Source organism: Phacochoerus africanus, chromosome 3 (genome assembly GCF_016906955.1).
Source record: "Phacochoerus africanus isolate WHEZ1 chromosome 3, ROS_Pafr_v1, whole genome shotgun sequence".
In the NCBI taxonomy this organism is placed as follows: domain Eukaryota; kingdom Metazoa; phylum Chordata; class Mammalia; order Artiodactyla; family Suidae; genus Phacochoerus; species Phacochoerus africanus.
Window position 1 is genome coordinate 160,452,824 of NC_062546.1, and position 144,179 is coordinate 160,597,002.

The 144,179-nt window shown below is 40.6% G+C and overlaps 2 protein-coding genes and 1 pseudogene across 6 annotated transcripts; 1 reads left to right on the forward strand and 2 right to left on the reverse strand.

Annotated features, from left to right (window-relative positions):
• The first annotated feature begins 17,118 nt into the window (after nucleotides 1-17,118).
• Nucleotides 17,119-103,150, forward strand: MFSD6 (major facilitator superfamily domain containing 6). The gene is made up of 7 exons (XM_047773071.1): nucleotides 17,119-17,459; nucleotides 43,682-45,293; nucleotides 74,216-74,313; nucleotides 95,989-96,150; nucleotides 97,047-97,145; nucleotides 98,719-98,999; nucleotides 100,898-103,150. Exons 2-7 carry the CDS (start codon nucleotides 43,735-43,737, stop codon nucleotides 101,093-101,095), a joined length of 2,397 nt encoding a protein of 798 aa, XP_047629027.1. The 5' UTR covers nucleotides 17,119-17,459; nucleotides 43,682-43,734; the 3' UTR covers nucleotides 101,096-103,150.
• A 6,471-nt stretch (nucleotides 103,151-109,621) lies between these two features.
• Nucleotides 109,622-110,339, reverse strand: LOC125122246 (60S ribosomal protein L38-like; annotated as a pseudogene).
• A 1,726-nt stretch (nucleotides 110,340-112,065) lies between these two features.
• NEMP2 (nuclear envelope integral membrane protein 2) lies at nucleotides 112,066-140,886 on the reverse strand. 5 transcript variants are annotated; one of them, XM_047773072.1, is made up of 9 exons: nucleotides 140,535-140,853; nucleotides 130,059-130,174; nucleotides 124,787-125,018; nucleotides 124,593-124,665; nucleotides 122,712-122,805; nucleotides 121,175-121,289; nucleotides 119,129-119,354; nucleotides 115,020-115,196; nucleotides 112,066-114,322 (listed from the first exon to the last, which is right to left on the reverse strand). In XM_047773072.1, the coding sequence occupies exons 1-9, from the start codon at nucleotides 140,653-140,655 to the stop codon at nucleotides 114,181-114,183; spliced, it is 1,296 nt and encodes a 431-aa protein (XP_047629028.1). In that variant the 5' UTR covers nucleotides 140,656-140,853; the 3' UTR covers nucleotides 112,066-114,180. The 5 variants fall into 5 exon arrangements, with proteins under 5 accessions (XP_047629028.1, XP_047629030.1, XP_047629032.1 ...); XM_047773074.1 differs by having other exon boundaries at nucleotides 130,059-130,324; nucleotides 140,535-140,672; XM_047773076.1 differs by lacking the exon at nucleotides 140,535-140,853 and adding an exon at nucleotides 125,191-125,658 and having other exon boundaries at nucleotides 130,059-130,114.
• Nucleotides 140,887-144,179: the final 3,293 nt, after the last annotated feature.

Genomic DNA, 144,179 nt, shown 5'->3' on the forward strand with positions numbered 1-144,179 from the left:
ATCCAGCCCACTGGGGAACTAGGTCTACCCCAACCCTGGACTTAAAGGGTCTTTTTGGTCGTTTGAAAACTGAGATGATGGAAGAAGCAGAATGTGTGTTACGGCCATTTCTAACCTGGTAAGTAAGCTGGCCCTTTATGCTGTAACAGGCTAAGCACATTTCAGCACAAATATCTGCTGTAAACGTCTCAACACTCTCCACCAGGTGTCTCTAACAGATTTGCACAGGCATGTGGGTAACAATGAAGGGAAATTGTGGCAAAGTTCTTGCCTATGCTAACCTCCTCCAAGGCATTTCTTTTTAACTACTCATGTTTTAAATATGCCGTTTTCCTTAAACAACTCATTCATTTTATTGTGCTTTGAATTTTCTTCTCATTACATTTTTCCTAAAGAACTAGAAAACATGAAAAAAGTAAAAAGAAAGAAAAAACAACATCCAGGCAAAGCTACTGTTGACATTTTAGTCAGCTTTCCTGGAGTTATTTTCTTTCTGTGCATAAAAGAATGAAAACATGAGCCACAGAATGGGAGAAGGTATTTGTAATATATATATACATATATACATGTATATATGTGTATATATAGCAAAAGACATGTATCCCAAAGATATAAAGGACTCCTCTGAATAAGCAAGAAAAAGACAGAAAGCCCAATTTAGAAATGGTCACAGGACCCTTTAGAAAGAGAGTATTTATTTATTTATTTATTTTAGGGCTGCACTTGTGGCATATGGGGGTTCTGAGGCTAGGGGTCGAATCAGAGCTGCAGAGGCCAGCCTGTGCCACAGCCACAGCAATGATGGATCTGAGCCAAGTCTCGACCTACACCACAGCTCATGGCAATGCTGGATCCTTAACCCACTGAGCAAGGCCAGGGATTGAACACACAACCTCATGGTTCCAAGTCAGATTTGTTTCTGCTGCACCACGATGGGAACTCCCAAAAGAGAGCACTTAAATGGCCAGTAAACATATGAAAAAGTGTCAACATTACTTTGCTATCAGGAAAATGCATTAAAATACCACAGAGATGCCATTATACCCAGCAGAACAACATAAACTTAACAACCAATATCAAGAATTAGTGAGAATTTTGAATAACCAAGTCTCTTACATATACTCATTGGTGGGAGTGTAAATTTATACAACTACTTTAGGAAAATATTTGGCATAATTTAATAAAGCTGACTCTTTTGTACATATACACCCAACAGAAATGCATGCAAATATATGTCAAAAGACATATACAAGAATATTTACGTCAGTGCACGTATACACACACACACACAGGAAATGAAGAAAGTAAAACAGGTGAGCCTGTGAAAAATCTCTCCTTGGATGTTGAGTCTTAGCACCTACCAGCTTTTTGCTAGGTGTCTCAGCCTTTTATCCTGAGCATATGCAACTCAGCAACTGAGAAAGCCCTGAAGGGAAATTGCATTCAAAGCATCAGATTCACTGCTGTATATTTCTCTTTCTTTTGGGATCTTGTGTCCTCAGCTATTGGCCAAAGTCCCTAATTCTGACTTTTGTCTCCCCAGTCCAGTGAGAGAGCTGCTAGCTGGAACTCTCTGTCTCTATGCCCATGATATGAGTTTGAAAATGCCTTGGGGTGGGCAACAATTTCTTAAGCAAAACATTGAAAGCACTCATTATAATAGGAAAATGGGAAATAACCTCCAAGTTCCCTGGTGGCCCGGCATTGTCACTGCTGTGGCATGGGTTCAATCCCTGGCTGAGGAACTTCTGCAGGCTGACACTGCAGCCAACCCACCACCCCCTGCCCCAAATCTCCAAACTCATCAGCAGAAGAATGGTTGAAATAAACAGTAGTCCATATATAATGCAACAAATAAAAAGGAAGCAGTAGGTCTAGAGGCATTATATGAAAACATACTCAAGGTACACTGCATTGCTTAATGAAAAAAGCTTTTCATAGAAAAGCAATACAGTTTGTAAATTAAAAAAAAGTTTTAGAGTCTGTTAGTATATATATGTCAAGGGGCGGGAATACAAAAGAATCTTTTCTGTATCATCCTTGTTTGTTTCTAATAAGCAAGAATTACCTTTTATAACTAGGGAAAACAATGAAATAAAAGTTGAAACAGGAGTTCCTATCGTGGTGCAGTGGTTAGCGAATCAGACTAGCATCCATGAGGATGCAGGTTCAATCCCTGGTCTTGCTAGGTGCGTTAAGGATCCAACATTGCCGTGAGCTGTGGTGTAGGTCGAGACTTGGCTCAGATCCATAATTGCTGTGGCTGTGGTGTAGGCCAGCGGCTACAGTTCCAATTGGACCCCTAGCCTAGGAACCTCCATATGCCATGGATATGACCCTAAAAAGACAAAAAGAATAACAACAAAAAAAGTTGAAACAACACTTCTTTAAGAACAGAAAAATAATATTTGGGCTACAGGTTATAGCTATCCTCTGGAATGTAAACTGGATGAGAGCAGAGACTTTGTTTAATGTTCAGCTGTGTTCCCAGCACCTAGAACAGTGAGTCACAAAGTAAGCACTTAGTAAATATTGGTTGAATAAATGAATGAATCAATACGTCCTAAAATATTTGACATGAATGTTAAGACACTGGAGCTAGTTTCCTACATCTAATTATCTACAAAGGGGTATTATACATAGTATTATGGAAAATGTTTTAAGGAGGATCACTTGAGTATAGACATGTACTTTTCCTCAAATACAGTTGACCCTTAAACAATGCCAGGGATTAAGGATGCTGAGCTACCATGCAGTTGAAATTCCACGAACTATTATCTCTGCCTCAAAAACTAAAGTAACTGAAAAATAACTCACCAGGAAGGCAGGAGGCCGAAACATTTTGGATAGAATCAGGACTCAAACACTAGTTTTATTTATTTATTTATTTATTTATTTGTCTTTTTGCCATTTCTTGGGCTGCTCCCGTGGCATATGGGAGGTTCCCAGGCTAGGGGTCCAATCGGAGCTGTAGCCACCAGCCTACGCCAGAGCCACAGCAACGCAGGATCCCAGCCACGTCTGCGAGCTCACGGCAATGCTGGATCGTTAACCCACCAAGCAAGGGCAGGGATCGAACCTGCAACCTCATGGTTCCTAGTCGGATTCATTAACCACTGCGCCACGACGGGAACTCCCTCAAACACTAGTTTTAATTCCACATAATTGGGATCTTTTTTTTTTTTTCTTTTTAATGCCACACGTGTGGCATATGGAAGTTCCCAGACAAGCTTGAATCAGAGCTTCAGCTGTGGCATCCACGCTGGATCTGCAATTTATGTGGCAGCATGTGGCAACTCCAGATGCTTAGCCCACTGAGCAAGGACCAGGGATTGAACACACATCCAGGGATTGAACCCACAACGGGACCTCCCATACTTTTACTTTGAAATACATTTAAAAATACCATATAGCAAAAGTTTAAAATTCTATTTGTATAAGCTGATGAGTACACAAATATTTGCTTTCTTGTTGTTTATTTAATTTAAAACTGTAATTACAAACATGTTGTTTTACCTACAGCTCTCCTGAATTAAATGAGCCTATCATCACACAGAAAAATATCCAGCTTAAAAAATATTCAGTATTTATATTTTGTGTCTATCAACTCATTAGTAAATTCCCAGACAACAAAATGTTAAGCTGGATCTTGCCATGACTTGTGGCAGGTAGAGCTGAATGAAATAGAAACCAAGGCATTACACTGAATCATGGGGAAATAGTGACACTTCAGATACCGCAGTGATATGTTCTCCAGAAAGGAATAATGACCATAAAAACACATTTTAGTTGATTCCCAAGATAACACATGAAGAAGGATACAGGAGTTCCCATGTGGCTCATTGGGTTAAGAATCCAACTAGTATCCATGAGGAAGTAAGCTTGCTCTCTGAGCCACTCAGTGGGTTATAGGATCCAGCAAGCTGTGGTAGGCTGGCAGCTACAGTTCTGATTTGACCCTTAGCCTGGGAACTTCCTCTTCGCTTTTAGGGCCACACCTGTGGCATATGGAGGTTCCCAGGCTAGGGGTATCATCGGAGCTACAGCTGCCAGCCTACACCACAGCCATAGTAACACCAGATCTGAGCCATGTCTGCGGCCTACACCACAGCTCACATCAATGCTGGATCCTTAACCCACGAGCGAGGCCGGGGATCGAACCCACAACCTCATGGTTCCTAGTCAGATTCATTTCTGCTGAGCCACGGAGGGAATTCCAAAGCCTGGGAACTTCCATATGCCGCAGGTGTAGCCCTAAAAAGAAAAAGAAGAAGAAGGAAAAAAAAGAGGAATACAGAACTAGAAAATGCCCAGAGGTGATTAGGATAGTGAAGATTTTCTTATGATTATGAATGGAATAATTTCCCTCCCAACCTACAGTGTTTTGTTTTTCAAATGATATTTGGAAAATACTAAATTCTATATATTAATTTTGCACACTGCCGTACTACATAAACTTATTATCAATTCTAATGATTCTTTGGTTTAATCTCCCAAATTTCTAGGTGTAAAATCAAATAGTATAAATATTATGATTTTGTTTCTTCCTTTCCAACATGTATAACCCACCTTTTATTTTCTTATTGCATTGACTAAATGTTCTGGAAGAATGCTTTAGCAAACATGTGGAAGATGGGTATAAATGGGTGTGATTTTCTGGCTCCTTAACATACGTGGATTATCCTTAGTAATGAGAGTTTATTATAAAAATAAACAACTTTCCATAGCAAGGAAGGGAAATTTCCTAATTTGCTGCACATTATCTTAGGTCCTTCGGGAGTACCCAACATGAGGCACTGCTTCCACGTAGAGTCTTAAGTCAAGAATACCCTGAGGTAGGGACTGCCTTTCGGTCCAGTACTGCTGAATTGTGTTTGTCTTATGAAATAAGATGTGGTCCAGGAGGGAAGGGGTGATTTTACTCACCAACACAGAACAGGAACTACAACCTCCACACCTCCCCAGCTTTGCTGAGTTATAACTGACATACAATGATCTGCGTGTGTGTGTGTGTGTGTGTGTGTGTATTTTTTTTTGGCTGCACCCACAGCATATGGAGTTGCTGGGCCAGGGACAGAATCTGAGCTGCAGCTGCAACCTATTGCTACAGCAAAGCTGGATCCTTAACTCACTGCACTGGGCTGGGGATCAAACCCAGGCTGCAGCAGAGACAACACTGATCCTTAATTCACTGTGCCACGGTGGGAACTCCAAACTGCACATTTTTATTTATTTATTTACTTATTTATTTCCTTTTAGGGCCACACCCATGGCTAGGGGTCAATTTGGAGCTATAACTGCTGGCCTACACCACAGCCACAGCAATTCAGTATCTGAGCTGAGTCTGTGACCTACAGCTCATGGCAACCGACCCACCGAACAAGGTCAGGGATAGAACCCACATTCTCATGGATACTAGTCAGATTTTTTTCTGTTGCACCACAACAGGAACTCCCACAAACTGCACATTTTTGAAGTGTACAATTTGATAAGTTTTTATAAACCACTCTTGGTAACAGTAATAATAATCAAGGTAATGGACCTATCCATCATCCTCCAAAATTTCGTCCTACCTCTTTATAATTATTCCCTGTCTCCCCTCCCTTCCCCACCCACCTCCATTCCCAGGCAACCAGCCATCTGTTTTCTGTTTTTATGGATTGGTTTGCACTTTTAAGAGTTTTATAAATGGAATTATACTGGAGCCTTTTTTTTTTTTTTTTGCAAGGGGGTGTCTGGCTTCTTTCACTCAAGATAATTATTTTTTATATTCATCAGGTATGTTTACATATTCATTAATGCATATACCAGCAGTTTGCTTCTTTTAATTGCTAACATTCCACTGTATGCAAAAACCACATTCAAATATCAATGGACATTTAGGTTGTTTCCAGTTCTTGGCTATTACCAGTAAAGCTTCTATGTGCCTTCATGTATAAGACTTTGTGTGAACATATGCCTTCTTTTTCTCTTAGGGAAATACCTAGAAGTAGAATAGCTGGGGTGAATGTATGACTGACTTTTTAACAAATTGCCAAATTATTTTCTGAAGTATTATAATGATTTTATACTCCCACCAGCTTTGTATGAGGTTCCAGTTGCTCCACATTCTCTTTCACAGTTGATATACTCAGTTTTTATTACTTACTTATTTACCTATTCAACTACATGTGTATTGGTATTTTTTATTTGCATCTCTCTAATGCAGGACTTATCAACCTTATTACTATTGACATTTTGAACCAAATAATTCTTTGTTTGGGGGGTGGTGAGGGACTGTGCTGTGTATTTCAGGAGGTTTAGCTGCATCCCTGGCCTCTACTCACCACATGTCAGTAGTATGTTCCACTTCAGTTGTGACAATCAAAAATGTCTCCAGATATCGCCAAATGTCTCTGGGATATGTGGCAAAATTGCACCCAGCTGAAAACATTGCTATCATGACCAATGATATTGGCCATCTTGTCATGGGCTTATTTGCCATTGATATATTTTCTTTGGTAAAGTGTCTTGAAAATTTTTTTTCTTTTTTTTGCTATTTTAGGGTCACACCTGCAGCATATGGAGGTTTCCAGGCTAGGGATTGAATCGGAGCTACAGCTGCCAGACTACGCCGAAGCCACAGCAACTTGGGATCTGAGCTGCATCTGTGACCTACCCCGCAGCTCATGGCAATGCCAGATCCCCTACCCACTGAACAAGGCCAGGGATTTAACCCTCATCCTCACGGATCCTGGTTGAGTTCATTAACTGCTGAGCCACGAAAGGAACTCTGTTTCTTGACATTTTTATATCACTTGTCTAATTATTGTTGAGTTATGAGGGTTCTTATGCATTCTAGATACAAGTTATTTGTTGGATATGTTTTGAAAATAATTTCTCTCATGTTACACTTTCTTTTTCATTTTTCTTTTTTTTTTCTTTTTAGGGCCACACCTACAGCATATAGAAATTCCTGGGCTAGGAGTCAAATTGGAGCTGCAGTTGCCAGCCTACACCACAGCCACAGCATGCCACATCCGAGCCACACCTGCAACCTGTGCCTCAGCTTGCAGTAACACCAGATCCTTAACCCACTGAGCAAGCCCAGGGTTCAAATCCGCATCCTCATGGATCCTAGTTGGGTTTTTTAGCCACTGAGCCATAACGGGAACTCCCTACATTCTCTCTATATATTCTATTCAATCTGGCTAGAAGTTTATCAATTTTATTATCTTTACAAAGAACCAAACTTTAATTTTATTGGTTTGGCAAAGATTTTTTAGCTATGATGCCAAAAATATAATATATAAAGTAAAAAAGTTGATAAAGTTGATTTTATGGAAATTAAATAACTGCCCCGAAAAAGGCACTGTTAAGAGGATGAAAAGACAAGCCATAGACTTGGCGTAATATCTGCACCCCATATATCGTGCAGGGGACTTGTTTCATACTGATGTTTTACTTTGTTTCTAACTATATATATAGTTAGATAGGTACAGAAATAAATACAGATGTATGTTTAAATGGATTGGTATACATACACACATACATTTCCTATTCTGTTCACTGAAATGGCCTAGTAGCAGTGACATCCTAATTATAAGGAATGGAGTCAGTTGGTTTCTTAATATTATCATCCAATAAAAAGAACCAGGGTTCCTTGGAGAAGGAGTGGATTCTACCTATGGTTGGGGCAAGCAATAAAAAGGAATGAACTGCTGATTCACACAACAATGTCAGTGGACCTGACACTGGGTCCTGACATTGGTTGGGGCAAGAGATATATAAGATGCTCCTGGAGCATCTTGTGATGCCAAAGCTTATAAACAAACATATGGAAAACAAATAAATAAATAAATATGTCAAAGAGACACCGACATTTTTAAAACATGGTATATACATACAATCAAATATTATTCAGCCTTGAAAAAAATTCTGACAGATGCTACAACATGGATGAAACTTGAAGCCAGACACAAAAGGGTAAATTCTGTATTTGAGGTACCTAGAGTAGTTAAATTCATAGAGAAACCACAACGATGGTTTCCAGAGGCTGGGAGGAGGGCAAAAATGAGAGTTATTGGATTTTTTCTTTGTTTTGTTTGTTTGTTTGTTGTTTGGATGTGCCCATGGCCTGCAGAGAAGTTCCAGGGCCAGGGAGCAAACCCATGCCACAACTACCACAGCAGTGACACTCATTTTTAAAAATTGTGGTAATAAGCATCCTCATAGTTACTTTGGGTTCATTACAGCTGAGCCACAACAGAAACTCCTGAACTGTGCAATTTAAAATGGTTAAAATTGTAAATTTTATATTATATGCTTATTACCACAATTTTTAAAAATGAGTTTATGAAGCAACTAATGTGAGAAGTGATTTTAGAAGATAGCTGGCAAAGTTCATGAGAAAATTATCCTGTTTGTATATTTAAAATTCTGCTTAAATTAATATATTAAATTCATATTCCACCTGAAAGGAAAAATACTGAGGTCAACCTGAAAGACTACCTAATGAGACTTCTCTTGTGGCACGATGGGTTAAGAATCTAGTGTCATCACTGCAGTGGCTTGGATTGCTGCTGTGGTGTGGGTTCAATCCCTGGCCTGGGAATTTCCAAATGCCATGGGAAAATGGCAAAAGATAGAACAATTTGAGAAAGAAAATAAATAATAATATTAAATTTTAGGTGAAAGAATAAAATAAATATCCATAAGTCAATACTGATATAAACAACTGAATACGTAAGTCAGTGGGAAAGAAGGGAAAACTCTTTTGTATGAAAGAATTCCAATTAGTAAGTAGAAGTAATAAGGAAACTAGAAAATCTCCATTAGAACATCACAGAGTTGCTGTTGTGGCTCCGCGGTAATGAAGTGGACTAGTAACCATGAGGATGTGGGTTTGATCCCCGGCCTTGCTCAGTGGGTCAGGGATCCAGCGTTGTTGTGAGCTGTGGTGTGTGGCTCAGATTCTGAGTTGCTGTGGCTGTGGTTTAGGCCAGCAGCTACAGCTCTGATTCAACCCCTAGCCTGGGAACCTCCATATGTCACAGGTGTGGCCCTAAGAAGCAGAAAAAAAAAAGTTTTGAAAATTAAAAAGCAAATATATATATATATATTTTTTGTCTTTTGTTGTTGTTATTGTTGTTGTTGTTGTTGCTATTTCTTGGGCCGCTCCCGCGGCATATGGAGGTTCCCAGGCTAGGGGTTGAATCGGAGCTGTAGCCACTGGCCTACACCACAGCCACAGCAACGCGGGATCCGAGCCGAGTCTGCAACCTACACCACAGCTCACGGCAACGCTGGATCGTTAACCCACTGAGCAAGGGCAGGGACCGAACCCGCAACCTCATGGTTCCTAGTCGGATTCGTTAACCACTGCGCCACGACGGGAATCCTTAAATATATTTTTTAAAAGCTCATAACTGAGATCCATTTTACGTGCTTTGGTTTTTATTGGATAGATGTGCAAGGCTGGAAACAGCAAAGTCAATATGGAGATGGTTGCATTAGGGCCTTAGGGTAATGGGTATAGAGATAGGTAAGATGAAACATATTAGTGAGATGCCAAGGAGATAAAATTGGCAAGATACAGCAACTGACAGAAGGGAGTTAAAAATTGGAACTTTATGTATTAGGCCAGAAATGATGAAAGTGATATTTTTGAAAAGTTAATCTGTGTACCACTCATAGCATATGCTACCTTCTATTATAATCAATCTATTTATAGCCAGGTCTTCTTGATGGAAGAGACAGGATTTTACACTTTCTTATATCTCCAGAGTTTAACTTTCTGTTCCATTACAGTAGATTTATTATCATTTAAGATGCCCATAATTAGAAGACCAAAAACAAAATATGATATGGAACTGGATTGAGAGAGCACCTAACTCCTAGGCCACCAGGGATGGCCTGGATTGAGGATGGACAAGAAAACATCTTAGAAAATACATGAAGGAAATTGTATTAAAACACCTATTGTTAATTTTTAAAATTCCTATCAAATCATACATAGGATACTTTAGTAACCTAATGAAGAATTATCTATCTCAAAGCAACAGCCAACCTCATACACAGTGGTAAAGCAAGAGAGGCATTCAGAGTAAAGAACGTAATAAGAGAAGGGGACAAATATTGGTTATTATGATTATTTATAATTGTTTTATCATGTAATAATATTTTTAAAAATAGGTATAAGTATCGGAAAGGAGACCACAGCACTGTTATTTGTAGGTCGATATGATCATCCATCTCTGGAAAACTCAAGAGAATTAAGCAAAAAGATATCAGAATAAAATGTTTCTGTAAGTTAACCTTCTTTCCTCCTATTTACATTTTAAGTCATCTTTTAAATCCAGTATAAGTCCCACTTTCTCCATGAAGCCTGTGCCAAGGAAAGAAAAGGGATGGAAGGGGGAGCTAAAAGGAACTAACGTCATTAATATCGTCACCACTGAGTTTATCCATTTACTATCATCCGTTTATTCAACAAATATTTATCTCCTCTCCCTTTCTTCCTTTCGCTCCTACCTGAGGTAATCACTTCCAAGAGTTTATGTTTATTCTTCGACACCTTTCTCTATGCTCACTCACACATATTGCAACAGTCAGGTTCTGCGATACCGTTACAACGGCATGTCCGGGTTGCTGGCTGCATGTAGTATCTGTTCTCTCTTCCTTTTATAGTAATAAAGTTTTTATCTGTGCACATGGCTACTAGTTAAAGACTACCTCTCTGGGCTTTCCTAGCAGCTGGATGTGGTTATGCAACTGAGTTCTGCCACTGGAATCGAAATAAAGTTAATATGCACAACCTTTGGTGATATTCTTAAAAGGAAGGAACATGCCTTCCCCTTCTCCTTTTCTCTTTCCCAATGACTGGAGTGTGAACACAATAGGAAGAGCTGGAGCTGCCATGCTGGCCCTTGAGAGGGAAGCTTTATGTTGAAAACAACAGAACAATAAGCTCAAAAGAGCAGAAATCCCTGGTTCTCAACACCATTGAGAGACTTATTTCCCTAAATTTTATATGAGGGAGAAACATACTTTTATCTTTTTTTTTTTTTTGTCTTTTTGCCATTTCTTGGGCTCCCACGTCATATGGAGTTTCCCAGGCTAGGGGTCTAATCGGAGCTGTAGTCACCGGCCTACACCAGAGCCACAGCAATGCAGGATCCGAGCTGAGTCTGCGACCTACGCCACAGCTCACGGCAACGCTGGATCCTTAACCCACTGAGCAAGGCCAGGGATCGAACCCGCAACCTTGTGGTTCCTAAGTCAGATTCGTTAATCACTGTGCCACGACGGGAACTCCGCTTTTATCTTGTTTAAATCACTGAATTTGGACTCTACATGCTAACTAATACACATAATACAGAACAATACAATTAATCCAAATCTTGAACAAGTTGTTTCCCTTCTTTAAGCAGCTCACAGACCAGCATGGGAGACAGGTCATTACAATAGTATTTAAGTGCTGTGATAGAGAAGGTATCTGGTACTTGAAGCGGTGGAAGGTCAGCAAGCTTCGTCTGTGCAGGACATAGGTTCAGTTGGGTCTGAAGGAGGGCTAGTGGGCTACCCATTCACTCCTGTTTCTCTGGGCTTCGGCGACAATCCTCCTGTTTCCTCTTACTTCTATGGCTTATCCACAGTTCCTGCTCCTATACCCTGGTGAATGTTGGCCTTTCCCAGCGTTCTCAGTATATTCTCTCTCTTGGTGACCCCTTCATTTCCATGATTCTAAAAAGCAGCTCAGTGCTGATTATTGCCAAGTCCAACCCTCCCTTCTGAGTTTTGGACTCACAGACTTAATTGATTACTTCCCAGCTGCAAGTCTCACAGGCATCTCCAAGTTCTTATGCCAACATGTGAACTCTTCCTTTCTTCTCTCCAACCTGCTCCTCCCACAGCCTTCTCCCTCTCACCAAAGTTTATCACAATCCACCCAGTCGCTCAAGCCAGAAACTTGTGAGTCATTCTTACACCACCTTTCCCTTGCCTCCCACACTCAATATATCACCTAGTGTGCAGATACACTTTCAAAAACTCTCTTGAATTCATCTGCTTCTCTCCATCCCCACTGCTACCACTCTGGTCAGAACCACTGCTTATCTGTCTTCTCACTGCTGGTTACTTTCCAACCAAGCGTCCCTTCCACTTCTGCTCTCTCCATGCCATTCTCCACACAGCAGCCATAGCCATCTCTCAAATGCACAAATCAGATCTCCTAGGCATTCTTCAATGGATTTCACTGAATCTAAGTTAAAATTCAAAATGCTTGACATGATGCTGAGGTTATTGCCTGACCTGGCTCCTGCTTACTTCTCCAATCTCATCTCTTGGAATTTCCCCTTAACCCAACACTCACTCTGGTCTAGTCATCAAAGCCTAGATCTCTGCTGCTTCAAGGCTGCTCCTTCTGCGGGGAAAAGTCTTTCCAGAACTCTTTCCCTGGCCATCTCCTACTTATGCCTCAGGCCTCACTTTACTGCTATTTCCTCAAAGAGGCCTCCTCCATCCTCTGATCTAAATTATGTTCTTCCATTTTTCTCTTGCAGAACATGTTGTTTTCCTTCCTGTGGAAGACTGCTGGTGGATTCCCAGAATCCATTCTCCCTTTCTTTTGTAGCAATGGAATTCAGCTGGGTATTTGGCCATTTAGCTAAAGATTATGTTTCTCTCCTTTACACTCAGATGTGGACATGTGACTGTTTCGGGTAAGGGGATATACATGGATGTGATGTGTGCAAATGCCAGGGTTTCCATTTAAGTGACTGTGCTTGAACTCTCCTCATCCATGTGCTGAAAATGGTGAGAACTGAGCAGGTCACCCTGGACCAGACATGGAATCCAGGTGTTGTGTGGGAGGTGGGGTCCCTACCTGTGGACTGTCAGATGAGAAAAAAAAAAAATCTAATCCTTTTTAGCTATTGGACTTTTGAATCTCTTTGTTATAGTAACGGGGGCCTTGGATAGGTTTAAGTAGAGAATTAAGGTCTGCTGGTAGCACATCCGGGAGGCACAGGACCGTGTGAATGGAGCCCTGTGGTGTTGTGCAACCCAGTGAGACTGCAAAGAAATTACACAGACTGATGTTTTTAAAGGTTACTTTGGTTATAGTAGGGAAAATTGATTGAATCATAAAACATGTTGAGCCAGAGAGGCCAGAGGAGTGGTTGTCATAGGCAGAGGGAAGATTACCTCATAGATTAGCATAGCACAGGGATAGGGAGAAGAGGTCAAATTCCAGGAAAACTTTGAAAGGTGAACACTACCTGGCTTGGCATTTACTGGGCATGGTAGGCAAAATCACAGCCTCCAGCGATGTCCATGTCCTAATTCTGGGAAACTTTGACTATGTGACCTTACATCGCAAAAAGGACTTTGCAACTATGATTAAAGTTCTTGGGAGTTCCTTTCATGGCGCAGCGGAAACGAATCTGACTAGGAACCATGAGGTTGCAGGTTTGATTCCTGGCCTTGCTCAGTGGGTTAAGACTCTGGTGTTGCCGTGAGCTGTGGTACAGGTCGCAGACGTGGCTCAGATCTGGCGTTGCTGTGGCTCTGGCATAGGCCGGCAGTTGTAGCTCCGATTTGACCCCTAGCCTGGGAACCTCCATATGCCATGGATGCGGCCTTGAAAAGACAAAAATACAAAAAAAAATGTCTTGAGAGGAGGAGGGTATCCTGGACTATCAAGGTGAACCAGTGTAATCACAAGGGACCATGTAAAAGGGAGGTGGGAGGGTCAGAGTCAGAAAAGGCAATGTGGCTGCTGAAGCAGAGGTGAGAGTGATGTGCTATGAAGATGGAAGAAGGGGCCATGAGCCAAGAAGCCTCTAAAAGCTGGAAAAGTCAAAAGAGTGGATGCTCCTCTAAAGCCTACAGGTGGAATGCTGTCCTACAGACACCTTGATTTTAGCCCAGTAAAGCCCATTTTGGACTTCCAATTTATAGACATGTAAGATACTCAATTTGTGTTGCATTAATTCCATAGATTTGCGGTAACTTGTTATAGTAGCATGGAAAACCAATATGCTGGGTGTGGGGATAAGGGTGAAGGGAGCAATGAGTGCAGGTGGATGATATGTGTAACTGGGTGGATGATGGTTTGGGAACCCAGAAGTAAAGGCCAGTAGGGGAGGGGTGGAAGATGGGTGAAACAATCACTGGATTTGGCCATATGGATCTGGCACTCAGGAGAGAAGCTTCCCCAGAGAAAGGGATTGGGGGGACAGCCTCAAATATTTGGTGATTAAAGACAAGGGAGGGGGTGAGAGTAGTCACAGAAAAAAAGAGAAGAAAGGCCTAGGACAAAGCCAAAGTGGAGCATACAAAGGGGAGGAGCCAAGGAGGAAGAGCAAAACCCAGGGCTGTGGATCACAGAAGGCTGTGAGAAGGAAGAGTTTCAAGGTGGGGATGGTCAATTAGTGTCCAGTGTTGCCGAGAGAGAAATGTAGATCACACCATTTGCCTTAAAATCTTCAACCCTCCATATGTGAATATACATGTTTGTAAGAATTTGCAGGAACTAGGAAAAGGGACTAGTTAAGGACCAGAGTCCTAAAGCCAGACTCCTTAGTTTTGAATGCAGATTCTATCACTTGCTTGTGGTGTGAGCTTGGTCAAGTTACCTCACTTTTATATGCACCAATTTCCTCATTTGTAGAATGGGGTCATAACAGTGCTTACTTGTATGTAAGTCAATATATATACGCAAAGGGCTTTGAACCGTGCTTTGCACAGGTAAGTACTGCCTAAGTGTTACCTCGTATTGTTCTCATATTACACACTATATTGTTTACTTTGTTATTTAAGAATAATCATTTCTGCCAAAGGAAACAAACACAAGGAGGAGAAATGAAATGACATAAAAGCAAGTTGTTTGTAAGACAAAGTAAGTAGTGCATGTATGAGCTGAAATGGAGAGGAAGGGTTGGAAGGTCCAAAGAAGCACCAAAAATTCTTGAAACAGTAAATATTCATGAGGCATATTAGGTACTCAGTGTTCAGGAAGACTTCAAATGACCACCCAGTGGTGGCACTTGCACAGCTTCCATATGTTCTCTGTTTGAGAAATACAGATAAAATCCCCAGCTGCTCATCAGGCTAACTGGCCAGCTGGCATGATGGCCAGCTACCCTTGCCCCTGCGTCTCTCAATAGAGAAAGCTTGCGTTGGCTTTGGCACCAGGCACCCCGTGACAGTCAGGTCCCCTACTTCAATCTCAACTCTGGTCCTTGTAATGGTACCATCAGCACATGGAAGGCTCATGGGGATGGGGGTGGGGTGGAGAAGGGCACAAGTTCTATGCATGTTTCATAAAATAGACCACCTGCTTGTACCCTAGCCCAATTGAGTTAATCTACCCTCTCTCTATCCCCTGACTTCTTACTTTGCCGGTTAAATTGATTCAATAAGCCATGTGATTTCAACACTCTAATTTTGTCTTTGAGCCTTTCTGTGCATGGACTTCTGGGACAGCCTGCATGGCTGTATACTTGGAAGCTATTTTCCCATGCCACACCCATTAGTTACCTCATTGGGGGTAGGGAGACATGGGAGGAGTGGCAGGTCACTTTTCTTTATGCATATTTGCGTCTTCTCCTTAGTTATACTGAAAAGAGAAAGGGCTACCAGGAAAAAATCCTCCCCTAACAAGGCCTATTAAAACAACATTTTCTGCTATGCTGACTCTTGAGGCTACCCTGCCTTATGTAAAACCAGCTTTAACCTCTAGGGTGATCTGACTTCACTTTTCAACATGGAGTCACTTCTCAGCAGCTGTAGGTTAAGAACTACCCTTTATTTCCCCAGGTTCTTCCTGTTCTCCTTCTGTATACAGAAGAGAAGCAGATCAGGTTAGACCTGGAGTCTATTCACTTTCCTGGTTTTTTCTTTTTCAAAAGGTTACATCTTTAATTTAATATCTGGAAAGATAAGAAGGATGATAATTCTATTATGACAGCTGGGTACTTTATGAGTTGTTCAATTCCAAATACTGCAGTGGGAAGCTCTCTCAAGGCCACACCAGACCAAAATCTGGTAGATTTTCAGAATTCAACAACCATTTTAATCTCCTTCACATGAAACATTACCACTCATTGCCTTTCACTGATTTGCTTTTATCAGTATTGCAAATGGAGTTATCATGATGCTAATGGAGCATAAGCTTCAGGGCCTATAAAATTCTCATCAGTATGATTTTGTGGTTAATAGCTTAAACCCTGGAAATGAAAGACTTCTCACCTTTTTACTAGATAGATAGATCACATAAATTTCAGCCTCAGTGTTCTAGGTTGTAAAATGGGAGTACCTCCACTTTTAGGATTATGGTAAAGCTCAAACAGTACACAATGCTTCATATATGAGAAATGTCCGTCCGTGTTAGCTGCCGTCATTATTGTTGCCATTCCCAGAACAAGATCATTAGCTCCCTGAGAACAAGATCTGGCAACCCCAGGGCCCATCACAGGCACCCAAAAATACTTGCTGAAGCAATGATACCTTTTAAAGCCAACTCCACTCTCCCCACCTCTCTGCGTTCCTAACTAGAAATACATCTATAGTGGCATTACTGATGTGACACACACGGTTACCTCCTAAGCAAGGCGCCAGTTACCTGGTAGCACCTTCTCAATTTAAAAGCGTGCTTTAGCCTCAGCGCTTCCCTGGTGAGGCCTGAAACCCCTGTTGTTTGTCTCCTGGTCCCGGCCCAGTTCCTCTCCCCCGGGTCAGCTGAGGGCAGTCGGCAGCGGTGGGGACTAGACACACCGAAGTAACACATTCATAGCATTAGTGTTCGGCTTCGCACTTAATAAGAGCTCAATAAACGATGGTATTGTTATTAATTATTACTATTATTACTACTGGTATCACTACTAAAACTCCCAACCAGTCGGCCCCCTACTCTCCGCCCTCTCCTCCCGGAGCTAGGCCTGCATCATTTGCCTGGGGGGTGGGTTCAGCTAGGAGTGGTGTGGGAGAAACTGGGGACAGACCCTTGCTTCTGCTCCCCCTTCGAGCCGGCGCACCTCCCTGCAGGGCTGGGGCCGCGAGTCCCTGGGGGCAGCCAGGGCGGGCGGGAGGCCGGGAGGAGCGGCTGCCGACGCATTCGCCGCCGCCGCCGCAGGAGGCGGAGCGCTGCACCTGGCGGCGGGTCCTCGGCGCTCAGCCCTGAAACGGGTCCAGCCGGTAGCGAGCGGCGGAGGCCCCGGCCGGAGGAGGAAGAGGAGAGAAGATCTCGCCGGCCAGTGCGCTCGCTTCGCTGCTCCCGGCCTCCCCACCAGCCCGCATCCCTCCGCCGCGCCCCGCCCCGCCCCGCCGCAGCCCCCGAGGAATAGGCGACTTGCCGGAGATGGTGCGAGCCGGCCCGACAGCCGCCGCCCCGGCGTCCGGAGCCTCCGCCCCGCGCCCAGGAGAGATGGCTCCCCGCACCCCACGAAGCTGAGCGCCGCCGCCGCCGCCCGGAGCAGGTGAGTCGGGGCCTGGCCCGCTGGGAGGGGGCGCGCTGGGCGGGACGGCGGGGAGCCCCACCCTGGCTTCCCCAGCGGGCGGGGAGCCCCCCTCCGGCGCGCACACCTGCTGTCTGGGAGGGGGCTTCCGAGGAGGGGCTCGGAGCCAGGGCGGGTGTGGGCGTCTCCGCTCCCAGCCCGGCTCGCCCGCCGCCCTCTCCCTCCCCTCGGCTCCCGAGGCGGCTGTCATCTTTTGGGGTGCTGGGGAAGGCTACAGCCCGCACCCCTGGCGCGCCCGACGCGGGCTGCACTTCCGCAAACGTAACTGGAGTCGGGAAAACAAAGGCGCTGCCGAAGGGAGTCTTCGCCGGCGCCGGCAGCAGTCGGGGTGCGCGGTGAGGGTTGGTCCCCAAGGTCCAGGCCCTTCTTGGCCCAGCCCCACTCGCGCCCTTGCCATAAACATCCTGGGGAGAGAGAGGGAGGCGAGAACCACCAGGCAGCCCGAATACAAGTATGTAGTCACTTGTGTAGCAGGAGAAGGAAATTGACAGTGTCTTCTTTTCCAGGCGAATAAATACGGGGGGGGGGGGGGGAGAAAAAAGGAAAAGAAAAAACCCATCTTTCCCTTGTCTGCTACCATCCTAGGAGAAATTTCCCATCTCCGTGCTTCTTTACTTCAACTTGGCCTAAAATGTCCCTAGGGCCATTTTGAGACAGCAGTAGGGGTTTCTAGTCTTTCTGGGTCCTATTTATTCCCTACACAGCCCCCATAAATTTAAGTAGGATGGTGAAAAATTCCAAATACAGCTTTCCCCGTCATTTATCCCATCCCCATGTGGACAGTCAGGTGGATTAATTACCCTTAGGGCCGGCACATGGTGCATTTCGGCTCTCCCACACACATTCGCAACCACAGACGTTTCCTTTCATCCAAAAATATTTAATAAACACTTGGCGGAGCTACTAAAACAGATAAAATCTTGCCTATTTGTAGTGGTAAAGAACCTAAAAGAGTTGAGGTTCTAATGCCAGCTGGTGTCTAAATATTTGTATGCTCTGGGGCATGCCACATCTTCCTGAGTCTGTTTTTCACATGTAAAAGGAGATGGGTGAATAGTATAGTGGCCAAGTTTCCCCCAATTGTTGTAGAAGTTTAGAATTCTGTGGAAATCTAACCTGTTCAACATAAATGAATGTAAAGGGTGGATGGACATACAGTTGACCAACGACATGTGATAAGAACAGATATGGATTTGGTAGGGGTCCCTGGTGTCTGCAGAGCATCCTTTCACCAGGACATGGCCATTGGTATGCTAAAGGCGTTTGCATCATTGCTGCCCTTGTTTAAATAAAAGGAGAAGATGGAAAGCTGCCTCTTCTGAAGATCAGCTTTTGACAATTGAAGCTGCTGGTCTTCAGCAGATGTGAAAGATATTTTCAGTTATTTTGTGGTAATCAGATCGCTTGCATTTATCACAAGTTGTAAGTAAAACTTAGGATTGCTCTTAGAAGGAGGCTAGGACTTTGCTACTTAGCCCAGTGCAAGACACCCTGGGGAAGGAAGAGGAAAGGATCATATTTCAATAATACATTAAAGCTACCAAGCATGATTACAGTAATTTATTTCTAAGGCACTCTCTGTGTCTGTACAAATAAGGTAAATGTAAAAATATGAAGACAAACCAGAATGCAAAGATAAATGAAACAGCAAGGTTCGCAGTTATTTGGTGATATGAGGTTTTGGAGTGCCAAGGCTAACAGATCTAGTTTCTGGGTTATTAATAAAATAAGACACTTTTGGAGCACTTAGTATTTTCAAGACACCATCTTAAACACTTAATTTCTAAATCTATGTAAGTCTTTTCCCATTTTATGGATGATGAAGAGGAAGCTCAAAGGGTTAGGGAACTTACACAAACCATACAATCAGTAAGAGGTGGAGTTAGATTTGACCCCAAGTCTCTGGCTCCAGAGCACAGGAAATTTCCACAGGGTGTCTGTCCCTCCCTATTCAGGACCCATTAAGCCTCACCACCTACTCACCTTCCTTTGCCTCTTGCCTTTGAAATGAATTTCATTTCAATATGTGTATATTGCATATGTTAACATCTGTATAAAATTATCTATATTTATGTGCATATATACTAATGAGTGTATGTTTACCCATTTGGTCTCACCATTTTTAGGTTGAAGGCAACTGTAAAAATGAATATAACCAGATATATTTAGTGTTGGGCTGACAGGTTTTTTGTTTGACTTCTTTTGATGTTCAGTAAATTTTGATTTAGCAATCTCATTGTAGGGTAAGGGAGAAAGGCAATAGATAAAAAAGTATCTGTTAGCTGCTTTGCACTTTGTCTTGGGGAAAAAGTCAGGATATGGTAAGTGAAGAGGAATTTTTAGAAGAGATTTATGTAGTTAAACCTGCCTACAGGCACACATATACCTTGTCTGAAAGGTGTTGACAGTGGCTTCCTGAAGGAAGTGGGTTCAGATGGTAAAGAGAAGGTGTTTTTACTTTTTACCTTATAAAGTTATGTTTGGGCTTAAAAAAACTTTTTTTTTTTTTTTTGCCGCAAACATTTGTTCTTTTATTATATAAACTGAAAAGAGTAGAATTGAAGTTCCTGCTGTGATGTATTGGGTTAAAGATCTTGCATTGTCTCTGTAGTGGCTGACCCCTGGCCTGGCCTAGCGGGTTAAGGATCCAGCATTGCTGCAGCTATGGTATAGGTCACAGCTGAGGCTCAGATTCAGCCCCTGGCCTGGGAACTTGCATATGATGCTGGGTGTGGCCAAAAAAAAAAAAGTAGAATTGATTAACTTAATAAAAATCCAAAATAAAGAGAACGTGCCTAAACTCTGTAATGTTAAGAGAAGTGAAATGTGAGACTCAGGAGGAAGGTGCCCCCCCCCCCCAAAAAGAGTAGAATTGATTAACTTAATAAAAATCCAAAAAATTGAACGTGCCTAAACTCTGTAATGTTAAGAGAAGTGAAATGTGAGACTCAGGAGGAAGGTGGTATTCTGGGAATTGCAGGTGTGGGAGCAAAGGGTGACGATGACTTGGATGACTAATTTTTACCTTTTCTGACAGTATCTGTAGCATGTTCTACAGCACCCATGATTTTCCTCTTCAATAAGAATGCTCAATTTATTTGCTGAATTGGGTGATAAGAATTTCTTCTTGCTCTTGCTAGTGGTGGCTGTCTTTAGAAACATGATTGTTCTTTACGTAGAAGGTAGGAGTAGGAGAAAGAAATTTACCTGCTGTGTCATTTCATGAAATTATAGTATTCTAGATGACTTCAGGTATAATTATTTTTAGTCATATAATTTCAGGAATAGAAAGTTATTATCAAGTAATCTAGTCTGATATATATATATACATATAAGATGCATATATATTCATAATCTGGTCTGATGTATAAAGGTGTATGTATATATGTGCATATTACATATAGATATAATCTAGTCTGATGTAGGTATATAGGTACATTCCTCAGATTCTGCTTGGTTTTAGGTAATACTAACAAAAATCATTGCTTACAACCCTTAAAAATTAATACATTTCCCTGCTCAGACTTAGAAATCCAGAGTCAAATACAGTCAGATTTTTCAGAATCAAGAAGACACATTCTTCCTTGTGTTTCATACATGAAGGAAATCTGAATAAGGTTGGTTCATTATAAATTCAATAGACAATCCTGAGAAAAATGTAAAATTATTTTGCAGAAGAGAGATTCTGACAATTTTAGGTGTCATTCAGCATTCCATTTAAGGTTCTAATTATGTTTGAGGCTGAGGGAAATCTCAGTCTTTTGATTTGGGAAACTTTATTGCTCAGTAGGTTCTCTTTAAACCCAGAAATCAAGGGCAAAAATCCTACCTGAGTACAAAGCCAGATTGGGTAAAATCTTTTCCTCAAAGCAAAATGAATGTGTCAGTTCTCAGGACACAACATTTTGGATTCCTGGGAAATGAAAAATATATATATCTGCTGTGAATTCTATATGGGGCAAAGAAAACACCCTTAATGTCTCCATCAGGAATATTCCATTTGGGGAGTTCCTTCGTGTCTTAGTGGAAATGAACCCGGCTAGTATCCATGAGGATGCGGATTTGATCCCTGGCCTTCGCTCAGTGGGTTAAGGATCCAGTGTTGCTGGGGCTGTGGTGTAGGCCAGCAGCTGCAGCTCTGATTCAGTCCCGAGCCTGGGAACCTCCATATGCTGCAGGTGTGCCCCTGAAAAAAAAGAAGAAGCAAAAACAAAAAAAGAATATTCCATTTGGATATAATTTCTCTCCAATATTAGCTGTTTGTGGCCATTTATTATACTTTACTGGCATTTTGGAGGTTGAGAAGGTCTGTGTCAGCTTGATTTATTGTTCTAATTCTGAATGACATGTTATCTAGTGCTTGGCCCTATTGTTGGGTTTTAGTAACATTTGCTTTGTAGCTGTATTTCCTTCTCTGTGTTTATAAGATGCTTATTTACTACTTTGTAAAGTGGCATTATTTAAATTAAGTTAGTTGGCTGGGCAGCTTTTAGAAACTATTAGAGTCATTTGCTAAGACAATGATTCATTGGCTCTGAGCCCAAAGAGAAAACTAAGCCAAAACAAACAAATGTGGAAGACCTAAATTTTGAGTCTGTATGTTAATATGTGTCTGCTATAGATATTGCAACTCTGGTTACTAGTTTGTGGTTCTAAATAACACTGCAGGCCCACATAACCAGATATTGTGTTTTAAAAGCAGCCTTCAGAGTTTCCGTCGTGGTGCAGTGGAAATGAATCCGACTAGGAACCATGAGGTTTGAGGTTCAATGCCTGGCCTTGATCAGTGGATTAAGGATCTGGCGTTGCCGTGAGCTGTGGTGTAGGTCGCAGACATGGCTTGGTTCTGGTGTTGCTGTGGCTGTGGTGTAGGCCAGTGGCTACAGTTCCAATTGGACCCCTAGCCTGGGAACCTCCATATGCCACAGGTGTGGCCCTAAAAGGACAAAAGACAAGAAACAAACAAAAAAAGGCAGCCTTCATCTGCTCTTGTCCAGTGTGATGTACATGTGGCTGAGCCATAGATGTGCTGATGATTGCGTTGAAGAGATGTTAAGTTTTGGAAATGTGAATGACCATCCTGTATTATGATCTGGTGGTCCTGCTCTGTTTTGGGAATGGGAGAGAAATGGGGCAAAGATAGGAAGAAACCTCAGCCCTTAGAAGAACCATATTTCAGAAGTATAAAAGAGGACTGAGTAAAGGATGATCAAGATTTTTTTGACATTTATTCTGGCATGTGTTTGAGTAGGGGAGACAAATTCAGGAAATGTGCAAGTAGAAAACAGGAAAGTCCAAGAGCTCTCTTGTGGCACAGCAGGTTAAGGACCTGGCATTGTCACTGCAGCAGCTTGGGTTGCTGCTGTGGCACAGGTTTTATCCTTGGCCCAGGAACTTTCACATGCTATGGGTGCTGCCAAACAAATGAACAAAAAGAAAAGAATAGAAAACTGGGAAGTCCAGCTTTGAGTGACTCTGAGGAAATGTTTTGATCTGAGACCAAGAGTGGAACTTGGGGAAGAGAGAGATGGAACAGCGTGAGTCAGCAGTGGCAGAGGGAGCCTTTGTGTGGCTTTGTGGGGGAACAAGAGGAGAAGTAGAAAGAGGAACTGGTGTTGTCTCAACAAGCCTGATTTGTGGGTTCATTGTGCTGAGGGAAAGTGAGCGAGAAGCCTGGGCTGGTAGTTAACTCCCTGTGTGGTTATATAGAGGGACCTCAGTTCTTCCCCTCTCCTTTCCACATGTGGCCACTTGGGCTTGGGCCCTTCTGCATCGTGGGGGGAAGAGCAGAGATGGGACCAAGAGAGCCCAGGATAGTAGAGGAGTAGGTCCCCAGCCACCATATGGTGAACTCTTCTACCTGCTCTGGGTATTTTTAGGGACAAGGTTAAGGTAGAATATACTTGGCCTAAAGTAAACAAGCTATCTCTCAACAGAGTCAAGTCTGAGGCCCCCACTCTAAACTCTTAAAGCAGAACCATACAATGTGACATGTACCCTATCTATGACTTTTAAGGAAAAAGACTATCTGACCCAGCATAGCCAAGCTTCTCTGACATGCTTTTTTACTTCTATTTCAAAATAATTTCTGTGGAATTGTGTTTAGTGAACAGATGGGACCCAGACTCACTTTTATGAGGGAATTTAAATAAAAGACATTCAAAGGAGTAAAAATGACACACATTTAAATTTTATTTCCTATTAATGAGGTTCCCTGTATTTTGAAGGCCCTTTTAGTTGTTCCTATTGGTAAGCAGGATTGGCTCAAAGACAGGCAGACTTTAATTTAGCAACTCCCAGTGACCTTTTAGGAACTACAGGGGCAAGCATGACCCAGTTATCACTCAAATACTGTATTTCAAATAATGCCCATGGCAATTTGGAAGTTCCTGCACCAGGGATTAAATCTGAGCTACAGCTGTGACCTGTGCGACAGCTGTGGCAACACTGGATCCTTAACCCACTGTGCCACAGCAGGAACTCCTAAATATGCATTTTTAAATTTTTTTTTTCTTTTTAGGGCCACACCCACAATATATGTAAGTTTCCAGGCTAGGGGTTGAACAGGAGCTATAGCTGCCACCCTATGCCATAGCCACAGCAACACAGGATCTGAGCCATGTCTGTGACCTGTACCACAGTTCACAGTAACTCAAGATGCTTAACCCACTGAGACCAGGGCTCGAATCCATGTCCTCATGGCTACTAGTCAGGTTCGTTACTGCTAAGCTACAATGGAAACTCCCACCTAAATATGTATTTTAAAAGTGACATATGTTCATTGGAGAAAAATCTAGTAAAGTATAAGAAAAAATATTAAAGTAATTCCTAATTTTACTTCTCAGAGATAAGCCCCAGTAACATTTTGGTATTATTTTCAAGTCTTTTTCTAAAATATACTTTGTATGAAGTACATAGGTTTACAAATACAAACTTTTACAATGCATAGAGGTTTGTGTCTTGCTTCCCCCCCCCCTCACTTAATGCGATGCAGAGGTCATGGGCATTTCCCTGTATTCTATTTAGGTTGCAGTAAATTCTGTTAATTAAGTTCAGTTTTTCTATCCTGTGAATGTAAGTGTCTGCTTTTCCTCTCATATGGATATATGATGATTTATTTAATAGTTCCTACTACTGATTGCTTACTTTGTTTTTATTATTATGCTAAGCATCCTACTCTTAAATCTTTGCCTTCTAGGAAGGCCTCTCAGTTAATGAGAGTACCTATGAATCTTCATCTTTACCTGATTTGAATATTTTCATTTTCAAAAGTATTGGTCTGGTATGTATATTGAAGTATCTTGTTTCTTCAGTGGGCTAGGTAATAAATCTTTTTTCTGAAAGAAACTGATAGCACTTTGTAACACTCAACTTATCAGAGTCTTAACAGCATAAGAAACAAAACAATTTTAGATTATATATGCTAGAATGTGCTTGGGATATAAATTATTGTTTTAGACTATAGTGTTCTTAGGGGATATAATAAAAAATTACTGATGGTAGCTACGTATCTGTAGAAGAATGTATTTTAAATTTTGAGGTCTATATTTTGATCTAATTATAGATTCATAAAAGATGTATCTGAGAAAATGATACCTATACTTTTCTGTTTAGAATGCCTTGTACTATGGATAGACTGTACAATCCTTAATCCTCTTATCTTCAGTGTCTTAGTGCCAGAGTACCAGCCTTTTATTGAATAAGCACTTATCAAGCATCCGTTATAAATATAGTATTATTTTACATGTAAAATACATATACTGGTATTCTAACCTCATATTATATTACTAATACCTGGAGTTGTATTTTTATTTCTCATTGTGATCCTTGTTTTTTCATAGTCTGCTTTTCATGTGTTCTTAGTATTTTTAGATTTTGGACCCATGGTCCTTTACCAATTGTATTTGCCCAAGTCGGTCCTTTTCTGAAAATATTTGTGAAAAAAATTGAGCACATATAAAACAAGTATTCACATAACTAGGTTTAAAAATAAGCCAAAAAAAACATTTTAATAGAATTGTTATTTGTGGTTTCTTTTACTACTACATATTCTGTATAAATTGCTTCTAAAGTACAGTAAGTGATAATTTATAGAAGAGAATCTATAAAACCTTAAGTAAATAACTCAGCTTTCAATATTAACCTTTAAAAAATTTGCTGTTTTAGGCTTCGAAAAGATAAGAAGAAAAGGAAAAAGATAAGCTAAGATTTTTCCGCATTAGCTTCTTGGCAAAGAAACAAAGATTGTGCTTACTATAGTTTTAAAGTAGGAGATAACTTGATAATAGAGACAGTTTTCAAATAACAAGTGTTGACTTGCTGTGGCGCCCGCTTTCACTGTGGCCTGTGCTCCTGCTGACAAGGTTCCATCCTTCCCTGTTTCTTTCCTCTTTTAACCTAGTACCTGTTCTATTACCTAGAATGTGTTTGACGATACCGCTCTAATATGGATGTATTTCTTCAGGCTCCCACGTGAAAATACTTGCACTTGTAGGGTCCCTTACCTAAGAAACTACATAATGTTCGAAAGCTAATAGGAATTTCATAAACATTTATTAGAGAAATAAATGTATGATGGGTGCATCAGTATACATTTGAAAACAAATTGAGCATATATGTGTGATCCATTTATTCAGTGCTTTCAAAGACTGCTGGTAGAAACTCCATGGCTCCCACAGGTTGGACCATTGCCCTGGAGGAGGCAAGTGACCAGTGATTGCATGCCCACTGCTGTGGCTCAGGGCTGGAGGAGATTGGGTGGGGAAGCTCTGGGTGGGCTTGTTTTTTGAGATATGTTGCTGGCACTTCTGATTGGAACAGTAGAAAGAATTTCCCCCAATTTAAAAGTTACGTACTTTGTAACACTTAGGTCACCCTCTTGCTTCAGCAATCTGGGTACCAGCACTGTTTGTAATGTTATTTCAGGGGGAAATGGTTTCAAAGCTTCAACAATTGAAGAACAGTGACCATTGGAAACCCAACCCCATTCAGGAGTTTGGTTATCCTAAATAAAAGATGTTATTGCCGTGTCTGGCTATTGATCTTGGTTTAGAGAGAGAGTACTGTGTACTGGTTCTACTTTTACAAAGCCTTTGTGACCCCCTTAAATCCTTACACTGTTTTCCTTCTTGAGAAATAAATGCAGAGTATCAGTAGCAATATATTCAATTAATTTCAGTTCCTGTTTTGAGTACCTTTTGGATTTTTTTTTCTCTGGTTGGAGAAACTCATAAGATACACATATATTTTAAAGAAAATATTTTTTTTTTTTCATGCTGTCCTGTGAACTGTTCCTTGTTCTCACACTGGGCTAGTTTTAAGACAGGAAGTTTGAGAGGTAGAAGGAAGCAAGGTTTTAGGGCCTGCTTCAGATTTATATCATAAACTTTTGGCACAATATTTAATCAAAAGCATAAAATGAATAAATAGAAATCTACTTCCATGATGGTGATAAGGTCTAAGGACCTAAATGACAAAATTTTTATTGACATTTAAATGTGTCTTCCACAAAGCAAAAGTGAAAATCCACTGGGCTTTTAAGACTCAAACCACATTTAGGGTTAATGGCTATTCTACCCCCTCTCCCTGAGATAAAAAGTAATTTATTGTTTTTACCCTCCTTGCAGGTGAAGGGAGATATGTTACATAGGGTTTCCTCTCCTTTATTTCAGGTATATTATATTACAAATATAATTCAAATGTTCTTAAGGGGGGGCTGTATTTGAAATGAATAGTTATTTCTTACCCGGGGACACTTAATTATCGTTCTAGTCCATAGTCCAATAATGTGTTCTCTAGTAGCCAAGTGCATAACCCCCACCCCCGGTGGGCTGTGGGCATGGAAATGGATATGATGTAAATTCATCATTGAATTGAAATTGAAAAAATTGCAAAATAAGGCCCAACAATGTAATGAAATATTATACCCTGAAATAAGATCACAACCATCCTCACCACCAAATGTTCAAATGTTGCTTTTGAGTTAGAAAGATAGTTTTTCAAACATTATATCGTTTAAGCCTTAGGACCCTCTAGGAGTGAGTTGACTCAGGTTTGTGTTTTCAGACTCCATTTTACGATGAGGAAAAGGAGGCTCAAAGAGGCACTGCTTTGTCAAAGCCAGAAGATCAACTGGAACTTCTTTCTGCGCTTCCTAAAATTAATGTCTTTTTCTTTAAACTTTATTAAAATCTTAAATGTATTTTGCCATCAGGTATTTGTCAAAAATAACCGATACTTTTGAGAGTTCACAAGAGCAAAGGGTAATATGCTAAGTACTAGATTCCTCCTTCAAGGAGTTTATAGCCTAGTTGGGCAAACAGGAAATATCTATAAAAAGAGCAACAAAATTACACCTAAATCAAACAACAGCTCAGGTATGAGAGCAATCTCCAGAAGTAGAGGAAGGAGTGAGGAAAATACTGCAAGCTCACTCTGTTTCCAGATATTATAGAAGATTGCATTAGGTATAGTTCACAAAGTACTGTCTAAAATGATTCCATCCCAGTATCTTCATACTTGGAGTTAGTGTTAAGCCCAAGGCACTAAAATAAAAGGTCAAATTTAGGAAATCCTTAGTAGGGGTTGCAATAGCAGAACCTTGCCAGTCTGTGTTCCACACCAAAGTTGTAATGATCTTTGTAAAATACAAATGTAGCCATTCTACTCTCCTGTTCAGTTCTCTTCTGAGGCTCCCCATTATGGTGAAAATAAAAAATAGACACATTCTTACAGATGAAGCACTGTGCTAAGAGTTCAACATGTGTTATCCTTTTTTATCCTCACAGCTGCCCTCATGGAAAAGTATTATTATGTTCCTCATTTTATAGATGAGGCAGGGTAAGATTTAGAGAAGTTAAAAGCTTTCCCAAGGCCACAGAGCTCCACAGTGACAGGTTCCAATCTCTGCTGGTCTCTCAGTCCCTACCCATGTGCTGTCATGCAGATACCCATTCTGGATCAGCCCCTCACTTGCTCCTCCTTTGTGAGTTACCCATCCTTTAAGACCCCCGACCCAGAGACTCCTGTGTCATCCATGCTTGCACCTATTTTAACACTGGGCACAGTAAGTTGTAGTTGTGGAGAGACCCCTGCCTCTCTCCCATCACTGGATTTCATAGCAGGGACGCATCTTTTCACCATTTGAATTACTTATCAAGCATGCATCCCATCTAATGGTGCTAAATTTATATTTATGAGATTAAAAAAGAATGTCTTTATCTTCATTATACCTCTCTATTGTAGTATTTTGTATTCTCTCTCGTCATCCCTCAGCTTGATAGTTGAGGCCCTCTGTAATCTATTGCTGTCTGCTAGCCTCCTTTGCCCTCAGCCTCAGTATTAACCTTGTAAGGATCTCCTACTGTCTTTCTTTCCCCTCCCCGGAGTGGTTTTTTCATTTTCGTCTATGAGGCAAATCCTACACATCTTTCAAGGTTCAAGTTAAGTTGCTCCTTCTCTTCACAACTCCGGAGTTTGGGCCCTTTTCTCTGAAGTCTAGAAGCACTCTGTTTTCAGTAACATTATTTGTTAGTTATGCAGTTTTCTGTGACTTCTGTTATTCTTCCAACTTGTCATTTAAAGCTCCCTTGCGTTTTGGGCTCACCTCGTCAATGGTAATGTTTTTCAGGCCTAAGACCAAATCTTTAGCATCCTTGACTAGTAGCTGCATGATGGATTGAGAGGCAGTACCTGCAAAGGGCACAGAATGTCAGAACTTAAATGCCAGTTCTGCTACTTATTCTGTATGTGGCCTTCATATAATTTGCTTTCTCTGTGCCTCATCTATTTCCTCATCCGTAAAGCAGGGAAAGTAATTGTACTTAACCCCAGACAATGGTTGTGAGAATAAAATGAATTAATATATTTTAAGCCCATAGCAAGTGTTATTTAAATGTATTGTGTTGCAGTTAGTAATAATAGAATAATATGGCCCACTGAGCTCTTACTAAAGTACAAAATATTGTCCGAGGTGGGTAACCACAGGCTATGCAATAACCACTGTATGGGTCATTTGTCATCTTGCAGGTGAGTTTTGCTGTGAGCCTGGAAGAGGTCCACCCAGAATGACAAGGATAGCACATTCAGGGTTCTTGGAAGAGTTTCATTCCAAGTGGAATGCTATTGCTGGCAGCCCTGGGGAGCCTGTGTGTAGCATGGAGTGCTTGCAGTGCTCAAGCTGGGCACTGGAGAATCAGACAGGGCTGACAGGACTAGAATCAGTTTGATTCTTTCACAGTTTGGCCATAAAGGAGCCACGTCAAAATGCTCCAAAGGGAAAAGGAAGATTCCAAAATAGTCATTCCTCTTTTCACACCTTAGTGCCTTTGTAGCATGTGTAACTGTTATAAACCAATCTTAAATTTCTTTTCCATGACATTGGCTAAATGTGTAGCCAGTCCTTATTAAAAAAAAAAAAAAAAAACCTGCTGGAAATGACATTGAGCATTCTGCCTCTGAGGAAAGCTCTGTTCTGGAAAATGCTGGGAGCTGAACTGAATGTTCAAAGTGTAGTGTGTAAATACCAGGATGCTAAGGCTCATGGAGAGAGATTACTCTTTGTCCATGTTGGAAATAAATTGCAGCAGTAGTTAGAATCCTGCTCTGGGATTCACATTGCTCTGAGGCATAGAGAGAGGTCAATGACAGTTGACAGGGTAGAGTGAGTTCTGAGGTTCAAGAGGTGCACTTCCCCATTTTGCGACTTCAGTACTGGTCTCTGGGCAACATGGAATTATGATAGCAGTGGGTGCTAGGATGAAAGTCCTTCTGTGTAATCCAGAGATTATTTCCTCTTCCTTGCCGATAGTTCTGTCACTGCTACATTGTAGCACACATTATCATACTATTAGTAAATCTGACCTTTGGTAATTACTATTCCAAATAATATATTCAGGTTTAAGTTTTTTCTTCAGAAGTTGAATTTATTTCCATACTTATATATTTGTGGATAGCTCAATATATGTTTGAGCAATTTTAATTTAAATATAAGCTATTAGTTTTAACAGGAATGATTTTATCACCTCTCATCAATAATTCAGAAATACCTGCTATTTTTTAATGATTCAGTGTAGGTACTAGTAGAATGGCTTTCCAGGTTTTAAAAGGTTGTGTTATATATATTTTCACAGTAGTGGTATTGATTACTATCATTAGAAAATGCCAGGTGAGAAAACTTTTTTGCTTTTCGGAAAAACAAACAAAAGCCCTCCTTATCCAGTTACAATTAACTGCAAACCTACAATAGAGATTTTCTGGAGAAGTTCATAAATTTATTTTTGTGCTTAATCTGTAATATCTTCTTTATTTATTAAAGTTTCTTTAAAAAAATCTTTTAAGATTCAGAAGTTTAAAACAAAATATTAGCTTTAATGGATTCATGTTGGTAGACTATTTAATAAATAGAATTTCCCCTATATTTGCAAACAAATTAAGTACTTCATCCAGCATATAAATATTCTTACTGTTCTTTATATTTAGTCTGTCAATCCTATGGCAAATTAAATGTAATCTGAGTCAGCTAAAGCATGACCTACTTTGGGACACATTTTAATTTTGTTAAAATACAAAGTTGTTTTTTTTTTTTTTTTGCAGGGGGGGTGTCACTTTTTCTTCTTTTTTGTCCCTGATCCTTGATTACACAGATGATTATAATTGTACTTTATTTTTTCCTACGGTCACAATGTGATTATTTCAGTTCTTTTTCATTGTTTAAACATTAACGTCCTGAGTTAAAACAAAGATTTTGTTTGCTTATATTTTTAGATTTGAAATTCATGTAAAAGTTACTGAATGTGACATTCATGTAAAAGGTACTGAATGTCGTGTTATGGGAACATTTTCTTCACTACTTTGCATTTGTTGATGCTTTGAGAACTACTTAACATCTGGACTCATGTAACAAGAAAAACCTTACATAACCTTGTAATCAAGAATCATTTGAATAAAATGAAGAGGAAAGAATGGTTTAGGAGGAAGTCACTCATTGAGGTTTAAATCAACCTCCTAATGTAAGATATTCTGCAGCTTTGAATTTGCATTTGGGCAACAGTTCTTCATCATCATTAGACAGTTTAGGAATTATGCCTTTTTAAGGAAACTCTGTGTCCTTCTCTGACCTACTTGATATAGAATCAGCAGTTGATTTATGGAGGATAATTAAATAAAGGCCACCTGACTAGAATTCATGCATTCGGAATTCATTCTGTACAATTCTGTGATGGAAGGGTACTAGTAGCTTCTTTTAATTGTTATCTTTTACCAAAACAAAACCATATGATTACTTTTTTTAGTTTTGATTTTTATTTTTAAAGTGAGTTGCACGTGTACAAAGCTTTTTTTTTTTTTTTTTTAAATTAGTAAGTTTACAAGGATTGTTCTAAAAACAAACAAAAAAACCTCAGACTCTATGGCATTCCTCCTCATCCCCCCTTCAGAGGCAACTACATTTTCTGGCTTGAAGGTGATTATTTTGATATTCACCCATACGTTTTTTTTTTTTAATTTTTTTTTATTATTATTTTTTGTGTGTCTTTTTACTATTTCTTGGGCCGCTGCCGGCGGCATATGGAGGTTCCCAGGCTAGGGGTCGAATCGGAGCTGTAGCCACCGGCCTACGCCAGAGCCACAGCATCGCGGGATCCGAGCCGTGTCTGCAACCTACGCCACAGCTCACGGCAACGCCGGATGGTTAACCCACTGAGCAAGGGCAGGGAACGAACCTGTAATCTCACGGTTCCTAGTCGGATTCGTTAGCCACTGCGCCACGACGGGAACTCCGACACCCATACGTTTTAAAATAAAATGTTTGTATTCTTAATTTGCGATTTTTAAATGTAGGCATTATCTATCATCTTCTTGGAGTTAACTTTCTGTCCTGCCCCAGCTCTCTGTGCCCACGAAGCCTTCTCATTTCCTGATCTTCCTGATGGAGTTATGTGGCAATTTTGGTTAATTTAGTAGTCACCGTTTACATAAGTATTACTATACAATCACAGCTGAGACATGTAGTAAACTACGATTATTTTTCTTTTCGTGTGTAACTATTCGTTTTCTCATAGTGTTTTGTTCACTTAACTTTCTCTGTATTTACCAGGAATTCATCCCTAAACTCTTTACCAATGGTCTAAATTTGGGACATTCAACTGTATTGGTATTCTTTCAGTGTCATTTTTCTGATAAAGCTTATCCTGGAGCCTTCAGACCTGCCCCAGCCACACTGGGTGCCCCTGGTGCCTGGTACACAGCTGTCATCTCAGGATCTCCAGTCACCATCAGGCTGCATTCCCTTTGCCCCTCTCCCATGTTAGTTCTCTTATTTTCTTTTTTGACTTTTTTCTTTTTTTTTTTTTTTAGGGCCGCAGTAGCAGCGTATGGAAATTCCCAGGTTAGGGGTTGAATTGGAGCTGTAGCTACCTGCCTATACCACAGCCACAACAACACCAGATCCGAGCCACGTCTGCAACCTATACCACAGCTCATGGCGACACTGGATCCTTAACCCACTGAGCACCCAGAGATTGAACCTGCATCCTCAGATACCAGTTGGGTTTGTTAACTGCTGAGCCACGACGGAAACGCCTCTCTTATTTTTTGTATTCCATGTCTTATACTTCCTCTTCCCTTGTTTTGGTAGTGCACAACTTGAGAAAGAATACATGAGAGGTACTTTTTTTTTTGAGAAATTGAATATGTAAAATGTCTAATTTGGTTGGGTATAGCTTCCAATGTTATTGTTGGGAAATCTGAAGCCATTCTGGTCCATTTCATTCTCTGAAAGTTTGTAGGGCCATCTGTTTGTTCTTGTGTTCTGAAATTTTGATGATGATGTTCTGAATTTTGGCTTGGGTCTGTTTTATCCACTGTGTTAAGTACTCCATGATCATTTCAACCAATTCAAATCTTTCAGTTGTGAAAAATTTTCTTGGTCATTATACAACTACAGATGTGATAAATTCATTTGAGTAATTAAAAAAATGGAAAAAAAATTTCTTGAGTTGAAAAAATTCCCTTTCCTTAATTTTCTCTATTTTGTCTGTTTGGAGTTTCTACTTTTTAGATACTTGACTTTCTGGGCGATCCTATATTTGTGTTGTCTTTTCTCTCCTACTTTCATCTCTTTTATTTTTCTTCATATTTTAAGTTTTTAAGTTCATTTTTTGTTAACAAAATAGTTCCCTGACTTTTTACAAAGTGAATATGCCCATATAATAAAAAATCCACATCCAAAAACATAAGACTACCTCACCCAAGTGTAACTACTATCCTGAATTTTCTAAATTAACCTTTTTTATTTTGAGATAATTATAGATTCACATATAATCTTAAGGAATAATTCAGAGATAGCCTATTTATCCGGTACCTACTTTCCCCCAGTAGCAACATCTTGCAAAATTTAATACAGTAGCACAACCCAGATACTGACATTGATACAGTCAAGACACAGAACATTTTTCTCTCCAGATCCCTCATGTTGCCTTTCTGTAGCTGCATCTACTTTCCTCCCACCTCCACTCCCTACTCAACCCTTGGCAAACACTCATATGTTATCTACTTCAATAGTTTTGTCATTCTGAGAATGACATATGAATGGAATCATACAGAAGGTAACCTTTTGAGATTAGCTTTTTTCACTCTTTATAATTCTTTGGCGGTTCATTCAGGTTATTGTATGCATCAGTTTATTACTTTTAATTGCCAAGCAGTATTCCATATAATGGGGCACCACAATTTGTTTAACCATTCATCCATGGAAGGATGTCTGGGTTAACAGTTTTTGGCTATTACAAATAAAGATGCCGTAAACATTTGTGTACATGTTGTGTGAATATAAGGTTTTACTTCTCTGGGATAAATGCCCAGAAGTGTTGCTGGGTCACATGGCAGTCACATGTTTAGATTTGTAAGAAACTGCCAAACTACTTTTCAGAGTGGCTGTACCATTTTATATCCCCAACAGCAATATATGAGTGAGCTGGTTTCTCTCTCTCCCTCTCTTTTTTTTCTTTTTTTTTGGCCATGCCAACAGCATGTGGAAGTTCCTGGGTAGGAATTGAACCTGCACTACAGCAACAGCAGCAACCCAAGCTGCTGCAGTGGCAACGCCTGATCCTTAACCCACTGAGCCACAAGAGAACTCCCTCTAGTTTCTCTTTATCCTTGTTAGAATTTGGTGGTGGTATTATTTTTTTGTTGTAGTCATTCTTATAGTAGTGTGGTAATATATCATATTTTTAATTTATATTTTCCTAATGGTTAATGACAATGAACTTCTTTTAATGTGTTTATTTGGATCTGTATATCCTATAAATCCTCTTTGGTGAAATGTCTCTTCATGTCTTGTCTTTTTTCTAATTGGATTGTTTGGTATTTTTACTGTTGAGTTTTTGAGAATTCTTTACATATTCTAGATACTAGGCCTTTGTTGAATATGTGGCTTGCAAATGTTTTCTCCCATGCTAAACTTGTCTTTTTATTCTTTTTTCCTTTTTTTTTTTTTTTGTTTTAGGGCTGTATCTGTGGCATATGGAAGTTCCCAGGCTAGGGGTCGAATCAGAGCTGCAGCTGCCAGCCTACACCACAGCCACAGCCACACCAGATCTGAGCCTCGTCTGCAACCTGCACTATAGCTCGTGGCAACACCAGATCCTTAACTGAGTAAGGCTAGAGATTGAACCCAAATCCTCATGAATACTAGTTTGTAACCCGCTGAACCACAACAGGAACTCCCTGCCTTTCATTCTTTCAATGGTCTTTCATAGAGCAAAAGTTTTTAATTTTGTTAAAGTGTTATTTATCAAGCTTTCCTTTTATGAATCATGCATTTGATGTTAAGTCTAAGAACACTTTGTCTAGCCCTAGAGCCTGAAGATTTTCTCCTAGGGTTTTTTACTAAAAGTTTTATAGTTTTACACTTTACATTTAAATCCATGATCCATTTTGAGTGAATATTCGTATGAGACTTAGGTTGACATTCTTTTTTTTTTTTTTTTTTTTTTTTTGCCTATTGATGTCTGATTGCATCAGTGCAATTTGTTGAAAAGGTTACCTTTCTGCCATCAAAGTGTTTTTACATCTTTGTCAAATATCACTTGGGCATGTTCGCATGGCTTTATTCCTGGTCTCTCTGTTCTATTCCATTGATCCGTATGTCTTTTCTCCTACCAGTAGCACACAATCGTGATTAGGATGTAGCTAAGTAATAACTCCTCTCTTTCAAAATTGTTTTAGCTATTCTAGTTCCCTTTCCTTGTCATATAAATTTTAGAGTACTCTTGCCTGTATCTACAAAAAAAAAAAAAGAAAATCTTGCTAGGATTTTGATAGGGATTGTGTTAAAACTGTGTATAAATTCGAGGAAAATTAAAGTCTTTACTGTGGTGAGTGTTGCAACTCATGAACATGGTAAGGTTCTCCACTTATTTAGGTTTTTTATTTCTTTTATCAGCATTTTGTAGTTTTTAGCACATAGCCATACACATGTTTTATTAACCTACACTGAAATATTTCTGCTTTTGAGAAGCTTTTGTAGATTTCTTGGGATTTCCTTCATAGGCAATCATGCCAACTGCAAATAGAGATGGTTTCTTCTTTTTTGATCTGTACACTTTCCTTTTCTTTCATTACTGCATTGGCTAGAACTTCCAACTCTAAGTTGCCTAAGAGTGGTGAGACCAGACTTGTTCCCTATCTTAGAAAAAAAAAATTTGGTTTTTCACCATTAAGTGTAATGTTACCTGTGGGGTTTTGTAGATTACTTTTATGAAGTTGAGAAAGATCTCTTTTATTTCTGTTTTCCTGAGACTTTTCATGAATGAATGTTTAATTTTGTCAAATACTTTTTTTCTGCATCAATTAATAGGATCAGGATACATTTTTCTTTAGCTTCTTTATATGGTGAATGACATTGATTGATTTTTCAATATTGTACTAGCCTTGAATCCTTGGAATAAATCCCACATGGCTATAGTGTGCAATTCTTTTTATATATTGCTAAATTTTCTTTTCTAATTTTTTGTTAAGGATTTTTGTGTCTGTTTATAAGGGATATTGGTCTCTAGTTTTCTGGGTCTTGGAATGTATTTTGTTTCTAGATGCAGGGTTCTGGTTTGGCAGTTCTTTTCTTTCAGCATTTACAAAATATTGTACCACTTCTCTCTGGTGTCCATGGTTTCTGTAGAAAAATCTACTGTCATTTGAATTGCTTTTCCTTTGTTGCTAAGTTGCGATTCTGGTCTCTGCTTTTCAAGATTTTTTTCTTTATCTTTGGTTTTTACAATTTGACTATCTGTCTTGGTGTGGGTTTCTCTCGTTTAGTTCATTCAGCTTCTTGAATATGTAGGTTTATGTCTTTTTTGTTTGCCATCATATGATTTATTTTTTATAATGATTTTTATTTTTTCTATTATAGTTGGTTTACAGTGTTCTGTCACTTTTCTACTGTACAGCAAAGTGACCCCATCACTCACTCACTCACACACACACACACACACACACATTTTTTCTACACTATCCTCCATCATGCTCCATCGCAAATGACTAGATACAATTCTGAGTGCCATACAGCCGGATCGCATTGCTTATCCATACCAAATGCAATAGTTTGCGTCTAGGTTTATGTCTTGCCAAGAAGTTTACACCTTTATTTCTTTGAGTACTTTAGTATTGCCCTTTTCTTCTTCTCTGTCAAGGGTTCTGATGACCTGAATGTTCCATCCTTTGTTATAGTCCCACAGGTCTTTGAGGCGCTGTTAATTTTTTTTCAGTCTGTTTTCTATCTGTTGTGCAGATTGTGTAATTTATTATTCTATCTTCCAGCTCACTTATTCTTCCTTCTCTCTCCTCCATTCTGCTGTTGAGTCCATCCATTGAATTTTTTTGTTTTAGTTATTGTATTTTCTAGTCCTGAAATTTCCATTTTGTTCTTTGTATTATTTGCCAAGACTTTCTCTGTTTCAACTTTCTGTGTTTTTCAGTTGTTTCTAGCATGTTTATAATTGCTTGTGTAAGCATTTTTGTTTTTGTTGTTAAGGCTGTACCTGTGGCATATGGAAGTTCCCAGGCCAGGGGTTGAATGAGAGCTGCAGCTGAGGTCTGTGCCACAGCCATGGCAACACTAGATCCAGGCCCCATCTATGACCTACACTGTAGCTTACAGCAACGCTGGATCCTTAACCCACTGAGCAAGGCCAAGGGTTGAACCTACATTCTCACGGAGACAATGAGGACCTCATTCTTAACCCACTGAGACACAGTGGCAACTCCTGTGGAAGGCTTCTTTGATAGCTGTTTTAAAATCATTGTTAGGTTATTCTAACATTCCTGTCTCGGTGTTGGCTCCTATTGTCTTTCTTCATTCAGTTTGAGGTCTTGATCTTGGTGTGATGGTTTTTTTTTTTTTTTTTTTTTTAATGAAACCTGGACATTTTGGGTTTTCTGTTATGGGACTCTTGGTCTTATATAAGCCTTCTGTTTTAGGTGGACTTTGATTCTGGTCTGGCAAGGGAATGGGAGATGTCACCTTATTACTTCCAGATGGAGGTCCAGGTCCAGGTTCCCACTCAGCTCATGTTGACACCTGAAGTAGAGATGGCTCATCATTAGGTGTCCACTGACACCTCCCCGGCTGGGAGGGCAGAAGTGCCTTCTTACTGTTCTCCACATGACCTTTACTGGGCGCTACAGTGGAGGTTGTGGGGGAGTGGTCTTGTTACTGCTGGGAAGTGGCAAAAGTCCTGACTCTCCACTAGGCTTCCTCTGACACCACCCCAGTGGGGAAATGGTGCCTTGTTACTCTGACAGATGGGGATGGAAATCCAGGTTTCCCCCTGGCCTCATTACCATCTAGCGTGATGAAAGTCTCAGCTCTCTGCTTGGCCTTCTCTGACACCAGCCCAGCTGAGGGGTGGGGGTGCTCTATTGTAGCTGATAGGGTGGGAATTCTAGGTTCCCCAATTGGCTTTTGCTAGTAGAGGTGGGACCACACTTTTCTTTCTCTGTGGTATTTAACTGGAGTAGAGCACCTATTATCTACAATTTTCTGGTTTTCTGGGCTTCCCCTTTCCTGGTCCTTTGGCTAGAGAGGTTCCTTTTTTTTGGTCCATCCCCATTAGTATTTCTGAGTTTGTCAGTCCCATTCATCATTGTGTTGTTCTTTGGGTACCACGACCCTATCTGGTCTGTCATCTTCTGCTTGCATTTCAGAGTCTTCTATGTTTGTTTTTATATATAATGTCCAGGATTTTTAGTTGTACTTAGCAGGAGCGGTAGGGAAAAGTATGTCTACTTCATCCTCTCAGAAACAGAAGTCGGAGTTCCCATCATGGCACAGTGGTTAATGAATCCAACTAGGAACCATGAGGTTGTGGGTTCGATCCCTGCCCTTGCTCAGTGGGTTAATGATTCAGCGTTGCCGTGAGCTGTGGTGTAGGTCAAAGATGCGGCTAGGATCCTGCATTGCTGTGGCTCTGGCGTAGGCTAGCAGCTACAGCTCCGATTAGACCCCTAGCCTGGGAACCTCCATATGCCGTGGGAGTGGCCCAAGAAATGGAAAAAAAAAAAAAGAAACAGATTTCAACTCTACAAAATCCTAATATTAGCAAAAACTGTATCTAGGTGTCTGATTTGACCCATAGCCTGGGAACTTCCGCATGTTGCAGGTGCTGCTCTAAAAAGACAAAAGAAAAAAAAAAAAAGAAAGAAACAGAAGTCTACCCTGACTTATAATACCATAAATTCTGCCAATTTGAACTCTTATCTCAATAGAATAATATAGTATGTGTTCTTTAGGTCCTTACTTCTCTCATTCCATTTTTTGTTTTTGAGATTTATCCTTGTCATTGCATGTATTTGTAGTTTCTTCATTTTCACTGCTGTACAGTATTTCATTGTATGGTTATTAACACAGTTTATGTATTCTGTAGACAGAACTATTAAAATTGTTTTGCTGTGAACATTTTTGTAGATGTCATTTGGTGAATATATTTCTATTTAATGTACATATCTAAGATTTGTTATAGGCTATACATTCAGGTTTAGTAGCTGTTTCCAAACAGTTAGTGAAGTAGTGTATCAACTTACACTCCCACCAGCAATCTATTGAGTGTTCAGTTGGCTCCATATCCTCACCAGCACTTGGTATTATATGTCTTATCTATTTTACCCATTTTGGGGGTATGCTTCATTACTGCATTCTGGTTTTAATTTGCTTTTATGGCTCACTTCAGTCAAGTGGTGCTTTGTTTTTTATTTTTATTTTTTTCATTTCTGGCCACCCAAGGCATGTGGAACTCTGGGGCCAGGATCAAATCCGAGCCATAGTCATGACCTAAGCTGCAGCTGTGGCAATGCCAGATTTTTAACTCACCGTGCCAGGCTGGGAATCAACCCCACATCACAGAGCTCCCATGATGCTGCCAATCCCATTGCACCACAGCAGGAGCTCCAAATGCTCTTGAGCATTTTTAATATACTTATTCACTATTTGTATAAGCTGTTTTGTGAAGTGCCTGTTCAAGTCTCTTGCTCATGTTTTCTCTTGGGCTACTTGATATTTTCCTCTAAATTTCAAAAAGTATTCTTTATATGTTGGGATGCATTGTTTTTTCAAATATATGTAACATTCACCCTCACCAGAATACCTTCTGCTACTCTTTGGCTTGCCATTTCAGTATTTAACATTTCCTTTTGATGAAGAGAAGTTAATTTTTTTTCTTTGGGCTGCACCCATGGCATGAGGAAGTTCCTGGGTCAGGGATCGAACCCTCGCCACAGTTGTAGCCTGTTCCACAGCTGCAGCAACACTGGATTCTTAACCCACTATGCCACATGGGAAGTTCCAGAAGTTCTTAATAATGTACCCTGTTTTTTTCTTCCTTAATGCTTAGCATTTTAATAATGTTTAATAAACTTTTTCTATCCTAAGATCTTCAAGATGTTTTTCTGTCTTTTCTTCCAAAAGTTGTATTATTTATCTTTTACTTTTTTTATGGCTGCAACATGCAGTGGTTTCATGTGGGCCACAGTGGTGAAAGCACCAAACCCTAACCACTAGACCACCAGGGAACTTCCTATCTTTTACTTTTAGATAATACAATTCATCTGGAATTGATTTTTGTATGATGTGAGCTAGAGATAGCTGTTTATTGTTGTCTTTTTTCTAAGAAGTTGCCTTAAAATTTTCTTTCACATCATCTCTCAATTTTTCATTTGTACTCTTTTCTGTAACTTATTTTAATAGCTCTTTTTCATCCAAGCCTTTTATTCCCTCCTCCTTAAAAATATATATTATCCTGTTTTTGTCTCATAGTTGAATTTCTTTTCCTATTTCTGAATATATTAATAATACATTTAAGAAATATTTTCCTTCTCACAGAGCTCCTATTTTCTCCATATTGATTTTTTTCCTGTTTGTTTTGGTTCTGTCTTTCCTGTAAGAGACTTCCTTAAATGTCTTTTAATTCTTGGTGATTGCTCGTATTTAGTGGCATGGCTTGATGACTCTGAACTCGTGTGTAGAGTGATTTGGCTGAGCTGTTTAGTTGGGGAAGCTTCAATATCAGGAATGAGAAGTCATTTCTCTTAGGCTAGTCACGCTCTCCAGGGAAGAACCCCCGGGTCTTTCCAGCCTCTGGGAACCTAGTGAGGGAAGTAGGATGGGGTCAGGGGGCATGGCCAGGGTTTGAATCCAGGATGTGTGTGTTCGCTTAAGGCACCTGTTTTCAGTGTGGCACCCCTACTCTCAACTCTACCTGGTGCTCCGTGACTCAAGAACCTCTGTTTTATCTTCTCCAGGGGGGTAAAATTTCTGGTTGTTTGGCTCGCTCTGTGGGATAGAAAAGGGGATTGGGCATTCTGAGTGGGATCCAGACTTTCAATTGTGAGCAGCAGCCCCCTCCTCAAACACATATACACTCTTACTTGCAGATAAACCTTATATAACTAACCCATGAGCCTTGGAGGGATTCTGAGGAGTAAATTGTATTTGGTTTTGGCTTTTGCCATTTTCAACCAAGGTTTCAGCTTTCTCAGATTTACTGTTATTTATCAATGTTCTGTATTTTAGCTTCCAGAATTGTGTGTTATTGTTATTATGTATCTTTTAATTTTCCCAGCTTAGATTATGACTTTATTTTTTTTATTTTTGTCTTTTTGCCATTTCTTGGGCCGCTTCCGCAGCATGTGGAGGTTCCCAGGCTAGGGGTCGAATCGGAGCTGTAGCTGCCAGCCTACTCCAGAGCCACAACAGCGTGGGATCTGAGCTGTGTCTGCAACCTACACCACAGCTCACAGCAACACTGGATCCTTAACCCACTGAGCAAGGCCAGGGATCATACCAGCAACCTCATGGTTCCTAGTCGGATTTGTTAACCACTGAGCCATGACGGGAACTCCTAGATTATGACTTTAAAAGTGTGTGTGTGTTGTCATTTTAGTGGGATTTAGGGATGGAATAAAACCAGATGTGGTCAATCTGCCATCTTTACCCAGAAATATCACATAATTGTATACATTTTTAAAAGAGCAAATATTTATTTCAAGTTTGAGCTCAAAACTGAAATTAATTTAGAAGATAAGTTCAAAGGAGAAATACTGTTCTTTTTAGGTGACAAAATAGAATTGAAGCTGCTCACTTGGATAGGTGAAGGTGCTAATGATGGAAAAAAATAAGTATAGGACGTGGAGGAAAATCTTTTAGCTTGGCAATGAAAGTTTGGGTTTTGCTTTTCCTTCAAGTTTTGTGGGGGGAAAAGGGTTTTCCTTTTATCATTAGGAAGAATATGATTGGAGCTAGGTAGAGGTGATGGTTGCTCAAAACTGTGAATGTGTTAAATTCCACTGAATTGTTTACTTTAAAGTGGTTAATTTTGTTATGTGATTTTACTTCAAATAATATTTTTAACTTAAAAGAGAGAAGTACATGAACATTTTCAGAGCTTCTTAGCTACATTGACCCTTAATTTTCGAGGGTAAAAGATAAATTGACTTTATTACACAGGCCTCATTAAGTTCTGTTTCTGTTGTCTGCCTAGGGGCTATGTAGAGATTTTTAAATGTTTACAAGCATGATTCTGGAAGACTTTCAGAAATTTATTCTTCATTGTGGGAAAAGGGAGAGCAAGATGCATTCCATGGGGTGGCAAGTGGAATTATTTCTCTATAGTAAAGAAGACAAAAATAATTAATAAGTATTTAATGTGTATACGTCCTACCTCCAAATATATTCATTGATGTAAGCAAGACCTTTTGTCTGTTTGTATAATAGAAGAAGTGGAAATTCTGGTGGAATGTGGCATGGTTCCTATAAACATATGCCTTGAGATATTGTTTATCTTTTATATGAGACACGCTATCTCATAAAAAGTTTTAATAGCACTTTATTATCTAAAATGTGGTATTTGGCACTTTAGTGTGGTACATTAGAGCATCTGTCCTAAAGCCTGTAATATTAGGGTTCAAATCCTTGCTCTGCTACATGTGAGTTATTTAAGTTAACCATGCCTCATTTTTCTTATCTATAAAATGGAGACGATAATTGGGATATTGTTATGAATACATTTAAAAATCTTTTGGTGTTGCCTGGCACAGAGTATGCACTCAATAAGTGCTATCCGCCATTTTTTTATGATGTTTTCTTAAACTGCAGTCCATAAAAGCACGTCTGGAAAAGGTATGTGGTATAAGCAGCATAAAGGATATCTGTGTCCACAACTACAGATGCAGATGTGCAATTGGCTCCCTCTTTTGCATCACATTTATTTCTATTTTCTGAAGAAACTGAATGATTTTAGCTAGTTATTTTCTAAGAATTCTAGACTTTGTAGTGCAGTGGATTTGTTTGAAAAGTAAAACCAAGAAATTCTAAGTACTCTTTACTTTAAATTCCCTCTATTTGGTTTAGACATTATCTCTGTCATTTGCACATTTTTCTTAGAAATCAGTGAAAAAATTGAGAATGAACCTGAGCTATACACCTGCCATCAGTCAGTGGCCACAGATACTGGATTTTTTTGAAAGTTATTTTTCTTTGTCAGTATTGTATGGCTGCAGGGGATAAACAGTGGTAATTCTCTCTCATGATTATTATTTTTAGTTGGAGTTTGAAACTCATCAGTTTCCTGCAAGATGAAGCTCTGTACTTAAATGTTATTTTCATACTAAGCTGTCTTTTAAATTTTACTTTACAGATCAACAACCAAAATTTTTAAGGTCACAAACTTTCTGATGGTGGTGATGAGCCATGGCGACAGATGATAAAGTTGCCATCCTAACTGATGATGAAGAGGAACAGAAGAGAAAATATGTGCTTGCTGATCCCTTTAATGGTATTTCCAGGGAACCAGAACCACCTTCAAATGAAACTCCCTCTCCGTCTGAATCAGCTGCTATTCCTGAGGAGGAAACAGACTGGATAGAGAAACATTGCGTTAAAATAAACAATGATCTTCTAATTTCCAAGGTCTTTTATTTTTTTTTCTACTCTGCATATGGCTCTCTTTACCCACTTTTGCCTGTGTATTATAAGCAGCTGGGGATGTCACCAAGCCAAAGTGGGCTGCTGGTAGGTATTCGATACTTCATTGAATTCTGCAGTGCCCCCTTTTGGGGTGTAGTTGCAGATCGCTTTAAAAAAGGCAAAGTTGTCCTCCTCTTTTCCCTTTTGTGTTGGGTGTTATTCAACCTGGGTATTGGATTTGTCAAACCTGCTACCTTGCGGTGTGTACCAAAGATTCCCCCGACAGCCCGTCCCACCAATTCAAGTCATCCATTCACCATCCTGCCAGCGAACTCCTCCATCGTCCCTTCCATCACCACGTCAACAAGAACACGTGAGAAACGGAACCTGCCTCCTTATGATGGGCTAGAGATGTTAGCGTCAGAGCCCAATGTCACGGAAACTGTCATCTTCTCGACCGCTCCAAACAAGACCAGTGCACCTACTCTGCAGCCTCAGACTGATGAAATTACTGACCGTGTTATGGACTTGACCTCACACCCAAGCACTGCCCCCTCCACCCCGCCAGGAAATACAACCAGGGAGACAACCACTTCTCTTGTCACTACCACTAAATCTTTACCTTCTGACCAAGTCACTCTTGTTTATGATCAGCAAGAGGTAGAAGCTATATTCTTGGTGATCTTGGTAGTTGTCATAATAGGAGAATTTTTCAGCGCCTCATCTGTCACGATTGTGGACACGGTAACGCTCCAGTACCTGGGAAAGCACAGAGACCGCTATGGACTGCAGCGCATGTGGGGCTCCCTGGGCTGGGGCCTGGCGATGCTGTCCGTGGGCATTGGCATCGACTACACCCACATAGATGTGCTCATTGATGGGAAGGGCTGTAAGCCCCCCGAGTACCGGAACTACCAGATTGTCTTCATCGTCTTTGGGGTTCTCATGACCATGGCCTTGATCGTGGCCACTCAGTTCCGGTTCCGCTACAACCACTTCAAAAATGGTGAAAATAAAGGAAAAGAGGTGGAGATCCCTCAGGTGGAGAGGAACAGCTCCACAGAGTGCTCTGAGGAGACCCCAACCACCACCAGCCACTCGCAGGCCTTCAACTTCTGGGACTTAATCAGGCTGCTTTGCAGTGTGCAGTATGGCTCCGTGTTATTCGTGGCTTGGTTTATGGGTTTTGGCTACGGCTTCGTGTTCACCTTTCTCTACTGGCATTTGGAGGACCTGAATGGAACGACGACCCTCTTTGGTGTCTGCTCAGTCCTGAGTCATGTGTCTGAGCTGACAGCTTATTTCTTTAGTCACAAGCTTATTGAATTAATTGGCCACATCAGGTAAGAACCCGTACTTCCTGTTGTTGCCCCTCAGCAATTGAACTTGATCTTTTCATAGTTTACAGCCCCTTGGACCACCGTTTAAGGGTAGTGGTAATTTGTGTTAGGGGTAAAGTTGGGGTGGGAATGGAGCTTTCTGTTGCTCTTTCTCTTTAAAATAGAAACAAAAGGAAGGAAGTGATGAACCTAGTTGGATTATCTCAAACAAACAAAATAGGCTGTTTCCCCTCTGTAGGCTAAGAGACTCTTACAGTGCATGTTTTCAGGTACAAGCACACCAATTTATCAATTCTATTATTCCATGGACCTTGAAGGGTCCACCTATCACAGGCATTTATGAAGAGGGCTTACGTGGATAAAGAGGATTACGTTTTTTCAGCCTTCAGTTATTCTCAGCCACTTGCTGACACAAAATGACCTAGAATATATGGTGTATGAAGATTTTCATTATATTTAAGAAAGCTGTGATGTGACCCATCATAATCCCTAATCCATGATATTACATGAAAGAGAATTTTATATAAATTGTCCTGATTATTACATGAGCTTCTGCATTTTAATCTGCCATGAAGACAGTGAATGTTGAAAAATCTGCCTTCTACCTAAAATTTCCCATGTAATCCTTTTAAGCAACACAACTATAAATGCCTAGTATTTCTTGTGTAGCATTTCTCACTGTTAATGTTTGTCTGAAGTTGTTTCAACAGTACCTTGTTCTTTATATGTCTTCCTGCTTTGCTGTTGACTCTAAAATGTAGAACCAGCTACACTTAAGCATTCTTACAGGAAAGAAAAGTGTGGCATGTTTTTCCCTCAAATTCAAAGTTGCCTTAACTAAAAGAAAGCAACTGTATATGTTTGTGTGTATGTGGTAGCCTTTACATCTACTGTTTTTATGAGAAATTACAAAGGAGAAATAGATGCAAGATTTGAGAAACATTGATCTCTTTTTCCTTTAATTTCCCTTTGACTAACTGAAGAAAACTTTTTTTTTTTGCCTTTTCTAGGGCTCCTCCCTTGGCACATGGAGGTTCCCAGGCTGGGGGTCTAATTGGAGCTGTAGCCACCGGCCCACGCCAGAGCCATAGCAACATGGAATCCAAGCCGCATCTGCGACCTACACCACAGCTCACGGCAACGCTGGATCTTCAACCCTCTGAGCAAGGCCAGGGATCCAACCCCCAACTTCATGGTTCCTAGTCAGATTCATTTACCACTGAGCCACGATGGGAACTCCAGAAAACATTTTCTAATTTAAAGTTTCACCTAGAATCATACTTTTCCCCATACAATTGTGAATATTTTTCTTTGTTTGGTCTGATTTTGCTTATGGGAGTTTGTTTCTAGGAGTCAGCACTACCCCCAAAATTGTCACTATCCTAATGTAGTCCAAAGTGGATTTTCACAAATTCTTTATATAGATTCATAAAGGAGGAAACACTCATACCTGAAAACAATTTTTAAAACACCATGTCTAAATTTGAACCATTTACCATTTTAACAGTTCTACAGTTTGAGCCCAGTTTTCCAGGGAATAACCTAGCTTTTCTTTTACGTGCAAGTGTCCTGTTCCTTCTCTTTCTCAACTCTTTGACCCCTTTGTTGTCACCAAACAAAGTCAGGCACTGTATGGACAGTTTCTTGAGCCACAGAGGCCCTGAGGCCCACTCAGTGGGACCCATCTGAAAAAGTTTTGTAATATTAGGGGTGTGGCATGTCCTTTAACCTTGTCTAGGTCATGTTTACATTCTCTGAGCTCTGTGGACTGACCATGGTGAATTAGACTCGATGATGATTTTCTTCAGCTTGGTTGGTTTATGAGCAGGATCTCACCTCAACTACTAGTGTTTAAAAGCCTTAGCCAGTTCCCCTTGTGGCTCAGACATAACAAACCTGACTAGGATTCAGGAGGATGTGGGTTTGATCCCTGGCTTCACTCAGTGGGTTAAGGATCCGGCATTGCTGTGAACTGTGGTGTAGGTTGCAGATGAGGCTTGGATCTGACATTGCCGTAGCTGTGGTGTAGGCCCGTGGCTGTAGCTCTAAACGAACCCCTATCCTGGGAACTTCCATATGCCGAAGGTGCTTGCCCTCAAAAAAAAAAAAAAGGCAAAAACAAAACAAAAAAACCCAGCCATTTATTCCCAGATAGATATCCTGTCAGGTCTCACCAGTGAGTGCAGTTCCTAGACATCATGATTTAATCACTCAATAGAATTAATTGAATGTTGACTTAGTACAGAGTATGCCTATAGGTTTCATTTTCAAAGAAATTGTTAGATTTTTCTCACAAGCTAAGAAAAGTAGTTTCTTTTCTGTCTTTGCCTTTTGTCTGAGGTAAATACTTCTATGATAAAATCTTAGCAGGTATTAATTTTGGTATTAATTTGGTAATTACATGAACTTACGCTGATGTTTTCATTCCTGTTACTAGTTATTCACTACTTAAAAACCAATGGCTCACTTAACCTTAGGGCAATTTTCTAGTATTACGTACAAGAGTATCTTTTTTTCTTCTTTAATGATGTGATTGAAGGAGAAAGTTCTTGTGGTCCCATTGTTGCTGCCAAGGGCCTGCTGGGATTCCATCTGTGTGTGGTCATTTACCTCTTTGGGATTTTTATTTGTCCATTAAAATGTATTGTCTTAACTACTTTTAAAAGATTCTGAAAGGAGTTCCCGTCGTGGCTCAGTGGTTAACGAATCCGACTAGGAACCATGAGGTTGCAGGTTCGATCCCTGCCCTTGCTCAGTGGGTTAAGGATCCGGCGTTGCCATGAGCTGTGGTGTAGGTTGCAGACATGGCTCTGATCCAGCGTTGCTGTGGCTCTGGTGTCGGCTGGCAGCTACAGCTCTGATTAGACCCCTAGCCTGGAAACCTCCATATGCTGCAGGAGCGGCCCAAGAAATGGCAAAAAGACAAAAAAAAAAAGATTCTGATAGTTATAGCGAGATTATTCCCACATATTCAGGTAGAATGGATATATTTCCTTTGGTGAGAATTTTGGAAGCCCAGTTAGGGAGTGGTTAAGATTCAGAGGTTTAAAAGTATAGCGATGGTAGTTGAACGTTTCATTTTAAGTGTATCGTACATTAGCTGAAGAGAAATCATCTTTCTGTGAGTTCATAGTGTTTATGTTTTTCTTGCTGTGAGTTCATGGTCTTTATGTTTTTCTTGTAGGATCATAAGGAGATACCTATCTGTGGCTCTATGTATGCGTGCATGGTTTTTCAGTGTTCAGTATTTTGACTGTCTTATGGGAGCTTATTTCTAGGAATCAGCACTACCCCCAAAATTGTCACTATCCTAATGTAGTCCAAAGTGGATTTTCACAAATTCTTTATATAGATTCTTAAAGGAGGAAACACTCATACCTGAAAACAATTTTTAAAACACCATGTCTAAATTTGAACCATTTACCATTTTAACAGTTCTACAGTTTGAGCCCAGTTTTCCAGGGAATAACCTAGCTTTTCGTCTCAACACACACACACACAAAGAGTAAATGATTGCTGATTTTGACCTTGGATTTTGTCCCTTCTGGAAAGTGGATTTCTCAGGCAAATAGAAAATGCTTACTATTTCCACTAAAGAAAGTAAATTTCTTTTGATTTGAAATCATAAAACTTTGGAGTTTACATAAAGTATATTTCTAGGCTAATTTATATAATGACAATAACTAGATTTCTTTAACTAGAAATATAAATGTATCTTAAGGATATATTCACCTTGCTGAATGTTTTAACAGCGATGAATAGTATTGTGACCAAAATACAGTGTCATTAATCATTTGTAAATTTGTAAGTCATTACTATTTAATATTAGGCCATCAGCTATGTTATTTGATTCAGTTTTATTTACATTTTAAGGGACAAAACAAAAATCTACTCAAGCAACTCTGACTTTTCCCTGAAATTCTTATACTCACGGTTACACAAATGTTACCTGGAAGGAATAATGTATTAACCATTATTAGCCATTAATTACTACTTAATAGTAGCTAAGTGTCCAATCATTAGGGAAAGAAGAAAATATATGATGAAACTAGCAAGAGGAGGAACACATGGGCTTTCCTGGTGGGCACTGCAGGAAGCCCCAGAGCAGAGAGCAAGACACTAGGTTACTAGCTGAGGACAACTGGGAGGTAGTACATGATAAATATTTTGTCGTTGGAGGAATAGCAGTCAGCATATTATGAGAGGGAGGAAACTCTGCAGATGAGGTGATTTGGGAGGTGAAATTTGAGCTGGCCACTGAAAGATTTAGAGAAGATTGTGTTAAGGGGGAGGCTTTTGTTTCTTATCCTCTCCCTTGCTTCTTCCCACCTCTTTGAGCCGTATTTGCTGGCTCTCAGGTCCTCTCCTCACCTTGTATGGCAGGGCACTGATTTCCTCAGACTGCTTTTCCGGGATCTGGTCTCCTGCGCTCAGCTCCTGCAGTGGTGTTCACAGAGACAGCTTTTAAAACTCCTAATGCTCAGGCTGCACTTAGGCGAGTTCCACTGACTCTCTAGGGGTGTGCCCAGTCATCTCAGCCAAGGTTGGTAACCACTGGCTGGTGAGAGGCACTGGTGGAGGATGAGAGGGAGGCTGGAAGGGAAAAAGCCCTCCCTCTCGCAGGGTCTTATGTGGGCTTTGGAGATTGTTCCCTCTTCTCCTCTCAGGTGGTTCTTGCCCTGGCTTGGCATAGTTTTCTCACATGCATGTATTGGTCAGTCCTCAGTTGAAGGCTGGAGGGGAACCCTCTGCAGCTCCCGCTCCATGTAGTGCTGTCCATTGGGTCTCCGCCTTGCTCCCAGACTCTCAGCCCTGCCTCCTTAGCACAGGTCTGCTGTGCCCTGTCCAGCAGCGTCTCTGATGACCTTGAGCTCTGCACTGTTCATCCTTCTGACCTAGACCTTGCAGAGGCTCTCTGTAGCTCACTCACCGTACTTTGGCTTCTCTGTTCTTCCTCAACCCCTGAGTTAAGATTGGGGCTTGTTTCCCTGATTAGATCCTGATTTATACACAATCCTTAACTGCCTAGAACTTCTGATGGCAGTTGCCATAGTGAGAGAATAGAATAGAAATAGAATAACTTAGTTCTTTTTTGGGGGGGTGTGTCACACCTGCAGCATGTGGAAATTCCTGCGCCAGGGATCAAACCTATACCATAGCAGTGACCCAGGCTGCTGAAGTGGCAATGCTAAATTCTTTTTTTTTTTTGTCTTGTTGTTGTTGTTGTTGTTGCTATTTCTTGGGCCGCTCCCGCGGCATATGGAGGTTCCCAGGCTAGGGTTCCAATCGGAGCTGTAGCCACCGGCCTACGCCAGAGCCACAGCAACGCGGGATCCGAGCCGCGTCTGCAACCTACACCACAGCTCACGGCAACGCCGGATCGTTAACCCACTGAACAAGGGCAGGGACCGAACCCGCAACCTCATGGTTCCTAGTCAGATTCGTTAACCACTGCGCCACGACAGGAACTCCCACAATGCTAAATTCTTAATCTACTGCACTACAAGAGAACTCCAATAACTCAGTTCTTGATTTAAAAAAAACAAACCCAAGATTATGGACCTTAAACAAGTTTTTCCCCTTTTCATTTCTTAGTGGAGCATTATTTCTTATTTAAAATGTGACTGACTTTTACATTCGTTCCCAATGTGGCGCAGTGGAAACAAATCTGATTAGCATCCATGAGTTTGCAGGTTTGATTCCTGGCCTTGCTCAGTGGGTTGGGGATCCAGCATTGCTGTGTGCTGTGGTGTAGGTTGCAGATATGGCTCGGATCTGGCATTGCTGTGGCTTTGGCCTAGGCTGGCAGCTTTAGCTCTGATTAGACCCCTAGCCTGGGAACTTCCATAAGCCTCAGGTGCAGCCCCAGAAATAAATAAATAAATAAATAAATAAATAAAAGAACCCTACTAGTATCCATGAGGATACGGGTTCAATCCCTGGCCTCGCTCAGTGGGTTAAGGTCTGGTGTTGCCCATAAGCTGTGGTGTAGGTTGCAGACGTGGCTCAGATCTGGTGTGGCTATGGCGTTGGCCGGCAGCTACAGCTCTGATTCAACCCCTAGCCTGAGAACTTCCATATGCCACGGATGCAGCCCTAAAAAGACAAAAATTTAAAAAGTGACTTTTACCAAAATAGAAAAAAGTTAAGACTTATTTCTCATGATAAATTTGAAATTATAACTTATACATGATCTGAAGGAGCAAGTGTTACTCTTTGTTGTTTAAAAATCAAAACACCACATATTTGTTTAGTTGAACAGTTTATTTAGGCCTGGAAAACCCCAGATTAAGAGGGAAACAGGGATGAACATTAAAAGGATGGGGGCTGGAAATGACAGGGGAGATTGAAACCAGATGGGTGTTGGGGTTAGGAACTTTATCCTGGGTGAAACCAGATGGGTGCTGGCATTAAGAATAGGAGCTTTAGGGAGTCCCATAGTGGTCCAGCAGAAACAAATCGGACTAGGAACCATGAGGTTGCGGGTTCGATCCTTGGCCTCGCTCAGTGGGTTAAGGATCCGTTGTTACCATGAGCTGTGGTGTAGGTTGCAGACATGGCTTGGATCTGGTGTTGCTGTGGCTGTGGTGTCAGCCGGCAGCTGTAGCTCCGATTAGATCCCTAGCCTGAGAACCTCCATGTGCCATGGGGGCGGCCCTAAAAAGACAAAAAAAAAAGCCAAAAAAAGAATAGGAGCTTTATCCTGAGTACAGTAGGGAATCATAGCCAGGTTGAGAGCAGATTTTCATTTATTTGCAATGTGATGGATAACTTTGAAGGCAGGAGCACACTGAGAAGTTTCTCAAAATAATTCATGTTAGAGGTGATATAGGCTTAGATTGTAACAGTAGCAACAGAAATTGAGGGAAGGAATGTATTTGGGACATAAAATTGGCAGAATGGTTTGATGTGGGAAGTGATGTAGAGACCCCTATGTTTTAGTTTGGGTACAGTGGTTCCACTAAATCCAGTAGAAAATTCAGGCGGGATATACAGAATTGGGCAGAGGTGGTAAGGCACATTGGAAACCAGCAGGGGTTTGTTTAGTTTACAGTTGGAACATGTAGATGGGAATACTTAGCAGACAATTAACTATTATAACCCAGAAGGTCAACAAAGAGGTAAGGACTGGGGATACTGATTTGGGACAGTAGAATCAGGAACATGGGTAAGATCAGCAAGGAAATCTCATGGTGGAAGAAGAGAAATAGGCTGAGGAAAATCAATTTTGGTTCTCTCCAAGATTTTATTCTGTGTTTCTGATCTTACTGAAATGTTGGTCTGTGCTTTACTGCTTAAAGTAAGGATCCTCATGCTTAAGAATGTTTTGTTAGGAGTGGTGGCTCAGCAGATTAAGGATCTGGCATTGTCATTGCTGTGGCTCTGGTTCTATCCCTGGCCTGGCAACTTCCCCATGTCAAAGTTTGGCAAGGCCACAAGCAAAAACAAAAACAAAAACCCTTTATGTTATGGAAAATTGTATGATTTTTACTGTAACCTGTTTCCACATTTCGCCTCAGGAGCAGATGACTTCCTGAACATCCCTCCAATGTCATTGCCTGAGCTAGGCACCCTCTAGGAGTGTTTATAAGTGGACCTGAGACGTAAACAAGGAAGAGAGAAAAATAAAGGGGGTGGGAATATAACGAACAGGGTTGGAAAGTAAGAATATAGAGCAAGGAAATAGCTGCTCTCTCTGGGGAAGCTTTCTTCCTGCCCTTATTCATGAAAGGCAGTGTTAGATAGCAGTTGCAAGCACTGGCTGGGAGTCACATTGTCTGCTTCAGAGCTTGGCTCCGCCGCCTGGAACCATGTGGCCTTGGACGAGTTATATAACTTTTTGTATCTCTGTTTTGTCATCTGTAAATAGGAATGTCATTAGTTCCAACTTCTTTTATTTCCACAAAGACTAAGTGAGATAAGACACGACAGTTGCTTAGAATAATTACTGGCATATATTAGGAGTTCAGTTGATTTAAAAAAAAAATATTACTTGGAGTTCCCGTTGTGGCTCAGTGGTTAACGAATCCGGCTAGGAACCATGAGGTTGCAGGTTCGATCCCTGGCCTTGCTCAGTGGGTTAAGCATCCGGCGTTGCTTTGAGCTGTGGTGTAGGTTGCAGATGCGGCTCAGATCTTGCGTTGCTGTGGCCCTGGCATAGGCTGGTGGCTACAGCTCCGATTTGACCCCTAGCTGGGAACCTCCATATGCTGTGGGAGCAGCCCAAGAAATGGCAAAAAGACCAAAAATATATATATATTACTTGGTCAATTGTCTGATATATTACGGTGCATACAACTATAGGACCCATTGGATCTGATAAAAATACAGTGACTTAATATAATATTAGAGGTTTATAGGTCATTAAGGCTGCAAAGTTAAGATGTTTGTGACTTTCAAAATAAACAGTTCCCCCTCAAAAATATTTTGGTCAAATGGAGATCTTCTCCCCTCAGTTTATTATGACTCTGACTCTAGGGCTCAGTGACTATAACCTACTATTCTGTAATAGCCAGCATAGAGAATGATTGTAATTGTACCTGTTATTATTTATATGTGAATAGATTTCTGTTTTTTCTATCTCTTTCCCAAGTTACCTTCAAAAATGTTGATATTCATTTTTATAGGAAAAATCTCTTAATTTTGAGTATAGATTCTCATTATTAAACTATAAACTGTAGAGTCTCAAAAGTAGAAGAATTTATGATCAAGAGCTGAAAGGGAGTAATTTGGTTTTTATAGCCCTCTGAAAAGAACATGTTTGCTAAGAAATGTATTTCCATATTATATCATAGCTACCAGGCTGACTTGTTAATAATAGCATTGCTGATAATTGAGCTATTCATAGTTCAAAACAAAAGACCATTGTTGCAAGGTAGTGTAAATGAATTCAGGGCTTTTTTAGTTATTGGTATTCTATTTGGTTTGTTTACTCTTTCACTTTTGGTGTCTGCGTTGACTGAGGCGCTAACAGAATTAAAGAGAGGACTAACTCTGTATGAGCTGTAGTGTTTATGGCTATAGGTGGCCCCCTCACCATTTCATGGGCCAAGGTGGCAGTTGTTGTTGAGGTGTGCATGAGACAAGGATAAAGACATCTCCTACAAATTCATGATCTTGATAACCACTGTGGAGGCCAATTCAGCAGTCCATGGTAATGCGCAGGCTGGACATTGCCTATGGCTTGAAAATTGTGTTTTAGATATATGCCTGCCTAAGGAAACTGTTACACACGTGCAGAAAGAGTTGTACAGGGACGCTTTCTTGCTTGTGGCTGCTTTCTAACATTGAGCAAGAGACTTAGTCTAAATATTCATCAATTGAGGAATGGATACATTCACTGTGGTATAGTCATAAATGAAATAAGTCAAAGACAAATATCACATGAGATCACTAATATGTGGAATCTAATAAGAATGATACAAAAGAACTTACAAAACAGAAGCAGACTCAAAGATTTTAAAACCAAATTTATGGTAACCAAAGGGGGAAATGGTGGGAGAGGGATAAATTAGGGGGTTGGGATTGACATATACACACTACTATTTATAAAATAGATGGATAACAAAGACCTCCTTATAGCACAGGGTAATCTAGTCAATACTGCGTAATGACATATATGGGAAAAGAATCTGAAAAGGAATGGCTGTATGTATAGCTTATTTGTTGTGCATCTGAAACTAACACAACCTTTGTGAATCAGCTATACTGCAATAAAATTTATTGAAAAATATGGTGGTCATAAGATGGAATATTATGCAGAACTTTAATGGACTAGATCATATGTCAACGTGAAAAGTTCTCAAAAATATATTGAATGGGAAAAAAGCAAGTTTCAGAATGATACACAATTTGGCACATTTATAGAAATTTGAACAATGCATTTCAAAAGTTATTTTTATGGCCATACCTAATTGTATAGAAAAATATTTAAATTTAGAGAGGAAAAACACACTCTGAATTCATATTAGCCCCAGCTTTCTGGACAGGACGCAAAAAGAAGAGGACTAGGATGGGAATAAAGAGGACAAAGAAACCCCCCCCCATCTATAACATTTTGTTTCTTTAAAATACAGCAAAATATTCATAATTTCCATTCTTGGTGATAGACCTATGTGTTATCTTTTTAAAACATTTTTATTAGAGTATAGTTGGTTTACAATGTTGTGCCAATTTCTGCTTTATAGCAAAGTGACTCAGTTGTACGTACATATATATATATATTCTTATATATATGTAAAAAATATATATATATATTCTTTTTCTTATATATCTTCCATCGTAGTCTATGCCAAGAAACTGTATATAGTTCCCTGTATACAGCAGGACCTCATTGCTTATCCACTCCAAATGTAATAGTTTGCATCTACTAACCCCAAACTCCCAGTCCATCCCCCCACCCCACCCCTTGGCAACTACAGTGCCTGTTCTCTATAGACGTATGTATCCTCTACCTTTTTTAGTATTTTATTTTGGAAAACAGCTTGAAACTTAGTCTTCAAGTGGATCAATATACATATCCTCCTATAAAAGAACCAAATGTGTGTGTGTGAGTAGCTGTATATGTTTTAAAGAGATATATTGTATCCACCTATATCAGATAAGCATTGAGATTTTGTGCCACTAATATGTATATTGCCCATATATTTTCCCCCAAGTAGCATAAATTTAAATAAGTAAAAGTCTACATAATTATCAGGGCTTCAGGTCTTATTTCACTTTAAAATGAAATCAGGTGCAAGTTTATAGTATCTAATTAGGAATTAATATCAAAATGTACCCTGATTGGGTCGTTATTATAATATTTATTTATGTATAAAAAGAAATTCAGGTACCAAAAAGCCAAGTGATATCCCAAAGATCATAAAGTTTATTGCCGAGAATCCAAGTATGGGTATTTGTACCAGCTGTTTAAATATCTTGAGTCATACAGTGTCAGTTTCTTGCCTTCTTTGTACAAGTCAAAAACCTAAGCAATTTGGCCAATTATATTTCTACTTACCCTTGGAGATAATTGGTAGGCTGTAATTACATAAAGTCATAGGATACTTTGAAGAGTAGCTAAGCAGTGTTCTTAGAGCTTGCTTCAGAGCACATCCCTCCAAAGCCTTTCCAACTGGAAGGAAGAATACCACCCCATTCTTATCTCAAGTATTAATCATCTTTTCTTTGCCTTTTCTCTGTTGACAGCAACATCTTTGAATAGTAATCTGTAGGCAGACAAACAGTAACTTGTTAACTTTTTCTTTCCTTTGAAAAGATAATGTGTAGATGGAAGCTCAGACACTTTTGGAAAGAATCAGCGTTGGGTTATAGTTGTCTGGGGACCATATCTCTGGACCATGCTACTATGTGCTGAGGTTGACTGCTGAGTATGAGGAGGACTTCTCAGTAATGGAGGGTTGGTCTGGCCCTCAGTAGGACTGTGGGATGTTGGCCAGGCATTTCATTCCAGTTAGGAGAATGAACAAAAGAAGGAAACAGATTGGTCCAGCTTTGGTTCCAGTCACCTTCCCAGGCCCTGGTAGGAGTATTGTGTAGTCTGGTAGCTCTCCTGGTCCCTTGTATTCTTCTCTTGGCTAGTTGACCTATATAGAGTCCACACAGTGTGTGTCTGTGTGTGCACGTGTGCATTTGACCTGGGTTCAAATCCCGCTTACTCTGTGTCTGACCTTGGATAAGTCAGCAGTTTAGCTTCATTAAGCCTCAGGTTCTCATTTGTAAAATGGCGGTGGTATTTGTATCTAACCTCATAGCATTGTTAAGATTGTGTCACGAAATAATGCGTAACACATAGTAAGTGACCAGCTATGAATAGCAGGAGGTATTATTACAGTTATTATTAAAACACTCCTTCAACAGGTATTTATTCAGCACATACTAGGTGACAGGCACTTTTCTAGGCCCTTAGGATATATGGAGTGTGTAACAGAGTAGACAAAAGCTGATCCTTATGGAATTAACCTACTAAACAGTAAACTGATTATTTCCTTTCTGATAATGATGAGCGATATCCAACACAGGAGGGGGGTCCCCAGAGTGACAGAGGAGAAGCGACTCTCTCAGCTTGAGTCAGTTGGGAGGCATGCTCCAGGGAAGACATCTGAGCAGAGGGACGTTTGAATAGAAGCCACCCACAGAAGATGAGGAAACCACACGTGTGCATGGCCTGAGGAGAGGGTGAGGAGTGAGAGAAGTTAGCACGGTGGGCAAGTTCCTGCAAGGCCTCCAGGGTCACACTAAGAGGCGCAGGGTGTTTCTAAGAGTGGTGGGCGGTCTGGTGAGTCTGAGCAAGGGGTGACATGAACAGACATCTACTTTGATGCTTTTTTTAAAACACTAACATGGGTAGAGTGTTTATTATTGTTTACCCTGTCCTATTTTAGAAATGTCCCATTTTATTTCTTTCTCTGAGTTTCAGAAAAATAAATGAGTTGTTCTTTTTTGCTTGAGTCCTAGGCTAGTGATTCATGCATGACCTTTGTTTATTTAGTGCCTTCCACCAATCCTAGATGAAGGTTTTTGTTCTCGCTTGTTTTTTGGCAACTTCAAAATGTCAGAATGGCCATAAACTCTAGAGGATAAACAAAAAAGTAAAAATTTTAAATTAAAAAAAAACCAGTCTTCGTAAAAATATGATTACAGTGTAATATTGTAAAATAATTTTTGTTGTTTTACTGTCATCACAGCACTTATTACTACATGCAAGTGCTTACTGAGGTGCTGTGCTAAATGCTTTACCTTGAAGCCCTGAGTATGTCTGTGGGAAAACTGGCACTTAAGTAGAACAGCTAGCTCCATCCTGTGATTTGAGGTATCTGTAACCATCTTCCTCCTCTGTTCTCATCCCATTCCTTCGGCTAGTAAATCTATTTTGGGGAGACTTCCACCTCAAATAAGAAACATGGGACTTCTGGAAGCAGTACCCTGAACAGGACTCTTGAGAAGAAAGAAGTTCATTACTTTTAAGATGGGAATGAAAGTTATTTTCTGAAGTCGGAACATGCAGTCTTGATGGATATAGTTCTAATGTTCTCTTGATGTTATTCACTCATAACTCAAGGCCTTCAGGCTAGAGTGAGCCTCTGTTCATCTTTAGGACTGGTGGCCCCTGCATTTCTGTGGGACTTGGGGAAATAGTACTTGAGGGGATATGATGTGGCAAATAGCCTAATGGCTTAAGTGTGATTTTCTGTGCCTGGTGTTTACCTGTTAAGTGCAGTATAAATCAAGAAAGAAAACCAAGACTAGACCATCAAACAAATCAATTATTATTTTTTTAAACACAGATGCCTGAGTGTAGGATTATTTTTTATTGCCTTAGCCCAGGAATGCTAATAGTTGGAATATACTTTATTCCACAAAGAAGATTCTTGTATCTTTTATAGGGAACAATTAAAAAAATTTCTATTATAGTTGATTTACAATGTTCTATCAATTTCTGCTGTACAGCAAAGTGACCCAGTCACTCATACGTACGATATATATATATATATATATATATATATATATATATATGAGTGATCACACACACATATTCTTTTTTTTTTTTTTTGTCTTTTTAGGGCCGCACCTGCAGTTCCCAGGCTAGGGGTTGAATTGGAGCTGTAGCTGCTGGCTTACACCATAGCCATAGCAATGGCAGATCCTGCAACCTACACCACAGCTCATGGCAACGTCTGCTCCTTAACCTGCTGAGTGGGGCCAGGGATCAAACCCACATCCTCATTTAACCGCTGAGCCACTATGGGAACTCCCACACACACATTCTTTTTCTTGTAGTATCTTCTGTCATGTTCTATCACAAGTGATTGCATATAGTTCCCTGTGCTGTATAGCAGAAACTCATTGCTTATTCATTGTAAATGTATTAGTTTGCATCTGCCAACCCCAAACTTCTAGTCCATCCCGCTCCTTCCCCCTTGGCAACCACAAGTCTGTTCTCTATGTCTATGACACTTTCTGTTCTGTAGATAGGTTCATTTGTGCCATATTTTAGATTTCACAAGTAACTTATTTCGTGTGGTGTTTGTCTTTCTCTTTCTTACTTCACTTAGGATGAGAGTCTCTAGTTGCATTATAGGTAATGCAACTAGTATTTTATGCTCAGTTTCCTAATTAGGCTAAATCAGGAAATCATTTTTTTCATTTCCAATTTCTAGATCACCAGTAAAAATAAATGGAAATAATATTATTGTAGGTTTTACAACTCGTACAATTTTCATAAATATTTTTTTAAATTTCTCCAACAAAAATGAGTTTATTTGGGACCAGCAAGGAATTGCAATTTGAGGTCTACAACCATTGTGAGCCACATAAAAGTCCTCACACAGCAGGGGGAGGAGCACTCTTTCATAGAAAGGAAAAGGAAGTTGGGAGGGCTACAGTAAACAAGCAGCCCAGGGCTTTTTATTGGCTGAGTTGTTGGTAGGAAAGAAGAGCTCTGTCTTCTTCCATCTGGGCTCTGCTATGGCAGCAAGGCATGAGAGCTCCCCATTCTGGTCTCCCACCTCTACTTGATCGAGGCTTATGTTTGTTAATTTTTACACTTCCCTCTTTTAAGTAAGATCCTTCTTTGAAAGTATCACTGATCAAGAATCAAGTTTTCTGGTTTCAGCAGCTCCCTGTGGAAAGACTTTTTCTGGGTATAGTGTCTTACATCAGAGGGAAAGTACACAGGTTGGAAACCTATTGAAGTCACTTTTTTTTTTTGATTAGTAAAATTTCTTTTACTTATTCAATTGGTATCTAGTTTATAAATATTTTTATTGCTACAACCCCCTTTCAAAACAGTTATTTTCTTATATTCATTTTATAGTGGTTTGATGAGAGCCTGATATTATCCATTGGTGGAAAGCCCTTGTTGACTCACTGGGGACCTTGGATGGAGCATCTGAGAACTTTCAGTCAGGGTTCATAGAGCCTCAGGGTCAGATCCTAATTGTGTTAGAGTGTGCGTGTTAGTATTGAGAAGTGTGTTGCTATGGACTGAATTATGTCCCCCCAAATTAACATGCTGAAGCTCTATCCCCCCAATATAATGGTATTTGGAGTTAGGACCTTTGGGAGATAAGTAAGGTTTGATGAGGTCATGAGGGTGGGGCCTTCATGATGGGATTAGTGCTCTTTTAAGAAGAGACCCAGAGAGCTTGCTCTCATTCTTTCTCTGAGCCAGGTGAGGACAAAGCAGGAAGGTAGCTATCTACAAGCTAGGAAGAGGGTCTTCACCAAAAACAGGCAGTGCTGGCACCCTGATCTCATACGGCCAGCCCCCAGAATTGTGAGAATATAAATTTCTGTTGTTTAAGCCACCCAGTCTGTGGAAGACTGAGCAGACTAAGACATGTTTCTAAACAGAGCAAGGAGAACCTGAGGCGGATATAGGTTAGGGAATTCCCAAAGAATCTGAGAGTCAGAGGACACTAGAGTAGAAGGGACCTGTGGCCTAACATGGGGATAACAGCTGGAGTGGGTCCAGCAGTGGCAAACTTATTTTTTTGCTTGTGTACACATTCCTGGCAGCATGTATATTGGGTTGTTGGGCAGATCTACCATGAAAGCCTAGGAAGGAACAGATTTGCTATGATTTGCCTACAATCCAACCTTCTGAGTTATGGAGCAGGGAGTCAGCCCCCGGTCTCTGGCTTATAATTGCCATGCTCTTTTCAATTTACCAGATAGCAATGTTGGTTTTCATTATAGTAGATGAAGACTAGTGTCATTACTATTTCATTTCTCTTAGCTAAGTTATTATTAATTACTATTACTCTTTCATTACTATTATTACAATTATGTTATGCTTAGTTCTGTTAGTGAGATTTTGTTGGAAATCTAACAGTTCGTTTCAAGGTAGAATATTATAGGTATTCTAGAATGGATAGAATGCCATTCTAGGCAGAATGGTAGAATGGTCATTAATTTTTTTAAGGTAGGGAGTTCCCTTCCTGTTGTGGCACAGCAGAAATGAATCTGTCAAGCATCCATGAAGATGCAGGTTTGATCCCTGGCCTCAATCAGTGGGTTAAAGATCCAGTGTTGCCATGAGCTGTGGTGTAGGTCATAGATACAGCTTGGATCTCGTGTTGCTGTAGCTGTGGTATAGGTTAGCAGCTGTAGCTCCAGTTTGACCCCTAGTCTGGGAATTTCCAATGCCTTGGGTGTGGCCCTAAAAATTTTTTTTTTTTTTGTCTTTTCTAGGGCCGCTCCCATGGCATATAGAGGTTCTCAGGCTAGGGGTCTAATCAGAACCGTAGCCTCCAGCCTACGCCAGAGCCACAGCAATGCAGGATCAGAGCCATGTCTGCGACCTACACCACAGCTCACGGCAACGCTGGGTTCTTAACCCACTGAGCAAGGCCAGGGATCGAACCCACAACCTCATGGTTCCTAGTTGAATTCGTTAACCACTGCGCCACGGTGGGAACTCCAAAAAAAAGTTTTTTTAAAGGTAGAGTTGTCATTAATTTTTGTGTATGTGAAAAAGAGCACCTTTTGAATCTCTGTTGGTTTCCCTCAAAGTCTTACACTCATGATGGAGGAGGCCCTGCTGATTGTGGAAGGGGAATGGGCTTTGACAGCGGAAGACCTGGAGTTGGATGTGGGGTGGAGAGTGTGTGCCCCTCCATGGCTTCTGCTCCTTACCCAACTCAAGCCAGACAGTCAACGTCTTATTATTTGATTTCAAAGGCTGCTTGCTTGATGCAGCCCTTGTCCTGCCCACAGGTGGAAGCAGAAATCCTGGCCCACCTTGTATCCTACCTCAGCTTTGATACCTGAGGTTTCTGGGGCTACCTCAACGGAAATGGCCTTCTGGCCTATTTCATCTGATAATGCAACATTTTGCTTCTCAGTAAGTTTTTCCTTTGTGATCCAGGATATTGGGCAGCTGTTGAGTGGCATTTGTTTTTCTGCTTTTCTCTTACCTCATTCTTAATGAGGTAATGAGTCATCAGAGTTTAAAATGTTAACCATCTTCTAAAGTCAACTCAAACATACACCCAGCTTCTTAATCCAAGTGCACATCTGCTGCCAGAAGCATAACTACACTGACAGGGCTGGTCCCTGTTTCCACTGGTCCAATCCAGAGGCGTTTCTTCAAGCCACTGTCTGGGTGTGACTTCATGACAGGGCCTTGGAAAAGGAACATGGAAAAGGAACGTTGAACAATGTTATTACCTACCTAAAGAGCCATAGGGCAATGGACAGGTGACCCTCCATTGGCCTCCTAACTTTGTAGCCCCATTCTTCCTCTCTAGACTTCTGTTCCTTGTCTCTGTGAAATAAGAGGGTTGGACTTGATGTTGTGGCTTTGTCTAGTTCTGACTCTATGGATCTAACTTTCTACTTTAGTTGGTTTCCGTATGTGAAAAACCACACATCAGATCTCACCCCTCCCTGCCCACCCTGCTGAGGACTCAGGCTTTGAATGGTTTCTGCTGATAAGTCAGAGTACACAAAGCCATTCATGCCAGCTCATCCATGCTGTGCCATGACAGCAGACTGGCTGATGACCATAGCTGGTGATAGGGGATGTGATTTATGATAGCAGTTGCTGGGATCTGTATACAGAATTTTCTTTCTGCAAAGCTAGTTGTCTTGAGTGGAAGTTAGAACCCTAACCCTTAGACATTTCTCCATGCGCTGGCTCAGACAGAATTTGTAAACGACGTGGCTGCACTTAGTGAAATATTTTCACTGTATTGTTTAATGGTAGTTTCCACATTTGCACAATATGTGGCAGTTTTTCATGACGTGAGCATTTGACCTTTTCAAAACACCTGTAGCATAACCAAGGCAGTCGTGATCATTCCTGCGGAAAGTCCACCTGCCGTATGCCTGCATCCCAGATTCCACCGCTTCAGCCCAGATACAGCTGTACATTCTGCCTGCTGCAAAAGCAAGTTAATTAGTGCTGTTTGTCAAAGCCTTTCATTTTACATCAGCCCCTAGAAATGTAAACAGTGATCCCCTAGAGAACGTAAATGAGTAAATATAGTCAGCTTGGATTGTACAAAATGCCAGCGGTCCTCCTCTAAGGGTGCAGACTCACTCTGACTCTAGAGGCCCAGGGTAGCTGCCACTTTTATCAGAGGCTCTATTTCTGGACCCAGAGTAAATCGCTCTTGAGTAAACAAGTAAAAACTAAAACTGGCATGCTTTACTAAATTTTGTTGCATGTTGGAGTTGCAAGTAGCCTTGGGAGTCATTTTTGTGAGTTGAATTGTGTCCCCTGAAAATTCATATGTTAAAGTCCTGACTCCCAGGGCCTCAGAATATGACGGCATTGGGAAATAGGGTCTTTAAAGAGGTGAATTAAAATGAGGCTCTCAGGGTAGACCCTAATTCCATATGACTGATGTCCTTATGAGAAGAGGAGGCTGGGACACAGACACATGCCAGGGAAGACCATATGAAGACACAAGGAGAAGGTGGCTATCTGTAAGCCAAGGAGAGAGGCCTCAGGGGAAACTGATCCTGTCAACACCTTGATCTCAGATGTGCAGTTTTGTTTTGTTTTTTAATAAGAAAATGAATTCTGTTGTTTAAGCCTCCCAATCTGTGGTATTTGTTACAGTAGCCCTAGGAAAATAATGCAGCCAGATAGGCCTAGCTTCATCCCAGTTTGGAGTCTTTTCTCCCTAATCCTTGGCATATGGTTACTTAGCCTTTGTTGGCCCCTTCTAGTGTGAAACTTGCTACCTCACAAGGTAGCTAAGATCTTGTGTTCCTTAGGACTCTTTCACCAGAGGTGGCAGAAAACTGTACCCAAAGTGGCTTAAGCAAAACAGGGAATATATTGTCTAGCAGATGGTCTTAGGTGTGGCTTTAACCAGGTCTCAAAGGATGTGATCAGAGCCTGCTCTCTCCATCTACTAGCTCTGTCTCCTTTGGGTAGACTTCATTCCCACGTCCCAGGTGGGTCCAGGCTCATATCTTCCCAGGGTCAAGTACAGCTGCAAAGAGAAAATGCTGCATTCCTTGTTTCTACTCAGCAGCCGAAACAGTATCTTTTGTACTGAGTGCTCGCAGATATGACTTTGGGTTAACACAGCCCACTCCCTCTTCAGCCAAGAGCCCTTCACATATATGAATGTCCCTCCTACAGCTTTGCTTCTCCATTTCCCTCGGGGATTTTCCCCAGAACATCCTATCCCAGACTCTCCCTTTTTTTTTTTTTTTTATTTTTATCTTCCCCCACATTCTGTTCTGACTCCTTTCTTTTCTTTTCTTTCTTTCTTTCTTTCTTTCTTTCTTTTTTTTTTTTTGTCAGTGATCTGTAACTGCACCCACTTCCTGCTGTGGTCTGGCCAAAGTCAAGAACAGTGGGATTATTATGTCCTTTTGGGTTTGGTCATGATATTCCTTCAGCCTGAATTTTGATGAATTTTAGTTCCCTCAAATGTAGCTTAGAGTCAACTAAAACTTTTGGGGCCTTTTTCAGATTAATTGCCATGACATGTCAGTGATTCTTGCCGGAAATTATAGAATTTGTATTTTATGTATATCTTAGGCTGTTTCATGGAAATATTTTAAACAAAATCTTGCTGTGTGTGTGTTTGGTCATTTGACTTGTACCCAAATGGAAACTATAACAAAAAAACAGCATATTGTATATTTCAAGAAATTGAGTTCCATTTATCAAGCTTCTCTTTTGTTTTAAAATCCTTATTTTTTAACCTAGCTAAGAATATGAGACAGATAAACTAAGAGAGTAATGAAGAGATATAAATATGGCCAGGAACCAGCACAGTGACCCAGCTGATGGTTACCATAATTATACTCTTAGCTTATCAATCATTTAGAGAGGAAAGATTTGAAGGCAGCCAAATAAAGAATGACTTAAGACCAGCAGAGACTGAGACTTCACTTTTACCTTTTCATTTTCTAGCAGAAAAAAAGGGAAGGAAATATTAGTAGCTGCAGAAAACATATATAACAAATGAACATTTCTTTCCCCACATTTACTCTTCTGACCTATAGCAGGGTTCTTATGCTTTTTTTTTGGGGGGGGGGGTCTTTTTGCCTTTTCTAGGGCCGCTTCCTGCAGCATATGGAGGTTCCCAGGCTAGAGGTCCAATCAGAGCTGTAGCTGCCAGCCTACGCCAGAGCCACAGCAACTCGGGATCAGAGCCACGTCTGCAACCCACACCACAGCTCACAGCAACACCGGATCCTTAACCCACTGAGCAAGGGCAGGGATCGAACCCGCAACCTCATGGTTCCTAGTCGGATTCGTTAACCACTGAGCCACGGCGGGAACTCCCGCTTATGCTTTTTTTTACTAAGATGTGTCAGTGGCCTCTTTGGTGATGGAAGCTTGGTGACTTCAGGGTCTCTATTGGTGATCCCTTTGGCTATGTTGTGGTCAGTATGGGAGTGCCTCTGTCTTTGGGCTTTGTGGTTTACGTGCTAACTCTTATTCTTCTGGTGAGATAGGCCTGTGGGTACCCAAGAACCTTGTTATCTGCTTGTGCACATGTGTTGAGCATCCATTGCATGGTGCTGGGGGATGCCCTAGATAAGCAAACTATGGTCAGCTATTCATTGAACTATTGCTGCTCCACATAAATACCTGAATAATTATCTTCAAGCATAACCTATTAACATTAATCAAAAACATTGCCAAATGCGGACATCCATTTTTTTTTGTCATCCTAGTTCTAGGCCTCTTTTATAAATCAGTTCATTCTTTTACATACTCATCACTTATTCCTATATCATGATCAATATCTTATCTTGATATATATATACTTACAAATATACTTACAAATACATGTGCATACATACACATATACTTACAAGCATGATATGTACATAGTTTAAATTTATATCCTGTTCACCCCCCTGGCACTTAGCAACAGAATTATGTTCAATTAATATTTATTGAGTGATGTTCTATTTAAAGTGTTTATATTTTCTCTCTGGCCATGAATATTTATTGAGTGCCTGTTATGTGTCAAGCCCTGGAGATAAATCTGAGCCAACATAATATTAAATAGACTTCGCCCTTCTTGGAGAATACAGTCAAGTTGTTGCTGTATAGTTATGACTGAGACAAGGTCTGTGAGGAGAGACACATGATGCTGTGATCACATGTGAGGAGCTGAGTGAGATCTGAAGGAGGAGCAGGTCATCAGGGCACAGGGAAGGATGGGTGAGAACAGTGGCCCAGTGGGCCTGTTGGGAACTCCTGTGGCTGGGGCACAGAGGGCTAGGCAGAACATTGTGCCAGACAGGCTACAGAAATATGTTTTGTAATAGAATCTTATTTCTGCTAGCAGTTTTGATGCAAAGGTTCCCATTGTATTACATTTAATACTTGCTGATGATCCAGGTGGCTCTTGAAACAAAGGAGTACTTTGAAGTTTCTCTCTATAGACTGCCATTTGCTTTGTCCAAAAAAAACATGATCACGGCGATACGAAGTATTTCATGTGCCTATTTGTATGATTGTTTGACGTACGCCCAATCTCACCAAAGATTGAAAAATGAAATAATACTGAATATTAATTAGGCTGGGATGTTGTATTATTTCTAAACTGAAATAGAAATACAGATCATGATCTCTTCGGGTTGGAGAGCTTGAGTCAAACGTCACTCATCGTTTACTGGGCCTGCTTATGCTACATGAAACACAGTGACTGATCTCTGTGAAGGTGGATGTATACATGGGGAGAACTTCACAAGTGTGGAGGATACTCGGTAAAGTCTCTCCCACTCTTGGGACAGTCCCCCAGATACCTCCCCAGAGCCCATCAGTGTATGAGGCTCTAGTGTCTTCTTTCAGAGATAGTCTCTTCATGTGTCAGTGCACACGTGTATGTAACGCTCCTTCTCTGATGATTAGGATAGTAAGATGATATTAAGATACTTATTGTTCTGCAGTGACTTTTAGGTCATTTCAGGTGACAGCATCAAGTAATGTGTGGTGGTTTGATTAGAAATAAAACATAACATATTCACAAACTTTAAACATTTTCAAACACAAAAATATTGCTAATCTTTTGATACAGGGCCAGACCTTTTCCTTGAAAACAATTCTGCTATTGGGGTTGCACCACACCTGTAATCTATGATTTCCATTAGTTTTGGTTTCTTTAGTGTCAGACATGAACTTAAAAATACTTTCAAAACAGATGATCTGAGTACAGAATTTTTTAGTTTTTTTATTATTTGAACCTACGTTTTTTATGGTCGATTTCTCATGCTTAGTTTGACATTTTTTCCATCTTGTAAACCTTTATTTTTGTGTGATTATCTAAAACTACATAAGTCACTCTACAAACTCAAAAGCTATAGAAATAGACTCCTTAGACAATGCATGGTCCTGTAATCCCAAATCTCCAAGATAACCATTGATTGTTGGTGTCTGCGTCCTTTTAGATATGTTTAGGTACTAATATGACTTGAATATGGAGACACACACGTATGCACACAACATTTTATGGCACAGTGACCATGAAGCCATTCTTTTAAGAGATTTATCTAGTGGTTCCCAACAGGAGGTGTTTAGAAATGTGGGTGGGGTATTTTCAGTTGTTTCAGAGACTGGTGTTTAGCACCCAAGGGCCAGAATCCTAAACATTGCACAGTGAATGGGTGGGTCCCCTATGGTAAAGAATTATACCATCCAAAATCTTAGTGGCCCATTGTGAAACACTTTTCTTGAGAACAGTGCTTCTTTTTGTCCTCATGTTTTATCAGTTTCTGTAAGATGATATTAAATTACATCACTATGATTCACTGAGCACTTGAGCAAGGCTAAAACCTTTTGAGTAGAAGATGAAAAGGACCCAGTCTTTGCCTCCTAGGAACTCAGTCTTCTGTGTGTAACACTTGCATACTGTGCTCATGGAAACAGTGTAACAGAGAAACAGGGAGACAGATCTAGGATCATTTATACCTGGGGACATTTGAAAAGGTTTCTTAGAAGAGATGAGCCCTTGTAAGAATAGGACTCTCACTGTCAGAGGTACTAGTGCCCAAAGTTGTGTCTTAGAAAAAGGAAGAGGTGTGTCATTAGTTCTGCCACTTCTGGGTAAGCACTGAGCCTGAGCGTGGGGTTTGGCAGCTCCTGCCACATGTTGCTCCGGTCACTGACTCTTGGCCACCTCTCCGTTCTCTGTCTAGTACTTTTTGCTGCCCCTGTGGCATGAGAAAAATGTCCCGTGATGGTATTTTGGGCCCCTTTTCTTCGGATGGGAAATCCAAGAAATGTCAGCTAGGATCCTTTTAAGCCAGCTGGCCCTGGGACTAGGGCACAGGATGGCAGGCAGTGCCATGGAGAGGGTAAGAAAGGGGAGGCAAGGTAAGAGATTCCAGACGGTGACAGTAAAACCCTATTCTGCTAGACAGGGGCAGAAGAACCCTGGGAGGACCCCCACAGTGACATTACATCATAGAGGCTGGTGGGGAGAAGGGGGAGGGATATGGAAAGACGAGAGTTTTCTAGACTAAAATTTAACTCTTCAAGGCTTCTATTTAGTTATCTTCTAAAAAATTTGAATATATATTTTCATTTTGTTTTTGGTCTTTTTTGCTTTTTAGGGTTGCACCTGAGACATATGGAAGTTCCCAGGCTAGGGGTTGAATCAGAGCTGAAGCTGCTGGCCTATGCCACAGCCACAGCAACACCAGATCTGAGCCACATCTTCACCCTACACCACAGCTCATGGCAACGCCAGAACCCTTAACCCACTGAGTGAGGCCAGGGATCAAACCTGTGTCCTCATGGATACTAGTCAGAGTTGTTTCACTGAGCCATGATGGGAACTCCCAGATGTTACTTTTTGAATCTCCGTTTGTTGCTAGCTGGTCTTCATCTCTGCCCAGTCCTGGAGCAACACTTGTGTGTGTGTGTGTGTGTGTGTGTGTGTGTGTGTGTGTGTGTGTGGTGGAACACTGCGTCTTCATGCCAGGGCTTAAACCACAGACTAAGAGCGTATTCAGTCTCCATCTGCAGATACTCCACTTCTGGTTGATTAAAAAAAAATTCCCATCCAGGGTATTTTGCTTTTATCCAGTGCTTTTTTCTCTTCTGAGGAACTGTTCTATTTCTCCATTAGAGACTTTGCAAAATACTTGCTGCCAGTTACTCACCTGGCTAAGAATGGGTTTTCTTTACATGGTGGTGCTCTTTTGTCTCAAACGTCTGAGAGCATTTAGGGTAATCTTCCTGGTCCTTCTCTGCTGCTCGTAGCTTGAATTGTCTCTGCAATAGAGAATAATTTCCATGTAGGGTCTGGGCTGAATGAGTTCTCTCATCTCTTCATAAATCTTCAGACTTTGCCCTTTCTTCTATCTTTCACATGCCCTCTCTGTCTGCAAACGCTTGAGGTTTTATGGTTAACCTCTATTTCTAGTGTTTCCTCTGCCTTTGACCATTTACTTCTAACCCAGGTGTCCTGGAACCCCTAGGGGTAGTGAGGAACCTCTACCTCTGCTGCCTTAGCACTTTGTGCAGACCTCTCAGGGTATTGTGTTTACATGTTTGCTTATGTGTCTTTCTCCCCACCAGACTCAGTTCCTTGGAGGCAAGGGGAATTCTCTTCATTTTTATTCCCTTTTGGTCCAGCCTAGTGTGTGGCACATAGTGATACCTCAGTTAGTGTTTATTGAGTGCAATTCATGGTCTTTGTGGTTTAGAAAAGTTCTCAGGGGGCATTCGGCCATATTATAGGTGGTTTAAATGAGAAAAGTAGGGCATCATAATTAACCCTCACTCTATTAGGAATTGCAGGATGACTCACAATTCTATCTATATCTTGAATATTGTCTTTCTGAAAAAAAAAAGTACCAGTTTTATTATAAGATAATCACCAGTCAGCTTATCCTGCCAATACTGTGGGTTGTGGTTTTGTAAGAAATTGGAATCTCATAAGCATTCTCCTATCATTGTATTTTGCTCAAATACAGAATTAAGGAATGACAAGAGAGTTGGGTTTTCCACAGTGTAGTGTTTTCTGTTGAATCATTTGCTCTTTACCAATTTTGTTCTTTATAGATAAGTTTTTGATACCACCTGTTCTAAAACTGACTTTATTTCCTGTCTACTTTTATGTTTACTGAACTCTTATTGTGAAATAGAGAAGCAATGTTTCTGAGCTGTTTCATTATAGGTATTCAATAGTTCTTTGTATCTCGCCAAGAGGCATTTTTCAAATTATTTTTCTAGTGTCTTAATGCTCAGGAAGATTCTAGGATCCCAAACATCTGCTCTTTATTCAGCATAAAGAATTTAGTTGTCCATATGGTGATCTGGTAAAGCATAGGATAAACTCCTTTTTCTTAGCAAATTACGAGCATGTATTCATTTGTTAGGGCTGCCATAGCAAAGCACCACAGACTGGGCAGCTTACAAAAACAGAACTTTATTTCCTCCCAGTTCTGGAAGCGGAAAGTCCAGTTCAGGGTGTTGGCAGGATGTATTTCTTCTGAGGACTCTCCCCTTGGCTTGTCTCCCGGTGTCTTCACCAGGTCATCCTTCTGTGCCCGTCTCGTCTCTCCTAATCTCTTCTCATCAGGACACCACCCATACAGCATCATTGTGCCTTAATTTCCTCTTTAGAGGCCCTGTCTCCATATTTAGCCAGACTCTGAGGTACTGGGGCTTGAGACTTATCAGCATAGGAATTTTAGCGGAGTGTTGGGGACGGGATTCGGCCCGTAACAGCGAACAATATGGCAGTTTAGGTGTCCTCTTCAGATATTGAAGAGATTCTTAGGTTGCTGCAATACTTTTTAGTGACTTATTCAGTAAGTACATGTCTACTTCTTTCCCTTTCCATAGATTAAAGTGCTGTCTTCTTTTCTACTCATAATTTTACCCATGCTGATTTTTTCGAAGCCACTGGCTTTCCCAGAATGGGTGGTGAGGAAATGCGAGTACTTCTCTCTTCTGGAATTCTGGGATGCAAGTTTTATCAGAAAACAAACAAACAAACATACAAACAAAACAAAACAAAAAAAAAGAGAGAAAGAGAGTTCTCACTGTGGCGCAGCAGAAATGAAACCAACCAATATCCATGAGGATGCCAGTTTGATTCCTGGTCCCGCTCAGTGGGTTAACAATCCAGCACTGACATGACTGTGGTGTAGGTTACAGATAAAGCTTGGATCCTTCATTGCTGTAGCTGTTGTGTAGGCTGGCAACTGTAGCTCCGATTTGACCCCTAGCCTAGGACCTTCCATATGCTGTGTGTGTGGCCCTAAAAAGCAAAAAGAAAAAGAAAACAGAAGGGTACTTGGATACTTTTCTTTAAAATAATAATAGTAATAATACCTTTTATTGAGTGCTCATCATGGACAGTTCACTGTGTTGTCATTGTCACAAGTCTGCAGAGTCAATGTTATTAACCTACCTGATAGATGAGGAAATTGAGGCTCAAAGAGATAAAGTAACTTGCTCTGGATACTTGTTAATTTTTGTTTTCTTCTTTAAGGCACCTGTTTGGTCCTAAAGGACTAACAGTTATGAGGTGAGAAATGTGGAAAATAAATAAAAGATACATAAGCTCATAGCCACTGGGCTTCTTGGCAGCAATCTGAGACCTAAATAAAGGTCCCAGAAGTTACAGACTCCAGGGGCTGAATTCCAGTGGGTAGAGGGTTGAAGGCACCACACAGCCTACCTCCTAAACTGGACTCGTTGGCTCTGGGTTACTTTAGGCCAGGACCTGGGAATTATGCCCTGGACTGAATAACGGTTGTCATTATAACCCTGACTGAGACGTGGGCTCAAAAGAAAGGTTCCATATGGGCAACATGAACACAAGAAAGATGCATTACCAAATTTTTGTGACGGGATTATGGGCAAGAATTACCAGGAGCTGCTTGGAATGAACTAGATTAGTGGTTCTCCACCTTTGGCTCAGTATCTGAATAACCTGGGAACTTTCAAAAGCAGTGTCTGGGTTCCAGTCTTAGCCTTAACTGAAGGTGGCATGGGTCTTGGCATCTGTCATTTTTAAGTTACTGGAGTAAATCTGATATACAGCCATAGTTAGTAAAGACGAATGAGCTAGGTCAGAGGTTGGCAAGCTATGAGCCAGGGGCCAAATCTGGCCTGCTGCCTGTTTTTGTAGGGCCCAGAAACTAAGAGTGGTTTCTTCACTTTGAAGTGGTTGAAAAAAATCACAAGAAGAACACTATTTGTGACACATGAAAATTATTTGAAATTTAAATGTCAGTGTTCGTAATTCAAATTTTATTAGAACACAGCCATCCATGCTCCTCCATTTACATATTGTCTGTGGTTGCTTTCATGCCACAGCGGTGGAGCTGAGTAGTTGCAAGAGACCCACGTGCCTAAACTATTTACTGTATGGCCCTTTATAGAAAATGTTTGCTAACCCTAAGTCAGGCTAAGTTGACTCAACAGAGCTGCTTTAGAACTTAGAAGAAAATCTGTTTGTGTAACTTGTAAGTTTGCATAATGTTTTCTCTTTTTCTTGCCATGCCCATGGCATATGGAAGTTCCTGGGCCAGGGATGACATCCAAGCTGCAGCCGCAACCCACGCCACAGCTGTGGCAATGCTGGATCCTTAACCCACTGCACCACAGCAGGAACTCCTGTATTGTGTATTTTGCATATTAATTTCCTGTGGGCTTTTTGTTGTTGTTGCTTCCTAGCAGAGGGACCCGGATGGATGGATTCATAGCAAGTTTGTTCAGCAGATTTTTTTAATCATACAGAATTGAATCAAAATTTTTCCCTCAAAACACACCAGTAAAAAGAACATGATGTCCACAGACTATAACACAGATTCTTTCATTGTTGAAGATCTCCTAAATCCCTTCAAATATTAATTTCCTATCCCATCCCCATTCCTTCAACCCTGCTTTTTAAAATTTTTTCCCATCTTCTATATCATGTTTGCAGTCAATATGCCTCCAAGTATTTTCTTTCCTTAATCCAGTGCTGGAAAAAGAGGACACTGTTTTTTGGGATGATTTTAATATGAAAATACAGTTGAGAAGGTTTAGAAGAATAGCACCGAATGTCAGATTGGTTTATTTCCTTTGCATTCTAGTTTTCATCCACTTGGATTTAGTAAACAAGAAAAGTATTAAGGTTGGGGAAATTAACAGAAAATGGAAAATAACCAAGAAAAAGAAATCCCATAGGTTGTGTTTTATGAAGAGAAGTAGCTGCTATTTGCTTCCAAGCCAGCCCGTCCAGTTCAGAATGAGCGAGATCGTAACCTTATACTCGGATTCACCACTTTGATTATGTTTTCACTCATGATTTTGGTGGTGGGTGTTGTGAGGGCAAAAGCTAGAGGTTGATATATATATTTATCAGTTTTGTAAGCATGTGCTGTCATATTATGGATTTTTTTAACAAATAATAAACTTGTATCCATTGAACTGAGAGGAAAAAGCATTTGATTTCCAAATAGTTTATTATTTATCACTGGATTATAGTTTTCAATGACCTTGAGCGTCTCCTTGGGAAACTGCTTGGTGTCTTGGGTATTGCAGTTGTGGCCACATATCCACATGTTCTCATTTTTATCCTGTCCTTCCCCCATCATAGTGAAGTGGCTATAATCCCACGCATATTTACCCTACAGCCACCTGGAAGGAAGCCAGCAATGTCATTAGAGATGGCAGTGTGCCCAGACTATCTTAAAAAAGCATCATCTCTGCTACCAATTAAGTTTCAGGAAGGGTGATGTTCGCTTTTATATTAACAAGCATTTGGAAAGGCTGAGAGTAGATGTATTAGAAGCAGTCTTCTTATTCCTAAGAGTTCATGGTTAAATTTAATTGTCCTTTAGCTTCCTCATTCCTGAGTTTGGGACACTGTGTACTGGTTGATAGATGTTTTCAGTGGGGGCTGGGGGCGGGGGGAGTGGGGGAGTAGGTGATATTTGCATATTTTGTATCTCTACCAGAGCCTTAACGTATTTTGCTTTTTTAGGGTTCTATACATTGGCCTGGCCTGCAATACAGCTCGCTATATTTATATTTCCTACCTGGAAAATGCCTGGACTGTTCTCCCCATGGAAGTTCTTCAAGGTAGGTTAACAGCTGGTACTAGAATGATTTTTCTACTTGACTAAGTTATGATTACATGAAAGTTCAGTGGCCTTAGGTATCTGATTCTACAAAGGCAGGGCAGACCTACCATTTAATATGATTTTGAAGTCCTAGTTAAGGAAGAAGTGACGTTAAGGGGGGCTGGTTCTTGAGTTACTCAGCATGATCGTGTTTGTTGAGCCAAACAAAGCTAGGTTTGTCCCACACCCTTGTGATTAAACAAAGAAAGAGGAACTCTGCAGTAAACTCTTAGGTACAGTTGTTAGGTGTACACATCCAAAGGTGGTTTTAAATATAAAAGAATTTATCTTTTAAAGCTTTTGCTGGGGTTTTTTTAGGTTAACATGCAGAAAAGGTTGTCATAATTATTTTCTTTCCTCAATTACTTGTATCTCTTCTAGTGATTTTTAAGTAATTTATAGTCAGACTGTTGCTGTCCCATGAACCTTTAAAATCTTTGTTCACATATTCGGACCTGAGTTCTCTCTGCTTCACCGGACTCTTTCCCTTCAACATAAAGCTTTGAAAAAAATTTCTAGGAGGCTCTTGCCATGTGGCTTAAGACAATGAAAGCATGGCTTTTTATTCATTAGTTCATGTAATCCAGACTATATCCTGAGAAGCTATGCTGCAGCTTGGCTAAACCATTTGGTGATTGGCATTATGATTAAAATAGAGGCTCAGGACTACATTAAGTACAAGTTCACTAGCTTTGTAGATTGCCATTATCATTTTTCCAAACCCTGAGGATGCAAATGCAGCACAGTCAACATAATTAATTCTTGGTCGTGATATCTAAGATGAAAACTCACAGTTGTACATCTAAACAAAAGGTATGAAATACAAGCACATTCACCAGAGTCCATTGTGGCAATGAAAAAAAAAAAAAACCTATCCTAATTGAGAAGAGATAATTTATACTCACACATAATTATAAAATTCAAATATATACACACTTTAAAGGTGCCTCCTCCCCTCAGATCCAATGCAATGGTGTAATTGATGAAAATTTCTTTTATAAATATATAAAAAAGGAAATTTGGTTTTAAAATAAATTATTGTTTGTAACATTTAGAACTCTGGAAGAGTCTTGAGGTAGGTCACACATCTCAGCATTGTGTCATTTAAGAAAAGCAAAGCACAGGAGTTCTCATCGTGGCACAGAATCCGACTGGGAACCATGAGGTTGCAGGTTCGATCCCTGGCCTTGCTCAGTGGGTTAATGATCCGGCGTTGCCGTGAGCTGTAGTGTAGGTCGAAGACGCGGCTCGGATCCTGCGTTGCTGTGGCTCTGGTGTAGGCTGGGACTACAGCTCCGATTAGACCCCTAGCCTGGGAACCTCCATATGCCACGGGAGTGGCCCTAGAAAAGGCAAAAAGACAAAAAAAAAAAAAAAAGCAAAGCACAGAATATAAACTGCAGGAAAGAATTGTGTAATAACAAAGTATATGCCACACAGTTCTTAGGGCTTCTCACCTCTAATTCCTACTCTGTTCTATGAAGCAGGATGCTTGCCTGATTTAACTGCTTTATTTATTGGTGTGACACTGTGTGCAGACACTTACTAAAAAAAAAACTGGTATACCCACTGTAATTATACATGCATATACCTTTTTCTCCTTTTAATTTAATATGAATTAGGTGAAAAAGGATGGTTTGTATTAGTGACTTAAGAAATTAGCGCATGAGAGAAGCTTTTTTAAAAAAAGATTAAAGACATAATGATAGAAGAACTTTTAAGAGGGGAAAAAACACTGTTAAAATAGAAAAATTCTTTTTTTCCTATAAATTTATCAAAGATGTATTAAATAGCCACTGAGAGTCAGGCAGCATGCTGGGTGTTTGGAATGTAATAAGAAAAACAATATATTAACTTAGCCCTCAGGTCTCACCATCTGTTCTGGAAGCCAGATGTGTCAACACATAATTACTACACAGTGTGTTAGATGGAATCAGAAAAATGTGCCAGGTAACAGAGAAGAGCTCCATGGAGGGAATGATTAACTTTGTGAGGCAGAGAGTGGGTGGGCGAAGGTATTATTAAAATATCCCCCAAGGAGATCACAGATGAGCTGGATGTTCAAGGGTGACCAGGACTCCCCCTGGTGGCCTAAAGAGAAGCGGACCTTTTGGCTTCAAGGAGAGCCAATGCACAGCCGTGGAGAGCGGACCCTATCTCAGGGAACCTAGGGCTGATGGGTTTGTAATCCCAAGCTGCTGACCCAGCACGTATTTTCATGATATGTCTTATATGCACTTCCGGACAGTTGTCTCTGCTTCCTGTGGCAGGTGACAGTTTATACCTTTGTGTTTCATTCTGTATCCCCGGTGCCAGTAGAAACCTAGTTACTCATCTAAAGTAAGTGAAAAGGGGGAATCTGTAAATACAGAGCATCTCCGTGGCTGACAGAGGGCTCTGTGATGAGTTCCAGGGAGCTCTCTGTGACTCACACTGGAGGAGACAGTTCTGTTCCTGGCAGAAATGAGTGCTGAGTATTTCAGCTGTACAACAAAAAAGCCCTTGCCTTTCTTTGGCCCATGCCCACCCCATGGAAAAGTGGATCATCCATGTGCAATAAATTCTATGTCATAGGAACACACTTCTGACTGAACAGGTTGGTCTTTCCAGTCTGGATTTCTCCAGGTCTACAGGGTGTGTCCAAATGACTTTAAAGTCCCCGTGCTTAAGTGTCTCTTCTCAGGAGCCAATAAAACCAGGAAGTGATGACAAAACATGAAATGATTTAATTACAGGACAAGGCCACTGTCATCGGCACCCTTAACTCCTTGACTCAAACTGATACCTGATGATGATCAGAGACCAGTCTTAGGAGGTGGAGGGCTGGGGAGTGGGGATGTTGGCTCTCATCACTGACGATCGTGACACCAAACAGCACCAACAGAGGGTCTTCTTAAAAAATAACGATGAGGTAGAGCTTTTCATCCTCTCACCCCTTGCCTCATCCCCAAAGCACCATGAGAACTGGTACCACCTAGTGGAGCAGCTGGAGAAGACAGGGATGTGCTTTTTTTGGTGTCTCTGCCTACCAATTTCTTTCTCTTGTGGGTTGCCTGTAACTGAAGGAGGAGGATTCTTTGTTATCCTTTATTCCTTGGAGCTCTTGATCATCATCTCGGCATTTGTCTCCTCAGGCCATGTTGGTAATAATTAGCAGGTGGGATTGGGATGAAGAAAATTTCTTTCTCTTTCCGCCTCTAGGAGGGAGGCTGTGTGGGTATCTATTTGGGGATCAAGGTAAAAAGACTCTTGGGTACTGTTGGGAATTACGAAGATATTTCTTTCCCATGATCTTTCTTACAATTTAGTAGCCATCCAGTATTCTCTTGCAGCCTCTTAGTAGTTCACCTGTCTTTTGCAGCACATAAGTTGTTCATTTGGAACTGGTGCCACCATATAAGGAAGCAGAAGATGTATTTCCTACTCTTAAGGAGCCTGTAATTTATTTTAAAAAGAAACAGTGGGTCTAAGCACCTAAAAGCATTGCTGGGTGCAGTGGAAGGGGTGGGATAGTTTATATTAATTTCTCGGGATCGCATTTTAAAAACTCATAGGAATTTTCTCCTTTTCTTATGTATAGGAAGCATTTACAGATATTCCTGATTGTGATCCAGAGTATACGCCTTTGATAAAAATCAAGCTCAAATTTGTTGTGCTCTTTCTTAAATGGATGTTGATTGTGAATCCTTGCAAAAATTTGAGATGAATGTGATCCAAATTACTCTTTTTTTTTTTTCTTTTTAGGGCCACATCTGGGGCATATGGAAGTTCCCAGGCTAGGCATCGAATTGAAGCTACAGCTGCCAGCCTTCACCACAGCAACTCAGGATCTGACCTGTGTCTGCAGCCTACAACACAACACTGAATCCTTAACCCACTGAGCGAAGCCAGGGATCAAACTCACGTCCTCATGGATGCTGGTCGAATTCGTTACCGCTGAGCCATGACAGGAACTCCCAAATTATTCTTAATATTAAAATGTATTTGGAGTTCCCATTGTGGCGCAGTGGTTAACGAATCCGACTAGGAACCATGAGGTTGAGGGTTCGGTCCCTGCCCTTGCTCAGTGGGTTAAGGATCCGGCGTTGCCGTGAGCTGTTGTGTAGGTCGCAGACGCGGCTCGGATCCTGCATTGCTGTGGCTCTGGCGCAGGCTGGCGGCTACAGCTCCGATTCGACCCCTAGCCTGGGAACCTCCGTATGCCACGGGAGCAGACCAAAGAAATAGCAAAAAGACAAAAAAAATAAATAAATAAAATAAAATGTATTTAAGGAGAGTAAGGTCAGCCCGGGGTTGTTGTAACTAAAGATGTGCTTTTGTGGTATTTGAATTAATGGCTCGAGCACTGAAGGTGAAAATGAGACCTTCTCTGTCAGGTGCTTCTCTTCATGATGCTCCGTCAGTGAGATCTGGGTTAAGATTTTGATGAAAGATAGTTTTTTAATGTCACCAGCCAGTAGGAAGGCCTGAACTGATATTTCTGAAGCTTTACTCCCTTATTTAATATGCCTCTTCAGCTGACTGAGAACCATTTCCTTCCTCTCATATTCTGGAAGAGCATGGAGAAATTATGAAAAGATTACTTTGCAGCCCTTATCTGACAGTGGAAATTCTAGCCATGATCCCAATCTGTTATCATCCATATCGGAAAGTTCTTGCCTGGCTTAATCCTGGAAATACCATTAGCTTGCCACATGAGTACATAAGATAGACAAATGCTCTCAGTTTATTATTTCAGTGGGTAAAATTAGCTTACAGAAGTTGTGGGCGTTACTGTTAAAATTAATCTTTAATCAGAATAGTCTTATAGACACAACTTAGAATAGATTTACAAGGAGATCCTGCTGAATAGCATTGAGAACTTTGTCTAGAGACTCATGTTGCAACAGAAGAAAGGCTGGGGGAAAAATGTAATTGTAATGTATACATGTAAGGATAACCTGACCCCCTTACTGTACAGTGGGAAAAAAATAATAATAAATAATTAAAAAAAAAGAATAGTCTTATAAATTGTAATAGAGCAGTTTTATTCTTTATCACTCCTGTGCTTTGCAATTGCTGAAAGTTCTTATATATCCTCTCTTACACTTTTTGAATTCTGGTCCAAAAAAACATGCATGTAGGAAGATGTATTATAAATGCCTATTATTTGATTTCACAGTCCCCTGCAAAATGTACTGTAGTTGAGATTTTCTAATTATTAAAGCTTTTGAATAATACAGGAAGTTCTATCACAGAAACTTATGTGAAGAAAAGTTGAAAACTAAATTTAAAAGTTGAATCTTTAATATAGCTTTTTTCCTAGCATATCATCCTGCCATCCATTACACGTTTGTAAAATCATCAGTGTATTTTAATCTTTTACATACTTATGCCCAGACCTCATTCTATAAATTATTTGACACAGTTTACCAAGATATGCAGTAATCTGGAAGCCATGAAGTGCTTAGGCTTAAATTACGCTACCTTGTATTCCAGCTCCCCTACCTATGAGCTCTGTGTCTCTGGGTGAGCTGCTTAAGCACTCTAAGCCTCTTAGACTTTTCTGCTACAGAATAGGCTGATATGAACTTGAAATAAATAATCTATGTGAAGTATTTAGCACATTACTAGGAACATAGTTAGTCTCCAATAAATGTTAAATAATATGCAATAAAAGTAAAATTTAAAATAATAGTAAAAATCAGGATAAGGGGAAATATAAAAGATTCTACTTTAAAAAGTTAAATTGTAACTATGCATTAAAGTCTGGCCATAATGACGAGTCAGTGCATACTGTTTTTATTTATTTTTAATTAATTAAATTTATTTATTTATTTTTGCTTTTTAGGGCCGCACCTACGGCATATGGACGTTCCCAGGCTATGGGTCAAATTGGAGCTACAGGTGCCGGCCTCTGCCACAGCCATAGCAACAGCAGATCTGAGCCTCGTCTGCAACCTACACCATAGTTCACGGCAACACAGACTCCTTAACCCACTGAGCAAGGCCAGGGATCAAACCCGAAACCTCAAGGTTACTTATCTGATTCATTTTCACTGTGCCACATTGGGAACTCCCCAGTGCACACTGGTTTTAAAGTTATCTTTGGGGAAGTGAAGTTTTTACTGGCTCCGCTCTAAAAGCAGTTCCCATGTGTGGCTTGCTATGGGGAAACACTGAATGTGTAGCACATAGTATTGTCAAGTCTTGACATTAAACACAGGCAGTTTAGGCTGGTGGTCTCATAAAACGCTGTTTTAAGGTGTGCCAAGGCTCTAATGCCAGCATGTAAAATTCACGAGCCCTCTCCTCCAACCATGGTTGTTAGTTTCTGACTTTTTTTTGTAAAAGCAACTTACTTTTTTTTTTTTTAACTTGAGAAGTGAAGCTTATAGAAACTTCATTTCCTCTTCCCATTTTCATTCCTACGTGGAGGTTGGAGGTTTTCTCCATCCTTAGCCAGAATATGTTTTATCCACAAGGGCTTTCTTCCTTGTATCCCAGCACTCAGGCCTACACCTGCTTAGTTTCATTTCAGCTTCCCTTTGCTCAGCTGCCCCTTATGTGTCAAGCCCTGTGCCGGATGCTGGATGTGTCTGCTCTTCTCAAGGAGCTAGGTCTGTTACTACTTCAGGTAAATCCTGCCCCCTTCCACCCAGCAGACTGTCAGCTTCGTGGTGGCTGAGGACGTGCTCTGGATATGGTCATAGTCTCCCCACAGAGCAGGGGCTCTGGCACAGAGTCTGGGTGCTCAGAAAATGCTGTTGAATGAAAGTGTAAAGGAGGTTCTTGCAGTGCTGCACAGTGGTGGGTGTGGGAGCATTGATTGTCATGTGTCTCATATAAAGTCTCTTTCATGAGACACGCAGAAGGCTCATGAAGCTGCTGCTAGGTCCATCACTCTTTGTTAGGTCCACTGCTGTTGGTGGCCCTGACTTTGGCAGAGATATTGGCTTTCTGTTCACCTGCTATTTCCTTTTCTTCAGGGACACACAGCTGGATGCCACTTGCAATTAAGTATGAGCATGTGACTGATTCTGCTGCATGGAATGGAGCAGACATGATGGGCCGTCTCTATAAACTCAGCCCATAAAATCTCTGATGTGCCATCCTCTCCTCCCTCCTCCACTGTGTTTTGATACCCAGGGTAACCAGGTGTGGGAGATGGCAGAGGTCCTTCTGCCTGGGCCCCTGAGTGATAAGTCAAAGCTGCTACTCCTCCTGTCCCTTTCCCATTGGACTTTATATGAGCAAGAAAAGAAAACATTTAATGGATGAAATCACTAAGATTCTGAGGCTTATCCGTTACAACAGTAATATCACCTTAACCAATATTGACTCCTTCTTTTATTGCCTATGCAATGGAGGGTTTCTTTTTTTTTTTTTCCTTTTTTGAGAGTGGTCTCTTACTGATTTTCAGTAGGTTAATCTTTCAGAAGATTTTTTGATCTCAGTATTTGAGAGGTACATTGAACGAATTGAAATGTATGCTTTGGTCCATCAATGGAAAAATTTTGTCCCAGCTGACTCAGTATGCCAGTGCTGAAGGGGTAGGTATGTTTTGTTCAGTAAGCACAAGTCAGAGCAAGAAAAACAAAACAAAAACCAGTCCTAGTTCCCCAATGCTTTGTCAGTTCTCACTCCTCCTAGCCATTATGACGTGATTTCCCCAAGCCCTTTTATGTTTTACAAAGAGCAGTCGTCTGCTTGGGAAGAAAGGACATTTTCTTGTTCCTACATGCCCTGTATTGCAGAAGAGCATTCTCATGGGCCAGGACTGAACAATCTAGAAATTTACATTACAGAATAAGGTACATATAGGGGATATTACAAAGAGTTATTTGGGGCATATAAAAACTTGATAATATATGTGATGCAAACTCTTTTAGGAGGGAGGAGAAGAAGGTAGTAAGAATATACATTTTTAAAATATTGACAGATTATTGGAGTTCCCGTCGTGGCTCAGTGGTTTAATTAATTCGACTAGGAACCATGAGGTTGCAGGTTTGATCCCTGGCCTTGCTCAGTGGGTTAAGGATCCGGCGTTGCTGTGAGCTGTGGTGTAGGTTGCAGACATGGCTCGGATCCCGCGTTTCTGTGGCTCTGGTGTAGGCCGGTGGCTACAGCTCCGATTAGACCCCTAGCCTGGGAACCTCCATATGCCGTGGAAGCGGCCCCAGAAAAGGCAAAAAGACAAAAAAAAATGTATATGTGTGTGTGTATATATATATATGTATATATATATAGACAGATTATTTGGTATGTTTGATTTCTTTTTTTTTTTTTTTTTTTTCTTTTTCCGCGGCACATGGAGGTTCCCAGGCTAGGGGTCTAATCGGAGCTGTTGCTGCCAGCCTTCACAAGAGCTACAGCAATGCGGGATCCGAGCCACACCACAGCTCACGGCAACGCCGGATCGTTAACCCACTGAGCAAGGCCAGGGATCGAACCCTCATCCTCATGGTTTCTAGTCAGATTCATTAACCACTGCGCCACAATGGGAACTCCATGTTTGATATTATTGAGAAAACCTCTCAGAGTAGATGCTTTCATGTACTATTGAATACCACTAACAGTTTTATGAGGATGTATAGTACTTAAGTACCGAAGTTCCAAACGATAGACATGCCAAGTTCAAATCCTGTTCCACTGTCCTATTGTCTGTGTCACTTGGACAGAGCACTCTAACCTCTCTCTGCCTTAGTTTCCTTTTTGGAAAAATGAAGAAAAAACTGGTACTTATTACTGGGAAGAATAAATGAGATAATCTACGTAAAACACTTAGCATGGCTCCTGGTAGGGTAAGCTGCTCAAATAACTTTTTTAATGAGAAAAACTTCATGTTAATCATAGTTATTTCTTACAGTTTTAGGTTATTCAAATGTAGTGTATCCCCAAATAGTTAGTCTTAACAGTAGATGGCGTGAAAATATCTGTGAGTTTCTCTTAGGCTTTGAAGATAATCCCGAGGAGCCCCAGTAAAGGTATGAAAGGACCAGAAGTAAGTTTTCAAGACCTGTGTGGTCTTCAAGAATCATTTATTGTCAGTTAACATATAGTGTTGAATCGCCACTCCAGTGTGTTTATTAAGCGTCTATTATGTGAATTGGTATTGAATTGCCACTCACAATTATCAGTAGTTTTGTGACCAGCAGCCAAAGAAGCGTTAACACAAATTGCAAGGATAGTCAATTCATGTGCCTTGGTTACTGTGATTAGCCAGGAAGGTTACATCTTTTTATTCTTACTGTTTGATCCACCAGCTTATTTATTTCATATTAAAAAGATTTAAAAACTTATAGCTCTAGAGTAAATACATTTACTCATGCCATCAAATACATTTGCTTATTTATTTCATCACATAGAGAATAATCATTCCCGTTTTCACAGTTCTCAAATGAAAAGAATGTAAGAGCATTTTCTTTTTCCTGCTTATGATATCTCTTACCCTCTAAATTTTGAAGGAAAGTTGTTTTATACCTAAAATATAATTTTACAAACTTAGAAAATGGTGGGGTTTTTTAGATTTCTAGATTGCTTTATTATTTTAAAATTAGAGGACCAGAACACAACTATAGTACAAATATTGGCAAGCATTTTGGATTATTAATATGATTACTAGAAGGCTGCACATTCAAGTTTAAGAACAAGAACCACAATTCCACAACTGTCTTTTTTATATAAGATATTATCAACCTAATTTGAGGAAGTGGTATGGATTCTCCAATTAATATGATATTTTGAAATAAGGTATTTCAGAGATAACAATTTTAATTCTACACTTGCCTTGGAAAATGTTGGCACATACAGGCATAGTTCTTCTGCTTTTAGTACCAGAGAAAAATTTTTTTCCTGAATGCTTTGCTATTTTCCCCATCAGTTAATGCCCTGAGTTGCTTTAAAGAGTGTAAAATGTAATGTAATAGAAAATCTAATGTTCTCCATTATTTAATCAATCCCAAAAAGCCATAAGGAAACTCTAGTATTTTAACTATAGAGAATCTTTAATAACTGCCACTTGATACCAGCCAACACATTCTAAAGGTAGTTTAAAATCATCCTAATTTAAGTCATCCTGCTAGAAAATGCTTTAATTATCCTAGAAGACTCAAATTTTAAAGAAACCCTTAGAATTAAAAAAAGAAACCCTACTATTGTAAGACTTTTTGTGCATCCAAGCCTTCATATTTAAGAGAATAACTTCTAGAATTATATTTAATCTAGAATTATAGCAAAAATATATTTGTTACTCTTGTGGCCACATAAATATGTAGACCCATCTTGTCCACTTATAAATCTTGTAACCGATTGCTCAAACATGGGCATAACAGTAGATTTGGCATCACTATTAAAGTTAATTTATAACCATTTGATGTAGTTTCAGGTCTTTGATGATTCATCTTTAAGAAATAGTTTCCAGGAGTTCCTGTCATGGCTCATCAGAAACCAAACAAATCGGACTAGCATCCATGAGGACGCAGGTTCGCTCTCTGGCTGCGCTCAGTGGGTTAAGGATCCAGCATTGCTGTGAGCTGTGGTGTAGGTCACAGATGCAGCTTGGATCTGGCATTGCTGTGGCTGTGGTGTAGGCCAGCAGCTACAGCTTCAATTTGACCCCTAGCCGTGGAACCTCCATATGCCATGGATGTGTCCCTAAAAAGACCAAAAAAAAAAAAAGAAAGAAAAAGAGTTTCCAAAACTTATGCTGAATATTACTGAATCTAATTTTGAATAAATTCATTTTATTCCTAGGGATATTTTTGAGGTTTTTCCTTAGTATTAATGAAAAATATGTGTATATGAAAAGAAATGGAGTTAGCAGCATCTTTATTAATATATTCTCTCAAATATATAACATTTTAATTATGTACTGTTGTGTCAACATTTGCAGTTAAGACTCTATCCAGGCATTATTCAATTCTAAGAAAGCTGACATTACCTAAGGAACTGTAATTGTTTGACCAGATAAAGCAAACACTAACTATATTTGAATTCTGTGGAAATTAAGTGTGCATACTACCTCTAATCATCTAGTCCATCTTTCAAGCTAAAAAAATAACCTACTTGAGATGATTACTGAAACATGTTTAAGTCTTAAGAAAAATTATTTTGATGTTTCTTAGTTAACTGTAGGGTGTATAATCCAATGTACCCAGAGAAAATAATGTTTATTCTCTTATGATCTACTTAAGTAAAATCATCCTGGTAATTTGATGATACACCATACATGGTAAGTTTTACCTTGTTGGGTGCTGGATATTTTTTTTATTCCTGCAAATATTCTTGAGCTTTGTTCTGGGACACAACGAAATTACTTGAGAATAGTTTGATCCTTGCAAGTCTTGCTCTTTTTTTTTTTAGGGCCACGCCTGCAGCATATGGAAGGTCCCAGGCTAGGGTGGAATCAGAGTTGCAGCTAAGGCCTACACCACAGCCACAGCAATCAGGGAGCAGAGCCACATCTGCAACCTGTGCCACAGTTGGTGGCAATGCCAGGTCCTTAACCCACTGAGCGAGGCTAGGGATCAAGGCTGCATCCTCATGGATACTAGTTGGGTTCTTAACCTGCTAAACCAAACAGGAACTCTGAGTCTTGCTTGTAGAGATAACTCAGATGGGACCAGAACAGTGTTTAAACTGTGGCTAACTCATAACTAACAGAAGACCCTTTTGAGTACTCTACCAAACCTAGGAATCATGTTCTCTGCTGAACACTTGAGGGAAACCATCTGCAGATCTCTGGAGTTTGTCTGTGAAGCTCTCTCTCTTCTCTGGTACTCAGACCTGGAACTTCAGTCTCTCCAGACTGTCAGCTCCACCTCCTCAACTTGCCGGTTCCCCCTCTGTGCCCTGCAGCTTGCTAACCGGGCAGCAAGCTGGGGCTCCTCATTTGTTTCCCATCTCTCAGAGATCACTGTCCTTATTGCTGATGTCCAGTGTCTTAGGAACTATTGTTTCATGTATTTTGCCCAATTTTTGGTTGTTTCAATAAGGAAGGAAGGTAAAGCCAGTCCGAAATTCCATTTTGGTTAGAGGCAAACCAACATCAGATGAAATCTTAAATGAATATTAGTCTTTAATTTTCGAAAACATAGGTTAAGAGTTTCCGGTGATATTATCTCCAAATGATATTATTTTTCAGGGCGCAAGACCATCATTTAATCTAGGCAAAACCAGATGATTTCTTAATCCTTTCTAGCTATCCATAAAACCTGCTCTGACAGTATCTTCCTAATACATTTAAAGCAGTGCTCTAATAAAGATTTAAACTCATACAATGCACAGTTGCTGTGCATTAAAATAATGGCCGAATTTTCTTCTAGCAGTTATCTATATTATCATTCCCTCCCTCCTAACAAATTGTGAGGATATAATGAAACTGCTAATGAGGCATCGTAAATGGTCTCTACATTCCTTTGGGAAACAAATTGGAACTTTACATTAAAAGGCATAAAAGTTATTATATCCTTTGAATCATTAACCCCACTTGTAGAATTTCAGCCAGTATAAATAATCTAAGCTATGTAAAAAGCTATATCCCTGTTAATCATAGTGTTAATTATAATGGAAAAAATTAGAAATAATCTTTTTTATTGAATTGAAGTATACTGATGTAACAGTGTTCATTTCAGATGTAAAGTGATTCAGTTATGTATTTTTTCAGATTATATTCCATTCTAGGTTATTACAACATATTGAATATAATTTCCTGTGCTAGGGAGTTCCCATTGTGCCACAGCAGAAACGAATCCAACTAGGAACCATGAGGTGGCGGGTTCAACCTCTGGCCTCACTCAGTGGGTTAAGGACCCGGTGTTGCCATGAGCTGTGATGTAGGTTGCAGACACAGTTCAGATCCTGTGTTGCTATGGTTGTGGCCTAGGTCAGTGGCTACAGTTCCAGTTCGACCCCTAGCCTGGGAACTTCCATGTCCTGTGGGTGTGGCCCTAAAAAGCAAAAAAAAAAAAAAAAATTCCTGTGCTAAACAGTAAATTCTTGTTGCTTATCTACCTTATGTATAGTAGTTTGTATCCGTATTTGCCGCCACTTCTCTTTCTCCTTTGGTAACCAAAACTTTGTTTTCTGTGTGTGTCTGTTTCTGTTTTGTATATACATGTATTTTTATTTTTAGATTCTACATATAAGTTATATACTATTTGTCTTTCTCTGTCTTTCCTCACTAAGTGTAATATTCTCTAGGTCCATCCATGTTACTGCAAATGGCAGTATTTCATTCCTTTTTTTATATACATTTTTTTAAATTACTCAATGAATTTTATGTCCATTCCTTTTTTAATTAAATTTAAAAAAAAATATTGCAGTTGAGTTACAGTATTGTGTTAGTTTCAGGCACACAGCACAGCAATTCAGGCATATTTATGTATACATATATATGTACATTTTTCAGAATCTTTTCCATATTGGTTATTATAAAATATTGAATATAGTGCTATACACTAGGTCCCTATTGGTTATCTCTTTTATATATATTAGTGTGCATATGTTAATCCCAACCTCCTAACTTATCCCTGTCCCCACCCCCTTCTCCCTTTGGTAACAGTTTGTTTTCCATTTCTGTGAAAAAAAGAAACTCTTTGTGTTTTGAAAATAACTTCATTTGTGTGTATGTGTTCGTGCATGTATATACACACTAGTGTTATGTATACACACACACACACACACGTATATATTAGATTCTATGTATAAGTGATATCATATGGTATTTTTCTTTGTATTCACTTAGTATGGTAATCTCTAAGTCCATACTTATTGCTACAAATGGTATTATTTCATTCTTTCTTATGGCTCATATTCCATTGTATATATGTACCACATCTTCTTATCCATTCCTCTGTTGCTGGACATTTGGCTTGCTTCTATTATTTAGCTATTGTAAATAATGCTGCAATGACTATTGGGTTCCATGTATCTTTTTGAATTATGGTTTTTTTAAATTATACTCAGGAGTGGGATTACTCTATTTTTAGTTTTTAAAGAGATATCCACATTGTTCTCCATAGTGATTGTACCGGTTTACATTCCCACCAACAGTATAGGAGAGTTCCTTTTTCTCCATCCCATCTCTATCATATATTATTTGTAGACTTTTTTTGATGGTGGCCATTTTGACCTATGTGAGGTGATACTTTGGTGTAGTTTTAATTTGGATTTCTCTAGTAGTGATGTAGAGCATCTTTTTTTTTTCATGTGCCTGTTGGCCATCTGTATATCTTATTTGAAGAAACGTCTATTAAGGTCTTCTGCCAAATTTTTATTGTGTTTTTTTTTTTTTTTTTTTTTTTTTTTTAGGGCTGCACCTGTGGCACATGGAGGTTCCCAGGCTAGGGATCGAATTGGAGCTGTAGCTGCTGGCATACATGACAGCCACAGCAACGTCAGATCCGAGCCACGTCTGCAACTTACACCACAGCTCATGGCAACGCTGGATCCTTAACCCACTGAGCGAGCCAAGGGATTGAACCCATGTCCTCATGGATACTAGTCAGATTCATTTCTGCTGAGCCACGGCTGGAGCGCTATGGTTGTTTTTTATTTTGACATTGAGCTGTATGAGCTATTTATATATTGTGGATCTTAATCCCTTGCTGATTGCATCATTTGCAAATATTTTTTCCTGTTCTATATAGGTTGTCTTTTCATGATGTTGATGGTTCTCTTTGCCATACAAAACCTTTAAGTTTAATTAGGTCCCATTTGTTTATCTTTGTTTTTATTTCCTTTACTTTAGGAAATGGGTCCAAAAAAATATTGCTGTGATTTATTTCTAAGAGTGTTCTGCCTGCGTTTTCCTCTAGTTTTATAGTATCTGGTCTCACATTTAGGTCTTTAATTCATTTTGAATTTATTTTAGTATATGGTATTAGAGAATATTCTAATTTCATTCTTTTCCATATAGCTGTTGAGGTTTCCCAGCACTGATTATTTAAGAGACCGTCTTTTCTTCATTGTATAGTCTTGCCTCCTTTGTCATAGATTAATTGGCCATAGGTGTTTGGGTTTATTTCTGGGCTTTCTATCCTGTTCCATTGAGCTATGTGTCTGTTTTTGTGCCAGTACCATACTCTTTTGATGACTGTAGCTTTGTAGTATAGTCTAAAGTCAGGGAGCCTGATTCCTGCAGCTCAATTCTTCTTTCTCAAGAGCATTTTGGCTATTTGGGGTCCTTGGTGTTTCTGTATGAAATAATTTTTTTTCTGTTTTAGTTCTTTGAAAAAATGTCATTGGAAATTTGATAGGGATTCCACTGAATCTGTAGATTGCCTTGGTTGGTATGGTCGCTTTAACAATATTGATTCTTTCAGCCCAATAACACAGTATATCTATCTTTCCGTCTGTTTTTGTTGTCTTCAAATTTATTTTATCAGTGTCTTATAGTTTTTTGAGTATAGGTCTTTAGCCTCCTTAGGTAGGTTTATCCCTAGGTATTTTATTCTTTTGGATGTGATGATATATGGGATTGTTTCTTTAATTTCTCTTTCTGATTTTTGTTTAGTGTATAGAAATGCAACCGATTTTGTATATTAATTTTGTATCCTGCAACTTTACCAAATTCATTGATAAGCTTTAGTAGTTTGCTGGTGTTGTCTTTAGGATTTTCTATGTTTAGTACCATGTCATATGCCAACACTGACAGTTTTACTTCTTCCTTTCCAACCTATATGCCTTTTTTTTCCCCCTTCTCTAATTGGTGTGGCCAGGAGTTCCAAATGTTGAATAAAAGTGTTGAGAATGGGCATCCTGTCTTGTTCCTGATCTTAAAGAGAATGCTTTCAACTTTTCACTGTTGAGTATGATGTTAGCTGTGGTTTGAGGTGTGTTCTCTCTGTGCCCACTTTCTGAAGGTTTTTTTTTTTTTATAGTAAATTGAGGTTGAATTTTATTAAAAGCTTTTTCTGCATCTAGAGATGATCATGTGGCTTTTATTCTTCAATTTGTTAATGTGGTGTAGCACACCAATTTGCAGATATTGAAAAATCCATGCATCCCTGAGTAAATCCCAATTGATCATGGTGTATGATCCTTTTAAAGTGCTGTTGGATCCAGTTAGCTAGTATTTTTGTTAAGGATTTTTGCTTTTATGTTCATCAGTGTAAATTTTATTTTTTTGGTGCTAGCTTTGTTTGGTTTGAGTGTCAGGGTAATGGTGGTCTCATAGAATGAGTTTGGGAGTATTTCTTCCTCTTCAGGTTTTTGGAATAGTTTCCAAAGAATAGGTGTTAACTCTTCTCTAAGTGTTTGATAGAATTCACCTGCGAAGCCATCTGGTCCTGGACTTTTGTTTGTTGGGAATTTTAAAATCTCAGATTCAATTTCAGTATTTGTAATTGGTCTGTTCATATTTTCTATTTCTTCCTGGTTCATTCTAGTTCAGCCTGGTTCAAAGAAGATAGTACCTTTCTAAGAGTCTGTCCATTTCTTCTAGGTTATCCATTTTATTGGCATATAGCTGCCTGTAGTAATCTTTTATGGTCCTTTGTATTTCTGTAGGCTCAGCTGTAACTTTTCCTTTTTAATTTCTAATTTTATTGATCTGGGCCCTCTCCCTTTTTCTTCTTGATGAATCTGGCTAAAGATTTATCAATTTTGTTTAAATTCCCTCTTTTTTTTCTTCAGTGATTCATTAGTTGTTTAGTAACATATTGTTTAGCCTCCACATGTGTGTGGGATTTTTGCAGTTTTTTTTTCTTGTATTTGATTTCTAATCTCATAGACTTGTGGTTGGAAAAGATGCTTGATATTATTTCAGTTTTCTTAAACTTACCAAGGCTTGCTTTGTGGCCCAGTATGTGATCTATCCTGGAGAATATTACATCTGCACTTAAAAAGAATGTGATGCACAAAAAGCTTTTGAAAAAAATTCAACAACAATTCCTGATAAAAACTCTCAGAGAGTGGGCATAGGGGGAACCACCTCAATATAACAAAAGGCATTTATGACAAACCCACAGGTAACATCATTCTCAATGGTGAAAAACTGAAAGAATTTCCACTAAGATCAGAAACAAGACAAGGAGGTCCTTTCTCTAATGTAATTTAACAGTCTTGGAAGTCCTAGCCACGGCAGTCAGAGAAGAAAAAGAAAGAAAAAATCCAAATTGGAAAAGAAGTAAAACTATCACTGTTTGCAGATGGCATGATTCTATACCTATAAAATCAAAGGGTACTACCGGAAAACTAATTGAGCTCATCAATTAACTTGGTAAAGGTAGTTGCAGGATACAAAATTAATACACAGAAATTGATTGCATTTCTACATACTAACAATGAAATATCAGAATAGAAATTAGGGAAACAATCTCATTTACCATTGCACCAAAAAGAATATAATACCTAGGAATAAACCTATGTAAAGAGACAAAAGACCCTACTCTGAAAACTATAAGACACTGATGAAAGAAATCAAAGAAGACACAAATAGATGGAAAAACATACCATGCTCTTGGATTGGAAGAATCAATATAGTTGAAATAACAATACTACTTAAGGAAATCTACAGATTCAGTGCAATCCCTATCAAATTACCAATGACATTCTTTATAGAACAGAATATTTAAAAATTTGTTTGGAAAGACTGATGACCTCGAATAGCCAAAGCAATATTGAAAAGAAAAAACAGAACTGGAGGAATCAGGATCCCTGACTTCAGAGTCTACTACAAAGCTACAGTCATCAAGATAGTATGGTCATGGCACAAAAACAGAAATACAGATCAATGGAACAGGATAGAAAGCCCAGAAACAAACTCACGCACATATGATCAATTAATCTGTGACAAAAGAGACAAGAACATACTGTGGAGGAAAGATAGTGTCTTCAATAAATGGTGTTGGGAATACTGGACAGCTGCATGTAAGAGAATGAAATTAGAACACTGTCTAACACCATACACAAAAATAAACTCAAAATAGCTTAAAGACCTAAATGTAAGGCCAGATGCTATAAAACTCCTAGAGGAAAACTTAGGGAGAACACTGTTTGACATAAATCACAGCAACATCTAGTTTGAGCTGCCTCCTAGAATAAAGACAATAAAAACACAAACCAATGGGACCCAATTAAACTCAAAATCTTTTGCATATCAAAGGAAACTATTTAAAAAATGAAAAGACAGCCCACAGAATGGGAGAAAAGTTTTGCAAATGACTCAACTGACAAAGGTTCAATCTCCAAAATATACCAACAACTCAACAACAACAACAAAAAAAAACCATTAAAAAATGGGCAGAAGGCCTAAATGGACATTTCACCAAAGAAGACGTACAGATGGCCAGCAGACACATGCAAAAATGTTCAACATCACTAATTATTAGAGAAATGCAAATCAAAACTATAATGAGGTACTACCTTATACCAGTTAGAGTGGCCATCATTAACAAGTCAACAGTTAAATGCTGGAGAGGATGTGGACAAAAGGGAATGTAATACTGTTGGTGGGAATGTAAATTGGTACAACCACTATGGAAAACAGTACGGAATGCCTCAGAAAACTAAATATAGAACTACCATTTGACCAAACAGTCCTACTCCTGAGCATATATCCAGACAAAAATTTCCTTGAAAAAGATAAATTCACCTGTATGCTCATCACAGCACTATGCGCAATAGCCAAGGCATGGAACAACCTAAATCCCCACTGACAAATAAATGGATCAGGAAGTCGTGGTATATGTGTACAATGAAATACTATTCGGCCATAAAAAAGGACAAAATAATGCCATTTGCAGCAACATAGATGCAACTAGAGACTCTCATACTGAGTGAAGTAAGTCAGAGAAAGACAGTATATGATATCACTTATATGTGGAGTCTAAAATATGGCACAAATAATCTATCTACAAAACAGAAACATGGAGGACAGACTTGTGCTTGCCTGGGGGCAGGAGTGGGATGGATTGGGAGTCTCAGGTTAGTAGATGAAAACTCTTGCATTTGGAGTGAATGGGCAATGAGATTCTGCTGTATAGCACAGGAAACTAATCATTTGTGATGGAACATGATGGAGGATAATGTGAGAAGAAGAATGTGTATGTGTGTGTGTGTGTGTGTGTGTGTGTGTGTGTGTGTGTGTGTATGAGTGACTGGGTCACTTTACAGCAGAAATTGGCAGACATTGTAAATCAATCCTAATAAAAAATTAAAAAAAAAAGAATGTGTATTCTTTTGCTTTCAGATGGAATGCTCTATAAATATTAGCTAAGTCCATCTGGTCTAATGTATCATTTAAGACCTGCATTTCTGTATTGATTTTTCTCTCTGGATGATCTGTTCAGTGATGTAAGTGGGGTGGTAAATTTCCCCTATTTCATTCTTTTTCATGGCTGAGTAATATTCCACTGTAGATGCATACCGTATCTTCTGTCTCTTCATGGGCACTTGGGTTGCTTCCATGTCTTGGCTATTGTGAATAACGCTGCAGTGAACACTGGGGTATACATATCTTTTGAAATTAAGAGTTATCATCTTTTCTGGATATATATCCAGGAGTAGGATTGCTGGATCATATGGTAATTCTATTTTTAGTTTTTAAGGCATATCATACTCTTTTCCATAGTGGCCATAACAATTTACATTCCCACCAACAGTACACCAGGGTTCCCTTTTCTCCATACCCTCTCTAGCATTTGGTTTTTGTAGACTTTTTGATGATGGCCATTCTGGGAGGTATGTAGTTTTGATTTGCATTTCTCTAATAATTAGTGATGTTGAGCATCTTTTCATGTGTATGGTGGTCATCTGTATATCTAATTTGGAAAAATAACTGTTTAGATCTGCTCATTTTTGGATTGATTTTTTTATATTGAGTTGTATGAGCTATTTGTATATTTTGGATATTAACTCCTTGATGGTTGCATCATACGCAAATATTTTCTCCCTAGATCTAATTTTCCCTTAGATTGTGTTTCCATTTTATTGATGGTTTTCCTTTGCTGTGCAAAAGCTTTTAAATTTGATCAGGTTTCATTGGTTTTGTTTTTTTGTTTTGGGGTTTTTTTTTGCTTTCATTTCTTTTGCCTTGGGAGACTGATCTAAGACAATATTCCTACAATTCATATCAGAGAACGTTTACCTATGATCTCTTCTAGGAATTTTATACTGTCACATCTTATATTTAGGTCTTTAAACCATTTTGAATTTATTTTTATTTATGGTATGAAAAAGTGTTCAGTTTTCATTATTTACATGTAGCTGTCCAGCTTTCCTAACACCACTTGTTGAAGAGATGGTCTTTTCTCCATTGTATATTCTTGCCTCTTTTGTTGTAGATTAACTGGCTGTAGGTGCATGGGATTATTTCTGGGCTCTCTGTTCTGTTCCACTTATGTCCTTAATGTCAAAATGGGTGCCCAGTAATAATAATACCCCAAATATAAAGAACTCCTACAATTCAACAGCAAAAAACCAAACCAATTCAAAAATGGGCAAAAGGTATTTCTCATTGTGACACAGTGGAAACAATTCCGACTAGTATCCATGAGGATGCGGGTTTGCTCCTTGGCCTCCCTCAGTGGGTCAAGGATCCGGCATTGCTGTGAGCTGTGGTGTAGGTCACAGATGCGGCTTGGATCCTGAGTTGCTGTGTCTGTGGTGTAGGCCAGCAGCTGTAGCTCCAATTAGACCCTAGCCTGGGAACTTCTATATGCTGCAGGTGTGGCCCTAAAAAGGAAAAAAAAAAATGGGCAAAATATTTGACTAGACTTTCTCTAAAGATTTACTAATGGCCAATAAACACATAAAAAGATGTTCAATATCACTAGCCATTAGGGAATGCAAATCAAAACCATATTAAGATACCGCTTCATACCCATTAGGTTGCCTATTCTAGAAAAACACAGAAAATATTATCTGGTAAGATATGGGAAAACTGGAGTTCTTGTGCATTTCTGGTTGAAATATAAAGTGGTGCAGCTACTGTGGAAAATATTTCTTCAAAGTGTTAAATGTATTATTACCACATAATCTAGTAATTCCCCTTCTAGGTATATGCACAAAAGAACTGATAGCAGGGACTCAGACACTTGCACACCAGCATGTTTACAGCAGCCAAAAGGTGGAAACCCAAATGTCCATCAACAGATGAATGGATAAACAGAATTTTATAAGGCTACCTATTCATTAGCCTTAAAAAAGAAGGAAATGCTGATACATGCTGCAACATGGGTGAATTCTGAACACATTAAGCTAAGTGAAATAAGCCAGACACCACAGGACAAACACTGTATGATTCTACTTATATGAAATACCCAGAGTAGTCATAGAAACAGAAAATAAATGGTGCCTCCTAGGGCCTGGAGATAGTTATTGTTTAATGGGTACAGACTTTCAGTTTGGGACGATAAAATTCTGGAGATGATTGGTAGTGATGGCTGCACAACACTGTGAATGTACTTAGAGCTGTTGAACCATACACTTAAATGTGGTTAAGTGATAAATTACGTGTATTCTACCACAAATAAATAAAATGTCCTTATTGGATATGTAGATATGTATTTATGTGTGTGTGTCTATATGTGTATATATATATATATATAGAGAGAGAGAGAGAGAGAGAAAGTTAAGTAACTCACATTCGAAAAAAGAGTAACCTACGAATTGCTGATCAGTCACCCTGCCCGCTCCTCTTCCTCTCCAGGAGTGACACACGCGGCCATCTGGGCAGCCTGCATTTCTTATCTCAGTGCTGCGGTTCCCCCAGAGCTGAGGACGTCTGCTCAGGGCATCCTGCAGGGCCTTCATCTGGGTTTGGGGAGAGGTTGTGGTGCCATGATTGGAGGCGTGTTAGTCAATTATTTCGGTAAGAATGGCTTTCTTTTTCCCTTTCTTCTTTGATGAAAATTTAGGGTTTTTTTCAGTAACACCTCAATAAGCACTCAGATTATTACTGAAGAATGCCAGAAGCTAAATTCCAGTGTTCATACTCTTTCTGGCCTTTCATGGTCATCAAAATTGCACAGTAATATGCTTAAGTTGTTAAGATGAATAGAGCCAGCCTGTAACTGTGCACACATTTCTTACAAATAGCTTCATCGATGCTACACAGAAACGTTAAAGGAGCTAAACGAATGAATAAGCACATGTGCTTTGGGTTTGAAGTAGAGGACCCTAAACCTGCTGATCATAATGCCAGAGGAAATTCATCATTGGTATTCCAGTGGAGATTGTGAACCAGAAAGCTCTAACTATATGCTGCCTTTGATAATGTGACCGCATCTGGGATAACACAGTCTGAATGCACTGTCAGATCCCCTTTATTGGAAATAGAGGGGCTGAGGTGGAGACAGGATTATTCTACTCAATCATCTATAGAAGGTGGGCTCAGGGATGTCTGAATTTATAAGTTTATAAAGCACTATTTGAGCTCAGCTATACTAATTACAGATTGATGGGGCTGTTTAATAGGTAAGTGGTCTTTATGAAGAAGAGAGCACTGCTAAATTTTAAAAAGACACTCAGAGACAGTCCTTTATAAATGCAGTTTTAAAAGGTGATCAATGATGGCTATCAGATACCAGCACTTTGGTCTGTTGATACCTACCCAGACCTGTGTTTTTCCTTCTGTATGAAGCAGATGGCCATTTACCCTTCTCTGCTCTTCTCCCTTTGCCTTGATCTTTGGAGCATCTACAGTTTCAGATGAGGGCTACCTGGCCTTCCTGGAATTGCTCTATAGAGTTCTGTTTGTTTCTACAGGGGCTGCTGCAACCTTCCGAGGTATTGGCATGGCCTGCCTGGTGATCCTCCTGCTCTTTGCCCTGATCCAGTGGCTGGCAGTGCCAGATGAGGAAGAAGGTAAACATGTTTGTTGTTCCTTAATGGTTTTAAAGGTTGACGCCATGGGGAATTCGACACATACCCCTCTGAAACCCAGAGGTGGTAACAGTGTATGGCAGACCTGCATGGCTAGCTCTTCTCGGTGGCGTATCACAGTGAACTCATGTGCACCATTGCTAGAGAGAAGTCACTTACTGTGTTGAAAAGAATATTGATTGTTTTAAGTGGCTTGGGAGTTTTCCTTCTGTTTTGTTTTAGGGTAAAGGGACTGAGGAAAGTATTGGTTTTAAATTTCTCTGGTGTTCAAAGGAATTTAAAATTTAAATCAAATACTGGGCTATACAATAATTTTACTCTTAGGGACAGGAAGTGGTATTAATCTCTATGCTTTTGCATCTGAAAAAGTCCACATCTTAAATTTGAAGTTTCCTCTTACACAGCCTTCATTAAAATTGTTATACAGAAAGGAGGTTATATCAAGTATAATGCGTGGAAGAGAACAAGTTTTCAACTTTTGGGAGGAATCAGCTTTTTATAATAATTTTATTAGATTTATAATTGTACAGCCATCATCCCAACCCAATTTTATAGCATTTTCATCCCCAAACCCCAGCCCATCTCTCCACCCAACCCCCCTCCTGCCACAGCCTGTCTCCTTTGGTAACCGTAAGTTTTTCAATGTCTGTGAGTCAGTGTCTGTTCTGCAAAGAAGTTCATTGTATCCCTTTTTAGATTCCACATGTAAGTGATAGCATATGATGTTTGTTGTCTATCTCACTAACTTCACTTAGCATGCTAATTTTTAGGTCTATCCATGTTGCTACAAATGCCATCATTTTGTGCCTTTTTATGGCTGTGTAATATTCCTTTATGTATATGTACCATATCTTTATCCACTCCTCTGCTGATGGACATTTAGGTTGCAACCCTGTTTTTTTTTAAATGAAGAAGGCAAGCCAGTAAAACAACTATTCTTTCTCAGTTCCTGGATCCTAGAACAGGGCTCATCTTCTATGGTGTTCTATCCTTTGAGGAGCATTTGCCTCAAGAATCTGACATGCTTCTGTTAAGAGAGAAATTAACTTGTTACAGAAACCCTAGAGACAGATTTTAATTCCCACAGAAAGAAAGACCAATATGATTTTTCTCACTCCTATGATATAGTTAGGATTATAAAAGAATTATTTCTTGTATGGCTAGGTCCATGTCTTCAGCAAAAGGCTAATAAAAGCGGCTATCATGTGATTTTTTTTTTGTTTTAATGCTTATCTTTAAAATATCAATCTTATAAGTGGGCCTAAGACAGCATTCTCACTATAGCCAGTGCCCCACAGATGTTATATACATTAACTGAACACATTTTATAAATAGATATGTTAATGTCTATTAAGCCCTGGACAAAACATCACCTTTATTTGCTCAGACATGCACTAAGTATAGAAACCACCCTTGGTTCACAGCAACTTATTAACAGTGCCAAGCATGCTAGAATGGGCTCATAGGGTTGTCTGCTTGCTTATTTATTTATTTTTATGTTTATTTAAATATGTATAAAACTCTGAAAAATGATGTTAAATGATTTTCTATCCAGATAAGACAATGTTGGCAGAAAGGATTCCTGTTCCCTCCAGTCCTGTTCCCATAGCAACCATCGACTTGGTCCAGCAACAGACAGAAGATGTTATGCCACGCATTGAGCCCAGGCTCCCACCCAAGAAAACCAAGCACCAGGAGGAACAGGAGGATGTGAACAAGCCAGCCTGGGGGGTTAGCTCCTCTCCCTGGGTGACCTTTGTCTACGCACTCTACCAAATTAAAGAGATGATGCAGTTAACAAGAGACAACCGTGCTTCTGAGATACAGCCCTTACAGGTAAAGTTCCTCTGCTGCCCTACCTTGAGCAGGCTCAGTTGTTTCTGTTATTTATTCAACCAGATTTATGGGAGGTTGGTGGGAGAAAAAGACATGCAGACAAATAATTTCAGTACTTTGTGACAGGTATGTTATAGAGGTGTATAAAAGGTCCCATGGAGGGAAAATTCTGCCTTATAGAGTATTTCTTGAAAGAAAATAAGTCCATGTTGATTTTGTATATTTCTTTAAAATGTATATTGACAGACACTAGCTACAGTGTAGATATATGGTTCTTTCCTTGAGGGATTTTATATATATATATTAATCTCTGTAATTCTAAAATTTAGTGGGGACATTATAATAAAGAGACCTCAATAAATACTTGATGAATTAATGAGTTAATACCGTGAGCCACTATCTGAGTCTGAAAGGACACCTAACTCAGTGCAAGTGTGGTTTTAATAGTGGGCTCACCTGAAAAATAAAAAGTGTGATTTTTCTTGTCCCTAGAGATGTGGTCTCTCCTGCCTAGAGTCACATCATATGGACAAAATACTGTAGGTTATTGTAGTTGAAGCTATATACTACTCTTGGAAAATGATTAAGGGTAACTTCTCTGAACAGTTTGGCCAAAGTAATGGGTTTCCGTCCTTGTGTTTTTATTAATCAGTCCCTTTTACTTGATGAATCATGTCAGCTCTTTATCTAGAATAACTTCAGAGGAGGACACAGGAGGAAAAAAAATAAAGGGGAAAGACTTAAGGAATAATTTTCTTAATTCGAACTACCTTAATTAAATTTATCATATCTTTATAAACTAACATGTCATGTTTCTATAAACAAAATCTGGTTCTTCTTTGATAACCATAATGCATTCCAGTCCATATATGATCCTATTGGTTTTTTGAGATAATAAACTCACATAAATCCTCTGCTCACAAGTCAAGAAGGAAACTATCAGGGTGGAAGGAGCATATAAAAGATGTGAAGCAGGAGAAAAGATGAGCTACTTTGCCTGAATGGCAAGTTTTCATTACTCTGAGTAGTTATCTTCAGCTTCACAAAAGCATATTAAAAAAATTTTTTTTCTGGTATGTTACTATTAATATAAACTGGCCGGTATGGCTTAGCTATTCTTACAAAGAAGTCATTACACTAAGATTCTTTTTCTGCATTTTAGAATCAGTTACAGAAACGAAACTTTTTTTGGTGCTCAACCATTTGAAGTAATGGGTACTATAACTTAGAGGAAAATCCATTTTTTGAAAAACGTGTATCTTGATTTTTACAGACATGCTGCAGGTGAGGTGCTGGAGTGATATGTACTTGGTTACTCACAGCTGGTTACATAAGTGCTTGTTTACATTACCTTTCTTTACGTGGATGTTGTGTCTTACTTGCAGTGTACACTTTAAAATCCCCAGTCTCCATCAGGGCTGTTAACTTCAGGACCTTCTTTTCCTGGCCCGTCTCCAAGGCTGAGAACTCCTTCCTTACTGCCTGACAGGGTGCCTTCCAGCCCTGGATTCTCTGGTCTCAGCAAGTGGCTTGCTGCATTTCAGTTTCGTGTGGCTTGCCCAGTGACTTTCCGAAAAGGCTGATGGGGGCTCAGTAAATATTTGCTGATGTAAATTGTTTTCTTGGCACTAAAAGACATTTTGGTAGTAATGTTCCTTTTTCCACAAGATACGTCTGCTTATAGTGTTTGTGTTTTTCATGCGGCTTTGGCAGTTGCACATAGGAAAGGAGATGAAAGGTAAGATATTCTATCCTTATCCCTCTATTACCAGTTTCCTGAAGTGGTCACTTCAGGATGATCACCCCATGTTTCCTATATCTTCCTTGAAAGTATATGAAAAGCGCTGGATTTATTTGCTAGCACTGACCATGGGGCACTTCCTGTTTTTTCCTTCCAGGGGACCAGTGAGAATCGGGAAAGTCCTCCAGCTGGTGGTGGAACCCTGCCTGGACCATGTGAGACTCACTCTGACCCATCCAGAAACCAGCCATCCCCGCAAGCTGCAGCAGCATCTCAGACTCAGAGCAGCCCTGCTCGCCCCCGTGTGGAGGAGAGTGAGGACCAGCAGGCTCAGCCTGCTGCTGGGGGACACTGAGGGGTCCTGCTCATCCTACACCCTGCATGGAACTGGGCTCCTCTGCCAGGGCAGAGCAGGAGGTGCTCTGAACCTAGGACACGCCTCACCACGAGGAGCATAGCACCACATACGCTTCTAAATACCTGAATTCATCAACATGGAAACACACACACACATAGGAGCTACAGTACATAGGGCAGAAATAGGTCATAGTCCCACTGGAATCACAGAAGGAAAAAGGAGTTCAGTGAGGACTTTCAGTTCTTGGGTTGGTAGGTTAAGGACTGTAAGACTTCTCTGCCAGGGCATAAGAGTTGAAACCAGCAGTTACACTAAATGAATGGAGGGAGAGAAAGTGTTTCAAGGTGAATGCTGATATAACTTCCCTCTTTTGATTATTTACTCTAATTATTTGGTTCTTAATGCAAACTGGGAAGAAACAGAATACCTGTATAATTTTGTTTCTCTTAAAGAGAACCATTTAAAAAATTATAAGACATATTTTAAAAGTAACCAGATAAAAATTAGTAGCATATATGCTTTTGTTTAAAAAAAAAAAAAGGAAAAAGTTTCATCAGAAACTTGGCGTATCTCTAGCAAATATATTTTTTTATGGGTATGGTATATAATGAAAATAATTCTTTGAGCAGCAAAAGCTGTTACTGACTACTGCAAGCTAAGCTGAGCTTTAAAATGCCTTTTGTTTTAAATGGGCTATAAGACCAGAGGAGGGAATATTTCAAATAGACCAACTCAGTATCCTGTGGTTTGATAGACAAGGGTTTACTAAATATATTGATACTATAAATAGCCTTTATCACTATTTACAATTTTATAGTGATTTGGGCTCTTAATTAGCTGATGGACTAAAACAAACAAAAATCCCTGAATTCCTAAGGGTTTCTTCAATTTAGCAGGTACTACTTACAAATAACAGTATAAGATTTAAGTGCCTGGGGGAGGGAGACAATTTTTAAAATTACATAATGGTTCAGTTTTTGTTTTGTTTTGGGGGAGGGGGAAAAGTGGTGAATAGGAAACCAGGAATGAAAAAAGACAGAAATAGGAAGTAAGCATACTTTCCAATGACTAAAGAAACAAATCTTAGTATGTTCTTTCTCATGAAGATAGTCAGACACTGGAGGGTTCAGTTATGGGTTATGCTACTGTAAATACTACAACTACAGTCAAAACAATGGCCGGGTGACTCATGCATAAAGCTTGCTGCTAAAAATGAAAGCTGAGGTTACTAGGAAGCCTTGGGGGAGGTGGTAAACAAGGGAGCTCTGCTTTAGCTGAAGGCAGGTCAGTTATATGGCTGTGGATGAGCACAGGAAAGACACGAGTTAGCAATGAGCAACTCACCTTACTCCCTGACCCTGATTAGGCAGGACCAGTTGTGAAGTGAGGGCTTCTCCATGACACCATACTTCTGCCCAAAACTGCCTCTGGGAGGAGAAAATCTACACTTGGATATCTAGCTTCACCACAAAACACAGCTTAAAAATAAAATAACAGAAAGAAATAGAATTAAGCAAATAGTTATTTTTGCACTTGAACTGAAATGTACTGTACTGTAAATTATCATGACTCATTTTAAGTGACCTTTAAAAATCAGATGTATTTATTATGCTTAAGTAATTATAGAAATAAATGGGTGACAGACTGAACCTCACCTATGAATGTACAGTATGTGGATTTGTGAAACTGACTTGACTGTAGGAAGTCAGAAAAACTTATACTGTATCTTGTGTTTACAGTTCTGATTTATTCTTCTGAAAAGCCTGCTGTTTTGGAAATGCACAGTGGACATGTTGAAATAAAAAATACCATTTTTAAATATTTCTTAAATGATAATGATGTGACCAAACAAATAAAAGTCCTTCGCTCTGTAATGAATGAGACCAAATTCTGCAGGCCTTTGTTATGAGCCATTTACTGTGAAAGCTAATTCATAGTGCAGTAATTCCCAGCCTTTTAGAACAGGCACATTCATGGGTTTGTGGACCTTGTGACTTCTTCTTGTCCTTAAAGTGCCATTTAAAAAAAATATTAAAGTGAATTCAAATTAAATTTTGATTTGAGAATTTTATAACCCCTGTTAAGATCCCTTGGAAATACCCGAGGCGGGGATGGGCGGGGGTGTCACAAAGCCCAGGTTGGTAATCACCACCTTAAGGAGTGTTTCATGCTCTTTCCCCCGTGATTATAAAAAAAGTGAATTACACAAAAGTGGATCCAAAGAAGGCACTTGCTGATTATTAAACTATTATGCAAAGACTCAGAATAACAGATAACTATAACACATATCTCCACATCCCATGAAAAGCCTAAGGAAGTCACAGGCAGAACATTGCTGCCCTTTTGGCGTCAATCCTGTCATGGGCCACATGAAGTAAACAAACACTTGGCCAAGGCTTCCCTCTGATATGTGGCTCCTTCCCTGCTACTGGGGTAGAGGCTGCTGATGGTACTGGGGCCATTATTTGAGCAGTTTTCCTTGCAGCCCATGTGTGGTTAAGCAGTGATTCCAGGAAAAAGGGACTGACACCCATTGTTACAGGGTGCTTGTCTGTGCAGAGGACATCATTTTGTCCTTACAGCAACCTGATGTGCACATTATCACTATCCCCACTTTAAATATGAGGCTTCTGGAATGAACTCAGCTTATGTTACAAGGTCACAAAGCCAGGATTCGAACTCAGACCTACCTGATGCCTAAGTGCAGGTCAGTCTAGGAATTTCCCTTACCCCAGCAGGTGGGGAGGCCACTCCCTGCTTCTGTTGTGGTAAAATAAGATTAAAAGTAGCCCTGGTTATTCTGAATCCTTACCTCATGTGCCTGATACTCACATTGGGTGATGGTATTTCAATTTAGGATCGCTGCATGTTCCCAGATACCTAGAAATCCAGCACCTTCAAACTCCTGCTTTGTTAGTTGTGAGTGCCTGAACTCTTATGCTCTGCAGGTGACTTGGGAGGTCTGGCAACCCTGCAGAGAAAACTCAGAGGTTAGCAGGGGCTCTGAAGACCAGAGCCATGGGAGTCAGGAAGGGCCAGCAGACATCTCCTCTGCTTGGTTTCCTAAGGCAACAGCTTTGGAGAGCAGCACTGACCAGTGTGGTAGCCATTTGCCGTGGCTATTCTCTCAATATGGCCAGTGCAGCTGAGGAAGGAGTTTTCTCATTTAAACAGCCATATTGGCTCATGGCTTACCGTGCTGGACAGTGCAGGAACAGAGGAAACATCTTTGGGAGTTCTCTGGGCCATTAGTTTCCTCATCTTCATTATGAAAATGAGCCTAAAGTTAATGTTACTCTGTGAAGATGAGGGCATGCTGTGACAGAACTGACTGTAGGGAAGTAAAAGATGATTTTCCCTTCAGGAGTTCTGTCTTTGGGTGCCAGGGGACAAGACACAGCTACTTCTGAAGCCCCAAACAACTCCTGTGCCACTTTAGCAAAGTTCTAAGGCTACCTAGCACAAGAATTCCAGACCATTCTGCAGATGGGAGAGAGGTTGGTGCTGGGGTGGGGATAGAACAAAGGGGTGAAAGGGGAAGTGGGTTCTCAAATCACTAAGTATTTACCTTATGAGGGATAAACTGTGGTCTGATAAGAGAGGCACTAGAAACTTGGTGATGTTTAGAATGGGTTAGAAATGAGCCAGTCCAGGTGGGTGCCTAATTCTCAGTCAGCTCCCATCTGCCTTCAGCTGCTAATATAGGACCACTTGCCCTACAGTGGCTCCAGGGAGTTCCCAGTTTTTAGATGCAAACCAAGAACTTTACAGTGCTGGTGTTAGGAGTGCTGGCTCTGGAGCCCCACTGTCTGGATTTGAGTCTCATTTCTGCCAGTGAGAACTTACACGCATAAGTAATCTTCCTGGGTGTTAGGGACCACCTCCATAAAATTAAGGTGATTATGGCATCTGCCTTTCAGGTTCTTTTGAGTTTAAATGACATAGCTGACACACAGCTTCATAAATATTGCTATCATTTTTGTGTGGCAGATAGCCATGGCAAGAGGAGTACTGTCTCATCTCCCCAACCAAGGCCTAGCTCTCTTAATATTTTGTTAACATTTAAATCTGCAACTATATTGTATGCTTCCAAACTACAGTGCTATGTAAAATGGTTACCTATACCTAGTAAGCTAATAAGGCATTCAGTTCCAGCGTGCATCGAAAACAGTAAGTGGTTGGAGATATGAATTAGTTAAAAGACAAAATTAAAGCATAAATTTGAAGAGGCGGGGAAAAAATGGCAAGTAATGTTATATGTCAGCCAACTGGATAACCTAGAAGAAATAGACAAATTTCTAGAAACACACAGCTTGCCAAGACTGAATCAAGAAGAAACAATTTGAACAGATCAATCACTAGAAGTGAAAAGGAATCTGTAATTAACAAACAAACAAAAACTCCCTGCAAACAAAAGTCCAGAACCAAATGGCTTCACTGGAGAATTCAACCAGACATATAAAAAGAAACTAATAGCTACCCTTCTCAAACTAGTCCAAAAAATTGAAGAGGGAGGAACACACCCAATTCATTCCATAAGGCCATCATTACCCTGGTACCAAAACCAGACAAAGACACTACAATTAGAGAAAAACCAATATCTTTGATGAAATAGATATAAAAATCCTCAACAGAATATTATCAAACTGAATTCAGTAATACATAAAAAGGATCACACATCATGATCAAGTTAGATTTATTAGTGGGTCACAAGGATTATTCAATACATCACAAATCAATCAATGTGATCTGCCACATCAACAAAAGGAAAGACAAAAACCACATGGTCATCTCAATAAATGCAGAAAAAGCTTTGAAAAAACTCAATATCCACTTGTGATTAAAAAAACTCTTATCAAACTGGGTGTAGAGGGAATATATCTTAACATAATAAAGCTCATTTATTCCAAACCCACAAACAACATAATACTCAACAGTGAATAGCTGAAAGCTTCCTTTACTAAATTCAGGAACAAGACAAAGATGCCCACTCTTATAGTATTGGAAGTCCTAGCCAAAGCAATCAGACAAGAAAAATAAAAGGTATTCAAACTGGAAGGGAAGAGAGAAAACTATCACTATTTGCAGATGACATGATATTCTACATAGAGAACCCTAAAGTCTCCATGCCGAAACTATTAGAATAAATGAATTCAGCAAAATTACAAGATAACAAGATGAATACACGCAAAACACAAAAGATTTCTATACCCTAATAATGAAATATCAGAAAGAGCAAGTTAAAAACATCCCATTTGAAATCATATCAAAAAGAATAAAACAACCAGGAATAAACTTTACCAAGGAGGTGAAAGACCTATATTCTAAAAACTATAAAATAGTGATGAAAGAAACTGAAGATGATTCAAAGAAATAGAAAGATACTCAGCATGCTTTTAGATTGGAAGAATCATTGTTATTAAAACAGCCATACTACCCAAAGCAATGTACTGACTAGATGCAATTCCTATCAAAATACACAGGAATTTCTCTACAGAACTAGAGCAAATAACCCTAAAATTTATAAGGAAACACAAAAGACTCAGTATTGACAAAGCACTCCTGAGAAAAAAGAACAAAGCTGGAGGTTTAACCCTCCCAGATTTCAGACTATACTACAAAGATACTTTTATCAAAACAACATGGTGTTGGCACAAAAATAAATATATACATCAACAGAACAGAATGGAGAATCCAGAAATAAACCCATACACCTATGGTCAATTAACATGTGACAAAAGATACAAGAATATACAACAATGGAGAAAAGACAGTCTCTTCAACAAGTAGTGCTGGGAAAGCTGGACAGCCATATGTAAAATAATAACATTAGAACATTCCCTCAAACCATATATAAAAATATACTCAAAATGGTTTAAAGACCTAAATGGAAGACATGGAACCATAAACCTCCTAGAAGAGAACATAAGTGACATACTCTTTGTCATAAATTTTAGTAATGCTTTCTTGGTTCAATCTCCCAAGGCAAAAAAAAAAAAAATTTTTAAAGCAAAAATGAACAAATGGGTCCTGATCAAACTTAAAACAGAAACCATCAACAAAATGAAAAGACAACTTACGGAATTACAGAAAATATTTGCAAGTGATGTGACCAAAGTGCTAATATCCAAAATACACAAACAAATGATACAACTCAATATAAAAGTGGGCAGAAGACATAAACACTTTTCCGAAGAAGACATACAGACAGCTGACAAGCACATGAAAAGATGCTCAACATCACTAATTATTAAAGAAATGTAAATCATAACTATAATGAGGTAACACCTCCCAGAATGGGCATCATCAAAAAGTCTACAAATAAATGCTAGATAGAGTTCCCATCGTGGCTCAGTGGTTAACGAAACTGACCAGTAACCATGAGGTTTCGGGTTAGATCCCTGGCTTTGCTCAGTGGGTTAAGGATCCGGTGTTTCCGAGAGCTGTGGTGTAGGTTGCAGATGTGGCTCAGATCCTGTGTTGCAGTGGCTCTGGCATAGGCTGGCAGCTACAGCTCTGATTGGACCCCTAGGCTGGGGACCTCCATATGCCACGGATGTGGCCCTAAAAAGACAAAAAGACCAATAATAATAATAATAAAAAACACTCGAGAGGGTGTGGAGAAAAGGGAACCCTCCTACACTGTTAGTGGAAATGTAAATTAGCACAGCCATTATGGAAAACAGTATGGAAGTTCCCTAAAAAACTAAAAATAGAATTACCACATGATCCAGCAATTCCGCTCCTGGGTATATATTTGGAAAACTGAAAACACTAATTCAAAAATATAGACTCCAATGTTCACAGCAGCACCATTTACAAGATGTGGAAGCAACCCAAGTGCCCATTAGTAGACGACTGGATTGAAAAGATGTAGTGTATCTATACAGTGGAATATTCCTCAGCCATAAAGAGGAAGGAAATACTGGAGTTCCTACTGTGGCTCGGTGGATTACTAACCTTATTAGTATCCATGAGAATGTGGGATCGATCCCTGGTCCTGCTCAGTGGGTTAAAGATCCTGTGTTGCTGTGAGCTGTGGTTTAGGTTGCAGACACAGTTCGGATCCCATGTTTCTGTGGCTGTGGTGTAGGCCAGCTGCTACAGTTCTGATTTGACCCCTAGCCTAGGAACTTCCATATGCTGCACCCTAGGCCCTTAAAAAAAAAAAAAAAGGAATAAAATACTGCCATCTGCACCACTGTAGATGGTCCTAGAGAATATAATGCTTAATGAAATAAGTCAGGGAAAGGCAATACTATATGATATTATTTATATGTGGAACCTAAAAAATAATAAAAATGAATCAATATACAAAACAAAAACAGACTCAGACATAAAAAAACAAACTTATGGTTACCAAAGGGGAGAGGGAAAAGGGGAGGTGCAAATCAGGAGTATGAGGTTAACAAAGTACTACGTATAAAATAGGTAAGGAACAAGGATATACTGTACAGCACAGGGAATTATGCCCATTATCTTCTAATAACCTCTAACAAAATATAATCTGTAAAATACTGAGTCACTATGCTGTACATCTGAAACTAACCCACCATTGTAAATTAACTATACCTCAATAAAAATGACAAGTAACAATGACAGTTTCACAGCGTACAAAGCCACAGAGAGTTATATTATGGTTATGATATAGGTTATGACCTGTTCTACAATGTCAGTGTTTCTTTTTCTTCTAAGAGATGTCAACAAATGTGGAAAAAAAGGAGTTCCTGTTGTGCCTCAGTGGGTTACTAACCTGACTGGTATCCATGAGGATGTGGTTTCAACCCCTGGCCCCACTCAGTGGGTTAAGGATCAGGCATTGCTGTGAGCTGTGGTGTAGACTGCAGGTGTGGCTTGGATCCCATGTTGCTATGGCTGTGGTGTAGGCTGGCAGTTGCAGCTCTGATTCAGCCCCTAGCCTGGGAACCTCCATATGCTGTAGACGTGGCCCTAAAAAGCAAAAATAAACAAAACTCAAGAACTTTATAATCATTTAACAAATTATGTACGGTTTTCTTTCCCAGATAGTCAGCTGAGGATGCTATACTTTTGAACTCTAAACTTGTATTTTTAAAAAGGCCAGGAATTTTTTTTATTCCCTGAACAGATCTATAGGGTCTTGAAACATAACATCCAGACCAGAACTACTCAAAGTGTGGTTATGGGCTGGTGCTGTCCATAAAGTGTGGCTGGTGGGTGACAGAACAGAAATTAAGCCCTTCAAAACATGGCACTCTGACGTTGGCATAACATCCCAGCATATGACCACTGGGCTTTGATGTGTCTTTTTAAAAAAATTACTTGATTTTTCTAATTTTAGTGTATTTTATAAAAGTATTGCTTGTGATGGATTGGGTGGGTGGAACTGGTCCATCATCCCAGATAATTTAGGAGCACTGTCACGGATCATGAGCTACAGTACAGAAGCTAAAGCCACATATGACAGGCACATACATAACATGAGAGGTCATCTCTTGAACGGATTAGCCATGGGGCCACTTGCACAACTTTTTTTTTTTTCTAGAATTAAAAAAATTTTAATACAGTTCAAATCAGCATGCATGCTTCACTTCAGCTTCTTCACGGCCAAACCTGGGGGCAGGGACTACTTCAGCTTCTCTGCCTTCTTTGTCTGTGATGACCGAGGTGTACAGGTAACTGCTGCATCGAACTTTAAACATCACGTTATCCTTATTTTTCTTGATCTTGACAGATTTGGCACCCTTTTGTCTGGCCCTAAGCAGAAAGTCCTTGACTTCCTCAATTTTGCGGGGCATGGCGACAAGGCTCAAACCTTGAACAGCAAGGAGGGAGCAGAACAGAAAAGGACTATTTTTTAAAGACAGTAATGAAGGAAGTAGAAAGAGCACTGGGCCTAGGAAGCAGGACACACTGGGGCTCAAATTCTGATTCTACCACTTTAGCTATATATGTATTTCAGCAACTTTTTCTTACCTTCTCCAAGTTTGTCCATAGCTATAAAATGGAAATATTAAAACATATTAGAGTGGTTATGAGGTTCAAAAGAAGAGGCATAGAAAGTGCCTGGTACAGTGCCTGAAGGATCGCCAACAAATGCTGGAACTTCTTTCTCCTTTTGATCACTGCCTTTTTGGAAAGTGGACTAAATCTAGAAAACAGATCCTCCAAATTATTAAAACAATAAACAAAAGCAGTTATCCCACTGAATGCATTTTCTAGGATTTAACCCAAATCTCTGGTGACCTATTAGGGTAACACATTCAGGGATCACAGCAAAAGTATTCAAAGTTACCTTAACTAGATTCCTAGATCTCAGAAAGACTGAAGATTTGAACGTATCTGAATAAACGACACGCCCACTCAAGGGGGGTGGTGAATGTTGGTCAGGAACAAAAAAATTAGAAAAACGGTAGTCACAGGGAGGAAAATGTTGTCAGGGCCTGCAGACACTGGAAGGGTGGTATCTGCCAGGGACCGGGTATCCCATCACCTAGGAGAAGCTAGCCCCCCTGGGGGGTGTCTGCATTAGCCATTTTGGCCTGTTGACATTAAACATGTGAGTTATATAGCAAACTCCCTTTGTTTTCTTTCTGTTCACCAAGGAACCTGTTTATTACAATTTTGATTCCCCATAGACCTGTCTTCAGAGAATCTAGGGATTCTCTGAAATCAGTTCAAGTAATTTTATCCCTATGCCAGTTATGTTTTTGGCTGTAGATCACTAAATGGACAGACTATATGAACTGGCTAATGTGGGACAAGTCATTTTATAGTGCAATGACAAAAACAGGGATCTGAATCAGTAAGGCCACAAGGCCCCAACCATATGGTTAATTCATCAATGGTCTCGCCACCCAGTAGGGTCTCTCAGAAGGCAGCTTGCTCCTGGGGTCAGGTGAAAATACCCATCTTGGTACAGGCTTCTTCAAATTTCCACACTGATTAAGTTTCCTATGCATAGGATCTTTCTCTTTCAGTTGGACAAAAAAAAAAAAAAAGCTGATTTAAAAAACTGTACTTCTCTAACTCTGAAGAATAATCACACACAGGGTAATTTAAGACTGTTTTTCTTTTTTATGGCTACACCTGGAGCATATGGAAGTTCCTGGGCCAGGGTTTGAATCAAAGCTGCAGCTGCAGCCCATGCCACAGCCATGGCAACACCAGATATGAGCCATATCAGTGACCTACGCCAAAGCTTTCGGCAACACCAGATCCTTAACCCACTGAGCAAGGCTAGGGATGGAACCTGCATCCTCATGGAAACCATGTCGAGTCCTTAACCTGTTGAGCCACTATGGGAACTCCTTTCTTTTCTTGATGTCATTCCAGGGGTCTTAATTCTTCCACATGTTTAGATATATTGATATAACCCATCAGCTATTCCAAACCTCTTAAATTTCTAGATTTTAAGTCATAAATTCAAATATTGTCCTAAATGTCAGATGGACACTCCCCTGCAATTCAGCCCTAAATATTACTGGCAAACTATACAAGTAATTCACAAAGCATTTTTTGTGATATGTAAAATGTGTTTTAAGACCTTTTACAAATCACATTGAATGATATGATTGTTTAAGCATGGCCACCTACACTACTGCTCTCACCCACATGTTTTGGTGTCAAATGTCCAATTTGCTAACAACAGTGAGCTTTTGTGAGGCAGCTCCTGTAAGTGCTAACACAATAAAAGTTCTGCTGTGCTCCCTAATTGCACACCTATGGTGGTGAGGCACAGAGCCAACTGTCATCCGCCTGCGAAGGGCAGAGCCTTTTACGAAATGATCATTTAAACCATTTAAAGGCCTTTAAATAAAGAAAGAAAAAGAAGAGGGGTGGGGAGAGAGGTAGAGAGAGAGAGACAAAGAAGGGAAGAAGAGAAAACAGATCTCGTAGAGGAATTATACATGTTTGATGGGAACTAGAGCTGAGTTCAGCGCTGTAATAAACCCTGATTGAAATGAACACAACAGAAATACACCAGCTATATCACAAGTAATGCTTTTAATTGTTTAGCTTCTTACAGGACTCACATAACAGAAAGAGACAAATCCATGACTTCCTCTAAAACATGAAAAACAATGTCCCCAAAGGCCACAGCTCTTTTTCTCTTTCTTTAGGTATTTTTGTAACAGTAAACATGGTGACATCAGCTTGTTGGCCCACCAGAAGCTGCTTCCTTCCATCACTGGCACCTCTTCACCTTGGTGCAGGTAGGCCTAGTGGCTGTCTTGGCTGGGATGTCCCCAGCAGGCTGTACACACCACACACACACACACACACAGGGGGTAGTACACACACCACCTCCTGGGAGGTGAACAGAGTGAGCACAACCACGAACTCATCTCATATATTTATAATAAAGCACCAATAAATAGAATTATATAAAAAAAGAACTGATTAAACTGTGACAAAAATGACGTTAAGAACCATTTACACTTCTAAAACGGTCATCGTCATCCTAAATCCAAATGGAAAATGTCTTGACTTTCATATCAAAGTCTATGTGAAAGCAGATTAAACTGAGTACATTTCACAAAAATAGCAAAGCTCTTGACATTACAAGGTGTCTGGCAAAAAGACTTGTAAAATACTGACACACTGCTTCAAAGAGGAAATATTTGAAAAGCAATCTGACAGTTCCAAATGGGCAGCCACGCTCTTATGCAACAACATAGAAAAACTCTACTAAATTTGGCTCAGGAAAGCAGGAAATTATCTGTATGTTCCTCCTCCATAACCCTTCTTCTAGTCCTCATTCATTATGTGGCTACTCTTTATGACCTCACAGCAAAAGGGCCCACACCTGATTCTCACAGAGAATCAATTCAGCAACTTCTCAACCCTTAGGTTGCTTTGCCACGTTCAGATCTTTTCTCATGCCTTGTTTTGGCCTCTTTTCCTCAGGGTCAGAGCTCACAGTTAGTCCCTCATTTCACTCTGAATCTAACATTAGGAATCAAGAAAAAAAGATTTTGTTCTCTGTAAGAAAGATCACAAACCTGTTTTGTAGGAAATTGTTATAAACATATATAACTAATAAATAATTTTAAAAGATAGGCCACTCAATTTAAAATGTCACAAGAGGTTAAATGCTTTCAATTTCAACATACAGAAAACGCTATGAGAAGTAATTCTAATTTCTGATCTTTATATATGACTATAAAAGTCTTATCAAAACTTTAAAATATAATCTTAGGAAAATGTTTCTCTTTATTATAGTTATCAAACAGCTAGTTGGCTATTATTTAAAAATTAAAAATAAAAGAGTTACCAACATTGTGAGACCCAAGGCTATGGAGAGATGGCCCCTTGGCTTGCTTCTAAAGGTCTCTTCTACCTGAGTGGTACAAAACCATAGGGCTGGAGTTCTAGCACTAGAGCTGCCTCTGAAAAGCTTTGTGGTCTCAGAGAAGTTAGTTAACCTCCCCAAAGCTCAACTCCTCCATCATCAGCAGTTCCCAAACATGTGTTCCAAGGAATATTAATCTCATGAAAAAAGGGTTCTGTGGCCAAAGTAAGTCAGACACCGCTGAGCACAGTTTCTCCTCTTCGGAGATTCGCAGTGTGCATTAGCATTACTAAAGGCTCTGAGAAGTCCTGCAGTACATTTGTTTATCCTGTATCAGTATTAGTTGACCTCAGGATCCCTTTATCCACTGATGCTTATTACCATCCTGTGGACTACACTTTGGAAAACACTGGTCCAGCATTATCTCGTGTCTCTTCTAGCACTTACATTGATCACACATAGGAAAAGCAATGCAGAATCTTCTGACGCATGTCCTGGGAAATGAGAGGATTTAATGCCCTGGAGTTGATAAGGCACCTATTCATATTAATTGGCCCCTTAAAGATCAACATAATTCCTTCTTCCTAATGAAACTCTTCATTCAAGGAAAGTGGTAGTGACCATCACAGAATCTTATCGGTCACCTACAGTACAATTTGCAGAAGTAGCCAAGAAGGATTATCTCTAACACAGTTCCTTTCCAGTGTGATCTGACTTTTCTCCACAGCAAATGCTCTTGCCACTGTTCTCTAGAATGGTTCTGCCCACCTTTAATAGGATCTCTGCCCTTCCTTGTCCAGAATGATTATCAGTGTGCAGGTAGACTGTCAGGAGTCCTCAGGTTAAAGAGCTGCTCTTCCAAGAAGGCACCCCCGAGGCCATACTGTTCTTCATGCAGACTAATTTCTTCAGGTGACAAGTGGCTTCCTCCAAGAACAAAGTCTGCAAACCTAGTAAGATTTTTTTTTTGTTTTAAACAAAGTTAATGTTATCATAGAAAGGTTTATATGAAAGATAACATGTTCCCCTGCAACTTTTCCCCTTTAACTAAATTTTTGACTTTGTATCAACAGACGATGGCATTTACACAGTAGGTATAAAAACAGGCATGGCCTATGTGTTCCTTATCCAGATATTCAGGGAAAAGGTAGAGAAGTAGGCAGACTCAGAAGGACAGAGTGCTGCCAAAGATACCCACCTGTGTTTTCTAATTCATTTGTTCTTATTAAACATAAGACTTATTCATTATTTTTGTGTAAATACTTCCCCCTTCAATCTTGGAGGACACTGTCATTTGGATAAAGCCATGCAGAAGTAGAAGCAGTAAGGAAAAGACGTTGGGGACAGAGATGGCTTTCCTGGTGAACTTTACAAATGACCTTCCATACCCGTAGAGTGAGGGGCAGGTGACACCACCCATCCCACCCTCTCCCTATAAAGCACATCAGATCAAGAGTGATACTGATGCTGAGGGTTCCATGGTGCGAGTCAGAGCACTGGGGCAAAAGAAGACCCTCTGACAGCTTCTGCATCATTTGTTATCCAGGGAAGCTGTCTGTTTCTAGCCTGAAGTATCTGAGCCAAAATGTCATGGTATTGCACAGTAGCTCCAACTCAGGCTGGTTCAGGTAGCTGAGCGGGACTTACTTTTTTGGCTCCCGGAGCCTGGAGACGGCCAGCCAGGATGGGAAGCCAGGGCTGCGGCAGGCCTGGCGCAGCTCCTCCAGAGCTTGGGTTGTTGCAGCATCGGCCTGTTCCCTGTATTCGTCTTCAGTAAGATACTTAACCACCAGCTTTTCTGATGTAAACCAGTTCTTCATTTTCCTAAAACAGGCGGCATTTGGTTGCTAGATTCCTGGCCATATTTGGTTGCTCAATTCAACCCTTAAGATTTATAAAAATACATTTCTTAGACAGTAATGGTAATAATTCTTAACTTCCTCTATATCATGCTAGACTCTACTACCGTTCTCATGACTGAGGTTTGTAGAATATGTAGTCTGGGTCTAATAGTGCATTTCTCCTCTTCCTAGACCATCCTAACTAATGTCCTAAGGCAACTGAGGATCCATTTCTAATAGAGATGTCAACTCTGTGTGTCTTCCTTAGAGATTTCAAATCACACCATCGGACAATTAAAAGTCTGACTTCATTATGCCTGCCTTGCAGATTTTCTTGGGCGCTAACAAATGCAAGCCTTTGTTATGTCCTTTTATGGAGACCCAGCAAAAACACCTGCCACTTAACAAAGCAGCCGGGAAGATCTGTGGGATATCGCCTCCACCTAGTGGTGGTGATTCTGACTAACTTTTCAGAGGGAGTAAACTCTATATAATGACTTATAACAATTTTTCCTTTGCTACATGCTGAAGGGCATGCATTGGAATTTGTTTCCAACTAGGAAAATCCTAAAGGGAAGAATGTCATAAAAATGGGAATGATGAAAAGGTTTTAACATATATTTGTCAATGAGTATAAGAAATGTTTTGGGGAGTTCCCATTGTGGTTCAGTGGTAACGAACCTGACTAGTATCCCTGAAGATGAGGGTCCGATTCCTAGCCTTGCTCAATGGGTTAAGGATCCGGCATTGCTGTGAGCTGTGGAGTAGGTCACGGATGGCTTGGATCTGGCATTGCTGTGGCTGTGGCATAGGCAGGCAGCTACAGCTTCGATATGACTCTTAGCCTAGGAACTTCTGTATGCCGCGGGCGTGGCCCTGAAAAACAGAAAGAAAGAAAAAAGTTTTGGATGGTTTAAAATTAAATTTAACCAGAGATCCCAAATATAACTGAGCGTTAGAATTACCAGGAGGTGTTCTAAATATGTATTTTCTTGGGGTTTGGGGCCTGAAAAATCTTTTAGCATTTAGTGATTGCCCAGTGGTTGACGAGCTGGGTCAGGACTGACATTTCCTTCTCCTTTCCTGAACGCCTAACCTGGTCTCCCTAGAGGAAAACTCCTGGGCTCTGAACAGAAGACTGGGACGCAGTCCTAGCTTTGAGGTTTACCCACTGTAGACCTGGGGCAATTCCTTCCCAACTCTGAGCCTTACTTTGCTCATATGCAAAACAAACCAACCAACAACCGCCTCCCCCCCAAAAAAAAATCCAAAAGCAATTATCTACCTCAGGAGGTCACTGTACAGATGGAAAACATTATTTTATGTCAACCTTTCCCACAGGTTTAGCACAGTTGGCCTAGAGTAAATGTTGGATAAAGATAACCAAAAGAGTAGCTATGTATTATTAGAACCCATTCAAACCGTTCTTTGCAAACCAGAAAGTACTATACAAATCAATGTGTTATTTCCTCTGGTTTATTATTTAACTTATAAGTTCCTGTTTTATCCTCAAATTAATCACTAGCAAAATGAAAAGCTGAAGAAGGTACAAAACATTTTGATCATTACATATGTGTTAACAGAATGCCCAGCAGGTACATAAAGGCATCATCATGCAGGTGACAGAACACACTCTGCTCTTGGCAGGACAGTGGATGTTTGAAGGGAAAGTGGAAGGAATTCTCTCTCAGGTTCCTCAGGCCACAAACCAGCAAAGGAACAGAGCTCTGGAGATGTGGAGTGGCCTGTTTCCACCTGGCAGAGGGCCCTCTGAGAGCCAGCCACAGGCACTGCCTGCCTCTGAAACAGGGCAGAGAGAAGTCAGCATCAGTCCCTCTGACCCGGCCTTGCCAACGTTCTCTGCATAGGGGTCCTGTCGCTGGGTCATTTTAACTGTGATGTCACTACACGTGCAGTCATCAGATCCATAAACTACACGTTACCACTGTCTCCTTCTTCACAGCCAAGCTTACTTGTAAATATTTATTACCCGTTCTTCCAGCCTTGATCTCACTGCTCTATTCCAGGCCTGCATCACCTTTTGCCTGGACCACTGGATGTCTGATGACTGGTCTCCTGCCCCAGAACCAACCCTTACATCCACCCTCTGTGCGAGAAGATGGATGGGCCTCATCCCACCACCTAATGAATGTTCATAAGTCTCTGCTTTGATTTTTGTTATATTCTTAGTTTCAGACTAGTTGCCCACATTTAAAAACCCTAAGAATTTACATTCTAATCCATATTCCCAGCTTTTCTAGAAAACCAGAGAGAGGGCAAAGCAAGGCCCATTTCCCCACATGGCAACAGTCAATTCACGCTGAGTGGTAACTGCCCCCATTTCGATGAGGCTATGTTGTACAATTTCCCACAGGCTTCGCCCCTGCCTTATCTCTGCTCAGAATCACTCTCTCAGGGTCACAATGCTTGGGGACTCAAGCATTGTGACTTCTTAACTCCTGTCTAGGCAGCAGCAGCCTGAGCACTGGCTCAACGGCCTAATGGTCCTCTGCCTCCAATGTGTACATGATCAGATTTGATTTTTCAGCACGACCTGCAACGCCCCCATGACCTGGTTGACATCCACCTTGCTCGACTGCCTTGTAATGGTACCAAACCTGGCTTTCTCCTGATCAGGAAGGCTCTTCCTACACTTATTATTTGCCTGTTTTGATTCATTAAGATTCAGTCCAGAACTATCTCCTCTAGAAACTCCCCTGAACTTTTTTTTTATATGCCATAGTTCCTAGGCAGGACAATTTTAACACTGCAGAGCTATAGAAATGTATGCCTATGCCTCAACAAGTACACCTCATGGGTAGGCACCATCTCCACCTATGCACCTCATACAAAAACAGGGGCTCATGGAGTCCCTGTCGTGGCTCAGTGGTTAACAAACCTGACTAGCATCCTTGAGGATGAAAGTTCAGACCCTGGCCTCGATCAGTGGGTTAAAGATCCAGCCTTGCTGTGAACTGTGGTGTAGATCACAGATGCGGTTCTGATCCCGTGTTGCCGTGGCGTAGGCCAGAAGCTACAGCTCTGATTCGACTGGGAATCTCCATATGTCACAGGTGCGACCCTAAAAAGACCCTGCCCCCCAAAGAAACCATGCTCAGATTCCATCACTGAAGTCATAATCAAGCTGTGACAACAGAAGCTATCTATTTTTTTTGTCTTTTTGCCATTTTTCTTGGGCCGCTCCAGCGGCATATGGAGGTTCCCAGGCTAGGGGTTGAATCGGAGCTGTAGCTGCCGGCCTACGCCAGAGCCACAGCAACGCGGGATCCGAGCCGCGTCTGTGACCTACACCACAGCTCATGGCAACGCCGGATCCTTAACCCATTGTGCAAGGCCAGGGATCGAACCTGCAACCTCATGGTTCCTAGTCGGATTCGTTAACCACTGAGCCACCACGGGAACTCCTCATCTTTTTTTCTGTATTTGCGAAAGGCTTAAGCCTTACCTTAAAACCTAAGAGAAAGGAAAGTCCCAAGTATAAATAATAACTTCCAATCCTCTGTGATTCATGTTTCCTAACTCTTATCTCATAAGCACCATAAACATCTCTAAAGCAATCTTGGGCCCTAAAGAAAGAAAACGGAGAATGAAAGAACTTTTAGGCAGCCTGAGCCCAAGTGACTGTGCCACTGATTTTAGTGAATTCAGGGTGAGCTGTCATTACCTAGTAACTGGAGGCACACCTCTGAAAGATTAATGAAGACCAGCAATAGAGATGGGATCACATGCCTATGTTCTCGATCCTCTCCCTCCCTCAGAGGGCATCTTCATATGGAATGGGAGTTAATGGTGAGATTAAATATGATGTGCCAAAAAATTCCCCCAAAGAGTAACTGAAACCAGAGCTTAAAACATCTAATTTATGATGGCAGGAAAAAGAAAAAAGATACGCACCATCTCACATAACTGAATGCCTGCAGCAGGTGGCACAGGTTCCTGGCGGACAGGAGGAGGAGCATCGCTGTGTAGGCGAACTGAGGCCCTGTGACACCAGCGTAGATCAGGAGCAGCGAGAGGAGACGCAGTGTCCACGCAAGGAGGCTGACACTCCTCTCCTCAACAAGTGGCCCGTGCTTGTAACAGACAGTAAAGCTGAGACATCCAACTACCAAGATGTAGCCTGTAAAGCAGAAGAATGTAAGGTAATACAATGCTGACCTTGAAAAGTTATGACAAAAACCTGGCAGACCCATGACTTAGAGCTAAGAACAGAACCAGGAAACCTTTTGTTTTTTTGTTTCAATGAAGTAAGGGTGAAAAATGCATTTAGGACTAGTTTTCTCTTCCATGTGCGATCCTAGGCTGACTTTTGTAATAATTAAGGATGTATAATAATAAATGACTATTATATACTGGTCTACCCGTTTTCTGGCCCAGAGTCCTGGAGGGCAATTGTTTATCATGGTTGTGTTGGCCAGGAATAAACCTCAGCATATGTCCCAGTCTGCTACAAAACCTATTCATTTTTGCTTTCTAGTTACAATAGGAAAATGTAATTTTACAGTGGAGGGATCAGGGCGCCATCCTTGCAATACAGTGCTCAGTTTCCGTATTGCTAACAGAGGGACAACGAGATAGTCTGTGGTATCTCCTGTTGTGATCCAACATCAAGTGCAAGCCACCTCTTACGTATTCCACCACGTGTTTCATTTGTATCTAAGCAAGCCTCAAGAACTAACTTCCGGGGAGTTCCTGCTGTGGCACAGTGGGTTAATAATCTGGGCTTGTCTCTGTTGAGGCACCAGTTGATCCCTGGTCCAGTGCAGTGGGTTAAGGATCTGGTGTTGTTATAGCTATGGTGCAATAGGTCACAACTCTGGCACAGACTCGATCCCTGGCCCAGGAACTTCCACATGCTGTGGGTGGGACCAAAAAGAAAAAAAAAAAAAAGAACTAATTTCTAGCTTATAAAAAAAATATAGTGGGGGAGAGAAACAAGTTAAATTATACCACAAAGGAATAATCAGAGAAATCCAGAAAAGTATGACATTATGGGACAACTAACTTGGTCTCTTCAGCACAGCACTGTGATGGGGAGGGGGGAACTTGCTATGGATTAAAAGAGACTTACAGGACACAAGAGATGTAAAATGTGATTCTGGACTGTGTCCTACTTTATAAAAATCAACCATCGAGGATGTTTAGAAAATCTGAATGTGGCCTGGATAATAGATGATTTTACATAACTATTTTATTTTTCATTTAAGAGTTATTTAACAATAGAGGGAAATGCTCCTGCTTTGTAGAGATGCTTACTGAAGGAAATATACCATAAAAGCAATGATTTACTTTGAAAATACTTTAGCATAAAAAGAAAAATGGGCTAAAAACATAAAATCTTCAAGTGAAAAAAAAATTGATTGCTTTTGTTTTGGGTGGGTGGACCTGAATGAGAAATTTGGCACTGAAAATTTAGAAGAAAATTGATTATTTTCCTATTATGTATTATTTCCCAATTAAAACAAACACTCTAAAAAAGTTTTTTTTTTTTTTTAATAATATCAAACAAGAAGATCAAGTCTCTGTTTATGAAAAGTCAAGTTTTCAACAGTCATTTCTTTAGGATTTCTCACCTTTCACACTGAACTCGTTAAGAAAAAGAAAGAGCCACATTTTAGAGAAATTTTTTCATTACAATTTATGTGTGTTAAGAGCTTAATCACAATTTCAAAAGCATAGGCAGTCAAAAGGGGCAAATACTTTTTTGCTCCTTTGATCATTAGCATAGAAAACTAAGGATGCCATACTGAAATAGTCTACAGTAAGATCTAATGAACTGAGATCACCAACTATGGAAAATAAAGTATCATTTTAAACAGCTCTTCTCCTTAGTTCAAAATGAAAATCTGGATGCTGGAGAGAAACATATGTCAAAAGAAGGTCTCTGGCTGTACTTATTAGCTTTACCAATAACAATGTATTTTTTTAAAATTCACCTACCTAATACATACACTCTGTTTTCATACCACAGCCACTTCACATCTTCCGTCAGTTGATACACAACATAAACTGAAGCAAACCAACAACCAACCATTAGAGCCCAAAAGGTGCTATACTGTGTGTGGAAGAAAATAAATGACAGTTTTTGGTTCATTCACTCTCATAAAAATAAAAGTAAACGAATAAACCCTTCGTATTAGAGACTTCCATATCAAACTTCATTGAAGTCAATTCAAGATACTCATGACCCAGCAATCCCACTCTTGGGCATATATCCAGACAAAACTCCCCTTGAAAAAGACACATGCACCCGTGTGCTCACTGCAGCACTATTCACAATAGCCAAGGCATGGAAACAACCTAAATGTCCATCGACAGATGAACAGATTAAGAAGATGTGGTATATATACACAATGGAATACTACTCAGCCATAAAAAAAATACCATTTGCAGCAACATGGATGGAATCAGAGATTCTCATATTAAGTGAAGGAAGTCGGAAAGAGAAAGACAAATACCATAAGATAACACTTAGATCTGGAATCTAATATATGGCACAAATGAACTTTTCCACAGAAGAGAAAATCATGGACTTGGAGAATAGACTTGTAGTTGCCAAGGGGGAAGGGAATTTGGGGTTAATAGATGCAAACTATTGCCTTTGGAGTGGATAAGCAATGAGATCCTGCTGTGTAGCACTGGTAACTATATCTAGTCACTTACGATTGAGCATCATAACGTGAGAAAAAAGAATGTATACATGTATGTGTAACTGGGTCACCTTGCTTATAGAATACTGTAGACCACCTATAATGGAAAAAATAAAAATCATTAAAAATAAAAAAAATTCAGAATACTCTTCCAGATATGGTATACGCACAAGCAGCTTCAATGTCACCTGGGAGCCTGCTGGAAGACAGACTCTCAGGCCCACTGCAGACTCCTCAACCAGTCTACATTTCAAGAGGAACCCCTACATGACCTGCATGAATGTTGCTGTAGGAGAAGTGCCATTCTAAAGAATAAATTTATCTCAAACTAATGCTTGTGTGGCAGGCTTTCATCACAGTAACTAAAAAGTAGCATCATGATCTAATATTTATGTATCTTTGATTAAGTACAGAGCATTCTTCTACTGAAGGTGTTTTGGGGAACTAATAATAATGAAGAAATCCCCAGATGTAGCAATGCTATTATTCAAAGCCCTGATGGTTCAGCATCACGACGTTCCTCAGCTATGCCAAAAAAAATTTTCACTCAGCATAAAAGGAACCCCTGGCACTCATAAGAAAAATATATTACCTAGAAAATAAAAGAGTCTCAAAAAAAGTATCACCAAAACTTAATACTTAACGCTTACACACAGTAACAAATGAGAACGGAATCTCTACAAAAAGATATTTTAAGCCAGTTTAATACAGTGAAGAAATACAGTTTGAATTAGGAACTATCATAATGAACATGAATTCATTTTGATCTTTTCATGCTTATGAGAGCATGATTTCCATTTTTATTCATTTGCACATAGTATACTTACCTTAGGAATGAATCTTTTCACCAACAGCAGGACAAAGACTAATGTCATTAGAATACCTAGCACAGTCCCCGAAGAGTAATAGAAAACAGGGCTTCTGTCAAGACAAGCAGATAAAAGCCATGTAAATGCCAAGTCCTACTTTCAGTATTAGAAACATGTTAAACTTAATGACAGTAGCCATAAAGAATAACAAGAAGATGGCAGCTTTAATTACATGCCATATTCTTTAAAAATGAAATTTCTAGGAGATTTGGCTCAGTGGAAACGAATCTGACTGGTATCCATGAGGATGCAGGTCTGATCCCTGGCCTCACTCAGTAGGTTAAGGATCCGGTGTTGCTGTGAGCTGTGGTGTAGGTCACAGATGCGGCTCAGATCTGGTATTGCTATGGCTGTGGGTTGGCCAGCACCTACAGCTCTGATTTGACCCCTGGCATGGGAACCTCCATAAGCCATGGATGTGGCTCTAAAAAGAACTACAACAACAACAAATTAAAAGAAGGAGAAATTTCTAGGAGTTCCCTTGGAGGCACAGCAGGTTAAGAATCTGGTGTTGTCAATGCTATGGCTCGGGTTGCAGCTGTGGCATGGGTTTGATCTCTGGACCTAGAACTTCTGCATGCTGTGAGCGCAGCAAAAATAAAAAGGAAAAAAAAGAAAAAAGAAATCTCTACTTGAAATTTATGGTAAATAGCTTGCTACTAACTCAAAACAGAATATCCGAGTTACCTTCTGTGTTCAGAATCTAGTCCAATAATTATTGGAGCACCTATCATGAGGGAGGCACTTGTCTGAGAACTTTACATGTATTCACAATAGCCCTGTGACATAGTTATCCATGGCTAAATTTTACATGGGAGGAAACTAAGGCATCAAGAAGTTAAAAACCTTTCTCAGGTCAGAATCTACCAGCTGGAGGATTCGGACTCGCAGCCCAGCTTCTCTGAGTTCACAGTTTACTCCTTAGGCTATGTCAGCAGCATACAATTTATTAAGACCATGGAGGATGTTAAACACACTTTGTTACACCATAAGGAAAAGCTCAAAAATGAATAATGTCCACAATAGCAAGTAAAGAAGTAATATATTATGGAAAGAAAATTTTTTTACATGAAAGGATTTATAAGAAACAAAATACCAGATAAAATGTTTATCCAAGACCCAGATATTTGTTAAATTCAACCTTCTGTATCAGAGCCAGAAATTTAGGAGTTAGCTCAAAGGTGAGAGAGGAAGGCACCTGGCATTAGAAAACATGAGCATATGGAGTTCCTGTTGTGACGCAGCAGAAACGAATCCGACTAGGAACCATGAGGTTGCGGGTTTGATCCCTGGCCTCGCTCAATAGGTTAAGGATCCAGTGCTGCCGTGAGCTGCTGTGTAGATTGCAGACGTGGCTAGGATCTGGCGTTGCTGTGGCACAGGCTGGCAGCAACAGCTCCGATTAGACCCCTGGCCTGGGAACCTCCATATGCTGTGGGTGCAGCCCTAAAAAGACAAAAGACAAAACAAAAAAAGGAAACCTGAGCATAAATTTCAGCCCCGGCAAGACTAGTCATACGATGACAGATATTGGTTTTCTCATCCATAAGATTAGAACAATAATACAGAGCTCATAAAGTTATTAAGAGAGTCAAACCAACTAAATATATGTTAATACGTCATACAAAATAATGCATGGGAAAGCACTCTGTAACCAGTACCTATCCTACTATACAAATGACTTACTGGTTTTAAAAATCTTTCAAACACTAGCTTCAGACCTATTTTTTGCAAAAACTAAAGCAAGAACTATAGACTAGTGGGAAATATTTAGCATAGGGTCAAAAATGCACAAAATTTTTGATTAACAAAATTAAGAAAGTAAAAATGCTTACTTACTGACTTAAGGTTTTTGCATAAAAAAAGAGGAAAACGCCCGCTACAAATATGAGGAAGAGTTTGAAATCCACAACTGGAGCAAAAAAGACAGGGGCACACAACAAAGATTTTGTGTCAATACAGTGTTAATGAAAGAACAGTTAATTTATTTAAATGTCATTCCAGAAAATCAAGTATAATAAAAACCAACTTACTGTTTCGATTCACACTTATTGTATAGATAAACATCTTCCTGGCAGGCTTCACGGAGAAGCACACAGTCTCCCCATATGGATTGATAGTTATGGTTATATCATTACACTCCTTTGGTGTCCAAAAGTTATGAATCACACATTTGATAACAGACAGAATGGTTTCTGGGTACTGGCAATTATGTCTTTCCGTGATATACACAATACTGAGCAGGCCTGAGCTGGTAATTTTCACCTACAAAGCAAGAACAAACAAATCCGCAAACACAGAAGTTAAAGCTTCTTAAAATCATGAGTAGAGGAGTAAAGAGAGCCCAAGGCTGGTTGGGTCAAGAACACTCAGATGTACTTGGTAACGTTCTGATCCCAGGGACAGAGCTAGAGATCTGTGTTTAGTCAACACACACCTCAGCAGACACACTTTGGAAAGTCATCTTTCTCCCCCTAGGTTGTGGTTAACTCCCTCTTCCAGCAGGTGACCGTGGCCAAGGGACATGTAAAAAGAATGAGATAGCAAATAATAGGTGGCAAACTATTTGGTTATAAACATAAGGAGAATAGGGTTTATGTCTCTACCATTTCTACTGTGACTGAGTCAAAGCATTTCTATCTCACGTAGAAACACATGTGAGAAAGCATTTCTATCTCACATAGAAACGTGTTCAATTTCAGCCGAACATATGTGATTCAGACTCCTCTCACCATACCTTCTGAAGAGGAACCAGAACCCAACCTCAGGTCCTACTCAAGTCTCACAGCAAAGAACCATGTACAACGCCAAGCAGATGATGACAGCCCTGGGATCACTAAAGGACAACTCTGCTGCTGCCTTTGTCCTTCTCTATTTCTCTTCTTTGTCCAAGGTCAGAGCAAGCCTGAAAAGGGGAGTAAGAGCACTGGCTCTGAATCTGGGGCAGCAGGTGACATAACCCACTCTCTACCTGTGCCCTACTTTTCTTGGACTTTAGTTCCTGGCTCACTGTTGCTCTCTCCCCAATACATCTTGCCTTTTTTTTTTTTTGTCTTTTTAGGGCTGCACCCGTGGCATATGGAGATTCCCATGCTGGGTTCAAATCGGAGCTATGGCTGCTGGCCTACGCCTATGCCACAGCAATGCCAGATCCAAGACGTGTCTGCAACCTACACCACAGCTCATGGCAATGCTAGATCCTTAACCCACTGAGCAAGGCCAGGGATTGAATCTGCATCTTAATGGATACTAGTCATATTTGTTTCCACTCAGCCACGACAGGAACTCTTACCCCTTCCTATTACACACATTAAACATACACAATACACACTCTAAACTCCTAATACCCTGCTCTCTTGGTTCCTTGAACTCCTCCCCTTTTATGCTCTTGTCCTCCAACCCATCTCAGCTCATCACTCCCATAGCCACACCCTACCCTGTCAGCCCCAAATACAGGCTGGATCTCATGCATCCCACTGGCTGACTACCACGTCCTACCTTCCCAGCATGCCCCCCTTAACCCTGACCATAGCAAGCACTGACCCCACCATGGATCAAGCATCTTTCCCCCAGCTCCTCACCCTTGATGTTCTCAGCCCCTTCTTACAGCTAAGTTCCATGATCAATCATTAAAAACCATTCCCTTATATGAACCCTTAACTTGTTTGCACCCCTCTCACTGTTACACTCACTTGCAAAATCCAACCCTCCACCTATTCCACTTCTGCATCTGCACCACTCATCATGCTGAAGAAACTCAGAGTGCCCTCACTTCAATCCTGTGTCTGTGAACCTCAAGTGGGACCTGAAAGCTGCTGGTCACCCTACCATACATTCCTATCTAGTCACTTTTCGGCTCTCTCCAACGGTGACCTCACAGATTCTCCTCCCTTGATACCCCAACTCTTCCCCCTCCTCTCTCCTAGCTGATGATACTTCCTACTTCACTGGGAACAGAAGACACTGGAAGAGAACCTGGATGGGCTCCCATCTCCACATCCACCCACCTGTCACCATCTGCAGGCACACGCTCTGCTTCTGGCCTGTGCATTTCCAGAGGAAATTTCTGCCAGAGAGGAGACTTACAGGCTCCTTTCTAAAGGCAAGCCCCCAACCAGTGCGCTGGATCCGATCCACCTTTGCTACGCAAGGATGTATCATCAGTGCTTCTTCCTGCTCCACTAGACCATTCCTAGCAGAATATAAACATGCTAGTATTTTTCCCATTTAAAGAACAACAACAAAAGACCTATTGACTCCTTTCTCTCCAGCTATCACCCCTTTTCCTTGTTTTCCAAAGCAACAGAATTCTTTTTAAAAGTTGCCATACCTACAGTCTCCAGTTCCTCTCCCCCACTTCTCTCTTTAGCCACTTTAATCAGGCTTTCATTCCTGATGGGCTGTCTCTGACAAGGCCACCAGTGGCTTCCATGTTGCTAAAACTGAATGGTCGATTCATTCTCAGTCATCCTATCTGATCCCTCAACAGCATCTGGCACCGCTCATCACTCCCTCCCCGCTGCTGCACTTCCTGGGGCTCCCTGGGCATCTCCTTCACTTGCTGCTCTTTCTCCCTGACCTCTTAATATCACACTGATGCAAATTTAGTCATTGGTCCTCTCCTCTTCTCCATCTAAACTCATTCCTTTGCCTCATGGCTTTAAACACCATCTATAAATATGCATCACTGCTTATTTTTGCAAAAAGAAACACAGGAAAGCTATATCGGAAACTAACAAGAGTAACTAGTAGATGGGTTGGGGGGGAATGGGTTCGAGGGATGAGGGGGTAACACTTCTCTGAGAACACCTTTGTGTAGAGATTTGACTTTTTAAGCCATAGTAATACTGTACATACTAAAAAATAATGACAATAAAATCATTATCAGGATGAGGAAAAACTCTGAAGTAGAAACAAAAACAAATATATAAAAATGAATAATATAACCATACTGAAGGGGGATGGATAGGAACAAGTTAATCCAAGTTATCTTTTGAGCATGGTATTTAGACTGCAACCCCTCAAACTAAAGATAACACACATTGTAAATACTGAACTTGTTACTAGGTTTGTTTTTCACAACAGTATGGCTTAGCAATTCTGAAACTACTCTAGGATCAGGCAAATAAATATACTGAGGATAATGGGAACCTGGTTCCTCATAATCGGAGAAAGGGAGTTACAAATATGGAAGGAAGAAAGACTAGAGTGAGCCCAGTGGTACTGGAGAGGTCAGAACGCATGATTTTTGATAGATAGGAAGAAGAAAGGAAGGAAGAAAGTGTACAGGAGTATGGCTGTGTATGGGTGTATATATACACATAGGACAGTGATTTCCTGCTAGTAGTGAACATACCTAACACTTAATGCTCCTTGGAAAAATGTATTACTCTGGAGCTGTGTCTAAGAAATTCCAGGAGTTCCCGTCGTGGTGCTGTGGTTAACGAATCCGACTAGGAACCATGAGGTTGCGGGTTCGGTCCCTGCCCTTGCTCAGTGGGGTAACGATCCGGCGTTGCCGTGAGCTGTGGTGTAGGTTGCAGATGCGGCTCGGATCCCGCGTTGCTGTGGCTCTGGCGTAGGCCGGTGGCTACAGCTCCGATTCAACCCCTAGCCTGGGAACCTCCATATGCCGCGGGAGCGGCCCAAGAAATAGCAACAACAACAACAACAATAACAACAACAACAACAACAAAAAAGACAACAACAACAACAAAAAAAGAAATTCCAGGATAATCCGGGGAATATCTTGGTTGCCAGGAGGTAAAGCACTCAAAGAATGACAGGCACAAGTTAAAGGACATAGGAGCTAGTTCCAAGGGGCTCCTACTGGCCAAATGTCAGACAATTTGAATACCAAAATAAATAATAAAAGTAACAAAGTGTAGTCTAGCAAGTGAACTGGCAATCCATGAAACTATATGTATATAAACATGGGTGGGCAAAACTCTTTCTTATAGAAGAATGCCAATTAATGCAGAAGGAATAATGGAATTAGAAGGTCACTGCGTGATAAACATTGTGATAATATTGATCCAGGCAAGCATCATCAATGGAGGATAAAACAAGGGGGTGAAAGTCTGATGAGGAATAGAATACATACAGTTGCAAATTATCCCTCAAAATATTCATTCATTACAGAGGTGATAAGCCAGTTTACAGTGGTAAAACTGTAAATTGGCAGGTGCCACCTTACCTAAGTGATCAAAGTATATCATTAGTAATGGTACAAAGCAACATTACATGCACCCTGATGACGACGGCCTGGCTGATGGCCTTCCCTCAGCCAAGAACACTCTTTCCTCAAATACTCTGTTGGGTACCTCCCTCACTTCACTGAAATCTTACTCAAATGTCACCTTTTCAGTGAGAACTACCTTGACCAGTCTTTTTAGTACTGCAACTTGCCCCCATCCCCCTCATTCCACTTGTCTTCCTCTACATTTTCTTTTTTCACAGCACTTACTGGTTTTATCATTTTCTTCTCTTTTACATTTATGTCTTACCCCACTCTACCCCCACCTCTGAAGAGTGTAAACATCACAGGAATAGGGATCTGTTTTGTTCATGATATATCCTAAGAGTCTGGAACAGTTCCTGACACTTAGTAGGTGCTCAATAAATATCTGTTAAATGTTGAATGACGGAAAGCACTAGGCTATTGAGAGGAACTACTATCTTGGCCATACCTGGGCTCAGAGGTAACTTCAGAATTTCTACATAGGAGGGTTTGAAAGAGCAATTATTTTGGAAAGTAGGTGAGAAGGCGTTGTCTTGAGCCATATTTAAACTGAAAGCACATTACACTCAGTATATTTATTTGGAGGGGTTGGAGAAAGACTTATGAAAGAGTATGGAGAATTAATGTTCCCTCTCATACCCTTCCCCTTGAACTACTGTGTGATCCCCCAGTTGCCTCATACTGACACACAGCTCTATGTCATACAAGAGCTACTTCTACTCTTCTTTTTTTTTTTTTTTGTCTTTTTAGGGCTACACCCATGGCACATGGAGGTTCCCAGGCTAGGGGTCCAATCAGAGGTATAGCCGCTGGCCTACGCCACAGCCACAGCCACAGCAACGTGAGATCTGAGCCTCGTCTGCGACCTACATCACAGCTCACGGCAATGCCAGATCCTTAACCCACTGAGTGAGGCCAGAGGTCGAACCCGCGTCCTCATGGATGCTAGTCAGGTTCATTAACTGCTGAGCCACAAAAGGAACTCCAAGAGCTACATCTACTCTTTAAAAAAAGTACATTTTAACTCCCTGTTCCTAAGACATAATGTAAAAGTGGGCTCTTACCTGCACAGTTGACCAAATATACTTCCATTTCATCTGGGAATTTTGATTGTAGCAGTAACAGTCTGACTGAGAAGTTTTAATTAAATCCATTTCCTTCAAAGCTTTACACCTTGGAACTGAGAAATGGAAAAGGGAATATATTTCCTAAGTATATAACTCCCCAGAGTCTTCTTTCTTTTTTATTCACAGGAATAATGATAGCTGGTTACATTCTATGACCAGTAAATTCTTCTATGTGGTATTTGTAGCCCCTTGGTCTCTCCAACCTATCAGGAGACAGACAGAAAGATTACAGTCCAGTATCAATACTCTTATGACAAATGAAGGGACAGAGCACGTAAGAGCATGGAGAATAGGCACTTCTTCAATCCTGAAGGAGAGGACAAGGACTGAGGAAGGCTTTGCAGAGAGGCGGGAATGTGAGTGGAGCACTAAAGGACAGTCAGGGGCATGGAAACAGAAGTCAGGAGGTGGGGTGGGGGTGGCAAGTACAGACAGAACCGTAGAGAAGAGGGGAAATCATGGAAGTGGTTCAGCCATCCAGGAAGATAGGTGACATTTCAATACCTGCAGCTAGAGAATAAGCAGTGCTCACTATTACACTAAGGAGTGTGGACTTCATGCTGAAAGCAGAGTAAGCATCAAAGACTTAGCAGGAACTGTTAACATGCAAAAGGGTTTAACTGAAGGAATTCAGGGAAGGTGTGGGCAGGGTTAATGCATTAACGTCAAGGACAATAAAGAACTGTGAAGTTCCCCTGGCAGCAACAAGAGTGGAAACCCTTTAAAGCCCCAAGTCCTGGAGTTCCCACGTGGCGCAGTAGTTAACGAATCCGACTAGGAACCATAAGGTTGCGGGTTCGGTCCCTGCCCTTGCTTAGTGGGTTAACGATCCGGCGTTGCCGTGAGCTGTGGTGTAGGTTGCAGACGCGGCTCGGATCCCGCGTTGCTGTGGCTCTGGCGTAGGCCGGCGGCTACAGCTCCGATTGGACCCCTAGCCTGGCCGCAGAAGCGGCCCAAGAAATAGCAAAAAGACAGATTAAAAAAAAAAAAAAAAAAAGCCCCAAGCAATGGCCAAGGAAGGACCCTGCTGTTACTGGAGCTGGGAGGACAGCAGTCTAAGGTACCATAATCTCTGCCAGAACTTCAGGGCATGCTCTCTCCTGTCCCCCCATCACTGCCTCTCATTGTCCAAACCAAATGGGGAGACAGAGGGCAAACCAGGGGCCAGCTTCCAGGCATTGAGCAGGGGAGAGAAGGCAGAGGACGGATCTGTGGGCAGACAGAATAACCAGCTCAATCAGGAAGGCTCAGGAACACAGTCCTGTCTTACAAAGAGCATTCTACAAGCCATGTGAAATGTAAGGCAGGTGGGCGAGAAGACGGAAAGCAGAAGGACTGTCATAGAGGCTCCCAAAGCTATCTAAACAAGAAATGAACTCAGGAGGGAGAAAGAACAGATTAGAGAGCGCTGAAGAAGTGGAATCAACAGACTTGGAGATCCACGGATGACCAGAAAGTTCTGGTGAGTGGGGAGATGGTGAGGCCCTTTACCCAGAAATCCTGGAGAAGCAAGCAAGCTTGTGCAGGGAAAAGGAAATGAGTTCCATCTTGGACATAATGATTGTTGGTAGGACTAGGTGAAGATAGGTCTGTTGGAAACAGATATAGTACGTATATAAGTGTGTGTGTTCTATGTGATGCATAAAAAAATTATATGATATATAGTATGTAATATACAATACAATACAAGACAGCATAATATATAGAGGAAAAGAGAAGACAGGTGCTGCATCATATACGGTAAATATACTAAGTGCCACAAGGAAATTATAAAGAAATGGTGTGCATTTTATTCTGTGGCTACTGCTTTATCTGAATTTAAAATGAAGTGAGATAAAAGTCATAATTCTTCTGGACCCAAGAAAGGGTGTCACCATTGCATCTGTCAAATATAAAAGAATAGGGAATGCTCCTGGGCACACAAAGAAACAGGCCTTACACCCAACCCTCAATTCCTCTCAGCAGAATGTGGTCAGCTGTTTCTCCAGAAAAACCTGAAATGAAGCTAGAACAACCTGCTACACCAAATTGGGAAAGGATTGGGTAACCAGGAATAAATAGTTGACAATTACATCCATCTAGGGAATAATACAGATTAAGCCCAGATAGGTCCCTGCCTGGCTAGAAACATCCTTAGCATTAAGCTGGAGAACAGTGAAGGCAGATACTGTGAATGCCTTCAAAAATACAGTTGTATAAAAGTCAGGATTCTTGGGTGGTGGCACAAAAGCAGGAAAATTACACAAGGATCCAGTACCCTCCACTGTGATGCTGTGAAACCATTTTTTTTTTTTTTTTTTTTTTTTGCTTTTTAGGGCCGCTCCTGTGGCATATGGAGGTTCCCAGGCTAGGGGTCCAATCAGAGTCAGAGCTGCCAGCCTACACCACAGCCACAGCAATGCAGGATCCAAGCCATATCTGCAACCTACACCACAGCTCACGGCAACGCCAGATCCTTAACCCACTGAGTGAGGCCAGGGATGGAACCTGAAACCTCATGATTCCTAGTCAGATTCGTTTCTGCTGTGCTATGACGGGAACTCCTAATCTTTACACTTAACAATGTGATGCATATGTTTTTAAATATACCAAGACGTTTGCAGAGTTTGAGAGTCTGAGATGCAAATATAAGAACCTAGGTTAAGAGGCACATCTCAAAAAGGCACGAGGAGGAAGCTCCAGAGGCTCTCTGTCAAATATAGGATATAAAAATTAAAAATGCTGGAGTTCCCGTTGTGGCGCAGTGGTTAACGAATCCGACTAGGAACCATGAGGTTGCGGGTTCGATCCCTGCCTTGCTCAGTAGGTCAAGGTTCCGGTGTTGCTGTGAGGTGTGGTGTAGGTCGCAGACGCAGCTCAGATTCTGCATTGCTGTGGCTCTGGCGTAAGCTGGCAGCTACAGCTCCGATTCGACCCCTAGCCCGGGAACCTCCATATGCTGTGGGAGCGGCCCAAGAAAAGGCGAAAAGACAAAAAAAAAAGCATTCTTCCATGGTCTGTTTATTTATACACAAGAGCCAAAAGGAAAATGCACAACAGTGTTACAAACACACAAAGCAAAGGATGCTGAAGTGCCTTCTTGGGTATAACTGAGGTGCAAATGACTCCTGGCCACAAGGCTGCACAAGGGAGAGGGCACTTCCAGGACATCAAGAGGCTGCAGCTGGGCCTAGAAAAGAGGAATGTCAAAGGAGGCAGTGGGGATCCTGGAAGAGTCTGAGTGGCTGTGATGAGAACACAGGACACACATAAAAAGCCCTCAGCTAGTGAGCAACAGAGGCAGCATCAGAAGGAGGGGTCCCGGCCGCATCCCATAGCCCCCTGTGGGCTCTCTGAGCAGGAACAGGGTGAAATCTGGCAGCTCGAGTTGAGAGCCTTGTGCTAGAGTCCCCAGTAAAAGCAGGGATTCCTACCCATGGCTGGGAAGGGAGCACACTCTGGTAGGGCAGGTGAAGACATGAGGTCTGAGGTCTGCAGACCCTAGCTGCCCATACCATTATCAGAACGTTAACTACAGCCCGTTCTTTCTTTACAGTTACTCCTAATACCACATGTGCTCACTGCTAGGGGCTTCTCCTGTGGTCCCTCCCTGCAGCCTTTCTCCCAGATGGTTCCACTATTTCAAGTGCTGAATCAATTCTCATTAAGAATAGTGAACTACCCTCTTGTTAGTGGTCTTGAGGTCAGAGATAGATGGGCCCCTGGGCTGAGAACAGCTGGGACTTGGTAGGCTAAGTACACTGGGCCTTGCTTCTCTTTGACCCATCAAGCAGAATGCAAATGGCAGGAGCTGAGATTTGCTGGAGTGAAAAGATGACCACATCAATCACTCCTGAGGTCAAGGAGACTTCCTCAACTCTACATGTGCAGAAAACCCCCTAGGTGTCAAAAAGGGAGGGGGTGCTAGGCCCTAACATGTCCTGATAACCATCCTATAACCCTTTGCTCTGGAATCCATCTTGGCCAAAAGATGTGCACGCATATTAGGAAGGGCCCTGGGTCCGATCAGGTGTGAGAAATAAAACAAGGTAATTGGCCAAAGGAAAATAAAGACCCAGAAGAACTGTGCCATATAAGTGATTTAAATCACCTCGCTGGCGTGCTCCTCATTGAGGGGGACACCTGCGCCCACACTCCTCCTTTGGGTGTGTATTACTGCTTTGCTTCTGCCTTAGATACACAAACTACTTTTCTGTGTGCTCTCCCACATGTTTCACTATGCTTCTAACAACAAACTTCCTTTTTCACAGTCTTTGCCTCCCTGAAACTTTTCTGCTTTCAACGGGGGGCAAGAATCAGGGCAATTCTGCTTTTAGCCTCTAGCTAGTCTAGCAGCTAGGATTCCTGATTTTCATCCAGGCTGCCCAGGTTCAATTCCTGAGCAGAGAATTAAGAGCTCACTCCAAACCATCACTTGCTGCTGTCTCTCGAAATCAGCCTGAGGAAGCATCCTCTTTGGGGCCTGACCTTTGCAAACAAAGGCCACCTTCCAATAAGGTTTTTTTTCCATTTGTCCCCAAGACTGTCTCCTAAGACATTTGAACTCACTCTCCCTTCCAAGGACCAGGTATTTCTGACCCTCTCTCCTGCTTGGCTTCTCCAGCCACATTAACTTTCCTGTTCTCTAGACGCTGAGCCACCCCTGCCTCAAGCTTTCCTACATACCTTTTCTTCCACTTACAGCCCACTTTTCTCGGATCGTGACAGAGCTTGCTCCTTCTGAGAGAAAATGTGCTTGCTCAAATGTCACCTTCTCAGGAAGGCCTTTTCTGACCCCACTGTCAAAGATTTTGAAACCAAACTTATGGTTACAAAAAGGAAAACATGGCGGAAGGGATGTTAGGAGGTTGGGATTAGGATATACTCGCTACTATAAATAAAACAGGTAAGTAACAAGGACCTACTGTATAGCACAGAGTAATCTACTCAATACTGTGTAATAACCTATACAGGAAAAGAATCTGAAAAAGAATGGATATATGAATGGATTTACTTTGCTGTACACCTGAAACTAACAACTCTGTAAGTCAACTATACTGCAATACAATTAAAATATAATGACACCCTCTACCCCTTCACCCACTTTCTTCTTATGCTGCTTTATCTCCTCTTCATATTACCTATGTGTTTTTTAGTGTATACTCTCTCCATGAAGCTAGGAACATGCATGTTCATTATTGCTATCTTTAAATATTTAAAGCATTTAAAATTTTTTTTTTTTTTTGATCTTTTTGCCATTTCTTGGGCCGCTCCCGCGGCATATGGAGGTTCCCAGGCTAGCGGTCGAATCGGAGTTGTAGCTGCTGGCCTACACCAGAGCCATAGCAACGCAGGATCTGAGCAGCATCTGTGACCTACACCACAGCTCACGGCAACAGTGGATCCTTAACTCATGAAGCAAGGGCAGGGATTGAACCCACAACTTCATGGTTCCTAGTCGGATTTGTTAACCTCTTAGCCACAACGGAAACTCCTTAAATATTTGTCTTTTATGTGTGCATTGTAACTTGAGAGGACTGGTGGGTTACTGGCATGCACAGCTGAGCCAGTGGAAGCCTGGCCAGTGCCAGTCAGCACCATAAAAGGAGATGCGCTCTGTAGTCCCCTTGGAGCCATCTGATGCTGGATGCCTGTCCAGCCTGTGCCATTGCTATCCCACCTATAGGACCTGCAGGCCACAGCCCCCTTACCCTACTCCACCATCAATGTACCCCCCTAAACTAGAGGGTGGAGAGCTGTAACCCCTAACATCCCTTTGGCTGGGAACCCGCTCCTCTCTCCTCACTGGGTAGAGGAAGGCAGGGGGAAGCAGAGGTGGCAATCAGCTTGTTTATGTTGTACTCTGAATGGTACATCAGTGTATTCTGTGGGGGGGACCTCCCAGTTGGAAGAAAAGAACTTGCTTGGATTTCAACTTGGTCTTCAACTAGATTAAGTACAGATAGAGGTAAGCTGCTCTACTGGTATCCACTGAAACACTACTAAAAGCATGTTGCTAACTGTCTCCTCTGGAATTCTCCTGAGCGGCCTTTGGCTTTAAGACATGAAGTTCATGTTAAATTCACACAATACGTGAGGCATTATAGGCAAGATGTTAGCATTTCACGGTGTCTTCTGGCTGCCCTCATTGTTATTGCCCTTCTCCTGAGGTGAATGCATCTCAGTCAACCCACATAGGAATTCGTAACTATCTAAGGAACTAGAAACTCAGAGCCACAAGAAACCACATCCCTAGCTCCAAGTGAATTCACGTGTCTTAAGCCATGGGCTCGTTGGACTAGTATAAGACAGTGACTTTCACAATCAAGATTGTTATCGCAGCTGGCCTACTGCCTTCCTAGAGAGATTCAGATCTTTTAATCTTAGATTGTGTATAAAGGTGATGTCTTTCCCAGGCCTCTCCTCCCTTCAGGAATCTTCTTCCAGAGTCATTTCTTCGTTCAGTTTCTACTTCCTCTATCTCCACCTGAGGGTGGGAAAGAGCGTTTTGCTGAGAAGTCAAGCTGGCTAAATTTCTACCACCTGCCCAAGCCCTGACCCCGAAAGCTCAAAGGCCGCTGGCTGGTCTGCAGGCGCCACTTACTTAACACAGCCTCAGTCTCTGCTGGTTCACACCTGGTGGTAGAGGTGGGTACATCCAAATATATCACAGTAGCAACATTACTTACAATGAGATCCAGAAACCGCAGGAGAAGTTCTAGGGATGTAGTAACAATCATTCATTTGGTCAGAAGAGACCACCACCTGTGCAGGGAGAACCACTGCTTCCCCCTGGAAGGGAAATCTGTCTCCTCCGCAGACAGTGCCCCCAGAACCCAGGTATTCACTTCCTCAAACCTGATTCCGATCAGGAGAATAATCTGCATGGGTGGGCTACGCCAGCTCGGCCTCTTTTCCCAAGCACTTAGGAGTCCCTGCAGGACCAGCCCTGAATGCCATCCTCACTACAGCTACCCCAGCAAGGCCACAGAGCAAGCACGGCCCTCCTTAACTCCCTGCAGTCCTCCAAAGGCCCTCTTGAACCTTTCAATAAACTTGACTTCCAGAAAACAGTGTATGTCTGGACAGTTGTGCCCAAACTGCTAAAACGAAGCATAATCGTTTATATTATCGAAAGATTTGAGGAGTTTCTTCCGTGGCTCAGTGGTTAATGAACCCGACTAGGATCCATGAGGATGTGTGTTCAATCCCTGGCCTCAATCAGTGGGTTAAGGATCCGGCGTTGCTGTGAGCTGTGGTGTAAGTTAGCAGATGTGGTTCGGACCCCAGTTGCTGTGGCTGTGGTGTAAGCCGGCACCTGTAGCTCTGATTTGACCCCTAGCCTGAGAACTTCCCCATGCCGTGGGTGCGGCCCTAAAAAGCAAAAAACAAACGAACAAACAAACAAAATATTTGAGTCAGGGTTAACTTCACCACTGAGATCCCATTTTAAATGCCACTCAATTTGAAAATATTTAGTGAATCTAATGTTAGGACTACATACTACATATTTTAAAAAGAGATGGCTGCATATCATCTGCTTTAATTAAAAATAACTCCTTTGTACTACTTTTGTCATGTATTAGTTTTCCTAAATGTATAAAGATATACTTGTTAAAAGAGTTTCATCAGACATAAGGTAAAAATATTCACTCAAAACTTCAGAAAAGGTCAGGTAGTACTTAAATCTACTTATAGAATATGCTAAAAATAAAAATCACAAACACTTTTCAAATCTTAGATCTTAAACAATCTTCAACATAAAAATATTTCAGCAATGTTCCTTCTGAAAATTTAACCTTACAGGGCCCTTATGGGAAAAAAATATCTTCAGATGAAATTAAAACAGAATAATAAAATCACTTACTAAATGAGATTGCCACTTTCTCCATTTGGCCTATATAATTGCTTTTCTTTGGGGATAAGGAAGGGGAGGGAGAAAACAAAAAGCAACAAATCATCTGGGAGCTCAAAAGAAGGAAGGATTTTTCTTGGGTATTATTGCATAAATTCATTTTTAAAGGAGTTAACATGTAATATCAAAGTTACAAAGGTAATGTCTCTATTAACCCCAGTTGTTTTTCTAACCTGGTTTGAATATGAATCTTGATTTTCATTTACAAAGACAATGAAACTGAAACTACCAGATGCACATTCAGTTCTGATTTTTAACACCAAGTATTGATTTTCTTCTCTACAGATGAATTTGAAAGCTGTGGTTTAAAATGGCCTATTGATATTGTTCAATCCTGGAAATTCACTGCAGTAGCCTGAATGTTATCTCAGGACATGGTTTCTAGGGAAACCACTGGTTGCAAGCTATGGGTGACTCTAGGCTTGAAGTTTCTCTTCCTCTCAGCCCAGACAACTGCCTGCTTCTCCTATATCAACTGCCTCTGACCTTGTTCCAAAAAGGGTGACACAAAGCTGGCCTCAGTCTGAATGGTCTCCATTCCACGGAAGGGTATGTGCTCAAGGTAAAATTTTAGAACAGGAGGTATCACCTAATCCAAACCTCACATTATAGTTGGGCCTTATTTTATGAAAGGAAGTACCAGTTGTTTGATCTCAGGCTTCCTCATAAAAACGCAGACTTTCAGAGCAGCAATGGTTCTCAGACCTAGCCTAGTCCAGAGGCTCCACCACCAGAGGTGTCACTGGCACACCACAGGATCCAAGGTGCTTCACTATCTGAGTTGTAAAGCCCATTGGGAATGGCAAGTGCTGCTTTAAGGCTATAAAAATTGCCATTTTTCTTAGCTCTGGGCTAGAATTTTATCAATTCAGTGGGCATCCTGCATGCCTCAGGCAGAAGAGAAGCACTTATGTATGATTTAATTAAAATAAAAAGTTGACGTTAACACTAAATGTGGTAACATAAAAACTTGAAAAACATTGAGTTCACTGAGGCAAATAAAAGTAAGGAAAATATTGGAGACTATTCAGGAACAGAACATCTTGATTTTATTGATGAGAAACTATAGCCCATAAAGATTATGTGCCTGGACCAAGGTAATTCTACAAGTGGGTGGCTGAAGGTAATGACTGAACTAAAAATCAAGGTTCTGGATATTGGTCTGGGACTAAAAATTTTCTGGCTGCCGCCATGGTCAGAAACCCTCTTTCTTAGATCTGTGATTTATTTTTTCATGAGTATATACTGGTTATATTTCTTACTACCAAGCCTTTGTTTCCTCATCTGTAAAACGGATATAAGAATGATACCTACCCCGTAGGGCTACTATGGGTATTAAATAATATAATATAGTTAAAGTCCTTTTAACACTGCCTAGCACATAGTAAACAGTCAACAAATGTCTGTTCACTGAAAACTGGTCTAGAACAGTCCCCAAAGGCACACCTCACTGCAAGATTCCCGTGAGTTGGCAGTTCCAGCTGAATCTGATAACTGCCTTCATCCTTAGACAAAGACTCTTAATTTTCTTGGGAGGGAGAAGCTGTGCCCAGCTAAAAGCCCACACTTGGTTGCCTCCCTGCAACCAAAGGTGGGCAATGAGATGAAAAGAAGTTAGTGAAGAGGGATTCCAGGAACTCTTTCAAAAGATTTTATGGGGGGAAAAAATGAAATAGAAATGTTAAATTCATAGCAAATTAGCAGAAGTCCTGGAGTTAGAATTCCAGGCTAGTTTCCTAGCCCTGCTGTGCCAGTATCTTGAAGCACTCCACAGATAGCCCTTAACACCACTGTGAGCAAGCAGCTACCATTTGTTTCCTATGTACCAGGCATGTGCACACAATAAACATCACAATTATTCTGTGAAATACTATCATCCGTGTGATCACTAGCATCACTCACTCAAAGTCAGTCACCGAGCCAGTCAGGGCAAGGGAATTTCAATCGAATTCTAAAGCCGAAGCTCTTACCTTCTCTAACCCTGAGTCTAAAGTTATAGCTAGATGAATAATAACGTTTTCGAGATCGAAAACGTTATTATTCATCTAGCTATAAGAGCTGATGTGCTATACAAAAGCCCTGTGCTGAAAGTCAGGAAACCAGGATCATCTGTACCAGTGACCATCTGCGTGATCCCTGGACAAATGAAAACTTCTCTGGGTTTTAGTTGCTACTTCTGTAAAATGAGAGAACTGGGCCAGTTGCTTCTAATCCTAAAATTATAGCGTCCAAGTGCCCGCAAAAACCAGGGAAGCCCAAAGAGGCGGGAAGGGAGACTGGGCCTGGCCCGCGCGCAGGCTGCGCTCGCGGAAGGAGCAGTCCGCCGAGCAGAGTAAAGCACCCAACTCCCGGGGCCTGGCAGCAGGGGCGAAGGGAGCTTGGTCGCCAGCCCCGGAACCGGAGGCGAAGAGCAGTAAAGGAGACCGATGGGAAAAGTGAGACAGGGCGGGGGAAAGCGGGAGAGGAAAGGCGGGGAGCCAGGGAGCGTGCGCGCGCCCGCCGCCCGTGCCCGCGGTTACCTGACAACGCTGCCGCTGCTGCCACCGCCTCCTCCTCCTCCCTGCGCGCCGCGCCCGCGGACGGCACGGCCAGAGGAGGCAGCCAGAGAAGCAGCCAGCACGTCCCTGGGAACGGCCGCATCCTGCCAGGGGGTTAGCTGCGCGCGGCCCGAGCACTGGGAGGGTGAGGGTGGGGGTGGGAAGGTGAAGGGGGCGCTCGGCCGAGAGGAGCAGAAATGGCGCGGGGCCCAGGAAGAGACCAGGGCTCGGGGAGGCCTGCGCGGCTAAGCAGAAGTCCCGCCTCACCTCGCAAAGGGAAGAGCCAGCAGCCGTCACCGAGCGCCCGCCCTCTCTCCCGGCCCCTCCTGCCTCCGGGCCCCGCCCCGTCCTGCCCCGGAGCCTGAGCCCGGGGTAACTGTGGAGGTTGTAGGGAGGAGGGGTCCCTTCCTCTGTGAATTGTGCCTAAACTTTCCTGGCCCGTGACCTGCAGGGTTTTAGGGTTTAGTTTTCAGTGCGCTGGTGAGGACACCCCAGGAAGGCGAAGGCCCTTCAGCAACCCCCTTTTTAGAAATAAAATCAGTTTATTTTTTCTCGTTTGTAACAGCAACAAATTGGCGATTTGGTTGCTTAACAGCATTGACTTCACGTTTCAGATGAAAGAGCATGCAAAATGTTCCCTAAACAATATAACATATCCCTCAAAATTAGCTTGTGTGTATGTGTGTTTTTTTAAAAAGATAGGGAGAACAGATTGGTGGTTGCCAGAGGGAGGGGGTGGGGAGGTGAGAGAACTGGGTGGAGGTGCTCAAAAGGTGCAGACTTCCAGTTGTAAGATAAATAAGTTCTGGGGTTGTAATGGGGACTAAAGTCAGCGATATTGTAACTGGAGTTCCTTTCCCGGTGAAGCGGAAACCAATCTGACTAGGAATCATGAGGTCTGGCTTCGATCCCTGGCCTCGCTCAGTGGGTTAAGGATCCGTCTTGTTGTGAGCTGTGGTGTAGGCCGGTAGCTCCAATTGGACCCCTAGCCTGGGAAGCAAACAAAACAAAAATAAAACAAAACCCCAGTACCGTAATGCATATTTTAAAGTGTTGATCTTAAAAGTTCTCATAAAAAAAAAATGTGTCTGGAAATGGATGTTAAATGTACTATATTTGCTATATATATATATATATATATATATGCACACACACACACAAATCATATTGTACCCCTGAAACATACAATATTATATGTCAATTTTATCTCAGTAAAACAGAAAAAATATCTTAAATGGCTTTAATATTGATAATTAATACAGAACTTGTAGTCTTAAATACTATTTACAGTACTTTTTTTTCTTTCTTTCTGTTCTTTTTTATTTTTAAAGCATAGACCCTCCTCAAGCCCCTGGGAACCCACTAATGTGATTCAGTATTTCATATTAAACATTCACTAGAACTAAAGGTCATTTCCTCTTTTCTAATTTTGGGCTTCTGGTAAGGTACAGAGAAGGTTCAGAGAATCCATTTGTGACAGAAATCATCCTCTAAAAATAGTTCAGCCTCATTTTCCCCAAAGGTTTGAGTAGAACTCACTAGACTTTCCCTGACTTCAAAGTAAGATTTAACCAACTGCCTTCAAACCCTTGGTGCCATGTGTACACCCATACATATCTTTTAGAACATTCAGAAATCTTCTAAAGTACTCTTGAGGGGGATGATTTTGACAACTAAACTGTCATTATGTGAACTCCCACCTTGTCTGACCTTGTAAACTATCTCCAGAGAAGTGGCAGAGCCCCGGATTCCAGTGTGAGGTGTGCACTTGCCTCTTGCACAACTATTTTTTCCTAGTTAATGTTCATTTTGATTTAGTTTAATTTTGAATGGCACTACGAAACATGGTTAAAAGAAACAGGTATATTCTTGAATGACAAATGTGTTTTCCTACATCTGTATCTGGTAGAGAAATAAAAGAGTAAGCAGTGTATTAAATTAATATTTAAAGTGCTATTCATGTAGCATTTCCTTAATAAATATCTTTGGCTTTTTAGTAAAGAAGCTAAAACAAAATACCACATTTTTCTCTTTAGGAGAGCAATAAATATTTTCCCAGAGTTAACAGAATCTTAGAAGGCAACAGTTCTGTCATTGGAGGACAAATATGAAATCACACCTATCCTTCCCAAACCTCTCCCTCTATGAAAACCTTAAGTCACTGGGAGAGGGGGAGAAAATACCAACACCAAAAGAGCCCTGCTTCTGGAGGAGAGAAAGAAGTACAAACTCTCACCCCCTCAAGAGGAGCAACAGGAAACAACGGGGCTCAGTGTCCTAAAATGACAAAGTAGAGGTTGGCAACTGCTGGGAAACCCACTTTCACTCAAGACACCCCACAGATACAAGGCAGGATTTGGCAGCAATGGGTAAGAGTGGCAGAAATACTGAGAAACCCTCACCTTTAAGGCTCAGGTAACGGGACGCAACTAAGACCAGGGGTATAGAAAAACCCTCTTGCCCTACCACAAGCCAAGCACCAGTAACAAATGACATTAGTGTCTGCTGAGGAGGAGAAAGGGTGTGAGGAGAAATCCCTCCATAATAGAGGATGCAAAGACTGCTGAAAGCTGAGGGATACTGTGAGAAATTCTTCAGCGCTCCAGGCCCCACACTGAGCAAGAGGTAATACTAGAAGAACTTGATTCCCATGGTATAACAAGGGTAATGTTAATAAGAAAATCCAAACTCAACTCAACTCTTGATTAGATTGATTCAATCACCTATATTATTAAAGAAGAAGAGGTACGCACATTTCTGGTTATAAATATTATTTACCAGAGTTCCCGTTGTGGTTCAGCAGTAACGAATCCAACTAGTATCCATGAGGATGGTAGGTTCAATCCTGGCCTTTCTCAGTGTCTTAAACATCTGGTGTTGCTGCGGCTGTGATGTAGGCCAACAGCTTCAGCTCTGATTTACCCATAGCCTGGGAACCTCCATATGCTATGGGTGTGGCCTAAAAAAGACAAATATATATATACACACACACACACACATATATGTAATTTACCTCAGTCTTTACTGTCTTTTTAATGATATTCATCAATCAAAAATTAAAAGACACTCAAAAAAGCAGGAGAAAAACCCATTATCAAAGAGTTAAAGGATGGAGTTCCTGTAGTGGCTCAGTAGTTAATGAACCAGACTAGTATCCATGAGGATGCAGGTTGGATCCCTGACCTTCCTCAATGGGCTGGGAATCTGGTGTTGCTGTGAACTGTGATGTAGGTTGCAGACATGGCTCAGATCCAGCATTGCTGTGGCTGTGGTGTAGGCCGGAAGCTGCAGCTCCAATTCAAGCCCTAGCCTGGGAACCTCCACATGTCATGGACATGGCCCTAAAAAGACAAAAGAAAGAAAAAGGAAAAAAAAAAAAAAGCTAAAGGAATCAACAGAACAAGATTCATAAATGACCCAGATGTTGGACTATGATTAATATGTTAAAGGATCTAGTGGAAAAGGTGGACAACGTGTGTGAACATATAGGAAATTTCAGCAGAGAGATGAAAATTATTAAAAACGTGAAATAGAAATGCTAGAAATTAAAAGCACATTATTAGAGATGAAGAATTACTCAATATGTTTCTCAGAAGACTGGAAATAGCTGAAGAAAGAACCAGTGAA

Excerpts from the sequence above, each read along its gene's own strand:
- MFSD6 (XM_047773071.1), top strand. The coding sequence starts at position 43,735 with ATGGCGACAGATGATAAAGTTGCCATCCTAACTGATGATGAAGAGGAA. Across the intron at positions 45,294-74,215 it reads GAATTAATTGGCCACATCAG|GGTTCTATACATTGGCCTGG; the intron begins GTAAGAACCCGT and ends TTGCTTTTTTAG. Across the intron at positions 74,314-95,988 it reads CCCCATGGAAGTTCTTCAAG|GAGTGACACACGCGGCCATC; the intron begins GTAGGTTAACAG and ends CTTCCTCTCCAG.
- NEMP2 (XM_047773072.1), bottom strand. The coding sequence starts at position 140,655 with ATGCGGCCGTTCCCAGGGACGTGCTGGCTGCTTCTCTGGCTGCCTCCT. Across the intron at positions 122,806-124,592 it reads TATGCAAAAACCTTAAGTCA|AAGCCCTGTTTTCTATTACT; the intron begins GTAAGTAAGCAT and ends TTGTCTTGACAG. Across the intron at positions 119,355-121,174 it reads AAACAGAGTGTATGTATTAG|GCTACATCTTGGTAGTTGGA; the intron begins GTAGGTGAATTT and ends TCTGCTTTACAG.